Raw genomic sequence first — 144,179 nt, forward strand, 5'->3', positions numbered from 1 at the left:
GACTGATGATCTGCCCGCCTTGGATCCATCTATTAAACAAGCTTTAGATGAAGAAGAAATTGGTGAAGATGTTGACCAAGCTGTAGCCAAAATGAGTGACACAGAAAGAACACTATCGGCTTTACCCAAGCAAACGCCTCCAACTCCTTCTGCCCCCGTTTATTTTACATAAGTAAGTACCTCTCTCTTTGGCTAATTACCCATAGACTTTGTGGTTGCAGAAGAAGAAAACTACTGTGAAGAAAAAACCAGCAGCAACAATTGTTAAATCGGCTCCACCAGTAAGATGTCCTTAATTCCTTTACTTAATCAATCTCAACCGATTCTATATAACACTTGTCTATTTCGCAGCCTCCTCCTCCTTCTCCTCCTGTACAGCAATCGTCAAGTAATCAGACTCCATCGGCTGTGGGGAGTCATCACGTCGAAGAGGAAGAACAACCAGCTGCTTCTGCTATCCCAGTAAGTTTCCCTTTGTCTCAACAATTAGATCAGCTATAATTTACCCAGCTCTTATTCTTTCCGAAATTGCCTCTGCAGGCTCTAGCCGATCTCTTCTCTTTTGACATCAGAGATTACCTTGATGAGGCAGAAGAAGACACTTCAAGCAAAGCCCAAGCTCCCCTATCCGATGATGTGAGAAAAACACTTGAAGACATCGCTCATCGGCTAGAAGCCTCTTCTTTAGACAGTTTGGTAGTTGACTGTGGGTCAATTAGGACGCGGCTGCATGAAGTTCAAGCTCTGATTCCCGAAGATCTGGCTGATGTCCTAACTCCAGCCGCTTATCTCGAGCAACATCAGTTCAAGCTGGAAAAAGCCAAGCTAAGACTAGCCGAACGCCGTGAGCACAAAGAGATTGAGGCCACAATCCAAGCTAATCGGCAGCTTGTGCATGAAAAAAAAACCAAACTTGATTAGCTATCTGAAGGTCCAATCAAATCCAATATTGATCGGCTCGAAGCTCGCAAGATTGAGCTCTTGGCGCAACTTGAAGAATGCAATGCCGAGCTAGATATGGAACACAAAAAGCTAGCCGATCTTCCAAAATCAATTGAAGAACAAAAAGCAAGGCTCAAATCGGCTATCAAAAATGTTGCTGACCTAACCAAGTCCCTGAAAGTCATCTCTGGAACTGATGCTCAAGATGCCCATGCTATTGTAGAAGTAGAACAAATTAGGCAAAGGGCTATTTTGGCTATCCTATGATACTTGTCTCAATAACTTTTGTGTAATAGGACTTAGAAATTTTTTGTAATCAGCTAAGATGCTCTAGTACTTTACTGTCTTGACAATCCTTTGTGCCGATTAATATGACTTTGAAATTCGCTCAAAAAATTTGCCTCAAAAAATTTGCATTGCATTTTGATAATATCGGCTCAGAAATTCCCCTAGGGGGCATGTTTCGAGTTTGCTTATACCATTAAACCGTATGCGACTAATAATCAAGCTGAGTATGAGGCAGTGCTCAAAGGGTTGCAATTACTCAAGGAAGTTGAAGCCGATACCATTGAAATCATGGGGGATTCTTTGCTAGTAATCAGTCAATTGGCAGGAGAGTATGAATGCAAGAATGATACATTGATGGTTTATAATGAGAAGTGCCAACAACTAATGAAGGAGTTTCGGCTGGTTACTTTAAAGCATGTCTCTCGAGAACAAAATATTGAAGCTAATGATTTGGCCCAAGGGGCATCAGGGTATAAGCTCATGATCAAAGATGTTAAGGTTGAAATTGCAGCAATGACAGCCGATGATTGGAGGTATGATGTGCATCAGTATTTGCATAATCCGTCTCAATCGGCTTCTAGGAAATTGAGATATAAGGCATTAAAGTATACTCTGTTGGATGATGAGCTTTATTATCGGACGATTGATGGAGTGTTACTTAAGTGTTTGACTGCCGATCAGGCTAAAGTTGCAGTCAGCGAAGTTCATGAAGAAATTTTGGTACTCATCAATCGGCTCATAAGATGAAGTGGTTACTTCGGCGTGCAGGGTATTTTTGGCCAAGAATGCTGGAGGATTGTTACAGATATTATAGGGGGTGTCAAGATTGTCAGAAGTTTGGGGCAATTCAGCGAGCTCCGGCATCGACTATGAATCCTATTCTTAAGCCATGGCCATTCAGAGGTTGGGGAATTGATATGATCGGTATGATAAACCCACCATCGAGTAAAGGACATAAGTTTATATTGGTGGCGACTGATTGTTTCACCAAGTGGGTGGAGGCGATTCCTTTGAAGAAAGTTGATTCTGTGGATGCAATTCAATTCGTTCATGAACATATAATCTACTGATTTGGTATTCTACAAACTATTACAACTGATCAGGGGTCAATCTTCGTGTCTGACGAGTTTGTTCAGTTTACCGATAGCATGGGTATCAAATTATTGAATTTTTCACCATATTATGCACAAGCTAATGGGCAAGCCGAGGTGTCTAATAAAAGTTTGATCAAATTGATTAAGCGGACAATTTCTAATTATCCTCGGCAATGGCATACTCGGTTGGCCGAAGCGTTGTGGTCTTATAGGATGGCTTGTCATGGATCGATCCAAGTCCCTCCTTACAAACTTCTTTATGCGCATGAGGCTGTTTTGCCATGGGAGGTTAGAATCGGCTCTCGAAGAACGGAATTACAAAATGATTTAACAGCTTATGAGTATTACAACCTTATGGCCGATGAGAGGGAGGATCTGGTTCAGTGACGATTGCGAGCCCTTGCAAAGGTTACCAAGGATAAGGAACGTATTGCTCGGCATTTTAATAAGAAAGTGGTACCTAAAGATTTTTCGGAAGGAGAACTTATATGGAAATTGATTTTGCCGATTGGTACTCGTGATAGTAAATTCGGCAAGTGGTCGCCGAATTGGGAAGGACTGTTCCAAATTTATAAGGTTGTGTCTAAGGGAGCATATATGTTGCATGGGTTTGATGGTGAAGTTTATGGGCGAGCGCTCAATGGCAAGTATTTGAAGAAATATTACCCAAGTGTTTGGGTTAACGCATGATCGGCTAGTATTGCCGATGCATGACAGCCGATGTGTTTGCATCACCTTGAGATGGCCGATATGGTTATATCGCCCTTAGTTGTTTTTCATAGTGTAATCGGTTGTGGTTTGCCGATGTATAATTTCCGATATTGTTATATCGCCCTTAGTTGTTTTATAATTTTATCCATGCTTTTGTCATTGTAAAATTAGGGGGGCACATATATATCAAAATGCAATGCAAATTTTTTGAGGCAAAATTTTTTAGCGAATTTCAAAGTCATATTAATCGGCACAAAGGAATTTCAGGACAGTAAAGTACTAGAGCATCTTAGCTGATTACAAAAAATTTCTGAGTCCTATTACACAAAAGTTATTGAGACAAGTATCGCTGGATAGCCAAAATAGGCCTTTGCCTAATTTGTTCTACTTCTACAATAGCTTGGGCATCTTGAGCATCAGTTCCAGAGATGACTTTCAGGGACTTGGTTAGGTCAGCAACATTTTTGATAGCCGATTTGAGCCTTGCTTTTTGTTCTTCAATTGATTTTGGGAGATCGGCTAGATTTCTGTGTTCCATATCTAGCTCGGCATTGCATTCTTCAAGTTGCGCCAAGAGCTCAATCTTGCGAGCTTCGAGCCGATCAATATTGGATTTGATTGGACCTCCAGATAGCTGATCAAGTTTGGTTTTTTCTTCATGCACAAGCTGCCAATTCGCTTGGATTATGGCCTTAATCTCTTTGCGCTCATGGCGTTCGGCTAGTCTTAGCTTGGCTTTTTCCAGCTTGAACTGATGTTGCTCGAGATAAACGGCTGGAGTTAGGACATCGGCCAGATCTTCGGGAATCAGAGCTTGAACTTCATGCAGCCGCGTCCTAATTGACCCAAAGTCAACTACCAAATTGTCTAAAGAAGAGGCTTCTAGACGATGAGAGATGTCTTCAAGTGTTTTTCTCACATCATCGGATAGGGGAGCTAGGGCTTTGCTTGAAGTGTCTTCTTCTGCCTCATCAAGGTAATCTCTGATGTCAAAAGAGAAGAGATCAGCTAGAGCCTGCAGAGGCAATTTTGGAAAGAATAAGAGCTGGGTAAATTATAGCTGATCTAATTGTTGAGACAAAGGGAAACTTACTGGGATAGCAGAAGCAGCTGGTTGTTCTTCCTCTTCGACGTGATGACTCCCCACAGCCGATGGAGTCTGATTACTTGACGATTGCTGTACAGGAGGAGAAGGAGGAGGAAGCTGCGAAATAGACAAGTGTTATATAGAATCGGTTGAGATTGTTTAAGTAAAAGAATTAAGGACATCTTACTGGTGGAGCCGATTTAACAATTGTTGCTGCTGGTTTTTTCTTCACAGCAGTTTTCTTCTTCTGCAACCACAAAGTCTATGGGTAATTAGCCAAAGAGGGAGGTAATTTCAGAAGAAGTCAAAGAGAGGTACTTACTCATGTAAAATGAACGGGGGCAGAAGGAGTTGGAGGCGTTTGCTTGGGTGAAGCCGATGGTGTTCTTTCTGTGTCACTCATTTTGGCTACAGCTTGGTCAACATCTTCACCAATTTCTTCTTCATCTAAAGCTTGTTTAATAGATGGATCCAAGGCGGGCAGATCATCAGTCGACATATCAGTTGGTTGTGGTTGAGTTTTCTTGAATTTGGTCTTTTTCTTTGGAGCCAAGGCTAAGTTACTCATGGCTGATGATCTAGTTTTCCTTTTCTTGCCTGCATCGGCTGGTTCCCTAGTTAGGCCGTGAAGGAGAGTGGGAGATAGTCCACCTCCATTCAGAATTAAACCTGAAGCATATTCAATGTTCTTGCTACTATTACTTTGATGTGGAGGGGAGGACTCTGTTGTTTGCAAAACAGGAGCAAGAGATTAGTCAAGTAATGAATCGGCTAACTGGTTATGCAATTTAGTAATGACAAAGTTTACCTGGGGTATGACGTTATTGAATAGATCTATCATATACATTGCAGCCGATTGATGAAATAGATGCAGCTTCCATTCACCCCACCATCTGTCAAAATTTTTGCTTCTAAATCCTGCCAACTCAATATTATCAATACTGCCCAGAGGGGGTCCTGGTAGGTTAAGTAGCCGATCCATCATTAGAGTGGATGCGATTTGTCCTCGGCACTGAATATTGTCGGCAAAGAATAAGCCGATTGGGAGTTGACCCAATCCAAGTCGTCTGGCCAAGCTCATTGGGTGATAAAACTCGTAGGAGACTTGGATGTTTCTCCCTTGGTGAATGCCGACTGGGAGGATGCATGGGCTGATTGCAGCTATAGGAATTTCTCTGGATTTTTGGAATTTTCGATGATTAATGTCTTCAAATCTAAAGTCTGATGGAAGTTCAAGGTCTGCTGAGTCTTCATAAGGAAACCAGATTCGTGCATCTTTCTTAAAACCTTCGTAGAAGCTGCAGAACCAGTCCTTTTGTAGCTCAGCCGATAGCTTCGCTCCAGCATCGGTTGATGTGGATGCATATTCTCCATATGACATGCATCTGCGATGGGTGCGCTCTTCTCCGTCATCTTCCACAATCGGCTCTGGCAATGGGAATTCAGCTTCTGTCACAGAGGGTCGATTGACAATGTTCATGACTATCAGGTTTAACCAAGTTTGCAGCAGCCACCATGGTCCACCTGCTCCAACTATTGAGCCAACGGCTATTTTAGCCGATGCATTGTTCATCATCTGGTACACATAGCCCAGAAGGATTTTTGCCCAAAGGAAATTCTTTCTTTGATTCTAAGGCTACGGCTACAGATTGCTAGTTGGTTGTAGGGCCACAACTGGATCCACAGAAGAGGAACTTTTCCAGCCACATGAACAAGAAAGCTACATGCTCTCGAGGGGTAACAGACCCTTGGCCCATATATGCCGCCACATAGCCAGACCAGCCACCTATGCTTTTGGTCTTGAAGTCCAATTGGTTCTTGGTGTTCATACTCATAGGGTTAGCCGATGAAGTTACATCTAATCCAGTAATCATGGTGATGTCGATTAAAGTTGGAGTCAATGGCCTTTGGTTGAATAAGAAAGCATTGATGGTGTTGGACCAGAAGTAGGTGGCGGCAGCCATCAGAGGTTCATCCTTAGCAGAATTTGCTATGGTGAGAGCGACTGCTTGGCCGATTCCAATTTTATCCCAGTGAACTTTCTTACTAGCCGATACGCGTCGGTACTAGGTGGTCCAGCTCTTATCAGGAGTAGGTTTTTCGAGAGATGGCCAAGACTTGAATGTATTCTTCCAGTGACCCAGGTTAGGGTTGGCTAGTCGAAAGGGGATCCGATTGGTTTCACCGATGATGAAATCAGTGGGGTCGAGATTGCCGAATGGGCCAAGAAAATAGTGGTTTTTGTGTGAAAGGCTAGGAATCGCGACTAGGTTGGAAAGGTGCTGCAAATCCAAAGGAATCGGGATGCGGAAAACATGAGAAGAAAAGGAGAAATCAATTTCATGAGAGGAAAAGGGATCTAGCTGGTGAGGACTTACCTCAGCGTACTTGCCCGATGGTGCATTAGAAGGGCTGGTGGAAGACGACATCGCCCCGAGCGGAGATCTAGTCGGGAACGAAATCGCCTAGGGATCGCCTTGTGCATTGGGGAGATCGCCGGAGCGAAAGAGGGCAAAGTTGGTTTCAGCGGTGAAAACGGAGGAGGACGGTGTGAGATTTCTCGAGGGTAATGGTTAGTATTTAAAGCACGGCAGTAATGGTCGGAAAACGGCAAAGTGCGAAACTTGCTCAGAGTCGATTTACAGCAAATCCGAAAAATTATCAAATATTCCGGACTTGGGGGGCATGTGTTAACAACCAAATTTGGTAATATCGGCATTGGGAAAGAAGATTAGATCGAAACAAAGTCGGAGGCGGAGATCGAGTTCAGAAACAGAACAGGAATCGGCTGGAGTCCAGATCGGCTGGGTCTGAGTCGAGCTAGGTAAGCCAATGCAGCCGATTCCGACAATGCATACTGATGTATGATATCGGGTTGAATTAAGGCGCTTTAAGGTGATTGCCGCACATGGATAGAGCCTGAGAAGGCAATTGTATCTATTAATTAGGATGATTTATGTAATCTCCTTGGAGATATGCTTGGGCAAAAGTCTGCCGCAAAGACTTATGGTATCTTAGAGTTTGTTAGAGATAGTAGTTGTATCCGTTATGGACATATCTTGTGATTTTCGGGTATAAATAGACCCGAACCCTATGTAACTTTTAACATACACGTTCAATACAATCTCGGCGCATCGCCACCTTTTTGCTTTAGTTTTATTTCGACGAGTTCTTGCTTTCTGGTTGAGCTGCATCGGTTTCGATCTTCAACAAGAGGTAAAACTTGTTATGGCGGCTTGAGTTCTCAGGATTAGTGCTTCCATCTTTATGACACTCTAATCTTGTTTATGTAATTCGTCGAGTTATCATATATCCTACATAATCCTTGGCAATATCGATATCTAACCTACAATCGGCTAACATCCGTCAATAGAAGGCAGCCGATTAGGTTAAATACTGATGTTGACTTAGATTATATAGGATATCTACCACTCTATGACACATCCAACGGCTTGATTGTCTAGACATTGTTCTTCTTTTCATACTTATAGCTGCATCAGTTAAGTTTGATCTTATGAGTCGTGATTAGAATCTCAATCTCTAGCCCGCTCCTTGGTTGCTGATTAGGGTAGTATCGGAGTTTCAGCCGATCTTACCTGATTTAACTACTTTTTATCCTATATGCTTGATTGACATGTTAAATCTGCCCTTTACGTTAAGATCTTGCTGCATTTTAGTATATTAGGCTTTTGTTTAGTATATTCTACTTGCTTTCATATCTTAATATAGAGTGGTATCGGAGTATTAGCCGATACATGCTAGATCTATCTGATCGGTTATGCTATGAACGTATATAGACTCATTATTAATATATATTTCGATCTAAGTGATTTATATTGTCTCGGCATGGCGATCGATCTATCCCAATCACTTGATTTAAGTATATATCAAAATAATGATTATATATTGTTAATATCTACAGCCAATCGAGTAGATTTAGTCCCTTCTTATTTATTAATGACTACCGATCGATGCATATATGACATCGGCTCAAAGATAAATGATATATCATCGGCACCTAGCCAATCGGCTACATTTATAGATTTAACTGCGGTTTCTTTGCTTCTATTTCTTGTTGATTACAGGATCAAATCAACTGGCACGCTCATACATTCGAAGGCGAGATTTGGACCTGCACTAGAGTTAAGCAGATCTCCCAGGCCTCGTGTTTTCTGTCAACACGCTTTTGATATATATGTGCCCCCCTAATTTTACAATGACAAAAGCATTGATAAAATTATAAAACAACGAAGGGCGATATAACAATATCGGCCATTGTACATCGGCAAACCACAACCGATTACACCATGAAAAACAACTATGGGCAATATAACCATATCGGCCATTGTACATCGGCAAACCACAACCGATTACACCATGAAAAACAACTAAGGGCGATATAACCATATCGGCCATCTCAAGGCGATGCAAACACATCGGCTGTCATGCATCGGCAATACTAGCCGATCATGCGTTAACTCAAACACTTGGGTAATATTTCTTCAAATACTTGCCATTGAGCGCTTGCCCATAGACTTCACCATCAAGCCCTTGCAACATATATGCTCCCTTAGACATAACCTTATAACTGGAGTTAAGCAGATCTCCCAGGCCTCATGTTTTTATGTCAACACGCTTTTGGCACGCCCAGTGGGAGAGATTAGAAGTCAGAACCGCAATAGCATTCTCTCATCGCTAAGAAACCACCAGCATCGCCATCTTCGGCTGGCAAAAGAGGGTCCTCCCAAATCTAGGATCCCGAAGCTTGGTGGGTCCGAAGTTCATGAAAGCAACATCGTGCCCGTCACTATAGACAAATTGACACTTGAACAAAAGAATAATCTCGAGGCGATGATGCAGCAAACACAGAACCAATTCTTGAACTCATTCATGGAGACCCGCCAAGGAACAATTGTTTAGAGGTATAAGATGAAATTAGTTGCTGATGTTCCTAGGACAAGTTCTTCCAAGGATGGGGAGGTAGAACAGGTTTCAGATGCTACAGCTCAATTAGGTGATAAAAGTGCTGCAGATGGCTCAGGTGATAAGGGTGATTGTTCTCAGGGAGTGAAAGATGAGGATCTCAGCCCAGATGGTAACACTGCACATATACAATTTAACAACTTCCAAGAATCAGTCTGGGGTACTAGTCAATACCTTGTCAAACATGGTGAAGTCGATGGTTGATGGCTCAATAGCTGAGTATCAGGCTACAGGACCGGTTTATTTGCCAGGAGGTATTTTCCCAAACTATCGGCCCTTGATCACTAATAATCAACCGACTGCTCAACCGATTGCTCCCAATGTGCCATCAGCTCAGCCAACAGCACCAGTATCGGCTCCTGCACCTGCTGGACCATCATCGGCACCAGGTCAACTAATCAATCCTCGGTTGTTGGTGAGAGAGCAGTCTCAGCATAGTGGACAAAATGTGAATCGGCTAACTCAAGAGCAAGTTGCAGCTATGTTTTTACCAACTCAGCCTACTGCTGACCCAGTTCAACAGCAGCCGATTCAGCAGACGCCACCGAGGCAGCAAGTTGCTCAGCCGATTCAGCAGCAAGGTTTCCTAAATGCATCGGCTGGGTTCAGGACGCCCGACAATCAGCCGAGGCAGCACGCTGCAAATCAAGTTGTCCCAGAGCATTTGGTTCATAATGTGCAACCAGATCAATCGGTGATACCTCAAGTTATTCCCGAACATTTGGTGCGCAATATACAGCCAAACTTTCAGAATTATCACGGGGGCAATTTGAATTACCAGTATCAGCCTCCATCGCCGCAAGTTCAGTATCAACAAGGAGGATCGACTCAGCCTCAATTCGCTTATCAGTACAACTCGTTCGAGCCTGTGCCACAGCAAGTGCAGGGGGTGCCTCAATAGGAACCATGGGCCGATATGATTGCAGATGTGATGAGAGAGCAATTTGGGATCAAGCCAAAAGACACTGGAAACTTGTATCGGCATCGATATCCTGAGTGGTTTGAGAGGGTTCCATTGCCTAGCCGGTTCAAGGTTCCGGATTTTTCAAAATTCTCAGGGCAAGACAGTGTCTCAACCTATGAACATGCTAGCCGATTCTTAGCTCAGTGTGGTAAAGCATCGACTGTCGACGCCTTGAGGGTTAGGTTGTCTCCCTAGTCTTTGTCTGGATCGGCTTTTACTTGGTTTTCTTCTTTGCCATATGGATCAATCAACAGTTGACCGATTTGGAGAAGAATTTTCATAGCTATTTTTATAGTGGGGTTCATGAGATGAAATTGTCTGATTTAACAGCGATTAGGCAAAGGCATGATGAGCCTGTGCAAGACTACATTCAGAGGTTTAGAGAGATGAGGAATAAGTGCTACAACTTAAGCTTGACTGATGTTAGCAGATTTGGCTTTTTAGGGTATGATAGCTCCAATCAGGGAGAAATTCTCATCCCAGGACTTTGATAGTTTGTCACATCTTGCACAAAAGGTTACCTACATATATGGATCTGATGATGATGATGATGATTCCGAGGTAGCAGCAGCCAAGTGGGTTAGGAGCAAGAAGGTTATACCATGCCAATGGGTGAAGAGTTCTGGAAAAGAAGAGAGGTATGACTTTGACATCACCAAGGCTGATAAGATCTTTGATTTGTTACTTCGGGAAAAACATATTCAACTTCCTGCTGGTCATACAATTCCATCGGCTGAGGAGCTAGGCAAGAGGAGATATTGCAAGTGGCATAATTCTGGATCTCATTCTACCAATGATTGTAAAGTCTTTAGACAGCAGATCCAGGCGGCTATTGAGGGAGGCAAAATCAAGTTTGATGATTCCAATAAGCCGATGAAGGTTGATGGCAATCCTTTTCCTGTCAATATGGTACATACAGCTGGTCGAACAGCCGATGGAGGAAAAGCTCGAGGTTTTCAAATGAACTCGGCTATGATTATCAATAAGTATCAGAGGAAATATGATTAGCATCAGGAAAAGTATTATGAGGAAGATGATAGCGGTCTTGATCCTCATTGGGGTTGTGAGTTCTTTAGATTCTGTTGGAATGAAGGTATGAGGCTGCCATCCAATGAGGATTGTCCTAGGTACAGCAATATTGCAGGAAGTTCAAGCCGATCATATAATAAAGGCAATTGGCTAAGGCAAGCAAGGGTTCCTGTTCATCAAAGGTTGGGCCCAGTAAATCAAGATCGTGACCAAGAGGACAATGAAGGTAGGAAGACTTAATGGTGTCCTTCTGGTATTTTTACAAAGAATCAGAAGAGAAGGGTTCAAAGGTTGAGGAACAGGGAAGAGGTTGAGCAAGAAATCAACCATCGGCTGAAGAAAACGAAGCCGCAGCAGGAGTGGCGCGTTAAGAATCAAGTTCCTACAGCCGATGAAGCCACAGCCGATGAAGCAAAAAGATTGGCTAAAGGGAATAGTGTTGTAACTGCATCGGTTAACATGGTTTTCACACTGCCTGCAGAATTTGGAGTCAAACAAGCCGATGTTGATGAGGTTGAGGAAGCATCGGCTAAGTTGGTTTTATCACCAGAACAAGCAGTTTTTGAGAAGCCAAAAGGGACAGAGAATTGGTATCTCAAGCCATTTTATGTAAACGGTTATGTCAATGGGAAGCCGATGTCTAAGATGATGGTCGATGGTGGGGCCGTGGTGAATTTGATGCCTTATGCCACGTTTAGGAAGCTGGGCAGGAATGCTGAGGATCTCATCAAGACAAACATGGTGCTCAAAGACTTTGGTGGCAATCCATCCGAAACCAAAGGAGTTTTGAATGTAGAGCTAACAGTCGGCAGCAAGACTATCCCTACAACGTTTTTTGTCATCGATGGGAAGGGTTCCTACAGCTTGTTGCTTGGAAGAGATTGGATTCATGCCAATTGTTGTATTCCTTCAACCATGAATCAATGCTTGATTCAATGGCAAGTCGACAAGATAGAAATTGTACCAGCCGACAGGTCAGTTAACGTTGCCAGTGCTGATTTAGCTCTTTGGGAGATGGATGGCCTAGATTGCTTGTCTGGAAAGGTTTGGGAAGGAGATTTTCTAAATGTGTCCGATTGTGATATACAACCAATTGAAGATGGAGAGCCCAAGTTATTATTTTGAGGGCGTTGTGGAGGGTTCAAACGTCTACACCAAGGACACAGTAGATGATCTCGATGACAAGCAAGGACAGGGTTTCATGTCAGCCGATTATTTGGAAGAAATTGACATAGGTCCAGGTGATCGATCGAGGCCGACATTTATCAGTAAGAACTTATCTCTAGAATTTAGAACCAAGTTGATAGAGCTCTTGAAGGAATTCAGAGATTGTGTTGATTGGGAGTATTATGAGATGTCAGGGCTCAGCCGATCGATTGTTGAACATCGGCTACCTATCAAACCGGGGTTTAGGCCGCACCAACAACCTCCGAGAAGATGCAAAGCCGACATGCTCGAACCTGTCAAGGCTAAGATTAAACGTTTATATGATGCTGGTTTCATTCGTCCTTGTCGATATGCCAAGTGGGTTTCTAGTATAATTCCAGTTATCAAGAAAAACGGCAAAGTCAGGGTGTGTGTTGATTTCAGGGATTTAAACAAAGCTACCCCAAAGGACGAGTATCCAATGCAGTAGCCGATCAGCTGGTTGATGCTGCTTCAGGGCACAAGATATTGAGTTTTATGGATGGAAATGCAGGATACAATCAGATCTTCATGGCTGAAGAAGATATACATAAGACAGCTTTTAGGTGTCCTGGTGCAATCGACTTGTTTGAATGGGTTACGATGACTTTCGGCTTGAAAAGTGCTGGAGCTACATATCAATGGGCCATGAATTACATATACCATGATCCGATCGGCTGGTTGGTTGAGGTCTACATTGATGATGTGGTTGTTAAGTCTAAAGAGATAGAGGACCACATAGCCGATTTAAGGAAGGTTTTTGAGAGGACTAGGAAATATGGCTTGAAGATGAACCCAACAAAGTGTGCTTTCGGTGTATCGGCTGGCCAGTTTTTGGGATTTCTTGTTCATGAGAGGGGGATTGAGATAACTCAAAGGAGTGTTAATGCGATCAAGAAAATTCAGTCTCCAGAAAATAGACGGAATTGCAGGAGATGATCGGCAAGATAAATTTTGTTAGAAGGTTTATTTCTAATTTGTCTGGAAGGTTAGAGCCTTTTACACCATTGTTAAGATTGAAAGCCGACCAAAAGTTTACTTGGGAGGCAGTGCAACAGAAGGCTTTGGATAGTATTAAGGAATATCTTAGCTCTCCTCCAGTTTTGATTCCTCCACAAAAGGGATTACCTTTTAGATTATATCTATCAGCTGGTGAGAAGTCAATCGGCTCAGTCTTGATTCAGGAGCTTGAAGGGAAAGAAAGAGTTGTATTTTATTTAAGTCGTCGGCTCTTGGATGCAGAGACGAGATATTCCCCTGTGGAGAAGTTGTGTTTGTGCTTGTATTTTTCCTGTACAATGTTAAGGCATTATATATTGTCCAACGAATGCACTGTCATATGCAAAGCCGATGTCGTTAAGTACATGTTATCGGCTCCGATTTTAAAAGGAAAAGTTGGAAAGTGGATATTTTCCTTAACAGAATTTGATCGTTGATCATCGTGATGATTCAATCGGCTCGGTTGAGGTTGTGCCATGGTCTTTGTTCTTTGATGGATCAGTGTGCACTCATGGTTGTGGTATAGGCTTGGTTATAATTTTTCCTCGGGGGGCAAGTTTTGAGTTTGCCTATACTATTAAGCCTTATGCAACCAATAATCAAGCTGAGTATGAGGCAGTTCTCAAAGGGTTACAATTACTCAAGGAAGTTGAAGCCGATACTATTGAAATTATGGGGGATTCTTTACTGGTGATCAGTCAGTTGGCAGGAGAGTATGAGTGCAAAAATGATACATTGATAGTTTATATTGGTGGCAACCGATTATTTTACCAAGTGGGTAGAGGCGATTCCTCTAAAGAAAGTTGATTCTGGATATGCTATACAATTTATTCAAGAGTATATAATTTATCGATTTGGTATTCCTCAAACTATTACAACCGATCAAGGGTCAATCTTCGTGTCCGATGAGTTTGTTCAGTTTGCCGGTAGCATGGGGATAAAATTGTTGAATTCTCACCTTATTATGCACAAGCTAATGGGCAAGCCGAGGCGTCTAACAAGAGTTTGATCAAATTGATTAAGAGAGAGATTTCCGATTATCCTCGGCAGTGGCATACTCGATTGGCCGAAGCATTATGGTCCTATTGGATGGCTTGTCATGGATCGATTCAAGTCCCTCCTTATAAACTTGTTTATGGACATGAGGTTGTTTTGCCATGAGAAGTTAGAATCGGCTCAAGAAGAACGGAGTTGCAAAATGATTTGACAGCCGATGAGTATTATAATCTTATGGCCGATGAGAGGGAAGACTTGGTTCAATCTAGATTCAGAGCCCTTGCAAAAGTTGCTAAGGATAAGGAACGGGTTGCTCGACATTACAACAAGAAAGTGGTAGCCAAGTCTTTTTCGGAGGTAGAACTTGTATGGAAATTGATTTTGCCGATTGGCACTCGGGATAGCAAATTCGGCAAGTAGTCGCCGAATTGGGAAGGACCGTTTCAAATCTATAAAGTTGTGTCTAAAGGAGGTTATATGTTGCAAGGACTCGATGGAGAAGTTTATGGACGAGCGCTCAATGGAAAATACTTGAAGAAATATTACCCAAGTGTTTGGGTTAATGCATGATCGGCTGGTACTACTGATACATAATAGCCGATGTGTTTGCATTGCCTTGGGATGGCCGATATGGTTATATCGCCCTTAGTTATTTTCCTATTGTAATCGGTTGTGGTTTGCCGATGTACAAATGGCCGATATTGTTATATTGCCCTTAGTTCAAGATATAATTTCATCAATGCCTTCGACATTGTAAAATTAGGGGGGCACATATATATGCAAAAGTTGCAAAATTTTTGAGCAAATTCTTGAGCAAAAACATGGAGTTATATTAATCGGCATAAATCAAGACAAGTTAACTACAAGTGCCAGAGTATCTTAGCCGATTACAAAAATTTACTACATCCTATTATAGAATATCACTGAGACAAGTAGCGCTAGATCGCCGATATAGCTCTTTGCCTAATGTGTTCTACTTCTTCAATAGCTTGGGTATCTTGAGCATCGGTTCCAGAGATGACTTTTAGGGACTTGGTCATATCAGCATTGCATTCTTGGAGTTGTGCCAAGAGCTCAATCTTACGAGCTTCAAGCTGATCAATATTAGACTTGATCGGGCCCTCAGATAGCTGATCAAGCTTGGACTTCTCTTCATGCACGAGTTGCCGATTGGCCTGGATTGTGGCTTCAATATCCCTGCGCTCCCGACGTTCGGCTAATCTCAGCTTGGCCTTCTCCAGTTTGAATTGATATTGTTCAAGATAAGCAGCTGGAGTGAGGACGTCGGCATGTTCTTCCGGGATCAAAGCTTGAACTTTATGTAGCCGAGTCCTAATTGATCCACAGTCTACTACCAAACTGTCTAGAGATGATGCTTCTAGCTGATGATAGCCGATGGAGTTTGGTCACTTGATGATAGCTGTACATGGGGAGAAGGAGGAGGAGGCTGAAAAGAGACAATTGTTAGACAAGATCGGCGATGATCAACTAGTGAAAGATTTAAGAACATCTTACTGGTGGAGCCAGTTTGAGAGTTGTTGCTACCGATTTCTTTCTCATAGTAGTTTTCTTTTTCTGCAATTATAAAATCTATAAGCAATCGGCTATAAATGAAATGGTTGCAAAAAGAAATCAAGGAGAGTTGTTTACCCTGGAAAAATGAACTGGAGCAGAAGGAGTCGGAGGAGTTTGTTTAGGTGAAGCCGATGGTGTTTTTTCAGTACCGCTTATCCCAGCTTCAGCTTGATCAACATCTTCTCCAATATCCTCTTCATCCAGAGCTTGTTCAATGGATGGATCTACGGCAGACAGATCATCGGTTGGCTTGGTCTTATTTGACTTGGCTTTCTTATTTGGAGCCGGAGCCAATGGGTCTATAGCCGATGCTCTGGTTTTTCTCTTTTTACCGGCATCAGCTAGTTCTCTAATGAGCCCTTGGAGCATACTTGAAGTTTTGGGGGCATGACAATTGATGACAGGGGGAGATGACCCACCTCCATTGGGAATGAGACCTGGAGCGTATTCGATATCTATGCCACTATTGCTCTTGCGAGGGGGAGAGGATTCTGTTGTCTGCAAGACGAGAAGAGAAATTAGTCAAGTTTCAAGTCGGCTAATAATTGTTCAAACAGAATTGACAAGAGCAAAGATATACCTGAGGAACAACATCGGGGAACAGATCTGTCATTTACATAGAAGCTGGTTGATGGAAGATATGTTGTTTCCATTCACCCCCACCATCTGTCAAAGTTCTTACTCCTGAACCTTGCCAGCTCTATATTTTCAATACTGCCCAAAGGAGGTCCTTCGAGATTGAGTAACCGATCCATCATTAAGGTTGATGAAATTTCCCCTCGACATTGAATTTTATCGGCAAAGAACAAGCCGATTGGTAGCTGACCCATCCCAAGCTGTCTAGCAGAACTCATCGGATGATAAAATTCATAAGAGACTTGAATATTCCTCCCTTGATGAATGCCGACAGGAAGGATGCATGGGCTTATTGCAGCCGAGAAGACTTCTCTGGACTTTTCGTATCTCTCGTGGTTGATGTCTTCAAATCTAAAGTCCGATGGGAGCTCTAGAAGTGCTGAGTCCTCATAAGGGAACCAAATTGGAGCATCTTTCTGAAAGCCTTCATAAAAACTGCAGAACCAATCCTTAAGCAGTTCAGCTGATAGCTTTGCCCCTGTGTCGGCTAGTGTGGAAGCATACCCTCGATAGGATGTGCATTTGCGATGGGTGCGTTCCTCTCCATCGTCTTCTATGATCGGCTCTAATCTTAGGAATTCAGCTTCTATCACAGATGGCCGATTGACAACTTTCATGACCATCAGATTCAGCCAAGTCTGCAGCAGCCACCATGGGCCACCTGCTCCTACCACTAAGCCGATAGCTATTTTGGCCCATGCATTATTTAACACTTGGTACAGGTAGCCAAGAAGAATTTTGTCTAAGGGAAATTGTTTCTTTGATTCTAGGGCTTCGGCTACAAATTGCCAGTTGGTTGTAGGACATCAACTGGATCCACAGAAAAGGAACTTTTCTAGCCACATCAACAAGAAAGCCACATGTTTCCGAGGAGTGACAGGCCCTTTGCCCATGTATGCCGCTACATAGCCAGACCAACCACCTATGCTTTTGGTCCTGAAATCAAATTGGTTCTTGGTGTTCATACTCACAGGGTTAGGCAATGAAGTTACGTCTAATCCGGTAATCATGGTGATGTCAATCAAAGTTGGAGTCATCGGCCCTTGGTTGAACAGAAAAGCGTTGATGGTATTGGACCAGAAATAGGTGGCGGCGGCCATTAAAGGTTCATCTTTAGCTGAATTGGCTATGGTAAGGGTAAGCGCTTGGCCGATTCCAATTTCGTCCCAGTGAACTTTCTTGTTAGACGACATGCGCTTGTACCATGTAATCCAGCTCTTCTCGGGTGAAGTTTTCTCGAGAGATGGCCATGATTTGAAGGTATTCTTCCAGTGACCTAGATCTAGGTTGGCTAATCTGAAAGGAATTCTATTGGTTTCGCCAATGATGAACTCAGTAGGATCAAGGTTGCCGACTGGGCCGAGAAAGTAATGGTTCTCGTCAGATAGGCTCGGAACTGCGATCAGGTTGGAGAGATGCTACGGATCCAAAAGAACAGAGAAGAAGAAAACAAGATATGGAAAGGGAAAACCAATCCGATACGAAAGAAGAGGATCTAGCCGATGAGAACTTACCTCTGCGTACTCGGCTGATGATGCGGCGGACGGGCTGGGAGAGGTCGACATCGCCGTGGGCGGAAAGTTGGCCGGAGAGGAAATCGCCTTGCGCACCGAGGGGATTGCCGGAGAGAGAGAGGACGGAATTGGCTTCGGCGGTGAAAATGGAGGAAACTGTGTGAGATATCTCGGGGACAACGGTTAGTATTTAAAGCACTGTGTAACGGTCGGAAAACGGCAAGTGCGGATTTCTCTCGGAGTCGACGTATGGCAAATTCGAAACATTATCCAATATTCTGGACTTGGTGGGCATGTGTTAACGACCAAATTTGGTAATCTGAGTATCAAAGATAGAGATCAGATTGAAGCGGAATCTAAATCCAAGATTGTTTCGGAAATAGAGTAAGAATCGGCTGAAGTCCGAATCAGCTGTGATCAGGATCAGCAAAGTCCGAGTTGGACAGGGTTAGCCTATTGAGCCGAATCCGACAATATGACGAAGAATACATTGTCGGGTTGAGTTAATAAGCTTCATGATGACTGCCACGCATGGGTAGTCCTGAGAAGGCAATTATATCTATTAATTAGGATATTTTATGTAATTTCCTTAGAGATATGTTTGGGCAAAAGTCTGCCGTAAAGACTTATGGTATATTAGAGTTTGTTAGAGATAAGAGTCGTGTCCAATGTGGACATATTTTGTAAATCTCGGGTATAAATAGACCTCGAGCCCCATGTAATCAAACTAACACACGTTCAATACAATCTCGGGGCATCGCCACCCTTTTACTTTCATTTTGTTTCGATGAGTTCTTGCTTTTGGGTTGAGCTGCATCGATTTCGATCTTCAACAAGAGGTAAAACTTGTTATGGTGGCTTGCGTTCTCGGGATTAGTGCTTCCATCTTCATGATACTCTAATCTTGTTGCTATAATTCGTCGAGTTATCATATATCTTATATAATCTCCGGCAATATCGCCATCTAACCTACAATCGGCTAACGTCTGTTAATAGAAGGCAGCCGACTAGGTTAAATACCGATGTTGACTTAGATTATATAGGATATCTACCACTCTATGAAACATCCAACGGCTTGATTGTCTAGATATTGTCCTTCTTTTCATACTTATAGCTGCATCAGTTGAGTTTGATCTTATGAATCGTGATTAGAATCTCAATCTCTAGCCTGCTTTTGGTTGCCGATTAGGGTAGCATCGGAGTTTCAGCCGATCTTACCTAATTTAACTACTTTTATCTTATGTGCTTGATTGACATGTTAATTCTACCTTTTATGCTAAGATCTTGTAGCATTTAAGTATATTAGGCTTTCGTTTGGTATATTTTACTTACTTTAATATCTTAATATAGAGTCGTATCGGAGCATTAGCCGCTACATGCTAGATCTATCTGATCGGCTATGCTACGAACATATATGGTCTTGTTGTTAATATATATTTCGATCTAAGTGATTTATACTGTCTCGACATGGCGACCGATCTATCCCAATCACTTGATTTAAGTATATATCGACCTAAGGATTATATATCGTTAACATCTACAGCCGATCGAGTAGATTTTGTTCTTTCTTACTTATTAATAATTGCCGATCGATGCACATATGACATCGGCTCAAAGGTAAATGATATGTCATCGGCACCTAGCCGATTGGCTATCGTTTATGGATTTAACCGCGGTTTCTTTGTCTTTGTTTCCTGTTGATTGCAGGATCAAATCAACTGGCACGCTCATACACCCAAAGGCAAGTTTTGGACCTGCACTGGAGTTAAGCAGATCTCCCAGGCCTTGTGTTTTTACGTCAACAACTTGGCATGATGAACTAGCCCAACGGCTGCCCGGCTAGCGCACCCCTGACTTGGGCTCCGCTCGTCCTGGGCCAGAGGCGAAGCTCTTGGTATATTGTTGTGGGGTTGATTGAGTTGTTGCAAGAAGGCTTGAAACTGTGCTTGTAAGGTCGAAGCTGCCTCCATCATTGCTTGTGGAGTGTGAGTGGGCTTCGGGTACTGGGCTTGGTGTGCCGCTGGACGAACCGGCGCCGAAATCACATGTTATGGCGGTCGTACAGCGACGGCCGGGACGGGCTTGGCGTAGTACGCCGGGGCTGGTGCAGCATGTGGGGGAAAAACTTGGGGCTGAGCGTAGAGCGTCGGAAACTCCTGCGTGTTGGCCTTGGCTTGTCTTGCTGCTCCGTATGCTTGCTGCTGCTCTTGCATCTGGCGAAGTGTGTCTCGCAGTTTAGCCATGTTCTGACGTATAGCCCCCATGTCTGCATTGGCTTGAGCTTTGAGATTGGCGTCAGCTTGCAAGGTGATGATTGCTGTTGACGTCGTGGCTAGCTAGGTGAAGGCGGCAGCTTGAGGTGCCCCCGGTACTTGAGGCGAAAGGATCACGTCCCTGAACTGGAGCGTGGCCGCCGCTTTCAACGTATCCGCATCTGTCAAGGTCGTCAGTGCTGAAGGTGGAAGAGATGGCGCCGCTGCTGGGGGTGGCGCAGCTCCAACTTCGGCTTCAAAAGTCGAAGGCTCTACTCCCTCTTCGCCAGCCATCTCCCCTTCGCTGTTGCCTTCCTTTCACTTGGCAACTCTCTCCTTAACGATTTCCTTTGGTGGCATCAGTGGTTTCGCTCACTCTCAGTGGTTTCGCTCGGACGTCCCCACGGACGGCGTGTCACGCCCAGAAATTTCCGAATAGAATTCCAAGCAGAATGTGCATTAAAACCCCCGTCCAGGACCGGCCGGGGTACACAAACGACAAAGTTGACATACAGATCCACGTCTTACAAACATCATAAAAGTTTTACATAAATGCAACGGAAAATTAAAGGATAACTGGAGCTAAGCCTTGACTTGGACTGCAGCGGGAACACCACTCCACAGGCATCCTCGATGGCACGGACGAAGCCTACACCTCGGAGAAGCCATCATCTGACACGTACTCAAACTCTGGGGTTTAGGGAGGGGAATAGAGCAAGACTAAGTACCACCACCGTACTCAGCAAGTCATACCAGAATAGGAGTATGATGCATGATATAACCAAAGGATAGCTAGAGCGGGTCATTTGCATAAAGCGAGCATTTATAAACAGTAGTTGAAAGCAGTAAAACAGTTGTAGTAATTAATCAATATTAATCATCCACTGTCCAACGCTACACCACGTTGCAACTGGCCCAACCATCCTCCTGAACTAATCAATTCCATTAGGCTAATCTAGGGTGAGACTAATCACAGTGAATCTGGTGGACCACCCGTAACCGCGGGCACGGCTATTCGAATAGTTTTACTCTGATCAGAGGTGTACAACTGTACCCACAAGACAGAGCCCCACGACACGTTACTGTGCGCCGACATGCCACCACAACATACCGGAAAGAGGCCGTGACAGGACCCTTCGCATAACCCCCTCTAGCCAAGCACACCACACCTCAGGTTTCACCCCCGTCCCCAGCGGGCAACGGGCAGTCCCCTCTCGTGCCTACGTAAATCCGGAAGCGACAGAGGCCGTCGCAGGGCCTGTCCCGCTCCATCACGCCCACCCTTGCCTGGATGTGTCAGCTAGAGCAAAGCTACACTACAAGCCCAGCCGTTACCCACGCTGGCTTGTGGTAAGTACGATAAGTTCTTCCAGGGCATCCCGCGAACCGGTCCTTAAGTGCCATGGGCGCGACCATCAAAATCATGCACCCACAGCCAACCATTTAATATATTTTAATTAATCAACACCATTGCGGTGGTACTAATCCAAAGCTATGCCAATAATCAAAGTCTAGGCATTAAAGTGATCCCCCTTTGTGTACTGGTTGAACTAAGCATGGCTAAGCATTCCCTAAACCAACATCTAATCATTTTAATACCTAAGTTATCAATGGCAAAAGGTAAACAATATATGGCCGAGTAGTAGGACCCATCCCACATGACATTGTAAAACAATGCAACATTTAATAGAAATACGGGACATTTGTAAATTGGGTACAATATGATCAATCGTAATGCATGACTTGCCTTGCTTTGCTGCTGGAGGAACCTCGGCGACTATTTCAAAGTACACCGGAGCGTCGGGAGAACCGGAATCTAAGCGACATACAAAACAAACAATACAAACAGGCCATAAGACTATTGAAACAGAGAACAAAACCATTTTTAATGGATTCTATGCATTTTTCTTGATTTACTAAGACTTGAATGGGCTTAAACGGAGCAATAATTAAAATCCTTAATTGATTTATTGCGCAATAATTAAAATCCCAGGGAGAGAGAGGGGGCGGCGCCGACATGCGGGCCCACATGTCAGTGACTCGGGTGGCGGTCCGCGGTGGACTGGGTCCATGGACCGGGGAAGGGGCAGCGCACCACGTGGCGCTGATGTGGCGCCGACGTGGCGCACACGTGGCGGCCACCTGGCAGCCACGCGGGCAGCTGAACCGACGGCCCCGATCTACCCTCAGCGGCGGAACCACGCGGCCGGCGCGCTCGGGCGGCTCAAGCCGGCCCGGCGGCCATGGTGCACGGCGGCACGGCTCGATGCCGTGGCGGCGCAAGTCGGCGACCGGCGGCGACCGGCTGGGGGCGGAGGGCGGCGACGTCGCGGCGACGCGGACGGCGCTAGCGGCGGCTAAGCGGCTAGGCGGCGGCACGGCGGCTAAGCTGCGTGGGAGAGAGGGAGGAAGGGGAGGAGGTGCCTCACCGACGGCGATTGACGACGGCGAGCGACGGAGGGCGATGACGGCAGTGGCACGAGCTCCGAAACCACCTAGCGAACATGATAAAAGGGGTTAGAGAGAGAGAGGTGGATAGAAGAGGGCGAGGACGCCAGCCGAAGGCGGCGGCCATGGCGGTGCTCACCGGCGCACGATGCGGAGTGGGTTACGGCGGCGGTTTCTGACGGAGGAGAGGTGGACGAGACGGCCTGCACGACGGCGAACGCAACGGCATCGACGGCACGGCTCGGCACGGCGGCTAACGGCGGCTAGCGGTGGCCGGAGCGGTGGCGGTGGCGGCGGAGAGGAGGGCAACGGCACTAGGGCTGTGGAGGGCACGGGAGTGGATGGTTGCAAAACGAAAAAGAGAGAGGGGGAGACGGGGGCGCTTTATATAGACCCGCGGGGGTCGATTATGGCCGGGATGGCCGCGATTTCGCCGGCGGAGTGGGGAGAGGTGGGGAGGAGAGAGAGACGGGATTCGAATTTCGAATCCCGGCCGTCTCGAGCGCGGGCGCGGGCGGGAGAGAGAGGGAGTGGGCGCGGGGAAGGCGGGGCAAGGCGGCGACGTGGCCGACGTGGCCCGGGAGGTGCGGGAGCGAGCGGGGCGGCGGTTGTGGGAGCTGGAGCTGGGAGACGGGCCCGACAGGTGGGCCCCACCTGTCGGCGACCCAAAGGGAGGAGGGAGGAGGCGGGCGGCTGCTGGGCCTTGGCCTTCAGCCGGCCCAGCGGGGAGGGGAAGAGAATGGGCCAGCGGCCTATTCGAAAAGGAAAAGGAGGGAAAATAAAAAGAAAAAGGAGGAAATGAATTTCCAGGGATTAAATATTGCTTGTGCTCATTTTTAATTGATTAAAATTATTTCTAGAGCTCTAAAAATTCCACTAAAAATCTTGTTAGCACATTTCGACATGTAGAACTCAAGATAAATTCCACATGCCAATTCCGATTATTATTTGCATTAATTTATTAGGGTTTCGCTCTTGCTTTTACATCGGTATTTTCTTGAGGTCATTTATAAATTCAATTTAGGCTTGGGAAAAGAACTTCAGGGTGTGACACGGCGCCAGCTGTTGTCGAATGGACAACTGCATCACGTCGAAAGGCGTGGATCTCTCAACTGTAGTTGGAAGTAAAGACAATTATATTGCATAGTAAAATTTTTTTGGATCCCCTGTTACATTGTCCTAGGGGGCTACTTATAGCCCTATTACAGACTCTCCGTTTTAAGGTCTTGGGTTTACAGGGGAATTTACATGGTTAGCCTTATGATAGGGACATCTCCATGGGTATCCTGTGTCTTTTGCTTATATGGGCCCTTAATGGGTTGAGTGTTTCAGCCCGGCCTTTGGCGAAAGCTTCGGAGGGTGTGTCGGCCTGTTGGGCCTCCTTGTGGTGAGACCTGATGCCTGGCGAAACTCGTGCTCTCCGTGGCAAGGCTTTTGCCTCGAACCTTCGACCGTGTCTCCCCATGGCGAGGTCTGTCTTTGGCAAAGCTTGTAGGCTCCATGTTACTGCTTTCGCCATATCACCTTTGCCCATGCAGTTTCTCCGATCTTCGCCGCTTTCTTCCTACTCGCACTTTTGATCACCTCTGGTTTCGGTAGGCCCGGCCAAAGGTCCTCGTGATACGCCTCCAACAACCATTGACAGGTGGGCCTGGCTGCTTTTACTTTCCAACTATTGTTAACTGAACCATGTCCTTCGACGTGATGCAGTTGTCAATTGACAACAACCTGCATGAAGAAATTTTGAGAAAGGTGTTTAATTATTCAAAATTTTTGTTTTCCATATTTGAAATTCAAAATTTTCAGTGTGTTACACACACTTTAAGGTTTTAAATGTATTTTTGTTTGTTGCACATGGTGTTATTTGGATGTTGCAATAAGAATTTCGGATGTCGCACTATGTCATTTATAAATGTTGCACGTGGTTTTCGTGGTGTTATTTAGATATTGCAATAAATATTATCTGATGTTTCACTAGCTCATTTACAAATGTTGCACGTTGTATTCTTTGGATGTTTTAAAAAAATGTTGTGATGTTTCACCTGCTATAAATCATGTTGTATGTATGATGAAACAATGTTTCAATTAAGAATATAATTATATTTTTATTTGAAATATAGTGTTGTGAGATTTGATTGTAACGTTTTAATTTCATCAAATACAACTACGTAATTAGATTAAAGATCAATAATTAATTTAAAAGAAACTATGATTTTGGTTTAAATTGTGTACGGAGAGAGGAGAAAGAACTTGTGGAGCAAGAACTGTATGAATGTATGGTGGTCAATCATATATGGGGAGGCGGTACATATGTATGCATGCATCAGAGTGAGAGAGAGCCAACATGCACATATAAGGCAGCTACAGGAGAGCGCCCGATTTTCCATGATCTATTAGATCACTAGTACAGAACCTTAGCGCCTGACATGCCTAGAATTAGCTAACATGACTAGAATTAGCAGGCCGTCACAGATGAGGCCGAAAAAGCGCCCGATTGAGATATTGTCGCACAGACATGTTAGATGGGCATAAAAGTCAACCCCGTCATGGATGACACCTATCACTGATGGGCCTTAGTTTAGGTCATCCATGACGGGCGCCAACTTAGGGCCCGATTGAGAAATGTAATGTTATCTCAATCGGGCCTAAACTACGGCCCGTCACTGATAGGTGTCATCCGTGACGGGCCTGACTTTACTACCCATCTAACATATATGTATGCCTATATCTCAATCGGTAACAATTAGGCCCGTCACAGATGACTCATTCGTGACGGGCTCTGTACTTATGCCCAATTGAGATGACTTAGTTTTTTTTCCATTTTTCATATGAAATGTTTATATTTGTGAGTTGACCTGTGCAAAATAATTAACTGTAGTATAATAATTCATTTTATTAGTCAAAACAAATTTTTTGTAGTAAGTGATTTCAAATGGAAACATTGTCAACAACAAAGCTATATAACTTATCAAGATTTACAACTTTTATTTCGGTCATTTTTATATATAACTTTTTTTGAATAGTTTTAATTTGAATTTGAAAATATGACAACTTCAATCAATATTTTCAAATACTAAATGATTTCAAATAGAAAAATTATCAACAACAAAGTTGTATAACTTATCAAGATTTACAACTTTTATTTTGATCATTTTTCTATATAACATTTCTTATGAACAGTTTGAGTTTGAATTTGAAAATATGACAACTTCAAACAACATTTTCAAATAGTAAATGATTTCAACTAAAAGAAGTCAACAACAACAAAGTTGTATAACTCACAAAGATCTATAACTTTTATGTTTGTCATTTCATCATCCGACAAAGTGTTAGTAACATTGTTCACAAAATTTACATATCCGTGTTATAGTTTATAAAACCAGATAAGAGATATGTGAATTTTGGTAACGATATTACTATCACTTTGTCGGATGAAGAAATGACCAAAATAAAAGTTACAGAACTTGATGAGTTATACAACTTTGTTGATAATTTTTTCAGTTGAAATCATTTAGTATTTGAAAATGTTGTTTGAAGTTGTCATATTTTCAAATTCAAATTCAATCTGTTCACAAAAAATGTTATATATAAAAATGACAAAAATAAAAGTTATAGATCTTGATGAGTTATACAACTTTATTGTTGATGACTTTTTCAGTTGAAATCATTTAGTATTTGAAAATATTGTTTGAAGTTGTCATATTTTCAAATTCAAATTCAAACTGTTCAAAAAATGTTATATAGAAAAATGACAAAAATAAAAGTTATAGATCTTGATGAGTTATACAACTTTGCTGTCGATGACTTTTTCAGTTGAAATCATTTAGTATTTGAAAATATTGTTTGAGGCTGTCATATTTTCAAATTCAAATTCAAACTGTTCAAAAAATATTATATAGAAAAATGATAAAAATAAAAGTTATAGATCTTGATGAGATATAAAACTTTGTTGTTGATGACTTTTTCAGTTGAAATCATTTAGTATTTGAAAATATTGTTTGAAGTTGTCATATTTTCAAATTCAAATTCAAACTGTTCAAAAATGTTATATAGAAAAATGACAAAAACAAAAGTTATAGATCTTGATAAGTTATACAACTTTGTTGTTGTTGACTTTTTCAGTTGAAATTATTTAGTATTTGAAAATATTGTTTGAAGTTATCATATTTTCATATTCAAATTCAAACTGTTCAAAAAAATGTTATATAGAAAAATGACAAAAATAAAAGTTATAGATCTTGATGAATTGTACAACTTTTTTGTTGATGACTTTTTCTGTTGAAATCATTTAGTATTTGAAAATATTGTTTGAAGTTGTCATATTTTCAAATTCAAATTGAAACTATTCAAAAAATATTATATGGGAGAAAGACCAAAGTAAAAGTTATAGATCTTGAGGAGATATACAACTTTGTTGTTGATAATTTTTTCATTTGAAATCATTTACTACCCAAAAAAATATTTAAATTTCTTATATTTTAGAATTCAAATTTTATATAGTTTAATCAAACTCGGATAGAAAAATGACCAAAATAAAATGGGACAATTGCTTATTTGGCCCCGTTTGAAAGGCTAACTACCAATTTGACCCTATTTTTTGTGGTTTTCTTATTTGACCCTATTTTTTAAAACTGATCACTTGGTCTGACCCTTTTTTCGCTACTCCGTTAAGCTTTCATTAAAAAACAAATAAAAAATATAATTATTATCCAAAATACCCTCCAGGAACCCTATCCAAAATAAACCCTATCTGGATGTCTCGTATCATAAATGCGAGTGGTAATGGCGGCGTATGAGGAAATAGCAGCGCCGACGCTGGAGGGAGGGAGCGGCGGCAGCACGACGTGGTGGGAGGGAGCAGCAGCGGCGACGGGATGGGATCTGCGCCGGCGGGGAGGGAGGGGATCCGCACCAGCTGAGCGGCGGCAGTGCCGGGGCGCGGAGGGATTTGTGGCGGCGGCGGCGGCACACGCGCGAAGCAGCTGCTTCATGCAGTCGATGGCCACGGCGGCTTAGCTGTTCCAGGCGACGGAGTAATGTCCCGACACCGGCGACCATGCAAGCCAAGCTCCTCCACCTGCTCTCCATCCATGCGGCGACTGTGCTGGTGCCGACGGTGGCCTCTCTTCCTCGCATTGGCGACGGTGCATCAGCGGCGAGCCAGTGACGATGAGATTTGAGGAGGTGGTGACAGGAACGGTGTCGGCACCCCTGCGCCTCTATGGCCAGTGGCTTCCACCTCTCCGGGCATCGGCCGGCGGTGGTGCGACGCACTCCAGGGCCGCAGGCTAGCTAGCTCTTAGTTTTTTCTTCAGTATATGTAATTTGTGATGGATAATATATGCTGCCAAAATTTAGTTAAACTTCAGTTGTAGTTTTATCGATTCTTCGTCAAATTTTTGTGTCACAAATATGTTAAAATGTTATTTTTAAACAACTAAGTGTATGAAATTAGACCGAATAGAAAACAAATCACGGTCAAATACGCAAGGGCATAAATGTCTTTTTAGCCATAAGTTAACACTGTTACGTTGGATTGACAGAATAGGGTCAGGCCTGATGTTTGTTTTTGAAAAGCAGGGTAAAATAAGCTAAGTTAAAAAAAACAGGGTCAATTTAGTAGTTGGCTTTCAAAACAGAGTCAAATATGCAATTGCCCTAAATAAAATTGGTAGATCTCAATTAGTTCTACAACTTTGTTTTTTACAACTTTTTCAGATGAGTTCATCTAGTACCATAAAATTCAATTTGAAATTCATTTTTGCCTAGAAGTCTGATTTACCCTACTCGTGATAATACTTGCTAAATATATATTTGATGCAATTAACTCGGTTTTGCTGGTGAAATATATGATCAAAATGGATGTTATATGAATGTGGTTGTATTAAATATATTGATAGTTAGGTATATGAATAAATGTATATGAATAGGGAATGCTAGGGTGTGACATCCTTGCCCAGGGCTTAATAGGATTAATAGAATACTCATGCCAACAAGTTACAATTTCTTTTTCGGAATCCAATCTTAAAAAAAAACTATGAGATTAAGCGTGCTTGGCCTAGAGCAATTTCGGAATGGGTGACCGACCGGAAAAATTCTTTCCGGGTGCTTAGAGATGAGAGTCATCCGTGACAGGCTATAGCTTAGGCCCATTAGAGATGAGAGTCATTCGTTCGTGATGGCCGGATGCCCGATTAAGATATTTTCTCACATTACTGATCTTTGCTTAGTGACGGGTGCCCTGTCCGAAAGAGATGATGCTTTAAACCCATTACAGATAACCGATCCCGTTTCTTTAGTGGACAGCGGATGCGGAGTTGTCTCAGAGAACTAAACAAGTCTAAAGTCAATGGATAACTCAGGACAAGCCGATATATGCTATACTCTCTTTTCCCATAAAAAATAGTATTTTTTAAAGAAAAATCTGAACAAATACACGTCAAAGATATTCATGAGATGGACACAAGGAGGCGGACAGGGCCAGCGGACTAGACAAGCACCTAGTGCAGACGGCTAATGCTTTACGCCTTTAGAAGTACTCGACCCTGTGCTGCAACTGCAAGCTGTCTCACTAACACACAAGTCTGACGCACAAACCGGAGGCACGCCGATATGTCCACAAGCAGCAGGCCGGAGGTCGGGCGGTGGAGCCTTGCCGGCGCCACAGCTCTCGTCACCGGTGGCAGCAAAGGAATCGGGTAATTAATTCGTCTTCCTTCGCCGAATCCAAGCTTTCCCATCGATCTGTTTTCAGAATTGAAGAGTGAAACAGATCTATCTCTTCAGATTGTGCTCTTAATTATCTAGCTCTTCAGCCAGTGTTAAATTGTTATTGATTCTAATTAACTTTTAACATCTAATTATACTATGAATAAGTTCACCAAGTCATCGAATCGTTGCTTCGGCGTATTAGTAGATGCTAGTTAAATCGATGGCAGCAGATTAACTGATTAAGCATGTATAAATGCATCATCCAGGCGCGCCATCGTGGAGGAACTGGCGAGCTTCGGCGCCACGGTGCACACGTGCGCCCGGAACGAGGCTACCCTGAACAGGTGTCTGGAGGAGTGGAGAGCCAAGAAGCTCGCCGTCACCGTCTCCGTCCGACGCGTAGGTGCGCGCTGACCCGGAGGCGATCGCCGGCAGGGTCGCCGCCATGTTCGGCGGCAAGCTTGACATCCTTGTACGTACGCACCAAAACATCGGCCTCCTAACCTACCCGGTTGAATTAATTTTCCATACAATGTGCTATCTTGTGGCTACTAGTGCTAGCAGGCAGATGACGACAAGGTGTACACGTGATTCCTAGTTGCAGATCTTGTGCTACCTTTTTCTTTTTGTTTTCTTCTTCGATATGGGATGAGTTTGGTTTGTTGGATTTTGGTTGATCCAGACTTGTTTGGTTTGCTATACTTGAGTAGGAGACTGGCTTGAACAGTTTCTAAGGGAGCACTTGGCCTAAGAAAAAAAATGGATTCCATTTGTGGTGAGCTATAGCTAGAGGCCCTAGCCCACCAAACTAATGACATGATAAGTGATTACTCCCTCCGTCCTAGAATATAGCAATCTAGGATCGGATGGGACGCATCATAGTAATACGAATCTGGACAGGGGGCTGTCCAGATTCATAGTACTAGAATACATCCCATCCGGTGCTAGGTTGTTATATTCTGAGACGGAGGGAGTAGCAATAAATATGTCGTCCCCTAGCCCAGACACCCACCCTCGACACCAGCAACTAGCTGTCGCCACCACCTCCACCCCCACCTCCGGCCAGCCAGTACCTCCAGACCTCTCTCCTGCCCAACTTCTCTCCACCCCGTAACATCTCAAACCTTCTCTCAGGTCTTGAATGTCGTCTTCCACCACAAGGTAAGCCACTCTTCCCCTCAGATCTAGATCTGGTTTCACACCTGGAAAGCCTAGCGCCTCCTCCACGTGATGAGCAAATCCAGAACCATCCCTAGCAGCGGTTCTACAAAACGTTCAAAGAAGTCTTGATTACTCCTGCTGAAAGCATCAATGCTCCACTGACCCCAGTCAGTTAGGTTTCAATTGCAGCCAGTGACTCTCTTCCTTTAGCTGCTGCCCCCCAAAGTTTGCTTGTGAGCAAGAGGTTATCTACCAGGCGAAGCAAATTGCCTCTCGCTAGTGATACGCCTAGAGTACTCAAGAGCGGAAGTGTAATCTCTACCTCGTCACATCCTCCATCTCAGTAGATTAAAAGATCCTCCCAAATTATCTCAGATCCCTAGTGGAAAGAAGTCAAAGCAAAACACTAGTGGAGAAGACAGCAATCCCTTAGTGCTCAAGCAGATCCACAGGACCAACACAAGCAAGGAAGAGCTCGTTTCTTTAAACATATGGAAGGAAAGTGTTTCAGATGCCTTGCTCCAGATCACAAAATTAAAGATTGCAGAGAGCCCTTCAAACGCTGGTTTTGTAGAGGGATTGGACATGAAGTCCTTAATTGCTCCAAGCGAAGAGTAGGGGACAAAGTTCACCTGCCACCTTGCTTGCTCCCCCCTCTTCTCCCAAATCCCTCTCAGTTCCCACCTCTCCCCCACCAACCTTCGGTCACCAAGAAGGCCCTGCCGGATTCTCGAGTGGCCGCCCCTCGTGGAACCCCGGTTGCGATGGATGAACTATTGGAAAGAAGGCTAGTGGCAGCCACGGTGACAGTGGCTGCAACTGACGAGGTCGAGAGGCTTCGGCAAAAGTTCTCGTGCTGCTCCTTCATTGCGTGGTGCTTGGACAACCACAGTGACTGCGTTGATGAGGCTACCTTCCTCACATTGGCTAGGCCTGCTGATAGGGACTTTATTCCGTGCACTCTACGGCTTGACCGCTCTTCTAGCTGTTCCTACCATCTCCGAGCTTGGGACTCACACCATGAGGGTCATCAGACCTTCTAGCTGTCACTACCGTGTGCGCCTATGCATTGAGGGGATCCCGATGCATGGTCACACTGAGGGGGTGACGGCGAAGCTTGTCGAGCCCAAGTGCTCCATCAACTTCATTGAGACTGAAGCGGATGCAAGAAGAAGCTTGGCTGGGCGTCTCCAATGTAGATGAAGAGCTGATCCCCATTGACATGCCATTCCTGGACATCGACCCGCTATGCAACCCACCATTGCCGAGACTGAAGGGGGATGGACCTACCCGGTCATCCTCCACCTAGACACCCTAGAAGACCTCCAACCCATGCTCTACAAGACCTATGAATGGACCTACGTGGTCTAGGACGATGCCTCTCGCACGCACTCGTGTCCACTTCCTATTCCATGCAGGCCGGAGCTGAGCGCGGTGAGGGGCCTGGAGGATGACCCAGATGGTGGCGGTGGGCGACCAAGACCATGCCACAGGAGACGCTCGTGCTCTCTCTAGGGCTATATCACTGGCTGCTCGAGCGGCAGAGTGCATAGGGGTGATGAGCACAGCTACTACAACCAGGAAAAATCATGGCAGGCAGAGAGCAAGGGAGCCATCGATCTCCATGGGTCACAATCGCCGATCCAAAGAGCACGGAGAGGTGAGACCTTCTCTTTATCCTACCTCACCATGACGCAGCTCTAAAACACTAGCTCTGCCTTCTCTCTCCCATCTGCTGGCTCCCCCCTACAAGCCTCGTTCTTCACGCCGCAGCAAGAGTCCCAATGACGGGTCACTAGCTCTTCTTATTCCAGTCTCCTTGCCCCCAACTGAGTTCTTTTTTCTCCATTAGGAAGTTCCAGCGAACTAGTTGGTTCATGATGATTCGATGCTGGTTGAGGCAAACCTACCCCAACTGAACTTCTCCGTGGATGGGAATGCTGATGACGAGGCATCGCCAACCTATGAACCAAGGCAGGAATCCATCCTGAGAGCCAGCACGATTGAAAAGGATATAGTTGGGGATATGGTGGCATCCCTCTTGACGCCAGTCTAGGTCCCACTACTCCCAAGTCTGTCGCTTGGACGCATCCGAGCCCATCGCCCAAAGGTGACCCTTAATTCTACTCAAAGGCACAGCGAAAGGGTTGAAAAGAAAAGAAAGAATGGATGTAAAATTGAAACCATAGCTCAAGAAATCCTTTCTAAGAAATTTGTTATCATGAATGAGAGTGACTCTTTTGATGAGAATGTCAAAAAAAACTTTATTTACAATGTTTCAAGAAGTCACTCACGTTGCGCAGATGGATGGCTGCAAACAGATCAAGGTCAAAGTTGCCAAGACGTAGACAATTGATCTGCCAGCATGAAGCTACTCTGCAACCAACCTAGTAGGCACCTAGATAAATAATGGACGGCAAACCCCCAGTGATCAAGTCAGGAGGTGTGATGCAAACCTCTAGGAACCTGGAATGTTTTTGGTGTATGATGTGTTATGTAGTTTTGATGCACCAACAAGGCTATAAGGCCTTCCCCGCTATGTTAAGAAGTGCACTATCTATGGATGTTGTTGCAAAGACCTTAAAGCTGTTATTCTTGTTCTAAGCATGTTTCACTTCTGTATCTTCACATGAGTACAGTTTTCTTCTCCCGCGCTATCTCCAACTGTGAATACTGCTAGAAGAAACCTAAGCTGCTCTTGCTCTTGAAACCTTTCCTTGTCTGTTTGTTCTCCCTTGTGCTATGCTTGGATGCTCTTAGTGGCCTTATTTTGTTTCCTAATGGCTTAACGACACTGCAAAATATTTAATTAGAATGTTAGGGGATTAAATGCACCGACCAAGAAGGAAGCTCTGAGACTCCTGATCAACCAACATTGTGCCTCGATTGTCTGTTTGTAGGAAACTAAAATTCAGGAGGTGAACACACCCTGCATTGTTCAATCTATGGGAAGTAGATTTCGGAATACTTTTGTTTTCCTTCCAGCCCAAGGAATAAGAGGAGGCATAATCCTTGCAGTTGATGAGAATTTCTTTCGGTTAACGGCTGTCACATTGGGAGTTTTCTCCCTCACTGCTACCATCACAATGAGAGAAGAACAAACATTTTGGCCAATCATAGCTGTTTATGGCCCACAAAGTGATGCAGAGAAACTCGCTTTTCTACAAGAGCTTGAGCACAACATGAGCATCGTTTTACCTTCTTGGTTAATAATTGGAGATTTTAATCCAATCTACAAAACCTATGACAAAAACAACTCGAGAATTGATTTGAGGATGATGCAAAGGTTTATATGGGCCATTGGTCATTTGCAAATAAAAGTGCTTACTCTCCAGGGAAGAATGTTCACTTGGGCAGGGACCTCAAGCAACCCAACTCAAATAAAATTTGACAGAGCTTTCTATTTCATGGATTGAGATATAAAATTTGACAGAGCTTTCTATTTCATGGATTGAGATTTGCCCTACGAGTTTGCTTGACTATTGCCCCTATCCAGCTCCTGTTCAGACCATGCTCCCCTCCTTTTGTAGGGCAGTGATGGATCCCCTAGGCCAAGCCATTTCTGTTTCGAGAGCTTTAGGTTAAGCTACCATTCCTTTCAAGAAATGGTCACAAGCTCCTGGGAAAGACCAATCAACTCCACAAACCCTTTAGCAATTCCTAACATGAAACTGAAACGTTTGGCACGAGATATAAGAAGATGGGTAGCGAAACAGGTAGGAGACATAATACTTCAACTGGCCATCACAAACGAGGTTATCTTCCAACTAGGTGTTGTCCAGAAATCATGAACCTTTTCTATCGAAGAACAAATTCTGCACAGTAGCTTGAAGCACAAAATTCTTGGGCTCAATAAAATCAAAATTCGACAGAGATCTAGACTAACTTGGATTAAAGAAGGAGACACAAATACAAAGCTATTCCACCTAAAAGAAAATGCAAGAAGAAGAAAGAACTTCATCTAGGTGTTGCAAACCCATCCAGGTGTTGCAAACCACTTCTGGAATAGCTTCTTCCAATCTAGAGAAAGTGGAAGAGCTGAACATTTCTTTCATCAAAGAGTTGGGCAAACCCACATAAGTCAATCAACTTTAAATTGGACCCAAATCAGCTTGCAATAGTTTGACCTTAATGACCAGGAAGAAGATATCACTCTAGCAGAGTTAGAGCAGGCGTTCAAATCTATCCAGGCACAGAAAGCTCCTGGACCTGATGGTTTTATTGGTAAATTCTTTGAAACTGCATCAAGCTTGACCTCCTAAAGGCAGTCCAATCTTTCATCAATCATAACCTAAACCAATTGGATGATCTGAATTATGCTCATATTTGCTTTATCCCGAAAAAAGAAGATGCTACTTCACCTAACCATTACAGGCCAATAAGTTAGTACACAGCTTTGCAAAGATTGTCTCTAAGATTCTGGCCAATGGACTCACTCCGACAATGCATGAGATGATTAACATCAATCAAAGAGCCTTCATAAGGAAAAGATCAATCCATGACAATTTCATGTATGTCCAGAACTTGGTCAAAAGGCTTCATAGGAAAAAATTCAAAACACTCATTCTCAAATTAGATATTTCAAAGGCTTTTGATTCTGTAAGCTAGCAATATCACATTGAAGTTCTGACACAATTAGGTTTTGGCACTAGAAGGAGAAATGGGATTTCGACACTCTTCCAAAAGTCTAGTTCAAAAGTGCTCGTAATTGGCATTCCTGGGCAGCCCATTAAACATGCAAGAGGCCTAAGACGGGGTGACCCTCTCTCCCCTTTTCTCTTCATCATTGCAATGGAGCCACTCAATAATATCATGAAACTAGCTGAACAATCAAGGGTAATCTCTCCCCTTGGAATTGGAAATTTGAGATTCAGAATCTCCCTATTTGCGGATGATGTAGCATTCTTTGTAAAGCCAGACTCCACGGAGATTGAAAACCTAAAAGTTCTCCTGGAGCTCTTTGGGGAAGTTTCTGGCCTACGAAATAACATTGCCAAAATAGAGATCCTCCCTATAGCTTGTGCAAACATCAATATGCAACAAATATTTTAGAATTTCCATGGCAAATTGTCTTCCTTCCCAACAACATACTTGGGCCTTCCCCTGCACACAAGGAAGCTAAACAAAATTTATTTCCTACCCCTTCTTGAAAAGATCTCCTCTAGACTACTGGGTTGGAAGAGAAACTTTGGTCAAATATATTCTATCAGCAATCCCAACCTATCAGATGACCACCTTGAAAATCCCCAAATTGGTCATCAAGAAAATTGATAAACTTAGAAGATCTTTCCTTTGGAAAGGGACTGAGCCTGAAAACACCCACCCTAGAACATGCATCGTAAATTTGCAAACAGCTTGTCAACATAAAGATTTGGGAGGCATAGGAATCTTAGACCTTGAGAAGTTTTCAAGAGCGCTAAGATTGAGATGGCTCTAGCTCAGATGGAAGGATGATCAGAGGCCTTGGGCCCAAATGAAACTCCCTTGCAATGAAAAAGACAGGCATTTGTTCCTCTTTTGGCATGACAACTGGCTTCAAGACCAATGTCCAAAAGATATTTTGCCAGATCTTTTCTCACTAGTGCAACGGAAGAGCAGAACTGTTGCAACATAACTCTCTAAAAACTCTTGGTTAACCTCTTTCAGGCAGATCACAAATGTGGAGTCCATTCATGAACTTGTCCAACTAGGAACAATGCTCTCTCTAATCACTCTGGAGGAAAACACTGAAGATGACATATCATCATCCTTGAATTCTTCAAGATGTTTTTCAACAAGAAGTGCTTACCAAGTACATTTTCTAGGATCAGTGATGAACCCCTCTTTCAAGATCATTTGGTCTGCTCATGCGTAGCCTAAACAACATTTTCACGGATGGCTAATCTTACATCAAAAAGCACTTACAACCACAATCTACTCATAAGACACTAACCTTGTAATTGCATTTGCTCTCTCTGCTGACGGGCATTAGAGGACACTGTTCACCTTTTTAGGGATTGTACCTTCACAAGACAGGTTTGGGAGTCAATCTCAACAATGCTTGGTCTACCTACTACCCCACGGGGATCAGTTCCTGAGTGGATTGCCCCTCTTACATCTTCGGCAAATGCAACACAAAGCAAAGCAAAATTCAATGCCCTGATCTCAACTTGATGGCATATTTGGAACCAAAGAAATACAACAATTTTCAAACAAACATCCAATTCCTTTGTGGATGTAGCAACGCTAATCAAGGAAGACATAGATTTACGGAATTTTGTTTTCAAGCCCCCATAACTAGCCTCCCTTCCCCTTCTGCCTATCCCTGAGTTGTATTATCCCCAATGCTCCCTTATTACGTTGTAATAACTCTGTTTTCACTTGTTTCTCCTTCTAATATAACCGGTAGCCCTCCAGCCGTCTACCGTTTCAAAAAAAAAACACAAGTGATTAGCATATGTTAAGTTGTGTTAGTGTCAGTCACGCTATATTACAAACTAAATGGTTAGTAATATAATACCTCTACCCCATAATAATTGTATCTCTAGGATTTGAATTTGTCCCAAAATAATTCTCACAATAGAGTACTAATGATCCCTTTAATCATTTCTCGTCCAAATTTCTCCCTATTTTACCCTCAACTATTCTCCACTCTTACCTATAAACCATTTAATAAGGGGTATTGTAGTCTTTTTTCTCAAACCTTCATATATGCTAAATGTTGTCGAATGGACAACTATGCCATGTCGAAAGGCGTGGTTCTCTCAACAGTAGTTGGAATGTAAAAGCAATTGTATTGATTCGTGAAATATTTTTTGGGGATCCCCCCCATTACATGGCCCTAGAGGTTTATTTATAGCCTTAGCACAAGCTTGCACCTTCTAGGGTTTAGGGTTACAGGGGATTTTACATGGTTGCCCTTATGAAAGGGACATTTACATGGGTATGCAGTGTCATTTGCACATATGGGCCTTTAATGGGCTGATAGGCTGGGCCTGGTCTATGGCAAATGGGCCTAAAAGGCTAGGGGCGGCCTGTTGGGCCTCCTTGATGCCGAACTCGTCATGGCGAAGTCTTTGTAGTTCGCCCGAGATGCCTTCGCCCGAGATGCCTTTACTTTCGGAATATCGACGTGGCTTTCCAGCCTTCGCCATCTTCGCTTATGGCTTTCGCCATAGGGCTTCGCCTGAATGGCCTTGACGTCTTTGGCTTGAATCCTTGCTGGTACTATAGTTTCGACAGGTCCGGCCGAAGGGCTTCATGGCATACCTCCAACAAGCCCCTCACGGGGAAGGGTGAGTAAGGAGCTTCGGCCGAGACCGTGCAAACTATGCGGTATGGCATGAGGCGTCCCCTTTCGGGCGATGTTCCTGCCGAAACCTCGTTTTAGACTCCTTCAGAAAACATATGAACACTGGCGTTCGCCTTTCGAGAATGGCGAAGCTGTATTATGACACTGGGTGATTATATTTTGCCAAGTTTGTCTGCTTTGCGCGATTCTTGACTTGTATTTTTTTCTTTCCCCTTTTCCCTATTGTTTTAGCGGGGATTTTGCCCAAAGTCATGCGTTCGGCCCCCTTTTGGGGATTGGCGAAAAGATTTGTTGACTTTTTAGCTTTCGACTTCCGTTTTCGACTCGTAGCATTTTGCGTTGGGAAAAACGCTTGTGTTTTGCGTAAGTTGAATGTAACGGCGTTCGGTATCTTTATTCCGAAACAAGCTGTTGCGGTTTCAATGTTCGGCGAGCGATGCTTCGGCCGATTCGTTTTGCCCCCCTGGCGTTTTCGTCGATCAAGCATTCGCCTTTTATGTAGCTGTGGTTGTCAAAATGGCGAATTGGAGGCGAAGACATCCCGGTCGAACCTTAGAGGATTACGGCCGGTGCCACATCCAGCGCCGCGATGACATTGCCACACTTTGGTTAGACTTCGAAATGACTAATCGTCAAGTTGTTATCGCTTGACGTCGGTGTGTATTTCACTTCCTTCCCCCCTTAGAGTCGTGTACAGTATAGATGACGAACCGTGTTCGCGGGACTTAGTAGGGGCGGGGCAAAAATGTTCTGAAACGGATGATGTAATTTTTTGCTCCTTTGTATAACACATATGTGCTTTTGCCCGATGGAGCTTGTGCGTGTTTTTATGTTTCTTTTCGCTATCATTTTTATTTTGAAAATATTGCAAAGGCTTGGGATCTAAGGCTCGTCCTAGGGTCAAGGGGGCTCTGATACCAACTTGTCACGACCGGAAATAACCCAACGGGCGTTCCTTACGTGCGTGCATTATTCCTTATTCCTTGTCCCAGGAGGCAAGGTACACAAAAGTTGATACAATTCAGAGTTTAACAGGCGGAAGCGTAATTAATTAATTTATTACATGGGCGGCGAAGGCCCAGCACACAAGAAGACAAACGAAAAACAGCGGAAGACTAGGGCGACGACCACAGGCGCTTGACGGCAGGCACGAGCTAGACACCAAAGCCTTCATCTTCCAGGAACTCCTCTTCTGGGTTTGGGAAAAAATTGAGCAAGATTGAGTACAACCACCGTACTCAACAAGACACACCCACAAGTGCAGAATAAATGCAAGGGAGTACAAGGGAGCCATAATATAGAGAGTTAGGGTTTGCAGTAAACAGCATTAAAAGACACTTAGTTGCTCAAAGCTATTTTGTAACCACGGTCCTAGAGCTACACAATATTATTAATCAAGGCCGTGAACCCACACGAACCTGCCTTAACCCAAGGCCTACGATGATTCAGACCGAACTGGCAACCCGACCCTGGGTCCCAGCTCGTCCCAAGCCAACCCAGGCCAACCATTCCACATTTTAGTTGTTGAGCAGGTTTTAAGAATTAAAACACTAACTTGGGTACATTGCTCGGCTTGCCCATAACCGAGGGCGCGGCTATTCGAATAGGTTATACTCTAATCAGAGGTGTACATCTTTACCCACAAGACACATCTTCCTCACGTGTAACCACGTGCCACATACCACCATGGTATACGGACGGAAGACGTGACATAGTTTCCAACCCATCCTAGCCATAGACAAGAGTACCGACCCAACCCCACCTACGGCCGGAACCCCCGGGACAGGTAGGCAGGACTAAGCCCCTAGCAGCAGGACACCGGCCCTGTGCCATGACATCTCGACTACCGGGCCGCAGCTCGTGTAGCCTTCATTTGTCCTAGAGATGTCCATCGACCCCCGACTTCGTCCATCTCCATCCGTGTACTTTTGTTTATAACCAGACTGAGCCACAAACTAAGCCTTACCCACTAGACATGTGGAAGTACGGTAGTGCTTTGCAACAGAGGCCCGAAGACCGGTCCTTATATGGCCGAGGTGCTACTATCAAAACCATGCACCCCGAGCCCAGCCTAAAACCATTTTGAGGATTTTGAATAGAGGGGGAGGTGTGAATCTAATTCCACAATAATCCAACCATTCCATAGTGTCCAGGTGATATAAATATCCCAAAGTCTAGAGTTGTAAAACCACCTAATGTTGGCTAATTAACCAGCGAAGCATCTACCTAAAATCATACTAGTGGTACCATGAGTAGAGTGTCCACTAGTTGGGGTTTTGTTTAATCTAGGGTGAACAAGGTAATAATAACAATAATAATAATAAGGTCATAACAAAAGTAAATAGGCATGGCTAGATAAAACAGTGATAACGCGGGAATTTAAGTAAAGCGATAATGCAATAATTTAAATCAAAATAATTTTATAAACTGGGATTCAATATGCTCAAGGATGATGTGTCTTGCCTTGCTCGCTTTCCCAAATGTCGGCTTCAACCTCCACGAAGAGCGGAAAAGAGAAGGCTTTTACTCTAATAAACTCCATATAACAAGCAGGAATAAAGCACAAAAATTGGTTCTTGACTTCTTAAGGAAAAATTAGAGACTTGAACGGTCCAATTCCGAGTTCAAATGGCCAAGTTATGGCCATTTGAAGTTTATATGCTCTTTAAATGAATATTTGCGAATTTCTTCATTTAAATTTTAATTTAAAAAAGGGGTTTATTGCGTCAGCTGAGGGGGAGGGGGCGCGCGGACCGGGTCCACGGGAGTGGGGCCCACGCGGCAGCCTCACGGTCCACGGTGGACCGGTTGCACCCAGGCTCACACTGGCCGGCGCCGTGGGCCCCACACGTCAGCCGCACCTGAGGGCGCGGGCGGCTGACGGCCGGGCCCCACGCGGCAGCCACTCGGCGCGCCCGAGGGCGGCCACGCCGGCGTGGTCAGCAGGAGGCGGCGTGCCCGCTCCCCGATGGTCGCCGGCGGCGACCACCGGCGCGGCGGAGCGACGGCCGAGAGAGGGGAGGGAAGGGGGAAAGGAGGCGATGGTCCACGGCTCACCCCGGGGCGACGGCGGCGACGGAGGAGGCGGCCGGAGCGGAGGGAGGCAGTGGCGCGGCTCGGGTCGACTGGTACGGCGGTGCTCCGGCGGTCGGCGACCAAAACGGAAAGGTGGACGAGATCGGCGAGGATGCGGCGAAGCCGAAGGAGACGGCGCCGAGCTGGGAGGCGGTCCGGGGCGATGACAGCGGCGGACCGGAGCTCGGCGGCGACGGCGGAGAGAGAGAGCGACGTCGCGAGCTCAAATCCGGCGAGGAGGAAGGGCGGCGAGAGGCGGAAACGGACGGAGGAGGTGCGGGGAGGGTTTAAATAGGGTTGGAAGGGGGAGAGAGCGGCCGGAGGGGAAGGAAACCGGCGCGGCGCTCTCGGGCTCCATCAATGGTGCCGGCGGGATTAGGGGAGGGTTTCCAAACGAATCCAAGGGAGAGAGGGAGGGAAAATTGGGGGGAAAGGGAGAGGGGATCACGGGGAGTGATTCCCCCCACTTTATTGCACGCGAGGACGGCGGGAGGTGGCGGGATTCGCGGCGGCGGCGGCGCTAGGGCGCGTGGGAGGCGGCGGGAGCGGCGGGAGGAAGGGGATGACGGGTGGGCCCCACCCGTCAGTGAGGGTGGCGGACGGGCCCGCCCGTCAGCGGCGCGCGCGCGGGGAGGGAGGCCGAATGGGCCGCGGGGGAGAGGAGAGAGAGAGGGGGAGGGAGATGGGTCGAACTCGGCCCATTAGAGAGAAGGAGGGATTTTAGGGTTTTTCTTTTTATAAAATCATTTTAACTTTGTTTATTTCTTAATAATTATTATTTGTGCTCTGAAAATTCCACTAAAATTTATTTACACATTTTAGGCTTTTAGGAAATATACAAAAATCCTCTAAGCCTTATTTGACTTTTAACTTTGCACATTTTAATTGTTGGAGGCTTTCACACGGATTTTAATTATTCTAGGCATAATTTAGAGGATATATTTTAGGGTCGTTTTGGGACGTGACAGCATCTCTATGGTGGGACCACTTCCAGCTACGCAGCCAGAGGGACAGCCTATCACCTGGGCCCATTTCACCGCCGCCTTCCGGAGGACCCATGTGCCCGCCGGAGTCATGGCCCTTAAGAAGAGGGAATTTCGGGAGTTGAAACAAGGCAACCGCTCCGTGATGGAGTATTTGCACGAGTTCAATAATTTGGCCCGGTACGCCCCAGAGGATGTTCGTGAAGATGAGGAGAAGCAGGAGAAATTCCTGGCAGGGATGGACCCTGAGCTATCTGTTCGTTTGGTCTCCGGGGACTATCCTGATTTCCAGCCCTGGTGGACAAGAGCATCCGCCTGGAAGCCAAGCACAAGGAATTGGAGTCGCACAAGCGTCGCTTGGCGAATTTCCGCAACCAACAGGGGGCTAACCAAAGGATCCGCTACACCAATCCCTATCCAGGGGGATCCTCCTCGCAGCCGCAGCAGCAACCCCGCTCCGCGCTCCGACCTCAATTCGTGGTGCGCGTCCCACAGCCGCAGCAGCAGCAGAATCAGCAAGGGGCCCATGCACCCCGCCCTCCTGCACCAGCCGTGCAGCCTGGACAAGGCCGCAGGGATGCTCAAGGTCAACAGTGTCTGTGCTTCAACTGCTTCAAGCCCGGGCACTTTGCGGATAAATGCCCAAAGCCGAGGCGACAGCAAGGCCAAGCGCCTCCCCGCCCCAACAACGGTGGTAAGGATGTCACTCGGGGCCGTGTGAACCACGTGACTGCCGAGGATGTGCTGAGAACTCCAGACATCATCGTTGGTACGTTCCTCATTCATTCCATCCCTGCTACCATTTTGTTCGACTCTGGAGCTTCCCACTCGTTTATATCTGTGCCATTCATGGGGAGAAATCAGCTGGGGGTAGAAAGGCTTAGGAACCCTCTGCTCATCACCACCCCTGGAGGGGTTATGACAGCAAAGTATTATAGCCCTGCCGTTCCTATAGAAATCCAGGGAATTGCTTTCCCCTCGGATTTGATTCTTCTAGACACCAAGAACTTGGATGTGATCCTCGGGATGAATTGGTTGGCTCAATTCCAAGGAGTAGTGGATTGCGCAAGGCGCACTGTCACTGTGTATCGGGGCCCTGATCAACCGGTTGTTTTCTTTGCACCCCCAACTTCCGCCGGCAGTTCAGTACTTCATCAGCTAGGATTGCCAGAAATACCCATCGTCAGTGAGTTCGGAGATGTGTTTCCGGAAGAACTACCCGGTATGCCGCCCAAGCGAGAGATTGAGTTCCAGATAGATCTTGCTCCAGGAACCGCTCCTCTGTACAAGCGACCCTACCGTATGGCGGCAAATGAACTGGCCGAAGTCAAGAGATAGTTGGAAGAGTTGAAAGAAAAGGGGTATATACAGCCGAGCACTTCCCCCTGGGGTGCTCCCGTGATTTTTGTGGAGAAGAAAGAGAAGACAAAGAGGATGTGTGTCGACTACAGAGCTCTCAATGAAGTTACTATCAAAAAGAAGTACCCTCTTCCCCGGATCGATGATCTGTTCGATCAGCTTAAAGGTGCCACTGTATTCTCCAAGATTGATCTTCGTTCCGGATATCACCAGTTGCGCATCCGTGAAGAGGATATCCCGAAGACCGCATTCACCACGCAATACGGACTGTATGAATTCACGGTAATGTTGTTCGGTCTAACCAATGCTCCTGCCTTCTTCATGAACTTAATGAACAAAGTGTTCATGGAATACCTGGATAAGTTTGTTGTGGTCTTTATTGACGACATACTGGTGTACTCACAATCAGAGGAAGACCATCAGCAGCATCTCCGTTTAGTGTTGGGAAAGCTCCGGGAACACCAATTGTATGCCAAGCTCAGCAAGTGTGAGTTCTGGTTGCCCGAAGTCAAGTTCTTAGGGCACGTGATATCTGCTAAAGGAGTTGTTGTGGATCCCGAAACGGTGACCGCCGTCACTGATTGGAAGCAACCCAAGACAGTCACTTAGGTTCGCAGTTTTTTGGGTTTGGCAGGATACTACCGAAGATTCATCGAGAATTTCTCCAAAATTGCCAGACCCATGATGCAGTTGCTGAAGAAGGAAGAAAAATTTGTGTGGAGCCCTCAATGCGAGAAAGCATTCCAAACTCTCAAAGAAAAGCTGGTTTCCTTGCTAGTGTTAATCTTACCGGATACTCGCAAGGACTTCCTGGTGTACTGTGACGCTTCGCGCCAAGGATTGGGGTGCGTATTAATGCAGAAAGGTCATGTGGTAGCCTATGCCTCACGCCAGCTACGGCCCTATGAAGGCAACTATCCTACCCATGATTTGGAGTTAGCCGCTGTGGTTCATGCTCTAAAAATCCGGCGGCAGTATCTCATTGGAAATCGCTGCGAAATATATACCGATCATAAGAGTTTGAAATACATCTTCACTCAGTCGGATCTGAATCTTCGGCAAAGAAGGTGGTTAGAGCTCATCAAGGATTATGATGTGGGAATCCACTATCATCCTGGTAAGGCCAACGTGGTCGCCGACACTCTAAGTCGAAAAAGCCATTGCAACACTCTTGGCATCCGTGGCATTCCACCGGAACTTAATCAACAGATGGAAGCCCTGAACCTAAGCATAGTTGGTCGTGGATTCTTGGCTACGCTGGAAGCCAAGCCTACCTTGCTCGATCGAATCCGCGAGGCTCAGAAGAATGATCCAGATATACATGGGATCCTCAAGAATATGAAACAGCGTAAAGCTGCTGGTTTCACAGAAGATGAACACGGAACCCTATGGAACGGAAATCGTGTATGCGTACCGGACGACAAGGAACTTAAACGGTTGATACTTCAGGAAGCTCACGAAAGTCCTTATTCCATCCACCCTGGCAGCACGAAGATGTACTTAGACTTGAAAGAGAAATACTGGTGGGTTAGTATGAAGCGGTAAATTGCAGAGTTCGTGGCCCTTTGTGATGTGTGCCAGCGTGTCAAAGCAGAGCACCAACGACCGGCCGGACTTCTCCAACCTCTCCAAGTACCAGAATGGAAATGGGATGAAATTGGGATGGATTTCATCACCGGACTTCCAAAAACCCAAGGCGGATATGATTCTATATGGGTAGTCGTGGACCGACTAACCAAGGTAGCTCGGTTTATTCCTCTGAAGACCACCTATGGAGGGAACAAATTAGTTGAACTCTACTTCGCTAGGATCGTGAGTCTCCATGGCGTTCCTAAGAAAATTGTATCTGATCGGGGAAGCCAATTCACCTCTCATGTCACATCCTGATTTTTGTTTCAGGATTTATAAATTATTATTAGAATTTATATTAAATGTTCATTAATTTACAAGTGAAGTTAAATGTGGGAAATAAAATTTCCTAAATATAAAGCATGGATGGATTTATTTTTTATTAAATTATCCATGGTTAATTATACTCTCTGGAATATTCTCGGATTTTTCGGAGCTCAATTCCTAATTTTTAATCATACAAAGAGCATTTCAGTAATTACCCACATATTAAATTAATCATTAAATGGTCTAATTATAATTTTTTTAAGTACTTTGAGTGTCCAAGTATTTTCAGGATTTTTCTTGAAATTATTTGAGCATTGGAAGTATTTTTAACAATTCAAAGATCATTTAAGTGATTATTTTAATTGGAAAAGTAATAAAATTCTCCTCCCTTGTCTTAGGCTGAATCGGCCCATTCCATTCCTTCCTCTTCTCTCCCTCCTCGCGCGCGTGCTGTGCAGCCCACGCTGGCCCAACCTGAGCCGCCTCCTCTCCTCTCAGCCCAGCCGGAAAAGTCTACTTTTCGTCCCTGCGCTACTGTTCATCTTCCAGCTCAGGCAGAGCCTGAGCCAGCCGTGCCGTGCACAGTGCCGCCGCATCCTCCTTCCAAATCTCGCCTCCCCGTTGCTCCTTTTTCCAATTTAGTTGAGGGGAAATATTCCTCTTATCCTCCTCTATCTTTACCCCAAAAATCGGAGCTAATCGTTGAGTATCTTATCCGAATCGAACTCGTTTTCGAGTTTATCTCCAAAACCGAGTTTTTGATTTCCCGGATCGATTTCTTGCGGGAGGAGTCCAATCTCTTCAATCCAAGGCTATAAATAGGACCCCCTAGTCCTCCTCTTTCGTTTGCCCCTCTCCCGTGGTCTCCCGTGCCCCGTATCCTCTCCGCCGCCGCCGCCAAGTTCGCCGCCGCCGCCGGCCGAACTTCGGCCGTGTCGCGCCGTCGCCTCCGCCGTTGCCGTCGGTCTCCGTCACCGCCGTAAGGTGCGCCGAGGTGTGGGCAAGCTCGGCCGCTCCCTCCCCGCTGTCGCCGGTCACCGGAGCCCCGTCGCCGCCGTCGACCGAAGCCGCGCCGCGGCTAGACCTCGTCGCCGGCCGTCGTCGTTCGTCGTTTGGTTCGAGGGTGAGTACCGTTGGGTTCGTCTCGTCGTCCTCTACGTGTACATGTCCTCCAAAGTCGCAGCCGACCATCCAATCTCCGGCGAGGTCGCCATCTTGGTCCGGCCATTGATGAGGTCATCATGACGTCATCATCGTTTTTCTTTTTCCTTTTTATCTAATAGATTAAATCTTCGGAAATTCATAACTAAATCATCGTAACTTGTATTCGACTGGTTCAAGTTGCTAAATTCATCTAAAATCGAGATCTACATGTTAAAAATATCCACATGTACTGTTTATGCTTGTTTTTGTACTGTTTATTTGGTTTTATTAGTTTTTTTCTTCGTTTTGTGTGTTAGCTTGTCGTTTCTGTCGTTGCGAAGGTTCGTGAGTGCGTCGGGAGTGTTCAGAAGATTAATTGAAGACCGATTATTGCAAGGCAAGTCACACAGATCCTAAACACAATCCTTTGAGCATGTTGATCCTATATTTAAATTCTCTATGTATTTCAAGTGTGCATTTATTTTCGAATGTCACTAGGTGGTGTGAATCTATTCCTTTGTTATGGCCTGTTTGCATTGATTACTCTATTCCTTGATACCTTGGGATATTATAATTTGACTAGTTGAGCTTTATATATATTGGTTCAACTAGATGTTAGATATAATTGCTTAGCCATGCTTAGAAACATTAGCTCACTAATGGGATGAATCATATATACTACATTATTATTTATGGTTATATTTAATGGTATCTCACGATGGTTAATCGTGTTATGATAATTAATTGGTAATTAAAATATGATTAATGGTGGGTTGTGAGCACATGGTTTTGAAGGTCGTACTCATGGCAATTAAGGACCGGTTCGCGAGCTACTGTTGTGAAACATTAACCGTGCCAACCACAAGCCAGCGTGGGCAACGGCTTTACCTTTTGTATAGCATGGTTCATTGCGGAGCACCAGACTGAGAAGTGGCGGAGATAAGCCCACGGGGGTCACTGGGGAGTCCAAGCCTTGTTTTATAAGGGGGTGATTATGATCCAGGAATGGTGCACTATGGTGAGTTGTGTTGTGCAGAGGGTATTGTCACAGCCTCTATTCGGGTACTTTCTAGTATCGCGATGCATGGTAGACATGATGTTGAGGCTGTGTCTTGTGGGTACAGTGGTACACCTCTGGCCAGAGTAAAACTATTCGAATAGCCGTGCCCAAGTTATGGGCGGGTTGAGCAATGTTTTTCGTGATTAGTCTCACACCTCTCACAATAATTATTGATGCTATAACTGGTAATAATTTGTTTAGCTCCTGGTTTGGAGTTAGATCTGTACAGCCGGGTATGGTTGTTCAGGATGGTTGGGCCTGTGCAGCATGGGTGTGTTGTTCAGTGTTGATTAAAGTTTCTGATTAATTACTCTACTGTTTTACTACTCTTAACTCTTTGCTAAATGCTGCTTTCGCAAATGAGACTATATTGTGCCATCCTTTGGTATCCTTGTGTATTTGCATATTTGCTGTGTGGCTTGTTGAGTATGTCATATGCTCATTCTTGCAATAATCAATCAACCTCAGTTGAAGACAAGTTGCGAAGGAGAAGACGTTTGGCTTATACCCCAGTTGAGCTGCCTGTGGGAGTGGAGCTGAAGCCATCGCTAGACCGTTATTCCGCTGCTGTTTTCTTTTCTTTTGTAAGTGTGTAACGTTATTATTATGATGGATTTGTATATTAAATTGTCAGTTTGTGTACCTCGGCTGATTCCTGGACGAGGATTTTATACACAGATAAGTTTGTGTACCGTCGCCGTCCCCGTCCACCCCCTCGTCGATCTCGCCGACCGCCGGAGCGCCGCCGTCCCCGTCGACCCGAGCCGTGCCGCCACCTTCCTCCGCTCCGGCCGCCTTTTTCATCGTCGCCATCGACCTAGGGTGAGCCGAGCCGTGCCGCCACCGTGGACCGCGTGGGGCCCGGCCGTCAGCCGCCCGCGCCCTCGGGTGCGGCTGACGCGTGGGGCCCACGGCGCCGGCCGGTGTGAGCCCGGGTGCACCCGATCCACCGTGGATCGTGAGGCTGCCGCATGGGCCCCACTCCCGTGGACCCGGTCCGCGCGCCCCTCCCCCTCGGCTGACGCAATAAACCCTTTTTAAATTAAAATTTAAATGAAGAAATTCGCAAATATTCATTTAAAGAGCATATAAACTTCAAATGGCCATAACTTGGCCATTTGAACTCGGAATTGGATCATTTAAGTCTCTAATTTTTCCTTAAGAAGTCAAGAACCCATTTTTGTGCTTTGTTCTTGCTAGTTATATGGAGTTTATTAGAGTAAAATCATTTTCTTTTCCGATGGTCGTGTAGATGCTGCAGCTTCGGAAGATCCGCTCTTCGTGGAGGTTGAAGCCGACGTTTGGGAAAGTGAGCAAGGCAAGTCACATCATCCTTGAGCATATTGAATCCCAGTTTATAAAATTATTTTGATTTAAATTATTGCATTACCACTTTACTTAAATTCCCGCGTTATCACTGTTTTATTTAGCCATGCCTATTTACCTTTGTTATGACCTTATTATTATTGTTATTGATATTAATACCTTGTTCACCCTAGAATAAACAAAACCCCAACTAGTGGGCACTCTACTCATGGTAACCACTAGTATGAATTTAGGTAGATGCTTCGCTGGTTAATTAGGCAACATTAGGTGGTTTTACAACTCTACACTTTGGGAATATTCTCATCACCTGAACATGGAATGGATGGATTATTATGGAATTGGATTCACACCTCCCCCTCTATTCAAAATCCTCAAAATGGTTTTAGGCTGGGCTCGGGGTGCATGGTTTTGATAGTAGCACCTCGGCCATATAAGGACCGGTCTTCGGGCCTCTGTTGCAAAGCACTACCGTACTTCCACATGTCTAGTGGGTAAGGCTTAGTTTGTGGCTCAGTCTGGTTATAAACAAAAGTACACGGATGGAGATGGACGAAGTCGGGGGTCGATGGACATCTCTAGGGCAAATGAAGGCTACACGAGCTGCGGCTCGGTAGTCGAGATGTCATGGCACAGGGCTGGTGTCCTGCTGCTAGGGGCTCAGTCCTGCCTACCTGTCCCGGGGGTTCCGGCCGTAGGTGGGGTTGGGTCGGTACTCTTGTCTATGGCTAGGATGGGTTGGAAACTATGTCACGTCTTCCGTCCGTATACCGTGGTGGTATGTGGCACGTGGTTACACGTGAGGAAGATGTGTCTTGTGGGTAAAGATGTACACCTCTGATCAGAGTATAATCTATTCGAATAGTCGCGCCCTCGGTTATGGGCAAGCCGAGCAATGTACCCAAGTTAGTGTTTTAATTCTTAAAACCTGCTTAACAACTAAAATATGGAACGGTTGGCCTGGGTTGGCTTGGGACGAGCTGGGACCCAGGGTCGGGTTGCTAGTTCGGTCTGAATCATCGTAGGCCTTGGGTTAAGGCAGGTTCGTGTGGGTTCACGGCCTTGATTAATAACATTGTATAACTCTAGGATCGTATTTACAAAATATCTTTGGGCAACTAAGTGTCTTTTAATGCTGTTTACTGCAAACCCTAACCCTTATATTATAACCCCCTTGTACTCCCTTGCATTTATTCTGCACTTGTGGGTGTGTCTTGTTGAGTACGGTGGTTGTACTCAGTCTTGCTTAATTTTTTCCCAAACCCAGAAGAGGAGTTCCTGGAAGATGAAGGCGTTGGTGTTTAGCTCGTGCCTGCCGTCAAGCGCCTGTGGTCGTCGCCCTAGTCTTCCGCTGTTTCCCGTTTGTCTTTGTGTGTGCTGGGCCTTCGCCGCCCATGTAATAAATTAATTATTTACGCTTCCGCTTGGTAAACTCTGAAATGTATCAACTTTTGGTGTACCTTGCCTCCTGGGACAAGAAATAATACACGCACGTAAGGAACGCCCGTTGGGTTACTTCCGGTCGTGACACTCAAGATGCCCAAGCCATTGAAGAAGTCGAACAAATTAGGCAAAGAGCTATTTCGGCTATCCAGCAGTACTTGTCTCAATAACTTTTGTGTAATAGGACTTAAAAATTCTTGTAATCGGCTAAGATACGTTAATACCCTGTTGTTTTAACAATCCTTTGTGCCGATTAACATAACTTCTAATTTTCACTTTCATTTTTGGTATATATGTGCCCCCCAATTTTATAATGTCAACAGCATTGATAAAATTAGAAAAACAACTAAGGGCGATACAATATCGGCCGTTATATATCGGCAAACCATAACCGATTACAATTGGAAAAACGACTAAGGGCGATATAACAATATCAGCCATCTCAAGACGATGTAAAACACATCGGCTGTCATGCATCAGCAACACGAGTCGATCATGCGTCAACCCAAACACTTGGGTAATACTTCTTCAAGTATTTGCCATTGAGCGCTCGTCCACAAACCTCACCATCAAGCCCTTGCAACATATATGCCCCTTTAGACACAACCTTATAGATTTGAAACGGTCCTTCCCAATTTGGTGACCACTTGCCGAACTTGTTATCCCGAGTTCCAATCGACAAAATCAACTTCCATACAAGTTCACCTTCCAAAAAATCCTTAGGCACTACTTTCTTGTTATAATGCCTAGCAACTCGTTCCTTATCTTTGGTAACCTTAGCAAGGGCTCATAAACGCGATTGAACCAAGTCCTCCCTCTCATCGGCCATAAGATTATAATACTCATCGACTGTCAAACCGTCTTGCAATTCTATCCTTCTATAGCCGATTCTAACTTCCCATGGCAAAACAGCTTCATGTCTATAAACAAGCTTATAAGGAGGAACTTGAATTGATCCATGACAAGCCATCCGATAAGACCACAATGCTTCGGCCAACCGGGTATGCCATTGCCGAGGATAATAAGAAATCTTCTGCTTAATTAATTAGATCAAGCTCTTGTTAGATGCCTCGGCCTGCCCATTAGCTTGTGCATAATATGGTGAAGAATTCAACAATTTGATACCCACGCTGTCGGCAAACTGAACAAACTCATCGGACATGAAGATTGAACCTTGATCAGTCATAATAGTTTAAGGAATACCAAATCGGTAGATTATATGTTCTTGAACAAATTGAGTTGTATCCCCAGAATCAACTTTCTTCAAAGGAATGGCCTCCACCCACTTGGTGAAATAATCAGTCGCCACCAATATAAACTTATACCCTTTACTTGATGGTGGGTTTATCATACCGATCATATCAATTCCCCAACCTCTAAATGGCCACGGTTTAATAATAGGATTCATAGCCGACGTCGGCGCTCGTTGAATTGCCCCAAACTTCTGACAATCTTAACACCCCTTATAATATCTGAAGCAATCCTCCAACATTGTGGGCCAAAAATACCCTGCACGCCGAAGTAACCACTTCATCTTATGGGCCGATTGGTGAGTGCCACAAATTCCTTCATGAACCTCGCCGATAGCAACTTTAGCCTGATCGGCACTCAAACACTTAGTAACACTCCATCAATCGTATGATAATAAAGCTCATCATCCAATAGTGTGTACTTCAACGCCTTATATCTTAATTTCCTAGAAGCCGATTGAGATGGATTATGTAAATATTGATGCACATCATACCTCCAATCATCGGCTGTTATTGCTGCAATTTCAACCTTAACATCTTTGATCATCGGCTTATACCCTGATGCCCCTTGGGCCAGATCATTAGCTTCAATATTTTGTTCTCGAGATACATGCTTTAAAGTAACCAGCCAAAGTTCCTTCATCAGTTCTTGGCACTTCTCATTATAAACTATTAACGTATCATTCCTGCATTCATACTCCCCTGCCAATTGATTGATTACCAGTAAAGAATCCCCCATGATTTCAGTAGCATCGGCTTCAACTTCTTTGAGCAATTGCAACCCTTTAAGCACTGCTTCACACTCAGCTTGATTATTAGTCGCATAAGGTTTAATAGTATAAGCAAACTCAAAATATGCCCCTAGGGGAAATTATAACTAGGCCGATACCACAACCATGATTACACACCGATCCATCAAAGAATAAACTCCATGGCACCATTTCAACCGAGCCGATTGAATCATCACGATGTTCCACAATAAAATCGGCTATAGCTTGTCCCTTAATCGCCTTCGGTGACTCATACCGAAGATCAAACTCAGTTAAGGAAAATATCCACTTTCCAACCCTTCCTTTCAATATTGGAGCCGATAACATATATCTAACAATGTTGGCCTTGCATATAATAGTACATTCATTGGACAGTAAATAATGCCTTAACCTTGTGCTTGAAAAATATAAACATAAGCATAACTTCTCCACAGGAGAACATCTAGTCTCTGCATCTAAGAACCGACGACTGCGATAAAATACAACTCGTTCTTTTCCATCCAACTCCTGAATCAAGATTGAGCCGATTGAGTTCTCACCGACCGACAGATACAATCTAAAAGTTATCCCTTTCTGTGGAGGAATCAAAATAGGAGGGGAACTCAGGTATCCTTTAATATTATCCAAAGCCTTTTGCTGCTCTGCCCCCAAGTAAAATGCTGATCGGCCTTCAATCTTAACAATGGTGTAAAAGGTTTTAATTTTCCGGACAAATTAGAAATAAACCTTCGAACAAAATTAATCTTGCCGATCATTTCTTCCAATTCGGTCTTGTTTTCCGGGGGCTTAATCTTTTTGATCGCATTGATACTTCTCTGAGTTATCTCAATTCCCCTCTCGTGGACAAGAAATCCCAAGAACTGCCCATCCGATACACCAAAAGCACACTTTGTCGGATTCATCTTCAAGCCATATTTCCTGGGCCTCTCGAAAACTTTTCTTAAATCGGCTATGTGCTCTTTTATTTCCTTAGATTTAACAACCACATCATCAATATAGACCTCAACCAGCCAGTCGATTAGATCATGATAAATATAATTCATGGCCCGTTGATATGTAGCTCCAGCACTCTTCAAGCCGAAAGTCAAAACAACCCATTCAAATAAGCCGATTGCACCAGAACATCTAAAAGCTGTCTTATGGATATCTTCTTCAGCCATAAAAATTTGATTATACCCTGCGTTTCCATCCATAAAACTCAAAATTTTGTTCCCTAACACGGCATCAACCAGCTGATCGGCTACTGGCATTGGATATTCATCTTTCGGTGTAGCTTTATTCAGATCTCTAAAATCAATGCATACCCTCACCTTGCCGTTCTTCTTGATGACAGGAACTATGCTAGAAACCCACTCAGCATATTGGCAAGGACGAATAAAACCAGCATCATATAAACTCTTAATCTCAGCTTTGATAGGTTCAAGCATATTGGCTTTACATCTCCTCGGAGGCTGCTGGTGCGGCCTAACCCCTGGTTTGATAGGTAGCCGATGTTCTACAATTGATTGGCTGAGTCCAGGCATCTCATAATACTCCCAAGCGAAGCAATCTCTAAACTCTTTTAAGAGCTCTATCAGCTTGGTTCTAAATTCTAGAGACAAATTCTTACTAATAAATGTCGGCCTTGGCCGATCACCTGGACCTATATCTATTTCTTCCAAATCATCGGCTGACATAAAACCTTCACCTTGCTTGTCATCGAGATCATCTACCGTATCCTTAGTGTAGACACTTGAACCCTCCACAACGCCCTCAAAATAATAGCTTGGGTTCTCCAACTTCAACTGGCTGTATATCAGAATCGGACACTTTTAGAAAATCTCCATTCCAAACTTTTCCAGATAAACAATCAAGGCCATCCATCTCCCAAAGAGCTAAATCGGCACTGGCAACATTAACTGACCTGTCGGCTAGTACGATCTCTATTTTGTCGCCTTGCCATTGAATCAAGCATTGATGCATAGTTGAAGGAATACAACAATTGGCGTGAATCCAATCCCTTCCAAGCAACAAGCTGTAAGAACCCTTCCCATCGATGACAAAAAAACGTGGTAGGAATAGTCTTACTGCCGACTGTCAGCTCCACATTTAGAACACCTTTGGTTTCCGATGGATTGCCACCAAAGTCCTTGAGCACTATATTTGTCTTGATAAGATCCTCGGCATTTCTACCCAACTTCCTGAACGTAGCATAAGGCATCAAATTTTCGACATCGGCTTCCCATTGACATAGCCATTTATATACAATGGTTTAAGATGTCGATTCTCTGTCCCCTCAGGCTTCTCGAACACCGCCTGTTCTGGTGATAGAACCAACTTAGCCGATTCCTCTTCCACCTCGTCGACATCGGCTTGATCGATCCCGAATTCGGCTGGCAAGGTAAAAACCATGTTAACTGGTGCCGTCACAACACTCTTTCCTTTTGCCAACCTCTTTGCCTCATCAGCTGCAACATCATCGGCTACAGGAGCCTGATTCTTAACACACCACTCCTGCCTCGATTTTGCTTTCTTCAGCCGATGATTAATTTCTTGTTCGACCTGCTGGAAGCATTCCCTACTCCTCAATCTTTGAACCCTTCTTTTCTGATTCTTCGTAAAAATACTAAGAGGACACCATTCAGTCTTCTTATTTTCATCATCTTTCGAATCACCACGTTGGTTTACTGGGCCCAATCTCTGATGAACAAGTACTCTTGTCTGTTTTGGCCAATTGCCTCCATCGTACAATCGGCTTGAACCCCCTGCAACATCACTGCATCCAGGACAATCCTCGATAGATGGTAACCTCATACCTTCATTCCAACAGAACCTGAAGAACTCACAGCCCCAATGAGGATCAGAGCTACCATTATCTTCTTCATGATGCTTTTCCTGTTGCTTGTCGTATTTCCTTTGATATTTGTTTATAATTCTAGCCGAACTTACTTGATAACCCCTCATGCGCCCCGTATCAGTTGTTCGGCTAGCTGTGTGTACCATGTTAACGGGAAATGGGTTACCATCGACCCTCATCGGCTTTTTGGAATCATCAAACTTAATCTTGCCTCCCTCAATGGCCACCTGAATCTGTTGTCTAAACACCTTGCAATCGATAGTAGAATGAGACCCAGAATTATACCATTTGCAATATCTCTTTTTACTTAATTCCTCAGCCGATGGAATCGTTTGACCAGCAGGGAGTTGAATTTGCTTCTCTCGGAGTAGCAGATCAAAAATCTTGTCAGCTTTAGTAATATCAAAATCATACTTCTCTTCCTTTCTAGAACTATTCACCCATTGGCACGGTATGACCTTTTTACTCCTCACCCATTCGGCTGCAGCTATCTCAGAGTCATCATGCCGCTGCTTAATCGCCGTTAAGTCGGATAACTTCATCTCATGAACCCCACTGTAGAAATAGCTGTGGAATTGCTTCTCCAAATCGGCCCAACTATTGATGAACCCATATGGCAAAGAAGAAAACCAAGTAAAAGCCGATCCAAACAAAGATAACTGGAACAACCTAACCCTCAGAGCGTCCACAACCGATGCTTTACCGCACTGAGCTAAAAATCGGCTAATGTGCTCATAAGTTGACACACCATCTTGTCCCAAAAATTTGGAGAAGTCCGGAACTTTGAACTGAATGTTGAGAGGAACTCTCTCAAACCACTCAGGGTAAGGCAGCCGATACAAGCTTCCAGTCTCTTTTGGTTTAAGCCCAAACTGTTCCCTCATTACATCAGCAATCACATCGGCCCACGGTCGTTGCTGAGCTGCTCCCTGTGACTATTGTTGCATGGGCTCGAACTGACCGTATTGAGACGCAAACTGAGGTTGAGCCAGTCCCCCTGACTGATATTGGGCTTGCGGGGAAGGAGGCTGATATTGATAATTCAAGCTGCCCCCTGGTAATTATGAAGGTTCGGCTGAATATTACGTGCCAAATGCTCGGGAACAACTTGAGGCATTACTGTGCCATCCGGCTGCACGGGGTGAAACAAGTGTTCTGGGACGACTTGATTTAAAAATTGTTGTACAGGTTGTCCACCAGGCGTCACAAACCTGGCCGATGCGCTCATTGAGCCTTGGTGCTGAATCGGCTGAATGATTTGCTATCTTAATGGCGTTCGCTGAATCGGCCGCGGAGGCTGTTGCCTTGGTGGCGTTTGCTGGACTGGTTACACAACTTGTTGCTGGATTGGTTGTACAACCTGCTGACTCGGGAGTGTCTGTTGAATCGGCTAATGCTGTATTGGATCAACAGCAGGTTGAGGCGGCAGAAACATGGCAGCAACCTGATCTTGCGTCGGCCGATTCACAACCTGCCCACTATGTTGTGGCTGCTCTCTCATTAACAACTGAGGGTTCACCAGCTGGCCTGGTGCCAATGCTGACGGAGCAGGTAAGGGAGTCGATGCCGTCGCCGTCGGCTGAGCTGATGGTGCGACGGGGGGAACTGCCTAAATAGATGGTTGGGCATCAGTAATCAAAGGCCGATAATTTGGAAAGACACCTCCTTGCAAATAAACTGGGCCTGCAGCCTGATGCTCAGCTATTGATCCATCGGCTATTGACTTCGTCATGTTTGATAAGGTATTGACTAACACCCCAGACTGATTGATCAAAGCATGGTGCACAACATAGTCGACCCGGTCTTGGAAATTATTGAAAAAATCTTGTGCCGCATCACTATTCTGATTAAGATTTCCACGTTGCAACCCCTGAGCACCATCACCTTGAACTCCATGCACCCCTTGAGAGTTGTCAGCTTGACTTCCTAGAGAACCGTCGGTAGCAGCTTTGTCACTCAGTTGAGCCAAGCCATTTGGAGCTTGTTTCCCGTCTTCACCTTTGGAAGAACTGGTCCCAGGGTCATCGGCAACTACCTTTACTTTATACTTCTGAACCAATGTTCCCTTGCGGGTCTGCATGAATGAGTTCAAGACCTGATCCCGGGCTTGCTACAACACTGCTTCAAAATCCTTCTGCTCAGGTGTGAATTTCTCTGGATTGATGGGCACGACGTTTCCTTCATTGACATCAGTCAACCCCAACTTCTGGATCTTTTATTTAACAGTGCTTGGGCTAGCCGAGGATGGCGACTGCGGTGGCTTCTCGGCCATGAGGAAGAATTGCTTGCAGCCTGATGCTCAGCTATTGATCCATCTGCTATTGACTTCGTCATGTTTGATAAGGTATTGACTAACACCCCAGACTGATTGATCAAAGCATGGTGCACAACATAGTCGACCCGGTCTTGGAAATTATTAAAAAAATCTTGTGCCGCATCACTATTCTGATTAAGATTTCCCTCTTGTAACCCCTGAGCACCATCACCTTGAACTCCATGCACCCCTTGAGAGTTGTCACCTTGACTTCCTAGAGAACCGTCGGTAGCACCTTTGTCACTCAGTTGAGCCGAGCCATTTGGAGCTTATTTCCCGTCTTCACCTTTGGAAGAACTGGTCCCAGGGTCATCCGCAACTACCTTTACTTTATACTTCTGAACCAATGTTCCCTTGCGGGGCTGCATGAATGAGTTCAAGACCTGATCCTGGGCTTGCTGCAACATTGCTTCAAAATCCTTCTTCTGCTCAGGTGTGAATTTCTCTGGATCGATGGGCACGAGTCAACCCCAACTTCTGGATCTTTTATTTAACAGTGCTTGGGCTAGCCGAGGATGGCGATAGCGGTGGCTTCTCGGCCATGAGGAAGAATTGCTTGCTGACTTCTAATTTGTCCCACCGGGCGTGCCAAAAGCGTGTTGATAGAAAACATGAGGCCTGGGAGATCTGCTTAACTCCAGTGCAGGTCCAAAGCTCGCCTTCGAATGTATGAGCGTGCCAGTTGATTTGATCCTGTAATCAACAAGAAATAGAGACAAAGAATTCGTGGTTAAATCTATAAATGATAGCCGATTGGCTAGGTGCCGATGACATCATTTATCTTTGAGCCGATGTCATATGTGAATCGATCGGCGGTTATAAATAGATAGTAAGAAACTAAATCTATTCGATCGGCTGTATATATTAACGATATATAGTTCTTATATTAATATATACTTAAATCAAGTGATTGGGGTAGATCGGCCACCATGCCGAGACAGAATAAATCACTTCGATCGAAATATATATTAATAACAGGATTATATATGTTTATAGCATAGCCAATCAGATAGATCTAGCATGTATCCGCTAATACTCCGATACTACTTTATATAAAGATATCAAAACAAATATAATATACCAAACAAAAGCTTAATATACTTAAATGCAATAAGATCCTGACATAAATGGCAGATTTAACATGTCATTGAAGCATATAGATTGAATATGGTTAAATCAGATAATATCGGCTGAAACTCCGATGCTACCCTAATCGGCAACCAGAGGACAGGCTAGAGATTGATATTCTAAGCACGACTTAATAGATCAAACTCAACTGATGCAGCATTAAGTATGAAAAGAAGAACAATATCTAGACAATCAAGCCGCTGGGTGTTTCATAAAGTGGTAGATATCTTATATAATCTAGGACAACGTCGCTATTTAACCTAATCGGCTGCCTTCTATTAACAGATATTAGCCGATTGTAGGTTAGATGACGATATTGCCAAAGATTATGTAGGATATATGATAACTTGACGAATTATATAGACAAGATTAGAGTGTCATAAAGATGGAAGCACTAATCTCGAGAACGCAAGTCGTCATAACAAGTTTTACCTCTTGTTGAAGATCGAAACCAATGCAGCTCAACCCGAAAGCAAGAACTCGTCGAAACAAAACTAAAGCAAAAAAGTGGCGATGCGCCGAAATTGTATTGAACGTGTGTGTTACCAATTACATAGGGCTCGAGGTCTATTTATACCCGAGAATTACAAGATATGTCCATACCGGACACGACCACTATCTCTAACAAGCTCTAAGATACCATAAGTCTTTGCGGCAGACTTTTGCCCAAACATATCTCTAAGAAAGTTACATAAAACATCGTAATTAATAGATACAATTGCCTTCTCAGGACTCTATCAATGTGCGGCAATCATCTTGAAGCACCTCGATTCAACCCAATGTCATACACCAAATTATACTATCAGAATCGGCTGAATCGGCTCACCTAGTCCGACTCAGACCCAGCCGATCCTAATCGTAGCCGATCTGGACTTCAGCCGATTCTTGCTCTGTTCTAGGATCAATCTCCGCCTTCAACTCCACCTTGATCTAATCTCCTTTTCCGATGCTGATATTACCAAATTTGGTCGTTAACAAATACACAAATGTTGCAATGCGATGGTACACAAAATTGCCGCAAATAATTTCAATATATTATATGCTATTCTATATATTTACTGCAATGATATCAATTAAAAGTAATAAAAGCATCATAAATAATCAATAATCATATATGCGATAAATAAATTTCATAATCATAAACATCAGCAATAAAAGATACCTTAAATACAAAGTCAAGGTCGAAATGCAATGTCCGATGGACCCTTTTTATGCGTGAATATGATTTTAGTGATATTTGCAAATTTCAAATGCTTTTCAAACAAATATCCCAAATGCAGAGGTTATTTGTGTGTTTTCTTAAAACATTAGGATTTAAAAGGTAAATTTCCTTTGCAGAGGAATATGCACTTAATTTCCAAAAAATGCAAGGGTCCATTTGCAAAATCACATGAGCATCGGTCCTTTCCACTTCTCTTTCCCTTTCTTCTTCTTTCCTTCTTTTCCTTTCCACCGATGGTTCCTTTCCATGTGGGGGCGGCCGATGGCGTGACTCGGTCGGCGACCGGCGGGGGCGGCGCGGGGCGGCGGCCGGGGAACGGTGGAGCGGCCATGCGGATGCAGCGTGGCGCGGCGCGGCTAGGTCGGCGACAGCGCGGCCATACGTAAGCGGCGGCGCGGGTGCGGGCGGGCGACCGGCGCCGCGAGCACGCCCGTCGCGGCGGTCGTGGCCGGGCAAGGCGACGCGGCCGGATTAGGCCGGCGCGGGCACGGCAGCGGCGTCGACCTCGTTCATGCGTGGTTGCAGCGGCCAGGGGGGCGGCGCGGCGAGCCGAAGGGTGGCGTGGCATGGCGTGCTATTTGTGGTGGGCGGCCGGCGACGGCGGCTCGGCCATCTGGTGCTGTTCGTCGCCTTTTCCCCTTTTTTTTCGTTCTTTCATTTTTCTCCCCCGATTGTTCCTTGCCATATGCGGATGCCGGGTAACGGGGAACGGCCGGACGCCACAGGCGTGGCCGTGCGGCGGCGGTGCTGCAGGCGCGGTCGGCGGTCGGGCGCCAATGCTGTCGGCGCCGGGGCGACGGCCGATGGCGCACCCTCTTTTTTTTTTCATTTTTCTTTTCTTGTTCTTCTTCCTTTCTTTGTTCTTCGTGCGTGGTGGTCGGCCCGGTGACAAGCACGCGGCGCGGCAGGGCATCATCTCCGTGGTGGCACGACGCAGTGCGGCGGATGCGCGGAACGGCGCATCGTGCGTGCGCACGGCGCGGCCCCGGCCTCGGCTTAGGCGTGGTGGACAGCGCGGGTGCGGCCGCGGCACTGAGATGAATTTGCTTTCATTCATGTGAAGCTCAAATTTGCAGAAAATCTTAGACAAGCCCATTGGATGGCTCAGCTCGATGTGGGCGGTGCCCCCTAGGATCCTTGACTATTCATGTTTGCAGTCCAACAATAAAGCAAAACTTGAAAGCTGCTGCTTGAAACGCCATAGCTATTCATCTTCTTAATATAAACTGCCAATGTCCTAATTTATTTTCATCTTCATTAAATATAAATGCATTAATGTATCAATGCATCATGTGATTTGCCGGCCGATTCATCAACTCCATCGGATATTATATATATATGGTTCATCTCGCCTAGGTTTGATGGCGGCTCAGCAACCAGAAACCATTTATACTCCCGGTTGGTAACCCATTTAGTCCCGGTTTTTCAACCGGCGGTTTTCCAACCGGGACTAGCAATCCGGCGTTTTTCAACCGGGACTAGCAATCCGGCGCATCTTTAGTCCCGATTGAAATAACCCGAACTAAAGATGGATTTTAGTCCCGGTTGGTGTGATATCAACTGAGACTAAAGAGAGGGTAGTGGCAGTCCAATTAGGTCTCTTTTTCTTTTTTTTTCATTGTTTTTTAGCCAGAGTTTAATCCTGTATTTTCTCCCAAATCGAGTTGGATGCATATTCCGAAATCAAAGTAATATTCCAAAACATTCACATCACAAATCTTAAGTTACTTGTACACACAAATCAAATACATCACAAATCCTAAAAAAATTACACACAAACCAAATACATCACATATTATACATCTCAAATCTATACAACAAATCACAAAATTATACATCTCAGTGAATCACAAATTGTAAAAAAAATAAAGAATGGATGCCGGTAGCGCCGCCCGCTCGCTACTCGGCCTGTGCTCAGCCGCCTGCTGCATGCGGCCTCGCCGGCCACCTGCCGCGTGCGGCCCCACTTGGCACGGTAAGGGAGGAGGGGGAGGAGGCGCTGGGCACGGGAAGGCAGGAGGGGGAGGAGGCGGCCCTCGCTGGGCATCGGATAGGAAGGGAGGAGGGGAGGAGAGGGCTAGGATGGGAGGAGAGGGAGATGGATCTGAGGAGAGGAGAGGCCGGTTGTTGAGGAGATTGAGGCCGGTTGTGGTGGAGAGGATAGGGAATAGGGATTATATACTACGCGTGATGTTAGTTCCGTTTGTTATAGGGAGTAAAGAGGAGATCTTTAGTCTGGACTAAAGTGGTGATCTAGGTGATCTTTAAGCCCGGTTTGTGACACCAACAGGGACTAAAGATCCCCGCCCCTCTGACAAGGGACTGATAGGGATGAACTGGGACTAAAGATGATCTTTAGGGACTAAAGATCGTAGAATGGCTGTGGGGTTTTAAACCAGGACTAAAGATCATCTTTAGTCCCGGTTCTTTTTGTAACCGGGACTATTGTGGTTTTGGGGCGACCGAGCAAAGATTAGTTTCCAGTAGTTATATCCAATCGTACGTGGAGGTCTTCCCTCTTCCACGTTGGACATCGCCTGATATTTGTTTCCTGAAAAGTTAACTTCCTTCTCTATGTTTTGGCATTCTGCTGGCGTGAATTTTTTACTTTTTAAAAAATTATGGATGTTTAGGCCATCAGCAATGGGTAGCCTCAGGGGCGTGTCCCTAGCTCCTTCCGTCCATCTCCGTTTACTTTTTCGTTCGCACCGTCCCCCAACGACGCCACGCGACTCCCGTCTGGGCGATGCGGCTCCTCCTTTTCGGCCAGGGGATGGGCTCGAGGCACGCGCTGCGGCGACGGGTGCCTCGGGCAACGGGTGCTCCACCTCCATATTCTCCTTCCACCCCTCTCCCCTCTCTCTCCCGTTCCCCTCGAGCTCGAGCTGAAGGGAGCTCACGGGCGGCGCTGTGTGGCGGAGTAGACGGCGGCGCGGTGGGGCAAAGTCGCAAACCACGCAGCTTGAGCTTGTGCTGACCATGGTGGCAGCTCGCTCCTGCCGTGCGTCCGCTTCGATTGCTCCGCCTCGCTTGCTTCGCCCGGTACCCAGCTCGGCCGCGCGAGTGAGCTCGTCAGCCGACTGCCGCCTTGCTTGCTCCGCCCGGTACCCAGCTCGGCCGCGTATGCGAGCTCGCTATGCCATCCACCGATCTTGGCATCGGTTTGCTGCTCTCGATGGAAGATTGGGGAAAAAGATGAGATAGAGTAGTACAGATGATGCGGTGAATGGCTATGAACGAAGAGGATAAGATAGAGTAGTACAGATGATGTGGTGAAGTAGTACTTGAGAGTGTGATAGAAAATACTAGTATTCTATTGCTTAATTAGATTATAATATATAGGTTACTCTTGATTGAAAATTACTGTGTTGAATATATTCGTGTATTCTGAATGCTTCATGTCTTCAAATTCCTTAGTTTGAAGAGAGGGGTAGAAGAGGAAAACAATACTTGTGGCTTTATAGGTTGGGATTTTGAGGAGCCCATTCAGGGGTGTCCTCCATTGCGAGTTGAGTTTTCCTACGTGTGTCCTTAGTTAGTGAGGACACTTTAGGAGTAGCTTATATTGTGGATGCCCTTGGCTATTTAGAGAATGCTTCACTGTTATGGCGATGTCAAATAACAGTGGTACGAAGTAACCTTTTTGTGTTGTCTTTTTAGTTCTTTTACTTTATTTTCTCTATGGAACTCCTGTAGCTGTTCATCTTTTCCAGTATATGTACCGCCTTGAATTTCACAGTCCCGATGCGATTTGTTGCACAAATGTGGGACCGTCTATGAACAAACTCCAGCGATCAAGGGTAAATGCACGTGCCTTGCTGCTGCCATACATCATACATGCATGGCCCCAAAAATTTGTTGGCACAGTATCTCTCTCACTCTCTCGCTCGATCTGCATTTGCCATGGCATATCTATCTCTCTCTTTTTTATTTTTAACCGAACTGGCATATCTACCTCTTATTCTCTTGCCATTGATTTCTGCAGGACAACACAGGCGGCAGGTCCATGTTCTTTACCAATAATATGGATATCTTGATCCTAAAACAATTTTGTAATTCTATCATGTTCTAGGTAGCATCATTGATCATAGTTTGATTTGAGTTTGTTTATGACCAAGTTTCATATAAATGCCAAAGCATATAAATGTAACAGCTTCTACTGTTGCTCTGTTTGCGTACCATATCAAACTATCAACAGGATTGAGGGATCAGTTACTCTCGGATTTGACCATCACCAGCTTCTCAAAAAGGTGCATGCCAAAATCTCCATGGTATTTAGACTGCAGATCACAGAATGTTGTCTGTATAATTCTTCCATTTCACACATAATGTGATTAATGTGAACACGTTTTCTGAATAATAGTTACCTGCTTCATGTTTTCACAGTTACTTTTTAAGACTATGGTCATTGTTATCAGCATATACAATTAGCAGCTATGTATCCACATTTTATCTTTGTTGTTAAAAGATATCACATTTAGAACAATCACATCTTATAGCCCTTTTAATCATGTAAATAGTGTCCTGCGTGTTGGACCAGATTACCCAAGTGGATCCCCTTTTATTCGACCAATAATTTGATGTGTAATTTTCTTCTTTTTCTTTGTTGTCATAAAATATTGAATTATTGATATCAACTAGGAACAAAGCCTGCGCAGATGCACGGGCGTCTTATTGATTGTTTTATAAAAACAATGATAAAAAAGTCGTATCTCACCATTTCTATTCAAATGATATTAAATGATAAGAATATCTCTAAAATTAAAAAAAACACTTTGAACGAGTAACATATAAATTATACTATTCTCACTATTACTTATTACGTTTTAAAAGTTGAGTGAATTGCATATGTACCAATAAAATAAGCCTAATACATCATTGATACACTAAAAATATCCACTACCACTATAAGAAATGTAATTATTGTCAAGACTATTTCCCCTTGCAATAGTATAGCCTTGCAGAAGATCCTTATCTGCTACCATCACTCTAGTTCCTTGCTAATAATGTTTATTTGCAAGGGTCATGAACGTACCCTTGTAGAATGTCGTCATCCCCAAGGCATATGCGATGGTCCTTGGGATTGTATGAAATAAAGCATCTCTTTGTAATATAAATTACATAATATAAATTATACAGTTAGTTAATTGCTAGTATTACGCTAGCCATGCATGGATCTTGTGAGCTTGTTTTTATTTATAAATAGATTAAACATTATCTAAAAATAAAAATATATTTAATTGATTTCTGTGAAAAAAACTCTATAAATAGCTAAATAAAAAACAAAATTAAAGAATTGCAAATGAAATTGTGCCTGTACTGTCAAAAACTTCTTTTACATTTACTAAGTTTTAGTTTGCTAATTAAAGTATAGCTAACCGATAAAAATTGTATGAAACGTGTTAATATAAAATGTCGACCACGCGACCTCATTACCAGTACTATAAAAAAAAATATAAATGAACTATTCGGAAGGGCCTGCAAATGATAAAAACAGGGCATGTGCGTGTGACATGCATAACTGTTTGTCTTCCATTAATAGAAAAACATAAATTAATTATCATGATCTTTTAATAACACGAATATTTTAATAGTAGAGATACCGAGTCACATCTAAGGTTATATTTTAGTATAGGTTTTATTTAAATATTACATTAATAAAATGGTGTAACGCCATGATATATTTTTTTAGCCATATGTAACAAGTGTCATGCAAACGAGAGAAGGCGCCCACCGTTGTATCTGCCGTATAAAAATTTATCAGTACATTGGCACCTCTACTCTAAAGGGATATTTTCCCATGCTAGCATGCTTGTCACTACTACCTAACACTCTAGTAGCTACTACTTGTTGTCGCCATCACGCCAACCCTCTAATTAATACATTATTATAACCACTGTTGTCGTTGCCGAGGTCTTATATACACTGTCTCCATGGTTGACAGGTTGAGTAGCGTTGCCACTGTTCTATCTTCGTCGTCAAGCTCCATGACCGCCACTTAATCGAAGGTATTATTGTACACGCCTACCACACTTATGTTATTACTGGTGGCTCTACTCCCGTAGCAACGATCGTTATAAAAATTGAAAAAATTAAAAAAATTCTAGATTGATTATCTAGAAATAAAGGATGCAAAATCTATATTTAAAGACGGTATATTTTACTCTTATGCTCATGTAACTTTGAAAATAATTACATAATTTTTGTATAATAGAAAACACGAGATTTCATATATTTTATAAATAATATTACCATGTATAAATTTTTGATGCAATATTTTATCCTGAGTTAGTTTTTTAATGAGGGAATATCTGGAGTTTGTTTTGACCCAGCCACATCCCACTCCCTGAAAAAAAGGATGTTTTCCCGTACTTAAAAAAAAAACCTGCCAGCCCTCTAGAAAAACCCCGTCAACTCAAAAAAAAAAAGAAAAAGAAGGGCTCTCTAGCTCTCATGAAAAAAACCCCCAAGTCCCAATCCATCTTTTTCCTTCCCGCGATTTTCTGGCATTCCCCCCAAAATCATCGACCCCCATTATCCCATCTCTCCCACTCCCCATGTTTGCCGGTCTAATTGTGATTTCCTCATCTGATTGGAGAGATTTATTTGCCCCTCCGTGAGTTTGTAGCACCCAATTTTCTTCATTTGTTTTCTTCCTCGCATGATCGCTAACAATCCCCTGCCGCGCGCTTGCCTCGACGCAGGTTGGCACCCCCGTCGCACTCCGAGCCATCAGGTGCGGCACCTCCTGTAGCCCGGTGCCTGACACCCAGGCCCAGCACTCCTACCTCGTCGGAGTGTGCCGCTCTGCCGTGCCCCGATCCTTCCTCCTCAGGTAACATCTTGATTAATGTGTGCCTACCAGCTGCTCGATGGAATTCCCCTGTAAGAATTTTGTCATGTCCTGTGATTTTCATCTTTTGTGATTGTATCCCATGAGCATCTCAACTAATGATTTTGAAAGAATGTTCATCATCCTTTTGGTTTCTTCTACTCTCCTTGCTCCAGGATGTTGGATATTGGATTAATTTGTTTATGGTTTAAGTAATACACACTAAAATTTGCTCTCTAACTTGCACATGTATGACTCAAGTTCCTGACGATGCTTGTGTTTCTAATTCTTTAGTTGCTCGCTACTAGATATTTTTATTGCCCAAAAATTACGAGTATCTCTAGTAGATATATATTCTATCATCAGTTCTTCGGATTAGAATATACAGGTAGGAATTATTAACATAGTTTAATTTATGATTGGTACTGATCTCAGGATTGTTTTAAGTGGTTAGAAAATTCAGGTCTCCTGAAAGTACGGTGGAATTTGAATGTTAATAATTGTGCAATCTCAGGATTGCTTTAAGTGGTTAGAAAATTCAGGTCTTCTGAAAGTACGATGGAATTTGAGTGTTAATAATTGTGCAATCTGATAGCAAACCATTGGCATGTGTGCAAAAATTCAGTAAATTAAACAAGCTAAGACACATGTTGTTTATTCTTTTGGTGTATTGAAGTGTAGACAGAGTAAACAAATTATAGAGAAATATGTACTACTTAATATGTTCAAGTTATCACTAATAATGATTTATCTGGGAGCAATTATTTTTTGTATTTAAAAGAAGATTTGCTATTAGTCTACATCTAATCTTTCCTCTTCTTATTTTGATAAACTTCCTTTACATAATCTTTCAAAATATGCATCCTTACCATATAATTTCAAGTGTAGGGCTAGCCATTATTTGCATGTCAGAATAGCTTGTTTAGTGTGAGATTAATGGCTGAGGACCGTAGTTGGATGTATAAAAGGGTAGTGAATGGATACATTTCAGATGAGTATTTGAAAGGAGTTAAGAGGTTTATGTCACACGCTGTATCAAAGTTACAAGGTCAGGCAGAGAAAAGGGTTAGATGCCCTTGTACGAAGTGCAAGAATGGGCAGCTGCATGACAAAAGAATAGTTCAAATGCACCTTTGCAATAAAGGATTTACTGAAAATTACCATGTGTGGAGTAGACATGGTGAAAGTGGAGCTGATACCAGTGAGACACCAGAAGGCAGTATTGACAATGAGATGAATAAAGGAGGTAATGCCTATGGAGAGTCAGATCATATAGATGAGATGGTGTTGGATGCCGCAGGGCCTAATTTTTGTCAAAATATTGAAGAGCCTCCAAATGCTGAAGCAGCTTCATTTTTTGATATGTTAGATGCAGCAGACAAGCCATTGTGGGAGAAGTGTGGAAAACACTCTCAATTATCTGCAGTCTCTCGGTTGTTGACAATAAAATCAGACCATAATATGTCTGTAGCTTGCTTTGATGAGCTGGTCAAGGTTATGAAAGAAATGTTGCCTCCAGATGCAAATTTGCCAGGTAGTTTTTACAAATGCAAGAAAGTCGTCGAAGCTTTAGGTATGCCTGTCCAAAAGATTGATGTTTGTAAGAATGATTGCATGTTATACTATAAGGAGCATGCTAACAAAAGGAAATGTATAACATGTAATGAGCCTCGTTATATTGAAGGGTTAGAACTCCCTGAGAATAAGAAGGGCACTCCACAGAAGGTGCTTCGCTACCTCCCAATCATTCCACGCCTACAGAGGCTCTACATGTCACGAGGCACTGCAACACACATGACATACCACAAGGATGGGCTTGAATCAGAGAGGTGCAACAATGAAAGCAGAAAGAAAAAGTTAACTCACCCAGCAGAGAGTGAAGCATGGAAGCATATTGATTCAAAGTACCCTAATTTTGCAAAGGAGCCTCGAAATGTGCGTTTAGGGTTGTCAACAGATGGATTCACGCCATTTAATCAAACTGCAACCCCTTACTCCTGTTGGCCTGTTTTTGTTGTCCCATATAACTTGCCCCCAGCATTATGCATGAAGGCACATAATATTTTCCTTACCATGGTTATACCAGGGCCTACGCACCCTGGAAAGAACATAGATGTATTCTTCCATCCACTAATTGATGAACTTTTGCAACTTTGGAGAGAAGGAGTTGTGACATATGATCGCTCAAAAAACCAGAACTTTGTCATGCGAGCTGCCCTTATGGGGACAGTAAGTGACTTTCCTGCATATGGGATGTTGTGCGGCTGGAGCACACACGGTTAATTAGCTTGTCCAATTTGCATGGAAGACACAAAGTCATTTTGGCTAAAAGTTGGAGGCAAGCCATGTTGGTTTGATTGTCATAGGCGTTTCCTACCAAAGGGACACCCTTTTAGACATGCAAAAGACAAGTTCATCCAGAATAAGGAGGAGAAAGATGGCCCACCTATTCATCGATCATCTTCAGAAGTGTATGATTGTGTTAAATCTCTCCCTCAAATTACATTTGGTACCAAGGCAGGAAATCAAGAGATTGAGGGTTTTGGAAAGGAGCATAATTGGGTAAAAAGATCTATCTTTTGGGAGTTGCCTTACTGGCGTGAGTTGTTAGTACGGCACAACCTTGATGTGATGCACATTGAAAAGAATGTGTTTGACAATATATGGAATACTTTGATGGATATCCCAAAGAAGACTAAAGATAATGTCAAGGCTCAATTTGATTTAGCCAATATATGCAATCGCAAAGAACTTCATATGCAACAAAAATCTATAGGTCGATGGGTGAAACCAAAAGCTTGTTATAGTCTAGATAAGGCACAGAAGAAATTGGTACTGCAATGGGTTAAGAATCTTAAATTCCCTGATGGTTATGCATCAAATTTAGCACAGGGTGTTGATATTAATCGAGGCAAGATCATAGGAATGAAGAGTCATGATTGCCATGTCTTCATGGAAAGGTTGCTACCTGTGGCATTTCGTGATTTCCTCCCCAAGCACATCTGGAAGTGTTTAGCAGAACTGAGCTACTTCTTTAGGCAACTATGTGCAAAAGAGGTGGATATAGAACAAATGAAGCACCTACAAAAGGAAGTGCCAGTCATTGTGTGTAAACTTGAACAGATTTTTCCTCCTGGATTTTTTGATTGTATGGAACACTTGGTGGTGCATCTAGCTTATGAAGCTTTAATTGGAGGGCCTGTAGCTTACCGCTGGATGTATGTATTTGAAAGGTATGTTTCTTTGGTTAAGTACTAAAGTGTGAATTTGTATATTAATTTCATAATTATGTTTTCTGCTCAATTCATAGGGAGTTACATGAGGCTCGCAAGAAGGTTCGAAACAAAGCACGTGTCGAAGGTTCAATTGTAGAGGGGTATAGAGTACAGGAGGTCTCTAATTTTATTTCTATGTACTTTGCTGATCATGTGCGAACAAAGCACACTCGCGTCCCTAGACATGATGATGGTGGTTTCAGAGCACCTACTGACTGGCTGTCTATATTCTCTATCCCATATCGCACTCTTGGAAAGAGCACATCATGTAACTTATCAAGAGAAGAATGGCAGGCTGCTAGGGTATATGCATTACTCAATTGTGCAGAAGTTGACAAATATGTCTTGTAAGTATATATTATTCTGTTTTCCTATTTTATTACTTGGGCTCTATTTTTGTGAATATGACATATTACATTTATGTTATTGCAATAAATGTCAGGAAATTTGATAGGGGGATGAAACAACAAAACAGGAACATCACTACAACTCAATTACAAGAGATGCATGAGAAAGATTTTCCAACCTGGGTTCGTGAGTTGGTAAGAATACATGATGTAATATCTGATGGATTATTATTTATTTTAATGCATGATTCATGAAAATTGATTCTACAGGCTGGAAAAGATGAAACAGTTGAAGAACAAGTAAGGGCTCTTTCCATTGGGCCCCGATACATGGTTAAGTGTTATAAGGGATGTGATGTTCAGGGGTTTCGTTTTCGTACACAACCATATGAACAAAAGAAATCATCGAGGACAATGACAAATAGTGGAGTTTGTGTGTCAGCAAATTGGTTTGATAACCAAGGGCCTGACTACTATGGCACTATTCAGGAGATAATAGAGTTGGAATATGTCAGTGATAGTGATCTAAAGGTGGCTCTATTTAAGTGTGTCTGGTTTGATCCTAAGAAAGGAGTGAAGTATGACAAAGCACTAGGCCTAGTTGAAGTTAACCATACATCAAGATTGGAACAATATGAGCCTTTTGTGCTTGCATACCAAGTGGACCAAGTATATTATACACCATATCCATCGCCACCACGTGAAAGAAAAGATTGGTGGGTTGCATTCAAGACAAATCCAATTGGTACTTTACCCGTTCCTGCAGTGGACGATGAAGTTGATGATTCGCTTCCTCCTGTAGTTTCTGAATATTATCAAGAGGGAGAGCAGCTTGGAGCTGACATTTCACAGGAGCTTGGTGATGAAAGCTTGCTTCATGAATCAAATATTGTTGAGCAAGTTGATCCAGAAGATATGGATTTTTTAAATAGACCAAATAGCCATGAGAACATAGAGAGTTATGTTGCCATGGACAGTGATTGCAGCAGTGAAGATGAAGGGCCAATAGAATCAGATAATGACTCAGACAATGATAGTGATTCTAGTGACTAAACAATTGATATATATATGTGTGTGTGTGTGTGTGTGTGATATTATTATTTCATTTTCTCATGAGCAGTGGCATTATTACAAATTTACTATGTTATCTATTCTTCAATGACTACATTTGCTTGCAAAATAACCCTTGTTTTTACTAGTTAAGTACTATGTCAAGACGCCATCGACATTATCCGGATCCTGAAGTTGAAGACCATTTTGAGGATTCAACACAAGATGAACCTTCAAATTCTTTGGTTACTTCAACAAAAGAAAGTAAGGGTGGTCGTGGTCCAAATGTTTTGATGGCACCAGTTCCAGAGAAAGATAGGGCAGTGATAACTCCACTCAATAAAGAGTAAGTTGACACTCTAAATTTCTGCTTATATTAAAACACACACTGTCTATCACACACACAAACACACACTCCATATAATATGTATATCATTGTTGTTAATAATTGAAAATCTTGTTGTAAACTCCATGTTAAATTTTAAGAAATACAGATGCATAGTTCCTATAAATCCAATATTATGATGGCTGAACATATTTTTTTATCACTTTCATTGTTTTACACTAATATTACCTAACTTGGTAAATGGCATGTTGTTTCTAGTGCTTGGATTACGAATCCTATGAAGAAGAATGTTTCATCTACCATCACATGTCTTATAAAAGCTCACTACCCTGGCACATATAGACCTTTGGATAAACATGGCAAACAGGTGCCTGAGGATGAAGCAGTTGTCATTGCTCATTATCACAACTTTTCTGCTCATACAAGGATAACTATTCTGAAGGAATTTTTGGTGAGTTACAGTGTTAGCATTCACATAGAATATTTAGGTTCTTTTAATGGATTGACGTCCTACCTTATCCTTTTACAGCTGTGTTTTAAGTTTGCTGATGGTAGAGAAGAGGATTGTGCTAGATTATTTTATCGCAAAGCTGTTGAACGTTTTAGCCAAGCTTTGTCACATGAGAAATCTGAAGCAAAACGTTCTTTGGAGAAGCATATCGAAAATATGCGTGCGACTGAGTTACAACAGGATGGAGATGCCCCTTCTCATGATGATTTTGATGTTGATGAACCTCAACTTTGGAAGGCATTCCCTCCTTATTGGATTGAGCAAAAGTGGTGGGATATGTTGTGTGACTTGTGGTCTGATGAAAATGTAAAGAAGGTGTCAGCTCAAAACAGCAAAAATCGGATGGAAGGAGGTGGTGTTCATCATACTTGTGGTTCACGAAGTGTTGCTATGCATAAACAAGCCATGGTACCAAAGTTAAATGATTTTCCTATTATGATTTATACTACTTTGACTTCTCACTATGATATGTACTTTTGGATAGATAATTGAGAATGCAGGGACGGATGTTGATGATATTGATGTCTTTGAACGCACACATCGACATGCAAAGGGCAAGGGACAGTATGCCAACAAGAAAGCTGAATAGTTAGCGGTATGTGTTCTGCTTATTCTAGTTTCTAGTTTCAAGTTTGGCAATCAAAAAAAGTGAAATCATCTAAAACCATGCAATGGTGCCACTACATATCTTAATTAGGTGGTGTATAATGATCGTGTCAAGGAAGGAGAAAACAATCAAGTCAACAAACAACATGTTTGGGTGCAGCTCACTAAAGGTAGAAAACGTGGAAGGTATTATGGTCTTTCAGGAATTATAGATAGAAACCATGTTGGTAATTCAGCAAGTGCACCATCTGGTAGCATGGAGACACAGCCACTATACACACAGCAGCAAGTGCAAGACATTGTTCAGCAGGCAGTCACTAATGCTGTGAACAATGCTCATCAAGAACTAGCATCAAGGATAGAAAGGCTAGAGCAGACAGTGGATAAGGATAAGGCAGAAACTCATTCCCATGTAAGTATAAATTAAAGCTATTTTTGTTACCTAGAAAGAACATACTAACTGGTATTATTTTTCAAATCACAGGATGCAAATGGACCATCTTCTTCTGTTGTCCCTGAGTTCCTTCATGCACTTCTCATGGTATATACTGACTTCAATCTTTTTACTACTGTACATCCTTATTATTTATTCTCTTGAACAAACATTATGAAAAATTTGGTTCTTGGACAACAATAGATCAATTTAAAAATGTTCTGCCAATGGTATGGCTTTAGTTGCGATACCAGTTAGTGAGTTCAATTTAGAAATGGACTGCTATGTATCATTCATAAGTTCAAACTTAGACCTACCCTTATAGTTTTTCAGTAACTTTGTAGCTTATTTTGTAATTTTATTTCAGAATGGGATGAACACTACTGAAGAAGCGCCACAAGCTGGTCATTGTGGAAGAACTTGTGAGAATGATGACCTCTGGCGTTTCTAGGATGTGCTAATGTCGAATTGCAAGCATTTAGAGATTAGGAATCTAGGATCATGTTATCAGACCTATTATAGTTGCTAGATTAATCAGTTTGATCAACTTACCTTCTGAGACTATTTTATTTATGTGTTATTGTCTACAGACCTGTCTTAGATTAAATGCAAATATATTGTCTACTGTTTATATTGATCATTAAAAATCCTTTGACGCTTTTCTGTCAGAGCAAATATAATTGTTGCATCATGTGATGCAGTATCCAATGCAGATGTTATTTGCTACGTACTGCATAAAAAGAACAATAATTAAAAATATCATTCCTGGTTAATTAGAATTAATAAAAAAATGATAAATCAAAACAATCCCAAGGGTATTTCTTTGTATAGGAGAATTAACTAATAATATAAAAATAATTAGATTTTTTAATAAACTGAATTGAAAAGGTATTTGCAACGAGCAACCCTTGAGATTGTCAGTGTTCTATGCAACAACCAAGACGGATTATTTCCAAGGAAAGCTCTTGAATTTAGCTCTTGCAGAAGCTATTCTCAACGGGGTCCTAGCAAATGATAGTATTAGCTAGGCCATTAATCCCAAGGCACCAATTACAAGAGTATCCCCTTGAAAATAACATTCCCAACGAGAACAGCATCAGTCCCAACAGGGATTGGCTCTTGAGAATTCCTTCTTTTCTTGTAGTGTACTTTGGTTTCGTCTCACTTATTTCTAAATCCACGTATAAATACTACAAAAATACCACCACTTCTATCCATTAATAGGATAACACCATTAAAGTTAACACGAATGCTAGTCTAATGGGTGAAGCCGATAGTAGGCACCAATAATTTCCTTCTCTATTGTCTTGAAACATGGGTCCCGCAGCGATATAGCCTTGCCCCTCAAGACCAGCTAGGAGCATAATTTTAATGCCTAATTCATTATCACACGCACATGGAGCATTGGTGTAACACTCTATCATTGTTTTACACTATCAGTGTAACACTTTTATAACGTATAATATAAAATAGAAAATGCCAATGGGGAGCAAAGTGAACCAATTAGAAAGAAAATCTTATAGTAGTCTCATAAAAATTTGGTTCTTCCTTTTCACCAAAATTGGAACACCAATTATCATAAACATTGCATCATTTTTAAGTGCTTAGATGCTAATGGTTTCCCTATATTATATGAAGTGGCATATGTTTTAATCCACGTCTTATATATGTAAGTCACTAATGTAGCAATACATAATTGGTTAAAAATTCGTCATATTAAACTTGATGTTGTCTATGTTTTTTTCTTAAAAAAATAATATGGGTCCAACACATCATATAAAGTAGGGTCGATATATATTTGTCGCTCCTATGTATTTTTAATTTCACATGCAAGTATGTTTGAAGTTATGTCAATCCGAACCAATTAGAGAGCGCTCTAACTTGATGTAAAACATAAATTATCAATAATATAGTTTTGAGATTATTTGAAAAGGAGATCTAGAGACCCTGGCCATTCCATTAAAAAGCGAAAGAACCTACTTTTAATTTACAATTATCTATTTTCAAAACAAAGTATGTCTACTTTTCTTTTAGATGATGAAGTGGAACATAGATAATTGATTATGAAGTGCATTACATAGTATAGCATACGACTAACAAATAGCTTAAAAAAGGTTACTTAAGCAATACCGATTAAGAAAGTATTTTACACAAATTATAATTTTGAAGCGTGTTACGAATAATTCGGTTGATACTCCATAAATCTCCCAAACAAACCATTATTTAACAATGGTTGAATTTCTATTATGAAACTTTGTGTGTGAGTGACTTTCCCAATTTTCTGTAGCGATATTCTAAACTTGTTTAGGATTGCTTCGAAAGTTGGTTATGATTTTCTTCCAATTATTGCAACACATAATTTCTAAACTGAAAATTGGAATCGTGCAAAATATTGTGTCATAACTATGGAGTTTGTTGCAGTGAAAAATCTTCCATTTATACTATGTGTGTTTTGTTTTAAATATTTAGAATATCATATTTTTGGAGTTTTCAGTTTGTTGCCCTTTAGGGAAGAACAAAGAGAAGATGGAAGTGATCAAAATAGTTTTTTTAGACATAGTTTGTTTATGGCGTTGATCAATACTACTCAAAATTTTATGATAAAGACAGAAAACTCGCTTTTGAAAATGAGAGAGGTTAATCATTCAACATTATTTAAAAGAATTATTGCTAAAGAGACATACTACCACGATAATTTCCGCAGCACAATATTATTTTTAATATTTTGACAAATATCTATAGTTTAGCGCGTAGTTTGTTTCAACACCTATTGTTCATAATCACGAGGCACTTTTACTAATTTGAAGACTATATTTATTTTTCTAAACTTATTTACAATAAATAATTTATTGGAGTACACTTACAGTCATGTCAGTGGAGTTTATGATAAATATCCATCAATTATGTCTAATATATTGAAATTCCTTAAGTACAAGAAAATATATCATGAGTAGTTTATTGTGCATGTTACTTCATTGTTCATTTGTGTCAAAACTATTTGGCAAAGAAAAAATATGACCATAAATCACATGATGATTTAAGGGGTTGAATCATAGCAAAGATCATTGAGTGGAACTATTTTTGATATTTCTTTTCATATCTATGTACTATGTATGCTGCTCACTTCTCAAATACCAATAAAATAATTCTGAAAATGTCAAAAAAAAGTTTGAGAATCTTAATCTCAAACAAATTACAATTAAATCAGATCTACTTGAAAAAACACAACTAAATTGTCTTTTTTTTAATTTTTTATATATGTAGATTTAAAATGGTGTTGTATATTTGTGAAGTGATATTTCACACCCCAAAATATGATCTGAACTTTTTTAAAAAATATTAAACAACTAACTATTATATGACGGCCTCATGTGTTGTGATATATTTAGGATCGCAACACAACTTTTATAATTTAATTAAAGGAATACCATGGAATCACAAATTAGATATATAATTTAAAAATTATTTAAAAGATGGTTCAAAGAACATTGATTGGATATTTAATATTATTATTATAGATCTTAGTTTAACTATATATATTTATATTTGTGATGTAATATATTTTAGAAAATCATATTTTAAAGATCGTCGATTTTTATGGATGTAATTTTGTTGCTATCTTTTTTATGTACATTCGTATGGTTTCTTCTTTTCTTTCCGGCGAACAGAAGGTAAGGTATTGTCATATTTTAAAGATTGTCAATTTTTTTGGATGTAATTTTTTTTGCTCTCTTTTTTATGTATATGCGTATGGTTTTTTCTTTTTATTCCGGCGTTTTATGTAAAGCTATTGTTTTGTTTTCATGTACGTAAATACGTACGGGAGAAGGACATAGTTTGTACCGTATAAACTTGTACGTACATAACAACAGTAATAGCGCTTGTATCGTATAAAAGGAGAAAGTTATTATTTTTTAATAATAGATTTAATCCAATGATGTAAAATAACGAGTCCACTAATTTAAGTGAAAATTGATGGTAAGATTAGATAATGCCTTGTGATGGCCTAGGAGTGTTTCTAGGAGTGCCACGTGAGCGTTTATAGGAAGCTTAATTTAATAGACTTTTAGTATATAATAATAACGTAAATTGTAAAGGACACGTCAATATATATGATGCTCTTTAATTTTGTTTTAGCCAGAGTATACACAATGCTAGCTCTGAAATTATATCCTTCAATTAACACGATTGTTCCGTAGCAACGCGTGAGGTAGGAACTAATTCTTTATATGGTTTAGGGCTTTAGGGCAATTAAACATACTCTGCTAAGATAGGGTGCGGCCACCGTCGACGCAAATGATTTGGCCGGTGATGTATGCCGCCGCTGGCATGCAGAGGAACGCCACCAGCGATGAGACCTCCTCCGGCTTGCCTACACGCCGCATCGGCGTTCGTGCGATGTCGTCTTGTATGAAGTCCGTCCCGCTAACACCCTGAAGGTGAGGATTATTGCCGCTCTTGACCTGTGGTTGAGAGCATCAACAATTGTTCTTGAGTGAAACAAATAAATATATATCCATAATAAAAGTAGAGGGTCAATTAATAACTCAGAACTTTGATGTGAAAATAAAATCTAAAACCGGGGAACAAATATATGTAATTTAACAAAAGCACCAGCCTTCGCAATAAATTGGTGTACATATGTGTGGAGAATTAAACGTACATCATCACCAAGGGGTGTATCGATGATGCCCGGCGCGATGCAGTTCACACGGATCTTGTCGCTTGCCCATTCAACAGCTAGGCTCTTGGTAATTTGATTCATTGCTCCTGAGATTAGTAAGAGCATTATCTGGCGATTAATATTTCTAACTAACTAGACAAGACATTTCTAACTAAGCAAAAAAACTACATAGATAAAATCTATCTATCTATTATATAATAATCTATCTATTATATAATAAAAGTCCATTAAAATTCCTACAAACGCTACTAGATCGTCACTTGGCGCTCTAATAAATTAGAGAAATCAAAGAAATTGTGAAAAAAAAGCAAAACATCCCACCCTTATTCTCATTTAATACGGTAGACCCATTATTTTTCACCATCAGATCTATATTTAAACAAAATCTAAAAACCCATCCATAAGTCCCACCCCACCCTACCCCACCACCTCCTGGGCCTCCTCTCCCCACCACGTATATACGTATGTATGTACGTACTTACGTCCGTCTATCCGTCCACCCCCTCAAAATTTAAGATTAAATTTCTTTTAGACAATGAAATAGAAAATAAAATCAAACATTATAAACCATAGATTTCTACTCCCTCCGAGCTGATAATACTTGTCGTTTTGGATAAGGGTGAAGTCAAACTTTAGAATCTTTGATTATGAATCATTTTTAAAATATTTGTCTTTCAAATATGGTGACTACATGTATAGATTATTCTTAAAAAGTACTTTAATAAGATCATATATTTGCTAACAATTTTATACATATTATAATAAAAAATAATGGTCAAAGTTGTTTTTTAAAGACCGTGCCCTTGTTCAAAACGACAAGTATTATCAACTCATAGGGAGTATTACATACTAAACTATATTAAACTTCCTACCAACACTCCTAAGGCAACACGTGCTACTCTACAAACTCTTCTATGTCACCACGTGACGCACCACGTGACACTCTAACGAATTAGAGAAAATCATAGATATTCACAGAAAAAATGAATGTAGTCTTTATTTTTACTTAAATTGATGGGCCCATTATTTTAGACCATTATATTAGATCTTACTTTGAAAAAATAAAAATGTAATCTTTCCATCATAATCCCCGTCCACGTACGAGAGAAAATGCGTAAGTTCGTAAAGTTCACCATTTTAAAAATGTAATCTTTCCATCCTAATTATCCTCGTCTAAGTACGACAGAAAATGCTTACGTTCGTAAAGTTCACGAGAAAAAAATGTACGTGAGAAAATACATATGTACATAAAGTTCGCCACGTAGGTAGAGTTCACCGGGAGAAAAAACTATACAGGCCAAAGCAAAAAAACCCACCTACGTACCTATAGTATGATGGAAAAATATATATTACAAACCACATAAACCACATACATAGTGGAAACCTTAAAACTACCATTGGATCCAAAAATAAACGCATTAGATTTGTCCATGTTGCTACATATTTTTCGTAGTATGATTGGAAAATAAAATTCAACAGTATTTTTTTCATCTCAGAGAAAGCTAAAATATATCACTTCCTCTTTTTTTTTCTATAACATTTGACCATTCTTCTTATTAAAAATATATAAATATGTAAAATTATAAATTGAGATTATAGATTTTTTTATGATAAAACAAGTCATGATAAAACAAATATCATTTATATGTTTCTTTTAATGCAAATTGTGAAATGTCATATCAAAATTTAATGACGTCATACATTAAAAACCATTAAAAACCAGAACGAGTACTTCACAAACATTAAAGTGGTAAACACGGTATTTTAGGCCATTAAATATCCAACTCCCCATGTATATATGGAGAGTTAGACAGAAATAAACTAAACAAATATACATTCGATGCGAAAAACGATACGTGCACACTTAGCATTATTTGGAAAAGTAAATGGTATTTAAAACTGGGATTTTCTATGATTTGAAGATAACATTAGTCCGTAATCAAACACAGCTAAACTACATCAAAGATTAATTATACTAGTTAAACTACATCAAAGATAAAATATCAAATTAATGGCCATTAAATTAATGTCGTTACTTGAAATTATATATCGTCAAGTTTTTTATCATCAAATGAACTATTAACGGATTATAACAGTTATTTGTAGTGCTAAATACATCATAACACATGGTGTCGACATATAATAATTATTGTCATAATAACTTTTAAATAATTTCACATCATATTTTATGGTGTAAAATATCACCTAACAAGTATACACACTAATATGAATCTACATATGTAAAATAAAAACAATAGAATTTAGTCATCTTTTTAGAAGTAGATCTAATTTAATTTTGAAAGCTTTTTAATTTTTCAAAACTATTTGACTGGTGTAGATATGAAGTCGGAAGCATACATGGTCACAATCCAGAAGCATACATTCTTGTAGATACGAAAAATAATATCAAAAATGTTTCTAGCTACTATAATACTACCCCTTAGAACATCACAATAATTATGGTCGTATATGTAAATTTGTTTCATTTGCCAAAATAGTGTTGGCAACAAATGAACAATCAAGTAACATTGACATTAAAGTACTCATAATATATTTTCTAATAGTTGAGAAATTCCCATATGTAGGGCATTGTTGATGGATGGATGTTATACACCCCATTAACGTGGCTGTAAGTGCACTCCAATGAATAAGTTACAGCAAATACGTTTGGGAAAATAAACAAATTTTTGAAATTAGTAAATTTGTCTTGAACAATAAGTGTTAAAAACAAACCAGGGGTTAATCTTGGAGATTATTAGTGCGGTATTTCTCTTTAGCTATATTTTCCAGCAATATCCAATTATTAACCTCGCTCATTTTCGAAAAAGAATATTGTATCTATACTATTAAAATTTGAGTAATATTAATTAACAATATAAACAAACTATGTCTACACTATACCCTAAAACAACTCAGAATATAAAAAACAATTTATTTTCATCACCTTCATCTTCTCTTTGTCCTTTTTTGAAGGGCATCATGCATGATAATAGAGCATGCTATGCAATCATAAGTATAGCTGGGACATACATATAGTGGGCTGAGATAGTCTCAATGAGAGGATACCTTTGGCAATAGAGCTCAACTTCCTACCCAGGAGACAATTCTCTATGAGGGCACCTATAATTAATTAGGCATTAAAATTATGCTCCACGCTGGTCTAGAGAGGCACGGCTATGAGAAACCCATATCTCACGGCAGCAGGGAAGAAAGCCTTGGCGCCCGCGGTCAACTTCACCCACTACACGAATATTCTTATCTAATTTAACGTTGTTATCCTATTAATTGATAGAAGAGGTATTGTTAGAATATTTATACATAGATTTGGAAAGAAGTGAGACATGGACACTCATCTAAATAACATAGATGATTTTTTAGTTAACTAATAATGTATTAATCTTATTGTAATGGTATGATGTAGTTTGATCTATTAAATATACTCTCAACTTTCAAAATCAATGATAATGATAATAAGTATCCACTAAAACAATACAATTGTCATGAGAAGAGGTGACAATAGAAAAGTGATTTTTATTTTAAATTTAGGAGACACTCTTATGATCTAGTATTTTTGAGACGGTATAGATGTTTTTTTATTATAAGATAATATATAATACTCTACAATGAATATGGCAAGTTGATTTATTTTATTATTCTTTTCATCAATAAAAAATAAGATGCCAACCTTTTTCCTAGCTAGAAAGAAAGATTACAAATGATTTCTTATAGGCATGAATTAAATACTAAATAATTTCAAGTTACCAAATAGTTTGGAAAAAAATTACCGAGCGATGCTAATGAAGAAATTTTTTGAAGAAATTGTACTTTTGAAGCATGGCAGGTATCATCTGGTTATATTCCACTTATATAGGTTTCCAAAACACAACATGCTATACATGCCCGCGCATTGCGCGGGCTACCTTCCTACTTATTTTGGAATTACACTTAAAGGCATTTATGAATGGCAACCTATCCTATTCAGACAAATTTCAAATGCTAATCGCCGTGGCCACCAACTTTACAAAAAGTAACAAAATAATAATAATAATAATTGCACACTATCAAGCACCTACGTATAAAAGTTTCAACCCTAAATTTGTGTTGGTACGCAGAGTGAATATACTCAGTGATCTTTTATTCTTTAATTACCTTTTGCAGTTGAGAAGACACAGATGGGGAGAGTTGGGAATCCGGTAACAGTCGATATGCCAGAGATATTGACGATGTTGCCCTTGCCGGAGGCCTTGAGGAGAGGGTGCACCAGCTGGCTTAGGTGGAAGCATGACTCCAGGTTGCCCGCCATCACACTGGAGAGCTCCTCCGGTGTCACGTTCACCGCTGGTTTTAGGAAGAAGAAGCCGACATTGTTCACCTGTAGGTAATTTAAATTAAGTCATATCTAATAGCGATCGATTGCCTGCATTTCTAGCAGATTTAATCCATACTTGCATGCCTAAATTATTTACCCTTCTTTTGGGAGTGTTTGGTCGCTTGATAGTGGTAAGACCGGGTCAAAAGAAGAAATGCCCAGGCTAGCATCAACCAGATGTGAGAATACAATTGTGACTTGTTTGGTTGTTTAGCTATGGTAAGTCTGTATATGTTTAAAGAAATTTTATAGCCGTGAAAGGTATAAAAAAATTTAGTGTAAATTTAGTACCTCCTAATACCGAGAGGTCCAAATTTTACAGTAGAAAATATGATATTTTTCGGTACCTTCTCATAGACTATAAACTCACTCATATGTTTAGGATGTTGTTTGATTAATTGCACCGGAGATGTTGAATAAGTAGTATAAGAAAAAACTATTAGAACTAGTTTAGCTGTCTAAGAACAATTTAATATATTTTTTTTGAACGAATTGCACCGGACGATGCAAGTTTTATATTAACAAGATTACCAATTTGGGAGGCAATAATCAGGAAAAGGGAAAAAACACCAAAGCAATACCAACACATGCCAACTGCACCTGCACACACTCCCCGGAAAGGATCTAGCATCAAGCCGGCCTCCGCTATGCATGATTGGATGCCGCTAGCCCCACGAAGGGGTCACAAACGACCTTCCTAAGCCAACTCCAACCAAAAGATCCCCCCATAGGCTCTGAGCCATCGCCACGTAGAAGGGTTGCCAAAGGAGAGGGCGAGAGAGAAGAAGATCCACTCCTCCCACGAGCAAACCGGATGGCAACATCCAAGAATGTTGTCGAAGACTGAAAGATCGAATGTTGGATAGGCAACAGAGCCGCCCATCCAGAAGAGGACTTGGTTTTCACCCGAGGTCCTGCTAGAGGGAGAGGTAGGCCTCTCAACAACGCCCTTAGGAGGGATTGAAACGTTGAAGACATTGTCGTTGTTTGCCCAGACAAGGTGTCAAGCAAGGCTTTCGCCTATAGCCGATCTCCTCCTCCTGTTATGACACCGACGTCCTGCCACCGTCAGACCTCTGCTAGCATGTGCTCTCTACCACACTGATGCCCCTCCGTCGACTGGCCATCGTCGCACCGGGAGCACCACTGCACCGACGACCCTCATCGGCTCCTCCGCACGCCGACCGTCCCAATTCTACAACATGAAGCAACGAGGGAGGCGAGTAGAACACCTCCAGTGCTAGGCACCACCACCATCTCTACGCTAGAGCTCTCCACGACCGTATCTGGAGACAGAACGGCTAAAGGAGGGGGAGCACTAGGGGAAGAAGGGGCATGCCAGGCAAAGAGGGGAGACCCATCGTCGTTGCCAATTTTGTGCCGCCACCATAGGGTCCAGCTCACCGTCACCCCCGGCCTCCCACTGATACCCACGCGCGCGGCCTCACGCACACTGCCGTCCACTGCAGCTAGCTGCTCCGTCCTCCCGCCGGCCTCTCCCTCCTGGTGGCTATACGCATGGCCCGCACCGCTACTGCCCGCCCGCTACCGCCATCCGTGCCCAGCCTCTCCCTCCCAGCAGCTACCATCGTGCCTCTCATTGCCTTCGCCCCCCGCTGCTCGACCCCAGCTAGATCCGACGCGGAGGCACTAGATCCAGCCGTAGGAGCATCAGATTTGGTCGCGGAAGTGCCGGATCTGCCACCTCCCTCGCCGGGGAGGATGTGCCGCTGCCACCTCCAGGTCTCCGGTTCACAACTCGTCACGCTGCCTCTCCCACGCTCGAGACAGGGCGCCTCTACGATAAGGCCCCTCCACCGCCATCCTGGCTCATCGCCCGGTTCTCCGACGACACGCTCCGGCGGCAGCGAGGTGGGGGGATGGGGAAGGTGCGGCAGTGGGGGCTAGGGTTTTGTCCCTGAGTCGCCTAGGCGTGGGTGACGCGAGAGCCTAGAACAATTTAACACATACTACCTCTATCCCAAATTAATTGTGATTCTAGGTTGTTTAGTGTTGGAGGCATGCCATGAAGCCCTTCGACCGGACCTGCCGAAACTATAGTACCAGCAAGGATTCAAGCCAAAGATGTCAAGGCCATTCAGGCGAAGCCCTATGGCGAAAGCCATAAGCGAAGATGGCGAAGGCTGGAAAGCCGCGTCGGTATTCTGAAAGTAAAGGCATCTCGGGTGAAGGCATCTTCGGCGAACTACAAAGACTTCGCCATGACGAGTTCGGCATCAAGGAGGCCCAACAGGCCGCCCCTGGCCTTTTAAGCCCGTTTGCCATAGACCAGGCCCAGCCTATCAGCCCATTAAAGGCCTATATGTGCAAATGACACTGCATACCCATGTAAATGTCCCTTTCATAAGGGCAACCATGTAAAATCCCCTGTAACACTAAACCCTAGAAAGTGCAAGCTTGTGCTAAGGCTATAAATAAACCTCTAGGGCCATGTAATGGGGGGATCCCCAAAAAATATTTCACGAATCAATACAATTGCTTTTACATTCCAACTACTGTTGAGAGAACCACGCCTTTCGACATGGCATAGTTGTACATTCGACAACAGCTGGCGCCGTCCGTGGGGAACCCAGACCGAAAAGGCGAAATGGGACCCCTTTCACCACACCCTTTGCCACAGTACCCGCGTGGTACGGCGACAAGGGCTGGGGGCGAAAGTGAGTTAAGTCCAAGTTGGGGGGCTACGAAGCCGCCCAAGCCTCTGGACACCTTTCGCCACATGCCACGCCCTTCGCCATAGTACCAATAAGGCACGGCGTCAAGGGCTGCTGGCGAACAGGTTTCGCCAACCCACGCCCTTCGCCATAGTGCCAATATAGCACGGCGTCAAGGGCTGCGGGCGAACAGGTTTCGCCACACGCCACACCCTTCGCCATAGTACCAATAATGTATGGCGTCAAGGGTTGGGGGCGAATATAAGTTGCTTCCAAGCTGGGGGGCTACGAGGCCACCCTAGCCTCTGGAGCCTTTCGCCACACCCACACCCTTCGCCACAGTACCCGCGCGGTACGGCGACAAGGGCTGGGGGCGAAAGTGGGTTAAGTCCAAGCTGGAGGGCTACGAAGCCGCCCAAGCCTCTGTCGCGACCGAGAAAAATACATTTTCCCAAATGCTAGTGTATTAATCCCCGTCCCAGGAAAAGCCGAGGTACACCACACAAACATGATACAAAAGGCACATCTTTATTATATCGATAATATTTACATTATTACAAAGGCACTTAAGGCCTGACAATCAAAAATAAACAGCAGCGGACTAGCGGGCCTACGGCTCCATCTTCACAGGTGCTCAACTGGGGTATAATCCAGGACTCCACCTAAGACTTCTTCTCCAAAGCTTCTCTTACTGAAGGGGGGGAAAGATTGAGCAAGAATGAGTACAACCACAGTACTCAGCAAGCCACACCGGCGGATGCATGATTAATACAAGGGGGTACAAGGGGTAATAATATAGGGGTTAAGTTTTGCAGAAAACAGCATTTAAAAGTCACTTAGTTGCCCAAAGCCATTTTATAAAGACGATCCTAGAGTTACACAGTGTTATTAATCAAGGCCGTGAACCCTCACGAACCTGCCTTAACCCAAGGCCTACGATGATTCAGACCGAACTGGCAACCCGACCCTGGGTCCCAGCTCGTCCCAAGCCAACCCAGGCCAACCATTCCACATTTTAGTTGTTAAGCAGGTTTTAAGAATTAAAACACTAACTTGGGTACATTGCTAGGCTTGCCCATAACCGAGGGCGCGGCTATTCGAATAGGTTTTACTCTGATCAGAGGTGTACATCTTTACCCACAAGACACATCTTCCTCACGTGTAACCACGTGCCACATACCACCACGGTATACGGACGGAAGACGTGACATAGTTCCCAACCCATCCTAGCCATAAACAAGAGTACCGACCCAACCCCACCTACGGCCGGAACCCCCGGGACAGGCAGGCAGGATTGAACCCCTAGCAGCAGGACACCAGCCCTGTGCCATGACATCTCGACTACCGAGCCGCAGCTCGTGTAGCCTTCATTTGTCCTAGAGATGTCCATCGACCCCCGACTTCGTCCATCTCCATCCGTGTACTTTTGTTTATAACCAGACTGAGCCACAAACTAAGCCTTACCCACTAGACATGTGGAAGTACGGTAGTGCTTTGCAACAGAGGCCTGAGCTTAATCCTTATAGTACCCGAGGTACGACTAACAAAACCCAACCACGCACCTCGAGCCCAGCCTAAAACCATTTTGGGGGTTTTGAATAGAGGGGGAGGTGTGTGTCCAATTCCATCATAAGCCAACCATTCCATAGTGTCCAAATGATATGAGAATTCCCAAAGTCTAAAGTTATAAAACCACCTAATGTTGCCTAATTAATCAGCGAAGCATCTACCTAAATTCATACTAGTGGAACCATGAATAGAGTACCCACTAGTTGGGGTTTTGTTTATCCTAGGGTGAACAAGGTAATAATAACAATAGCAATAATAATAAGGTCATAACAAAGATAAATAGGCATGACTAAATAAAACAATGATAACGCGGGAATTTAAATAAAGCGATAATGCATTAATTTAAATCAAAATAATTTTATAAACTGGGATTCAATATGTTCAAGGATGATGTGACTTGCCTTGCTCAGAGAGAACGGCCTTCCGAACCTTCGGCGACGACCACAAAGCACGCTTCGGGAACCTCCGGAACGACAGAAGCTACGCGAAGCACACAAGCAAAGCTACAAGCCTATAAAGAAGCAATAACAATATATAAAAAGAAAGCACACGGTTCTTTAGGTTATAACAAACATTAAGAGACTTGAACGGGTCGATTCGGAGCTCGTATGACCAAGATATGATCATCCGAAGTTTAATGCTGTTATATGGAGATTTGCGGATTATTATAATTAAGCTTTGCAACTATAAAACATATGGAAGCGCTAGCCTGGAAAAGACAGGAAGGCTGCGCTGTTGACATGCGGACCCCACATGTCAACCTAAAGGACCGCGGTAGACCGAGTACACAGAGACGGTCCACGGGTCGACGGAAGCGGACCCCGTGTGTCAACCGAGGCGAGTGGCCGACAAACGGACTCCACTAGACACCACACGGGCTGCACACATGGAAACCACGCGGCTACTGAGCGGACACACTAACACGGACACTACACGGTCACCACCCGCACACGTGAACGACTACCGACACCGGTACACAGGTACCGGGGTCGACAACCGCACAACGGGTACGGGGCGACACCGAAAGGACGAGGACGGGGCAGCGAGAGGAGAGATCCTTACCACCACGCGACAAGGCGTGGGAAAGACAACGACGAACGGGTGCGGCGGAGACGGACGGCGAGGGAACGACTTCGGCGGCGATCCTTGAACGAAGGCGAGACACGGCCGGCACGAGGCTTGACGACGCGGAGGCGAGGACGAAGACGATGATGGGGCTGCGGCACTTGACGAAGCGAGGACGACGAACGAGAACGGCTGGACGGAGGGACGAACGCCACGACGACCAGGAACGACGAGAGGGCGACGACGACGACGACCGGGGCCGGCGAGAAAGCGACGAGGGCAGCCGGCAGCGGCTGCACGGAGACGAGGACGGCGCGGAACACGCCGCTGCGATGCCGACGACGGAGGCGGCGCCGCGAGACGACGAGCCGGCGAGGAGGAACGATGACGACGACGACGAACACCGGCGGGGTTCGGTCGAAGGGGAGACGAGGCCGAGGGTGACCTTGCCGCTGCGATGCCGGAGGTGGTGGTGGCGCAGCGAGCCGATGAGCCGGGGAGGAGGGAGGGGCGGCCGAAGGGACGCCGGCGACGAAGAGGATGGAGAGGCCGGCGCGGGCGACGGCGGTCTCCGAACGAATCAGAGGGTAGGCCGGGGTGGAGGTCGACGCGGCGACGCCGAGGGAGGAGACGGCGCGGCCGGCCCGCACTTGAGCGGTGCGGCAGGGGCGGCTGGAGGCAGTGGGTGGCGGCAATGCCACCCGTTGCCGGTGGGGACGCGCCTCCGGCGGTCACCGCGCGAAACGGAGGGCAGGCCGGGGAGAGGAGGCGGCTGCGACGCCGGGGAAGGCGGCGGCACGGCCGGCCGGCGCACGGGTGAGGAGGGAGAGGCGGCTGGAGGCGGTTGACGTGGGGGAAAGAGAAGGGCGACGACGGGGAGGGGTGATACGACCACGGGGAGGCTCGGGATGAGGCTAAAACGAGAGAACGGAGCGAGGGGGTTCCGTTTTATAGGCGTGGGGAGGGAGCTGGCCACGGGAGGAGCGGGGAACGGTGGCAGAAAAGGCGCCCGGCGGCCATGGAAGGCGGCCATGAATGGCGCAGCCGTTCCGGTCAAAATAGTGCACGATTAAAGGGGAGATTAGGGGGAAAAGGGAGAGGAAGGAAAGGGGATTAATTCCCCCCAATTAATTTTGGAATCCAATGCTTAAATCGTGCGGTTTCGAGGGAGGAACGAACTAGGGTTTTCACGGGAGAGAGAGGAGGCCGTGCGGGAGGAGGAAGACGACCGGCGCGTGGGCCCCACGCGGTCAGCGCGCGCAGTCAGCGCACGCGCGGCGCGCGTGCACGCGGCTGGCTTGGCTCGGCCTGGCTTGGGCCGGGCTGCTGGGCCGAGGCAGGCCGAGAGGAAGGAGGAGGAGGGAGTGAGCTGCCCGGGAGGAAAGAGAGAAAAACAAAGAGAGGGGAGAGGGATTTGGACTGTGGGCCGAGGGGGAGAGAGGGAGACTTTGGGCCAGACTTGGCCCAAAGGGAGGAGGGGGATTATTTTTAGCTTTTTCTTTTTAATAAACTTTGTTAATTGTTGTTGTTTAATAAATATTTTCGGTGCTCTGAAAATTCAAGTAAAATTTGAGGGCTCCTTTTAGACCAAGGAGAATTTAACAAAAATTCTCCGGACCACATTCGAATTTTTCTAGCAGGTATTTTAGTGTTTGTCAATTTCTTTTTGAATTTTAATTAATTCTATTATTCCTTTTAGAAAATAATTTTTATTTCGGGATGAATTTATCAGGGCGTGACAGCCTCTGCACACCTTTCGCCACACGCCACGCCCTTCCCCATAGTACCAATAAGGCACGGCATCAAGGGCTGCGGGCGAACAGGTTTCGCCAACCCACGCCCTTCGCCATAGTGCCAATATGGCACGGCGTCAAGGGCTGCGGGCGAAGAGGTTTCGCCACACGCCATACCCTTCGCCATAGTACCAATGAGGTACGGCCTCAAGGGTTGCGGGCGAGGAGGTTTCGCCCACCCACGCCCTTCACCATCAAACCAATGAGGTACAGCGTCAAGGGTTGCGGGTAAAGAGGTTTCGTCCACCCACGCCCTTCGCCATAGCGCCAATAAGGCACGGCGTCAAGGGCTGCGGGCGAACGGGTATCGCCAACCCATGCCCTGCGCCATAGTACCAATAAGGTATGGCGCATGGCCTTGCAGGCGAAGAGGTTACGTCCACCCACGCCCTTCGACATAGTGCCAATAAGGCACGGCGTCAAGGGCTGCGGACGAACAGGTTTCGCCAACCCACGCCCTTCGCCATAGTGCCAATATGGCACGGCGTCAGGGGCAGCGGGCGAAGAGGTTTCGCCACATGCCATACCCTTCGCCATAGTGCCAATATGGCACGGCGTCAAGGGCTGCGAGCGAAGAGGTTTCGCCACACGCCATACCCTTCGCCATAGTACCAATGAGGTACGGCATCAAGGGTTGCGGGCGAACAGGTTTCACCCACCCACGCCCTTCGCCATCGAACCAATGAGGTACGGCGTCAAGGGTTGCGGGCGAAGAGGTTTCGTCCACCCACGCCCTTCGCCATAGCGCCAATAAGGCACGGCGTCAAGGGCTGCGGGCGAACAAGTTTCACCAACCCACGCCCTGCGCCATAGTACCAATAAGGTACGGCGTCATGGGCTTGCGAGCGAAGAGGTTTCGTCCACCCACGCCCTTCGCCATAGTGCCAATAAGGCACGGCGTCAAGGGCTGCGGGCGAATAGGTTTCGCTAACCCACGCCCTTCGCCATAGTGCCAATGTGGCACGGCGTCAAGGGCTACGGGCGAAGATGTTTCGCCACATGCCATACCCTTCGCCATAGTACCAATGAGGTACGGCGTCAAGGGTTGCAGGCGAAGAGGTTTCGTCTACCCACGCCCTTTGCCTTAGTGCCAATAAGGCATGGCGTCAAGGGCTGCGGGTGAACAGGTTTCGCCAACCCACGCCCTTCGCCACAGTGCCAATATGGCACGGCGTCAAGGGCTGCGGGCGAAGAGGTTTCACCACACGCCATGCCCTTCGCCATAGTGCCAATGAGGTACGGCGTCAAGGGTTGCGGGCGAACAGGTTTCGCCCACCCACGCCCTTTGCCATAGTACCAATAAGGTATGGCGTCAAGTGCTGGGGGCGAAAATAAGTTGCTTCCAAGCTGGGGGGCTACGAGGACACCCTAGCCTCTGGAGCCTTTCGCCACACCCACACCCTTCACCACAGTACCCGCAAGGTACGGCGATAAGAGCTGGGAACGAAAATGAGTTGCTTCCAAGCTTGTCACGACCGGAAATAACCCAACGGGCGTTCCTTACGTGCGTGTATTATTCCTTGTCCTAGGAGGCAAGGTACACCAAAAGTTGATACAATATAGAGTTTAACAAGCGGGAGCGTAACTAGATAATTTATTACATGGGCAGCGAAGGCCCAGCACACATGAAGACAAACGAAAAACAGCGGAAGACTAGGGCGACGACCACAGGCGCTTGATGGCAGGCACGAGCTAGACACCAAAGCCTTCATCTTCCAGGAACTCCTCTTCTGGGTTTGGGAAAAATTGAGCAAGACTGAGTACAACTACCGTACTCAACAAGACACACCCATAAGTGCAGAATAAATGCAAGGGAGTACAAGGGAGCCATAATATAGGGGGTTAGGGTTTGCAGTAAACAGCATTAAAAGTCACTTAGTTGCTCAAAGCTACTTTGTAAACACGATCCTAGAGCTATGCAATATTATTAATCAAGGCCGTGAACCCACACGAACCTGCCTTAACCCAAGGCCTACGATGATTCAGATCGAACTGGCAACCCAACCCTGGGTCCCAGCTCGTCCCAAGCCAACCCAGGCCAACCATTCCACATTTAGTTGTTAAGCAGGTTTTATGAATTAAAACACTAACTTGGGTACATTGCTCGGCTTGCCCATAACCGAGGGCGCGGCTATTCGAATAGATTATACTCTGATCAGAGGTGTACATCTTTACCCACAAGACACATCTTCCTCACGTGTAACCACGTGCCACATACCACCACGGTATACGGACGGAAGACGTGACATAGTTTCTAACCCATCCTAGCCATAGACAAGAGTACCGACCCAACCCCACCTACGGCCGGAACCTCCGGGACAGGTAGGCAGGACTGAGCCCCTAGCAGCAGGACACCAGCCCTGTGCCATGACATCTCGACTACCGGGCCGTAGCTCATGTAGCCTTCATTTGCCCTAGAGATGTCCATCGACCCCCGACTTCGTCCATCTCCATCCGTGTACTTTTGTTTATAACCAGACTGAGCCACAAACTAAGCCTTACCCACTAGACATGTGGAAGTACGGTAGTGCTTTGCAACAGAGGCCCGAAGACCGGTCCTTATATGGCCGAGGTGCTACTATCAAAACCATGCACCCCGAGCCCAGCCTAAAACCATTTTGAGGATTTTGAGAAGAGGAGGAGGTGTGAATCCAATTCCACAATAATCCAACCATTCCATAGTGTCCAGGTGATAAGAATATTCCCAAAGTTTAGAGTTGTAAAACCACCTAATGTTGCCTAATTAAGCAGCGAAGCATCTACCTAAATTCATACTAGTGGTACCATGGATAGAGTATCCACTAGTTGGGGTTTTATTTATTCTAGGGTGAACAAGGTAATAATAACAATAACAAAAATAATAAGGTCATAACAAAGGTAAAAAGGCATGGCTAAATAAAACAGTGATAACGCGGGAATATAAATAAAGCGATAATGCAATAATTTAAATCAAAATAATTTTATAAACTGGGATTCAATATGTTCAAGGATGATGTGACTTGCCTTGCTCGCTTTCCCAAACGTCGGCTTCAACCTCCACGTAGAGCGGATCTTCCGAAGCTGTAGCGTCTGCACGATCAACGGAAAGAAAAAAGGCTTTTACTCTAATAAACTCCATATAACAAGCAGGAACAAAGCACAAAAATGGGTTCTTAACTTCTTAAGGAAAAATTAGAGACTTGAACGGTCCAATTCCGAGTTCAAATGGCCAAGTTATGGCCATTTGAAGTTCATATGCTCTTTAAATGAATATTTACGAATTTCTTCATTTAAATTTTAATTTAAAAATGGTTTATTGCGTCAGCCGAGGGGAGAGGGCGCGCGGACCGGGTCCATGGGAGTGGGGCCCACGCGGCAGCCTCACGGTCCACGGTCCACGGTGGCCCACTCGGCGCGCCCGAGTGCGGCTAAGCCGGCGCGGTCGGCGGGAGGCGGCGCCCCCGTGCCCCGTTGGTCGCCGCCGGCGACCACCAGCGCGGCGGAGCGGCGGCCGAGAGAGGGGAGGGAAGGGGGAAAGGAGGCGACGGTCCACGGCTCACCCCGGGGCGACGGCGGCGATGAGGGAGGCGGCCGGAGCGGAGGGAGGCGGTGGCGCGGCTCGGGTTGATGGGGTCGGCGGCGCTCCGGCGGTCGGCGACCGAAACGGAGAGGTGGACGAGGTCGGCGAGGATGCGGCGAAGCCAAAGGAGGCGGCGCCGAGGTGGGAGGCGGTCCGGGGCGACGATGGCGGCGTACAAGAGCTCGGCGGCGACGGCGGAGAGAGAAAGCGACGTCGCGAGCTCGAATCCGGCGAGGAGGAAGGGCGGCGAGAGGTGGAAACGGACGGAGGAGGTGCGGGGAGGGTTTAAATAGGGTTGGAAGGGGGAGAGAGTGGCCGGGGAGGTAGGAAACCGGCGCGGGAGGTCCGGCCGCCATCAATGGCGCCGGCGAGATTTGCGGGGGCAAATCCGTCCGTTTGAAACCGAGAGAGAGAGGGAAAAATGGGGGGAAAGGAAGAGGGAATCACGGGGAGTATTTCCCCCCACTTTATTGCACGCGGGGACGGCGGGATGCGGTGGATTCGCGGCGGCGGCGGCGCTAGGGCGCGGGCGAAGCGGCGGAAGCGGCGGGAGCGGCGGGAGGTCAGGGATGACGGGTGGGCCCCACCCGTCAGCGAGGGTGGCGGGCAGGCTCGCCCGTCAGCGGCGCGCGCGTGGGGAGAGGCCGAGTGGGCCGCGGGGAGAGAAGAGAGAGAGAGGGGGAAGGAGAGATGGGCCGGGCCGGCCCAAGGGAGGGAAGGGGGACTTTTAGGGTTTTTCTTTTTATAAAACCTTTTCAACTTTGTTTATTTCTTAATAATTATTATTTGTGCTCTGAAAATTCCACTAAAATTTATTTACACATTTTAGGCTTTTAGGGAATATACAAAAATCCTCTAAGCCTTATTTGACTTTTAACTTTGCACATTTTAATTGTTGGAGGCTTTCACAAGGATTTTAATTATTCTAGCCATAATTTAAAGGATATATTTTTGGGTCATTTTGGGACGTGACATTGAGCATCACTTCCAGAAATGATCTTTTGGGACTTGGTTAGGTCAGCGACATTCTTGATAGCCGATTTAAGCCTTGCTTTTTGCTCTTCGACAGATTTTGGGAGATCGGCTAGCTTTTTGTGCTCCATATCCAATTCAGCATTGCATTCTTCAAGCTGTGCCAAGAGATCGTTCTTGCGGGCTTCAAGCCAATCGATATTGGATTTGATTGGACCTTCGGATAGCTGATCGAGTTTGACTTTGTCTTCATGCACAAGCTGCCGATTGACTTGGATTGTGGCTTCAATCTCTTTGCGCTCACGGCGTTCGGCTAATCTTAGCTTGGCTTTTTCTAGTTTAAATTGATGCTGCTCAAGATAAGCGGCTGCAGTTAGGACATCGGCCAGTTCTTCAGGAATTAGAGCTTGTACTTCGTGCAATCGTGTCCTAATCGATCCACAGTCGACCACTAAGCTATCCAGAGAAGAGGCCTCTAGCTGACACGAGATATCTTCAAGTGTTTTCTTTGCATCGTCAGATAAGGGAGCTAGAGCTTTGCTTGAAGTATCTTCTTCTGCCTCATCAAGATAATCTTTGATATCAAAAGAGAAGAGATCGGCTAGAACCTGCAGGTATAAGTTTAGAAAGTTTGAGAGCTAAGTCAATATAGTCGATCTAAATTCTTGCATCAAAGGAAAACTTACTGGGATAGCAGGAGCAGCCGATTGTTCTTCTTCCACAATATGATGACTCCCCACGGCCGATGGAGCTCGGTCACTCGATGATTGTTGTACAGGAGAAAAAGAAGGAGCAGGCTGTAAAAAGACAAGTGTTAGAAAAAATCGGCTGAAATCAACTAGTAAAATTGAGAGTGTCTTACTGGTAGAGCTGGTTTGAGAATTGGAGCTGCCGATTTCTTTTTTATAGCAGTTTTCTTCTTCTGTAACTACAAAACCTATGAGTAGTTGGTTGAAGAATAATGATTATAAAAGGGTTTGCAAGGAAAGATGTTTTACTCTGAAGAAGTGAGTGGGGGCAGAAGGAGTTGAAGGTATCTGCTTAGGCGAAGCCGATGGTGTTTTTTCAGTATCACTTACTTCGGCTGCAGCCTGATCAACATCATCCTCAATATCTTTTTCATCCACAGCTTGTTCAATGGATGGATCCAAAGCAGGCATGTCGTCGGTTGGCTTGGTTTTCTTAGACTTGGCCTTTTTCTTTGGAGCTAGAGTCAAGGTGCTCACAACCGATGATCTAGTTTTCCTTTTCTTGGTTACATCGGTTGGTTCTCTGATGGCGCCTTGGAGGAGGGTTGAGACCTTGGGGGCATGATAGCCGATGACAGGGGGAGACAATTCGCCTCCATTAGGAATCAGACCTGGGGCATATTCATTGTTCCTACCAATATTGCTCTGATGTGGACGGGAGGACTCTGTTGTCTGCAAAACAGGGACAAAAGATTAGTCAAGTAATGAATCGACTAACCGTTATGAAATTTAGTGATGACAAAGTTTACCTGGGGTATGATGTCAGGGAATAGATCTGTCATGTACATTGTGGCCAATTAATAAAATAGATGCAATTTCCATTCACCCCACCATCTGTCAAAGTTCCTGCTCCTGAATCTTGCTAACTCAATATTATAGGGTAATAGAATTCGTAGGAGACTTGGATATTTCCTCCTTGGTGAATACCGACAGGTAGGATGCATGGGCTGATTGCAGCTGTAAAGACTTCCCTGGACGTTTGATATCTTTCATGATTGATGTCTTCAAATCTGAAGTCTAATAGGAGCTCAAGGTCTGCTGAGTCTTCATAAAGAAACCAAACCTGGGCATCTTTCTGGAAGCCTTCAAAAAAGCTGCAGAACCAATCTTTGAGCAGCTCAGCCGATAGTTTTGCACCAGCATCGGTTGGTGTGGATGCATATTCTCCATATGACATGGATCTGCGATGGGTGCGTTCTTCTCCATTGTCTTCTACAATTGGGTCCAACCTTGGGAATTCAGCTTCTGTTACAGATGGCCGATTGACAACTTTCATGACTACCAAGCTTAGCCAGGTCTGCAGTAGCCTCCATGGTCCACCTGCTCCAACTATTGAGCCGACGGCTATCTTAGCCGATGCATTGTTTAACATTTGGTATAGATAGCCGAGAAGGATTTTGCCTAAGGGAAATTGTTTCTTTGATCCTAAGGCTTCGGCTACAAATTGCCAATTGGTTGTGGGACCACAGCTGGATCCACAGAAGAGAAACTTTTCTAGCCACATAAGCAAGAAAGCTACGTACTCCCGAGGTGTGACAGGCCCTTTGCCCATGTATGTCGCTACATAACCAGACCACCCTCCTATGCTTTTGGTCTTGAAGTCAAATTGGTTCTTGGTGTTCATACTCGTAGGGTTAGCTGATGAAGTTACATCTAATCCAGTAATCATGATAATGTCTATCAAAATTGGAGTCATCGGCCTTTGGTTAAATAAGAAGGCATTGATGGTGTTGGACCAGAAATAGGTGGCGGTAGCCATCAGAGGTTCATCCTTAGCAGAATTGGCTATGGTGAGAGCAAGCGCTTGGCCTATCCCAATCTCATCCCAGTGGGCTTTCTTACTAGCCGATATGCGTTGGTACCAGGTGGTCCAGCTCTTATCAGGGGTAGGCTTTTCGAGAGATGGCCAAGACTTCCAGTGACCCAAGTTAGGGTTGGCTAGTCTAAAGGGGATTCTGTTGGTTTCACCAATGATAAAATCAGTGGGGTCAAGATTGCCGATTGGGCCAAGAAAATAGTAGTTTTTGTGCGATAGGCTGGGAATCATAACTAGATTGGAAAGATGCTGCAAATCCAAAGGAATCGGGAAGCAGAAAACATAATAAGAAAAGGAGAAATCGATTTCATGCGAGGAAAAGAGATCTAGCCGGTGAGAACTTACCTCAGCGTACTTGGCCAATGGCGCAGTAGATGGGCTAGTAGAAGACGACATCGCCGTAGGCGGAGATCTGATCAAAAGCGAAATCGCCTGGGGATCGCTTTTGTGTCGGAGGAATCGCCGGAGAGACAAAGGACAAAGTTTCGCTTGAGCGGGAAAACGGAAGTCACGGCGTGAGATTTCTCGAGGGCAATGGTTGGCATTTAAAGCGATAGAATAACGGTCGAAAAATGGCAGAGTGCGAAACTTGCTCGGAGTCGGTACAAGGCAAATCCGGAACATTATCAAATATCCCGGACTTGGGGGGCATGTGTTAACGACCAAATTTGGTAATATCAGCATCGGAAAAGGAGATTAGATCAAGGTGGAGTCGAAGGCGGAGATTAATCCGAGAACAGAGCAAGAATCAGCTGAACTCCAGATCGGCTACGATTAGGATCGGCTGGGTCTGAATCGGACTAGGTGAGCCGATGCAGCCGATTCTGATAGTATAATTTGGTGTATGACATTGGGTTGAATTGAGGTGCTTCAAGATGATTGCCGCACATGGATAGAGTCCTGAGAAGGCAATTGTATCTATTAATTAGGATGTTTTATGTAACTTCCTTAGAGATATGTTTGGGCAAAAGTCTGCCGCAAAGACTTATGGTATCTTAGAGTTTGTTAGAGATAGTGGTTGTGTCCGGTATGGACATATCTTGTAATTCTTGGGTATAAATAGACCCCGAGCCCTATGTAATTGGTAACACACACGTTCAATACAATTTCGGCGCATCGCCACCTTTTTGCTTTAGTTTTGTTTCGACGAGTTCTTGCTTTTGGGTTGAGCTGCATCGGTTTCGATCTTGAACAAGAGGTAAAACTTGTTATGACGACTTGCGTTCTCGAGATTAGTGCTTCCATCTTTATGACACTCTAATCTTGTCTATATAATTCGTCAAGTTATCATATATCCTACATAATCTTTGGCAATATCATCATCTAACCTATAATCGGCTAATATCTGTTAATAGAAGGCAGCCGATTAGGTTAAATAGCGACGTTGTCCTAGATTATATAAGATATCTACCACTTTATGAAACACCCAACGGCTTGATTGTCTAGATATTGTTCTTCTTTTCATACTTAATGCTGCATCAGTTGAGTTTGATCTATTAAGTCGTGCTTAGAATATCAATCTCTAGCCTGTCCTCTGGTTGCCGATTAGGGTAGCATCGGAGTTTCAGCCGATATTATCTGATTTAACCATATTCGATCTATATGCTTCAATGACATGTTAAATCTGCCCTCTATGTCAGGATCTTATTGCATTTAAGTATATTAAGCTTTTGTTTGATATATTATACTTGTTTTGATATCTTTATCTAAAGTAGTATCGGAGTATTAGCGGATACATGCTAGATCTATCTGATTGGCTATGCTATAAACATATATAATCATGTTATTAATATATATTTCGATATAAGTGATTTATACTGTCTCGGCATGGTGACCGATCTATCCCAATCACTTGATTTAAGTATATATTAATATAAGAACTATATATCGTTAATATCTACAGCCGATCGAATAGATTTAGTTCCTTACTATATATTTATAACCGCCGATCGATTCACATATGACATCGGCTTAAAGATAAATGATATGTCATTGGTACCTAGCCGATCGGCTATCATTTATAGATTTAACCACGAATTCTTTGTCTCTATTTCTTGTTGATTACAGGATCAAATCAACTGGCACGCTCATACATTCGAAGGCGAGTTTTGGACCTGCACTGGAATTAAGCAGATCTCCCAGGCCTCGTGTTTTTTGCCAACAGTATTGTACCTGTATATAATTTGCGCATAGTTTTGAATAACCGAAGATGACTGGCGTCGCGAACTAGCAGTTTGCTGAAATCTCTGACATATGCAAACAAAGTCGGAATTATACTGGAGCGAGAAGCTCCACGACACCATTGAACCAAACGCACTCTGTTCATTGACTCGATGAGATTGATCTAGCACTTCAACCTCTTGTCAGTGCCTCCAAAACCTACTCTGATGAAATCTAGCAAGATGGTCTTTCTCCTTTTCTGTTTGAATTGTCATCCTCGTGTACTTAGACATGTTGATCTCATTATGCAAAGTTAATCTCGCGAGTTAAATGTTTGCAAGTCCATAGTCCAGTTGGAGCAGAGTTAGTCATTAGTTGGAGCAGAGTTAGTCATTGATACCCTTTCACTTCTTTCAAGAAGTATCAGGGCCTATGTTCTTGGAGACCATGGGGAGTTGCTTCGACAAAATTAAAGTATTAGAGAGCTAACGATTCATAAAGAAACCCAAACTTATATACAAACTTTCCGGTCAGTTTTAGTCGACTTACACCCTTGATTTTGACTGTAGGGAATCAGGTAGATAAATTTGTTGAAAAGAAAATTATGGATATGTGATCTTTTACTAATCATCATTGGGCATGTTTTCTTGAATTCGCAATAACCGATGCTCATTTGGTTTGTCTGGAATGCATGTTTTGTTTTTCCTCACGGTCAAACCCATGAGCTATCAGAGTCCCAGTTCCATTGATTATAGAGAAATTAATGCTAGTAGTTCTGATTTCTTATAATAAATAGTACATTGATGTTAGAACAAAATCCAACATTCATGACAAGAGCAAGTCCAACATGTATGGCAAGAGCATCCCTCCAATGAGAGGGAGCCCAAGTTTGATCCCGTGAGAACCACGAGAGTGGATCAGAGAGGATGAGAATGGATGGAATGGGGGAGCCAGATCTCCCTCTCTTGCCCTTGAGGGCTTATTTTATTCATATGTCACAGGAAATTATATTTATGCTCTTGATTTGCTATATATGTACAATATCCTCTTGAAGGTATTTTAGTCCTTTTATACACCAGTTTATACAACACTTTAAGTGTGGGGTTATTCCCTAACAATTGACACAATACTCACGTAGGTCTCTAGTAGAGGTGTAAGGTAAAGATGTACCAACAAAAAAAACATTCAGTGATTATCACAGTGCACTGGTTTGTATCACCCCGCAGTAGCGAGTTCCTGCTGTCGTGAGTTGTCATACCAGAGGAAACAATTCTGAAGATGAGTAACCCATCTTTTTAGTGTATATGGTGGGCCATTTCTTCCAGAGGTTTCTCATTCCTACCATTATTTCCTCATATATTGCCAATGCGATTCTTTTGGGAGGAGAAGAAAGCATAGTGTATGATCAAATCTATCTATCTATTATATACTAAAAATCCATTAAACTTTCTACAAATACTCTCAAGCTGTCAGGCACACTTACAAACACTCCCTACAAACACTCTCAAGCTGCCACGTGGCACACCTACAAACACTCATGGGTTGCCACATGGCACTATCTGATCTTACCGTCGATTTTCAATTAAATTGGTGGCCCCGATATTTTCAACCATTAGATTAGATTTCTTATTAAAAGGAACTGAAGTATACGTACACATGATATATATCCACACCTACGTACGTTAAAAACAAACAAAGCTTACCTTCTGTTCCCGAAAAGAAGAAAAATAGTACACACGTACTTACGGAAAGAAAAAAATATAAAGTAGGAAATACATATGTGATATGTACCTGTAACAGCAATGAAAAAAAAATCAACTACAAAATAAGATTTTCTACCGTCAATCAAATATATTACTTTACAAATTTACGTAAATATATACAGTTAAACTAGATATATAATATAAATATAAAATATTCAATCTACACTGTTTAAACGTTCAGATTATTTTAAAATTATATATCCACATAGCACTATCTATTCTCACCGTTAATTTTTATCTAAATTAGTGGCTCTAATATTATAGACCATTAGATCTATTAGTTAAAAAGTAATACATTTACCATGTATCCGTATAAAAAATATATCTGTATGTACGTATGATTAAAGAAACCAATATAGCTTACCTACTATTTGAACAGGAAGAAAAAAAAAACAGACGCGTACTTACTTAAAAAAACGATAGAGCAAAAAAAAATTAGGCACATCTAATACGCGTGGAAAAAATCGATGGTCTTTAAACTAGAATTTATTTTCTACGATTAATAAAATATATTTCTCAAAAAATTTAGCAAATATACACAGTTAAACTAGATCTATAAATATAAATATAAAATATCAAATCAACTCTCTTTGCACGTTGTCCTAGAAATTATTTTAAAATTATATATCCACGTAACTCTATATAGTCTCGACATCGATTTCCACTTAAATATTATTAAAAAAGTAATATTTTCCTCCTATATACTTATACATGAGAAATATATCCGCATGCATTTTTGATTATCTTACCTGCTATTCACATGAAGAAAAAACATATGCGTACATCTAACATATACCAGTGGAAAATAATCGACAGTCTTTGAAATTGGATTTTCTACAATTGATAAAATATATTAATTTACACATATAAACAAATATACGTAGTTAAACTAGATCTATAATATAAATATAAAATATCCAATCAACACTCTTTAAACATCCTATCTTTTAAATTATTTTAAAATTATCTATTCAAATTACGATCAAGTTTAATTTATTTATTTTCTATGATTAATAAAATATACTTCTCTACAAATTTAGCAAATATACACAGTTAATCTAGATCTATAAATATAAATATAAAATATGCAATCAACTCTCTTTGCACGTTGTCTTAGAAATTATTATAAAATTATGTATCCACATAGCATTATATAGTCTATAGTCTCACCGTTAATTTTCACTTAAATATTATTAAAAAATTAATATTTTCCTCATATATACATGTACATGAGAAATATATCCTCATAATTTAATTAGCTTACCTGCTGTTCACGGGAAGAAAAAACATATGCGTACATCTAACATATACCAGTGGAAAATAATCGACGGTATTTGAAATTGGATTTTCTACAATTGATAAAATATATTAATTTACACATATAAACAAATATACGTAGTTAAACTAGATCTATAATATAAATATACAATATCCAATCAACACTCTTTAAACATCCTATCTTCTAAATTATTTTAAAATTATCTATCCAAATTACGATCCTGTTTTATTTTTTAGTTAAATATACATTTGATGTTTAGGGTCCTAAATACGTCACAACACATGAGACCAACATGTAATAATAATAATAATATTATGAGAAGTATTTAAATAATTTCCATCATGTTTTAGGGTGTGAAATATATCATTTCACAAATATAAAACACTAATTTAAATCTACATATGTAAAACCAATCAAAAAAACACAATTTTTTTCATGTAGATTTGATTTTCAAAGTTTTTTTGTTGGATTTTTTATAACAATTTGATTGCATTTGAGAAGTGAGCAACATAGACGTGTAAATATTATCAAAATATTTTCAACCAATGAACTTGCTATAATAGAGCCCCTTAATCCATCGTGAGATTTATGGCTATACATGTATGTATTTTCTCTTTGCCAAATAGTTTTGATAACAAATAAACAATCACATAACATGTGCAATTAAATACTTATCATGTATGTTTTTATAGTTGAGGAAGTCCTCCGTGTCAGTTATTACCCAAAACATGTCTAAAATGAAGTCAAAGAATTTTTCAAAAATTCAAGCAAACATTAAACAAGGTGCCCGCGTATATTGCAGGTCCATTAAACTTCCTACAAACGTTCTCAGGCCATCACGTGGCTCCTACAAACTCTCCTAAGCCGTCACGTGGCACTCTGATAAATTAGAGAAATATAAGATATTCCAAGAAAAAAAAACGAAAACATCCTACCATTGATTTTCACTTAATATGGTGGACCCATCATTTTACACCATTAGATCTATATATGTTAAACAAAAATGTCACGTACATCCATACCTCTCCCACCTCTCCTCATACGTACGTTCATCCAAATTAAGTACGTCTCCCCACCCCTCTCTTCTTCCTTTCCATTTACAGTAGCAAAATTTTTATATATAAAAACAACGTAACTAAATAATTAGAATATCTTATAATATATTCTATTTTAATGTGAACTATATTTACATATATTTGCGCGTACATATATAAGAAATATATCATTTGACATAATCTCCTTTATATCACAACTAAATAGTAATAAAATATTTAAAAAATAACATATATCATGTCTCCTACTCACTTTCTTATCCATATCTTCTATAGCCAGCAGCTCAATACGTAAACAATAAAAAATGCTATATATTAAAAGTCCATTAAACTTCCTACAAACACTCTCAAACTATAACATGGTGTTCTACAAATACTCCTAAGATGCCATATGACGCTCAAATAAACTAAAAAATAGAAATTATGATAAAAAAAATCGAACCATTGATTTTCCTTTGAATAGATGAACCCAATAATTATAACTACTACATTGCACATAAATAAATCTGTTACCCCCACCTCCACCGCTACCGTATGTGAGCATGCACGTGTGAATGTACTCCCTCCACCGTCCGACTCTCCTATAGGATGCAACTCTCATCTCCTATTTTAGCTAACACATAATATATAAAAAATAATAGCTAAATGATCATGACTCTCAAGTTACATGTACTTTTCTCAATTTATTTGATCTATTGTGTTATTTATAATTAAATACATAATTCAAGAACCATAATGCCTATATTTACTATATAAAAGTTAGACAATGCTGTTGTTCTGACTACAAATATTTGAGCAAAATAGCACTTTGAAAATGACTAAGGAATTCAAATATGTGAGTCTAATGTCCAAGTTCAATCACTACCAAGAAACTTGAAACTATGATGCATACTCTGGGCCTGAACCCGATGAAGGCGGAGCTACAAGACATTATTAGCGAGGTGGACATCGACGGCAGCGGCAACATAGACTTCCACAAGTTCATGGGCCTAATAGCACGCTAGATGATTAGGTGAAGGGCAAGGACTGAGAGGAGGACCAGAGGGAGATGTTCCATGTCTTCGACAAGAACTAGAAAACAGCTTCATCTCTGCCACTGAGCCTCGCCACATAATGTCCACTACATTAAGAGAGGCTCACTCATGAGGAGGTCGACAATGATCCGTGAAGCTAATGGTGACAAGCGGATCACTACAAAGAGTTCGTAATTAAATTCAGAAAAAAACAAGTAATTAGATTAAAATACATATACAAAAAAAATCATTAAAACCATAGAAAATATAACAAGATTCCATATAGAATATAAAATATGAAGAGTCCATTTATACATGCATAAGTTATAAATATTTGAAATTTGGAATAATAAAATAAGTATTAAAAGAAGAATCCAAATACAACATGATACGAGAATAAGTACATTTTAAAATCCCTAAAAAAGACAATTTATAATAAGAATCACTCAATAACTAAATTCAAAATACAATAAATAATTTTAAAATAATTTTTATATCTTTATTGATTCACATGTATAACCAATTGCATATATATGAAGCAATTAAAGAGAGAGCTAGCATGATGGTAAAAAAACCAGTTATTACCAATCAAAGTTGGAATAATTAAATGTCCCAATGAAAGTTTGTTGAGATTTCTTCACGAAAAAGAGATATAATGAACACTCAATTAAAACTAGAAAAATACCTTAATTTAATTTCAATTTGTTTTGTTAGAACTATTTTTGAAACAAACTAATGTGCATGCCCGCGCGAATGCGCGGGCTACTATCTTCCTAGTTAATATAAAAGAGTGTTGGTAAGAGATGCCGAAAGAAGTAGTAGAATATATATTCAAGTATTCGATCGTATAATCAGGACTCTAGGTTAGGTCAATCCATCAATGCTCAGTGGCTTCCCTTATTAAAAGCAAATGACTGAATGTTCACTTGTACTTGGTAGTTCACTATACTGCAAATTTGTACATCTATTCTCAGTTTATAGATTTTACATATGTTACATACAAGACAGCCTTACAGTTTATAGGATGTGTACAATAGGCCAGCATAGACAAAAAAAAATGTGATGAATGAAATAATTCAGGGTAACATTTTTTTTTATTCACCAGATGTTTAAGTAATTCAGTTATTTTCACACCGAACATCATACTAACTGTACAGCTGTATTGGATCTTCTCTCTGCTATCATAAGCAGAATCTAGGTACCTTTCAAATTCAGCTCTCGACCAATCTGACATGTGACATCTAACTCCCCATCCATTTTGAAACTTGTTTAGTATTTCGAATGTGTCAAAATGAACAAACAATAATTTGCATGACTACATCTTAACTGAACAATTAAATTACACAAATATGTAAGAAAAAAATATCATTGGCGCATTGAACTAATGCTTGCAGAGGAACTTTATTTTTTTTTACTAACGGAATGTGGATAACCATAAACTAATTTGGGGAAAGATTTTTCATTGTTGTCACACATTAGTTGCAATGCCATTATTGATGTGAATATAAAACTCCATATAAAATTCAAGATTCAAGAACAAGAAGATCTTTCATGTGATGGAATGGTCACAGGCAACAACAGGAGCCGTACCTCATTCATCTCAAGAGAATTGCACAGACGCAACAATACTCAGTTGTTCGATACAATGCTCCTTTCTTTCAAATGCCACACAAAAGTATGTTGGAAACAATCTTGTCATGTGGATGAGTTGAATTAATCATGTGCATTTGTTAGTGTGGTTGATTAGCCATGAATGGTGTTTTTGTGTCATTGTAACCAGCTTGTCAAGTTGCAAAGATAAGCAACAAAATTAAAATGCACTAGAAATTGTGCGCGGTGCCACCAAAATTATGTGTATCGGGTGTTCTCGTTCCAAATGAATGTGAAGCTGTCTCCACTATGTTCGTGTTAATCCTTATATTCCCAAGAAAGCAAAGCTAGCACAGCATCCACAATCGCAACGCAGTACAAAGCAATATGTTTTTCAACTAAAGTTTTCAAACAGAGAAGCAAATTTTCCCTGGAATTTTACTAATTGAGATTCGAGTTCCATCAAAAGCTGAATGCAACCGAGTGTATAAAGATCGATAATGGACCAACATTTTTCCTTGAAGAAATGTTCTTGGCATGTGTGTTGTGTTGGAACAATTTCTGCTCAGGAGGAATGGAGGTCACAACCTACAGAACTAGGGAGATTTACCATGGCAATGATCCATGATTGACACCGTTGACTGCAGCGAGTCGCAGCTCTAGTGAACTGCTATAGCAGAGGCATCAATTCCGATGAAATATAGCCCCTCCTTTGTTTATGGTACGCTATTTCTTCCAGAGGCTTCTCATTCCTATCACTATTTCACTTGATCAAAGTACAGAGAATTCTACTCATCACAGTAAGGTATACTACATGCAAAAGTGATTCTTTTGGGCCGAAGAAGAAAGCATAGGGGGCATGTGGGGAATGATATATTGATCAAAGAGTGTCGTGATAAGAGAGTAAGAGATACCATAAGAAGTATAACGTATATTGAACTATTTGATGGGACAATATATCAGAAGTCTAGTCAATCTATTACACTCAAATGCGACCTCCCTCGTTCAAAAGTTTGGTTGATTCAATCCATGCCATTATAAAAAAAAGGAAAAAGTACGAACCATCTGAACAATCTTGGCCAACCGTATTACCCCCCTAGACTCAAATGCCAGATATTTTACACCCCTCAATTATTCTTACCGGACGAATTACACCCTAACACTGTTTTGAGTTATTTTGACCGGAAGTTTGCACGCGTGGCGTCAACGTGTCAATCCAGTCAAAAAAAAATAATAACAATAAATTTGTAGGGCTCACATGCCATCTATATCTTCTCTTCCTCAATCTCTCCTCTCCCCCCTTCTCTTTCCCACTCTTTTCAGCTCGGGATGGGCGGCGGCTAGATTGAGGAAGCGGGAAAGGTAGGGCTCGGGACGGGGCCAGCGGCCGGTGGTGGAGGCGGGAGAGGCAGTGCTCAGGACATGGGTAGCGGCCGGTGGCGGAGGCGGCTGGAGGCAGGGCTCGGGATGGGGGCGGCTGCCAGTGGCGGAGGCAGCTGGAGGCAGGACTAGGCCCCTTCTCTTTTCCTCTTCCCGAGTAGTTGGGAATGGGACAACGAACGCCTGGGAGTGGTTGCGCTCGGGATGAGAGTGGCAGCCGGAGGCGAGGCAATGAACGGGCTCGTCGGCTGGCGGCGGAGGCGTCTAGAGGTTCGGCTCGGCGCCCTCTCTTCAGCGGTTGGGAATGGGGCCGACGGCCGGTGGCAAAGGAGGGGCTCGGGATGAGAGCGGCGTCAAGGAGAAGGCTAGGAATGGGGGTTGCGGAGGTGGTTCTTCCTCTGAGGCGAGGCTAGGAATAAGTCTATTTTGCCTCCGTCAACTCATGCTCCATGTTGAATCGCATTCCTCAACCCCTAAACTGGGTATAACCTGTCCGCCAACTTTCAAAACCATTGCAAATCGATTTCCCGGACGGTTTCAGACATGAATAAGTTCACCAGCCGTCCCTCAACTTTTCGGCGAGTTTGTAGGAAATGTCTAATCCCCAATACGAGACATATTTACCCCTAAACTATACGAAACCATGCAATTTGGGTCCCGTAACAATATGTATCACTGGTTTCGCTGACGTAGCATCCTAGTCAGTAAAATAAAAAAATAAAAAATTATGAGGCTCACATGCATGTAAATGAGGTGGCTGGCGGGAGATGGGGAAGGGAAGAGGCGGCCAGCGAGCCTGGGAGAGGAGGCGGCAGCGACGGCAACCACGAGAATGGTATATCGACAGCAGCATGCGAACGTCGAAAGCAGCGCCATGGGTAAGCGCCCGCGGCAGCGGATCACTAGTCGTCAACAACGCTGCTCCGGTGGGTGCAAACGCACGCACCCAACTACACCCAGGTCGTCGTCTTCCTCACGCTCGCTGTCTTCGGCGCCGTCCTCCTGCTCCCGACTGGGCTCCCGCTCGCTGTCTCCATCATCGCGCTCTGCCCATCGTGCTGCTCACCAGCCCTATCTAGGTGCATGTAGCCATCCCAGTCACAGACGAGGCAGCAGCATCCTTCCATGGTCAGAAAACAAGCACTGAAAACATCGTTGCCAGGGCCATCATCTGCTTCAATGATCGATATGTAAGCACATCACTGACAGTTCGTATTCAAACTTGAGCAGTGATTGAAACAATTTCAGCCAAAGAAAAAGGAAAAAAGAGTTCCAGCAGAAAACGGACTCTGTTTATGATATTCTGCAATCTTGGATGCGTGCGTTCTTGCATTGGTGGTCGGGTGTAGATCTACAGCGGATGCCAGGGGACAGCACAGGCTGGGGTGGGAGGGCGTGCTGCGTGTGCCGTCGGAGGCGGAAGGATCTGGCTTCCCGCCCCTCGGGAGTGGCGGTGGCTGAGGGGACGAGCGGCGCCGGCACGCGGATCCAATACCACCGCTAGCAGCAACCGCCCGTATGGCATCCCGCCGCCATCGCCACACTAGCCCCTTCTCCCCTCCCCCATCTCCCGCTGCCCGCCTCTCCCATGACCCACCCTCTTCAGCTGGCCGCGTCGGGTTGGGACAAAAAGAGAAGAAGAGGAGGATAGCTATCATGTGGGCCCACACATACGTTTTGTTATTGTTTTGTTGACTAGGAAGCCACGTCAGCGAGACTAGATATATATACTGTTATAAGACCAAAATTGCACGGTTTTATATAGTTTAGGGGTGAAGATTTTTTTATATTGGGGATTAGAGATGTTGTACAAACTAGACGTAAAGTTGAGGGATGACATGTGAACTTATTTCTCTCAGAGGCGATTCCGTCCTACGTGGGACCAAACAGCCCAACAAGGGAAGTAGCGGCCCATGAGGGCACGACGGGCCCAAATAGCCCCAAACTCCTCAGACGGGTGGGCTCACAATGGTTCATGGGTATTCAAATGAAAACCCAAAATTTTTTTTAAAAAAATACACATGTGAAGTATATATTCCATATGTATATGACATGTGAACTTATTTCTCTCGGTAAAAAGTACATCGAAGGTCCCTCATGTTGTCATCGGGTTACAAAATCATCCTCCAACTACAAAACCAGGTAAATCACATCCCTAATCTTACAACACCGGGTCACTTTAGGTCCCTAGGTGGTTTTCACTCTGGTTTTGTCCGATGTGGCAGCTGAGTCAGCGTGGGATCCCACGTGGGTCCTACACATCAGCCTCTTCTTCCCCTCCTCCTCTCTCCACGGCTGACGCCTGACGGAGGCTAGCTGTGCGCGGCATGCCGATGCGGCGGGAGCGGGCGCGGGCGAAGGCCGGCAGGGTGCGGGCGACGGCCGGCGGGCACGAGCGGCGGCGGCGGCGTCACCGAGCTCGGCCAAGCATCAGCGCGCAAAGAGAGAGCGGTGGCAACAATCCCGTGTCTGTATCAGCCTTCTTCCCGACGGCGGGGAGCAGCTAAACTATGGGATGGTTGACGTCACGCCCGCAGCCTTTTTCCACCAGACGCACCACCATCACCCCAACCTCACCGGCAACGGCAATGATGAACTCCCTCCACCATTCCCCTTCCTTCCGCCATCGCCCTCCTTCGCCTCTCCCCACCTCGCCGGCGACGACGACAACAGCAACGACACGAGCGCAAGGTATGTGAGCACCTCCTTCCTCTCCGCCCCAAGTATTGCCACCATCGCCACCACAGCCGCTGGTAGCAGCCTCAGCTCCTCTTCGCCAATGTCGCTGCTGCCTACATCCTCTGCGCCGGCCAGCTCCTCTCCGCGGAGAGCTCCACCCGCCACCGTCACCGCGGCGCTCAAGGGCCTCCCCGAGCGTCGACTTGTGCTTCCGCCGCTCGGCGGCATGCTCCTGCACCTCCTTCCCGGTGTGCTTCGCTGCTCCTTAGCCACCCACAACTTCCATGAACTCTTTCATGCGCTGCTCTTGTTCCTCAACCTTCCTTGTCAGCTCCGCCACGGCCTCGCCATGCGCCGCATCCCGTGCCCCCACTGCAGCGAAGACGGCGTGCATATGTTGTCGCACACCCCTTCCTCTCCTGCAGCGCGGGCTCTATATGCGGCGACCACCGGCACCGCCGCCTCCCGTCGGTCAGTCTCGTGCACTGGAAAGAGATGGTGGAAGAGAAAGGAAAGAGGAAGAGGAGCTGAGGCTGTTGTCGGTGGCTGTGGTGGAGATGGCGACGGTGCTCGGGGTGGTTGAAGGCGTTGGCGGAGAGGGCGAGAAAGAGCGTCGGGCGTCGCCGTCTCTGTTGCCTTCGCTGAGCACCCCTCCCCCCCGCCTCGAAGGTCTCACACACGGACAGAAAGGGGAGGAGGAGAAGGAGGAAGTGCCCAGGTCGTGGTCGGTGACGCCGCCGCCACCGCCCGCCACCCATCTTTGCCAGCGAGCGCCGCCGATGGCCGCCACTTGTCTTTGCCAGGGAGCGTCGCCGTCGCGCCGCGCCCTTGTTGTCAATCGCCAAGAAGAGGACTGCAGGACGGAGGAAGAGAGGTAGAGAGAGTAGTGCAAATAGTCGCTGACAGGTGGGCCCACATGGGGACGACGCTAACTCAGATGCCACGTCATCTAAAACCGGAGACAATACCGTCGAGGAACCTAGTTTGCAGTTTTGCACTGTTTTGTAAGTTGGAGGATGTATCATGTCGGGTTTTGTGGTTCAAGGGTGATTTTGTAATTCAATGACAAGACGAGGGACCTTCGGTGTACTCATCCAAAAGAAGCCCAAACCTATCCCTCCCACCATCTTCCTCTCCCCACTTTTTAAGGCCCATTGGCCCAATAGCAAAAAAAAATATGGCCCAAACTCTATCAAACCCTATCTCCTCACCTCCTTGTTCCCAATCCCGCCGCCCGGCGACGCCCGTCGCCCCCGCGCCATCGCGCCGTGGCCGTCTTGCCGTTGCCCCGCCGCTCCAGTCAGCCCCTCCACGCAGTCATCACAGTAAGATATACTGCATGCAAAAGTGATTCTTTTGGGCCGAAGAAGAAAGCATGGGAGGCATGTGGGGCATAATATATCGATCAAAGAGTGTCGTGATAAGAGAGTAAGAGATACCATAAGAAGTATAACGTATATTGAACTATTTGATGGGACAATACTCCCTTCGTCCTATTATAAGTACAGCCATAAATTTCCGTGCCCAACGTTTGACCGTCCGTCTTATTTGAAAAAATTATGAAAAAATTGTAAAAGTTAAGTCTCACATAAATTACTATTCATATTTTACCATCTAATAACAATAAAAAAACTAATCATAAAAATATTTCAAATAAGATAGATGGTGAAAGTTGGGCACTGAAACCCACAACTGCGCTTATTATGGGACGGAGGGAGTATATCAGAACTCTAGTCAATCTATTATACCCAAATGCGGCCTCCCTTGTTCAAAAGTTTAGTTGATTCAATCCATGCCATTATAAAAAAAAGGAAAAAGTACAAACTCTCTGGACAATCGTGGCTGACCGAATTACCCCACTAAGCTCAAATACCAGATATTTTACACACTCCATTATTCATACTGAACGAATTATGCCCTAACACTGTTTTGAGTTGTTTTGACCAGGAGTTTGCACACATGGCGTCAACGTGTCAATCCATTCAGAAAAAATAATAATAATTCACTCTAACAACAAATTTGTAGGGCCTTCCAGTCAAAAGAAAAAAATTGTAGGGCCCACTTGTCATATATTTCTTCTTTTCCTCGATCTCTCCTCTCCTCCTCTTTTCCACACTCGTCAGGTCGGGATGGGCGGCGACTAGATGGAGGAAGCGGGAGAGGCAGGGCTCGGGACGATGATAGCGGCCGGTGGCGGAGGCGGGAGAGGCAGTGCTCAGGATAGGGGTAGCAGCCAGTGACAAAGGCGGCTGGAGGCAGGGCTCGGGAAGAGAGCAACAGCTAGTGGCGGAGGCGGGACTCGGGATGGGGGCGGCGGCCGGTGGAGGAGGCTGCTGGAGGCAGGACTAGGCCCCTTGTCTTTCCCTCTTCCCAAGTAGCTGGGAATGGGACAACGAATGGCTGGAAGTGGTTGGGCTCGGGATGAGATTGGCAGCCGAAGGCGAGGCTATGAAGGGGCTAGCTCGTCGGCTACCGGCGGAGGCATCTGGAGGCTCGGGATGAGAGCGGCGGCGTCAAGGGTGAGGCTAGGAACGGGGGTGGCGGCCGGTGGAGGACACTAGTACAGATCCTCTCATCTGTGACGGCCCATCACATGCCTAGGCAACGTGGGCCGTCAGAACGAAGTCATCTCAATCGGGCCTAAATTTTTGCCGTTGTAGATGTACTCGTCAGGGTGCATATTCCAATAGCTCGTTACCGATGACACTCATCTATGACAGGCTCGAAGTTAGGCCCGATTGAGATGACCTCCACTATCTCAATCGGGCCCAAATACTAAGCCCGTCACAGATGAGTGTCATTGGTGACGGGCTCCAAAGAAGGCCCGATTGAGATGGCCTTAATGCCCGTTACCGATGACTCTTATCGGTGTCGGGCTTCTATTTGTGCCCGTTAGAGATTAGTGTGCAGCCGTTAGAGATGACATTTTTTTGGCCCGATTGAGATATACTTTGCACACTATATATACTCCAGCAGTCCATTGATTGTAGTTATCCCACTGTTCACTATTTTGGTGGGAGGTTGGAGGGGGCGAATTTTTGTAATTTTTTTGCAAACAAAAACAGGAAAATCATAAAAGTAAGTAAAAGGGTACTAATCATTTCCTATTAATTTAGTAGTACTTATGTTATGAGATGTTAACTAATATTTTGTTCATTGTTCAGCGATGGATCAAAGTTGGATGTACACGACTGGCTTGAGGCGTCAGTACAAGGAGTATAGAGATGGCGTATTAAGTTTTATGAAAGCCGCAGAGGAGGATAGGATAAGAAGAAACGACAAGTACATGTGTTGTCCATGTAGCGATTGCAGGAATGAGATTTTATGGGAAGATGAAAAGGAAGTACACACTCACTTGATACGCCGGGGATTCATGGAGAGATACACATGTTGGGTGAAGCATGGAGAGTAAGATCCGGGTACTGATGGTGCACCTGCAGACGGAAGTGGTGCAGACAATCATGAAGAAGGAGATGAAGAAGAGCATGACATGTTTGTCCCATCTCCATTGGGCGGTGAAATGGTTGATGTGGACCCTGATCTGCTGCAAGACATGTTACGTGACGTTGATGACCCAGCTATGAACGAGAGAGATTCCATGAAGTTCAGTAGGTTGGTCAGTGACTCGGAGACTCCTCTATACGCAGGATGCAAGCCAAAGCACACCAAATTGTTAGCAACATTAGACCTAATGAAGTTGAAGGCTAGTAGTGGATGGTTAGACAAGAGTTTTACAGAACTTTTGGGAATACTAAAGGACATGCTTCCTCAGGAGAACACATTGCCCGAGACCACATATGAAGCAAAATAGGTTCTGTGTCCCCTGGGGCTAGAGGTCCGGAGAATTCACGCATGTCCAAACGATTGCATATTGTACCACAAGCAATGCGCGGACTTAGATACTTGTCATGTCTGCAAGGCTTCTCGATACAAGCGAAAGAAGAGCGCGGGGGAGGGAAAGAAGTCAAAGCGGGGTGGTCCGGCGAAGGTTGTGTGGTATCTAGCAATCATTGATCGTTTCAAGAGAATATTTGCCAACCCCAATGAAGCAAAGTTAGTACATTGGCATGCCACATAGAGAAGGAATGATGGTTTGCTAAGGCACCCTGCGAATTCGATTCAATGGAGGAATATCGATCAAAAACACAAAGACTTTGCTGCTGACCCCAGAAACATGAGGATATGTTTGTGTACTGATGGCATGAATCCTTTCAGAGACATGAGCAGTTCTCACAGCACTTGGCCAGTTCTTATTGCGAACTATAACCTCCCGCCATGGTTGTGCTTCAAAAGGAAATATATTATGTTGTGCTTGTTAATCCAAGGTCCAAGACAACCCGGAATGATATCGATGTGTTCTTGGAGCCTGTTATCGATGACCGTGAGATTCTGTGGAAAGAGGGTGTGGAAACTTGGGATGCATATGGTCGGGAGAACTTCACGCTACGAGTTCCATTGTTCTGCACCATTAATGATTATCCTGCGCTGGGTAATCTTTCTGGACAAACTGTGAAAGGAAGAAGGCATGCTCTGACTGTATGGAACATACACGCAGTAGGTGGCTGAAGAAATCAAGCAAGTTGGTTTACATGGGTCATAGGAGATGGCTCCCTCAATGGTAAGAAAGAACTTGGGTCTGCCCCTGCGGATTTGTCCGGAGATCAGGTAGACAACATGGTGAAGGACATTACTAATGAGTTTGGGAAGAAAAGAAAACGTAACAAGGAGGACAAGAAGAGGATGTGGAAGAAAAAAATCCATATTTTGGCGGCTACCTTACTGGGAAGATCTTGAGGTCCGTCATTGCATTGATCTAATGCACGTAGAGAAGAACGTGTGCGATTGCTTGCTGGGGCTATTGCTGAATATGCCTGGCAAGACAAAGGACGGGTTGAATGCGCGTCTTGATCTACAGGAGATGAGCATTCGCAGTGAACTTCAACCTGTTACGGATGAGAAGACAGGAAGAGTGTACCTCCCACCAGCTTGCCACACATTGTCGAATGATGAGAAGATCGCAATGCTATCATGTCTGGCAGATATTAAAGTTCCTTCGGGCTATTGCGCGAGAATAAGTAAGTACGTTAAATTGGAGGATCTAAAGCTGGTTGGAATGAAGTCTCACGATTGCCACGTGCTAATCACACAAATCTTGCCAGTTGCTATCAGAGGCATTCTACCACCACAAGTCCATCACACGATCCAACGGCTTTGTGCCTTCTTCAATGCAATCGGTCAGAAGATTATAGATCTAGAAGACCTAGATGGGTTGTAGGCCGATATTGTCAGTACCCTGTGTCACTTGGAGATGTATTTTCCACTGGCTTTCTTTGATATCATGGTTCATCTCACTATTCACCTAGTGAAGCAAACAAAAATATGTGGGCCAGCTTTTATGAGAGAAATGTGGCTGTTCAAGAGGTACATGGGAATTCTGAAGTCCTACGTACGGAACAGAGCAAAACCAGAGGGGAGCATCGTTGAAGGTTACACGACTGAGGAAGCCATTGAGTTCTGTATCGATTACATGGCCGATACTAATCCTATCGGAGTTCCTACGTCTCGCCACGAAGGAAGGTTGGCAGGTGTCAACACAACTGGCAGAAAAAGAATTATTCCCTATCAAGCTTCCTACGCGCAGGCTCATTTCGCAGTGCTGCAACATATGGCTGAAGTAACCCCATATTTTGAGGAGCATTTAGCGAAGGTCCGACGGGACAATATTGGTCGATCAGATATTTGGATCAATAGAGAACATGGTGCTCGCTTCAACGAATGGCTCAAGGATCGTGTAGCACGGTCGACCGATGGCCCAAGTGAGATATTACAAAGGTTGGCAAGGGGTCCATCTTGGGATGTTGACACATAGCAAGGGTACGATATCAATGGATACACATTTTACACCGTCACACAAGATGAGAAAAGCACAGTGCAAAAACAGTGGAGTCCGTATAGATGCATATCAGGATCAGGCTGGATCGAGCACATACTACGGCCGCATAGAGCAGATATGGGAGCTGAACTATCTGAACTTCAAAGTCCCTTTGTTCCGTTGCAGTTGGGTGAATATCCGCAATGGTGTCAAAGTCGACAAGGAAGGATTCACATTAATGGACCTGGCCAAGGTTGGATACGCAGACGAACCATTCATACTAGCAAAGCAGGTCGAACAGATTTTGTACATAAAAGACCCCGCAAACAAGAAGATGCACGTCGTTAGGGATGGCAAGCAAAGAATTGTGGGTGTGGACAACGTTGTCGATGAAGAATAATACAACAAGAATCTTCATGTGAGACCTCAGATCGACCCTGACGATGATCCCGAAGACGATGTGGCTTACGTTCGTTCAGACCATTCGGAAGGCATATCACTGTAAATGATGTATTTAATTTGTATTGGAGCCTTAATGAATGAATTGCATATGTTTCATGCCATTCCAGTTAAAACTCATTGAAGAAATGGATTTGTTAATTATGTGGTTTTAAAAAATTATACTTGTTATTTTAAACTATATGTGAGAAAGCCAATTGTTAATTGTATGAATTTAAAAAAGTAATATGAACTTTAAAATATATGTGAGAAAGGCAATTGTCAATTATATGATTTTAAAAAATTAATAGGAATTTTAAACTATGTAAATAAGACATTTGTTAATTATATGAGATAAATCAAATGTAATAGCAATTTTAAATCAGGTAGAAGTTAATTATAAATGATTTTTATAACTTAAAAATATTTTAATAAGTCATCTATGACGGGCTTTAGTACTATGCCCGATAGAGATTATTTCATCTCTATCGGGCTTAGTGCTAATGCTCGTCACGGATAGGTATCATCCGTATCGGGAAGAGTACTAACGCCCGTCACGGATGAGTGTCATCCGCATCGGGCATAGTAGTCTGCCTGATAGAGATGAGGATTGACTAGGGTTTACTTAGTCAATCCTCATCCACGGGTACTTATCCACCGCCGATGCCGCCTCTCACTTTCTCACACTCTCACTCTCTCAGATCCACTGCCGCCGCCGCCTCCTCCTCCTCCGCTGCCGCCGCTGACGCCGCCTCCTCCTCCTCCAAGCCGTCGCCTCCCGACCACTGCCGCCTCCCTCCACGCCCCCCGGTTCAAGATCCCCCGCCGCCTCCCTCCACGCCCCTGGTTCAAGATCCAACGCCACCGCCTCCCTCCACGCCTCCCGGTTCAAGATCCACCGCCGCCTCCTCCTCCTCAGCGCCGCCACCGCCTCCCGGTTCAAGATCCACCGCTGCCTCCTCCCTCATCGTCCACGAGCCCTCGTGGATCCGGCCTTCCTGACCGCCGCAGCCGCCTCCCGGTTCAACATCCGCCCTCCCCAACCGCCAACGCCTCCTCCACGCCCAAGACCGCCGCCGCTGGCCTCCTCTCCAAGTCCTCCGCCACTGGCTTCCTCTCCGCCAAGTCATCAAGACCGATGCCACGGCCGCTTCAGTGACTGACGTCAAGCCCGCCGCCAAGACCGACGTCAAGCCCGACGCCGCTGGCGTCCTCTCCAAGTCCGCCGCCGCCACCAGCCTCCTCTCTGCCGCTTCTTCTCCTCCTAGGTACACTTCCTCTCCCTCGTTTTTTTTATGCATTGTGGATGCATTGTGGATGCAGTGTATGGACGAATTAGATGTATGGATGCTGTGGATGTTTTTTGCATTATATAGTTGGATGAATTAGATATTGCTATGCAGTGGATGAATTTTGCATGATTTTTGGGGGAAATGCCATGTTGGGATGCAGTGGGCTGTGATGGAATTAATTTGTGATTTTTGGGGGAAATGCCATGTTGGCATGAAGTGGGCTGTGATGGAATTAATTTCTGATTTTTGGGGAAAATGCCATGTTGGGATGCAGTGGGCTGTGATGGAATTAATTTGTCATTTTTGGGGGAAAATGCCATGTTGGGATGTTGTGGGCTGTGATGGATGTATTTGTGATGAATGTCCAATGATGATTGCTCATAAATAGACCCTACACACTTGTGATTTTTGGGGTTTTTTCAATAAGAACAGACCATCTACACTTGTTCATTTTATTTGGGGGAGGGGGAGTGGCAGTATGGGATGTTTTGCAAAATGGATGCATTTTTGGGCTGGCCTCACTCTTGGGCCAGCCTCACTCTTGTTCTTGTTTAGGTTTAAATGTGGGTTTTTAATGCATAAGAACATACCCTATACACTTGTGATTTTTGGGTATTTTCAATAAGAACAGACCATCTACGCTGGTTCATTTTATTTGGGGGTGGAGTGGCAGTATGGGATGTTTTGCAAAATGGATGCATTTTTGGGCCGGCCTCACTCTTGTTCAACATGTGGACAGATCCTCTACACTTGTTCTTATATGGCTGCTTGCAATATTCTTGGGATTTTTTGGGTCCAATGGGATGGATGAATTGATGTGAGCTATGACGGTTGAATTATTTTGGGGGAAATGTGAGTTTTGGTATGTGACTTGTGTTTTTTATAGCTGTTTCTTTTTTTGCATAAGGACAGACCCTCTACACTTGTTCTTAATTTCTTTTGGGGGTGGGGGCAGTTGCAAATGATGGTAATTAATGCATAATTTCTGAGCAAAACTGAGGCCAAACTTATTATATGTCAAGACTTGTGTTTTTTTAGGTACAAAAATAATATATATGTGACTTGTGTACTATGGGCTATTTTGGGTGATTTTGAGGGATATGGGATGGATATGCATAGGGCTGTTATTAAATGAAGTTAGTGCAATTATGGCATTTAGGAGAATACGAAGTGTTCCGGTTGCCAAATCTGGTTTGGTCGGGTTACTTCTTGCACGGTACCGACCAAGACAAGGAATAAGGTCATTTCTAGATTGTTATCGTTACTAATTTCCTAGATTGCTTTCTAGGTCATTTCTTTCTGAAACCCCGTTCACATAAATTCAGTATCCAAAGCTGGTTGTTGTATCTATGGAAATAAGAGTTTCAGAATGAAATGATATTGGATGCAATCTAGGAGTTTGCTGACGATAACGTTAGGGGTCTAGTGCAATTGTATGGTAACAAGGATAGGAAGGGTTTTGGTTGCCTGTGTGTTCAATCTGCGTCCGCCTCGTCAGCAGATATGTAGCATCCATGTTCCTTAAGGCCGGAGTAGACGGGATCTCGACATCGACATCCATATCCCACTAGAACTTGCAACCGCTGCCACTATCTTATGGTAGTGACATTGATAGCAAGTTCGAGTGGGATACTGATATCGAGGTCGAGTTCCCGGCTGCTCCGGCCTTATTGAGCATGGATGCTATGGTTCCGTCGACAAGGAGAACACAGGTAGGAGATAGAGGTACATCAACCGTGACATAGGACATGTCGCAGCAAGGCGAACCAATGTCGACGACGACTACTGGGACTACTTCGAGCCATAATCCTAGGACCCAGAATAAGATTTCTAAGGAAGTCTACACCATAACAGAGGTGGACGATGTTGGATATCCGATGGCTCCGACGAAAGCTGTCAAAAAGTTCCCTACATTATGCGGAGTCCTAGGGAGGCGGAACTTCACTATTCTGAAGGACCACATCGATCTGGTCCCTCAAGAAGAAAAAGAAGAGGCCTGGAGGCAGTTCAAGGAAAGCTTCCAATACCCTACAGAGGCCGAGGCAGGACTCAAGCAGCAGGCTATCCGCAAGATGGGGAATTGTTGGAAAAATTTCAAGACAACACTGGTCACGGAGTACGTCCTCAACCCCGCCCAGCCAGAACCATTTGGGAAATACCCATTCATCACCCGAACCATGTGGGATGAGTTCCATGCCGCCAAATCAACGAAAGAGTCTCGGGCAAAAAGCCAGGCCTACCGTGATCTGCAGGCAAGGAACCTTCACCCGCACCGGCTTGGCACCGGAGGCTACGCGGGGAAACAGGCAAAATGGGACAAGAAGGATGAAGCTGCAGCAGAATCTAACACCCCGCTAGTGCTTGCTGATATCCCGTTCCAGCGGGCAAGGAACTGGGCAAGGGTAAGGGGGAAGAAGAATAGTGACGGAACTCTTTCGTTCTCAAATCCCGAAGATCAAGCGGTGTACCAGAAAATCGTAAGTTGAACACATAGAATAAGGTTCATTATGTTGTATCGTATTCTTCGTCTAATGCGTCCTAACTATACCCAGGTCGAACTGAATGCTGAGAGACAGGTCTCCCAAGAGGTCTGCTCACAAAGACGCGAGGATGGCATCCTCACGAAAGCGTTGGGAAACGAAGAACACCGTGGACGAACAAGTGGCATTGGCTCCAATGTTCCATGAAAGTTTGGGTTTCCCCAATACGTGTGGCAGTACAAGAAACACAAGCTTTCCAAGGCGCAGAAAGCTGCACGCCTTAAGGCCCAACTTCGGGTGGAGCTTAAAGAAGAGCTTAGAGAAGAGCTCACTGCCGAGCTGTTAGGTATGGAGGCTCGGATGGAGGTATGCATCAGGGATAGGTCGACCGATGCCACTCCCGGTCCCATAGTACAAGTGAGCCCCACGCAGAGGCATAGCAGCTGCGCATCAACTGAGGCTCCAGCAGAACAACCTGAAGGCCTCGCCGCGGTGGACCACATAATGGTAAAAATCAACTTAATAACGCATATATTGTATTAGCACCACAAATACATTGCAACATATACTAAGGACACTAATGAATCTATCACAGGAACCCACATCGTGTACCCTAGTCGTTAGGGTGACACCAGGATTTGCAATTCCTGCCGCAGAGGGTCAAGCGTTCAAGCCTACCCCGGAGACCCGAGTGCATGGGGCGCAGCTACTAGCCGGCAATGCCAAAGTTCAGGTGGACTTAGTTAAGCCCGATTGGGTTGGCTACACTATCCCACACCCACCGAATGAGAAGATTCTGACCCTTGGGGCTGCACGTGGGACCTTTATTCAATGACCCAAGCACAGCATTGAGATCAATATAACTCCAAGGCCAGCGCCAAGTTCTCATCCGTCGCCGACGCGTCCCCATCCAACTTTTATATCTCTCCCTCCTGCCGTTGAACAAAGAGACGAAGATCTCCAATTACAGTATGATACAGATTTTGGGGACGACGGTATGGAGGTCGACAGCAGGCCGCACCTCCCCCCCTCCTGCCAAAAGGAGCAAGAGGGCGAAATCTTCTCCACCCAAGCTTGATACAAGTAGAAAAGCTGCTAGAACGGGGAGAGGAAAAATAAAGGTGCCATTAGCCCCAAAGAAGCTTGATCTTGGCAAGGCGCCAATAGCTCCTCCAAATCATCCAGCCGAATTCACATTGGGCATGGCATTGGTCGGAGACGATGCCTTATTCAAGATGGGCCCTGCATGCAATGAGTTGCACGGGTACTACATGGAGAAGTCCAACGCAAGGAGGAAGAACAGAGAGACCTCCATGTTGGGCCAGCACGATGGTCAGCCGTTCCTCGGGTCTACTGCCTTCATCACCATAGACTTCAAAGATCAATGGGACCTCTACAGGGTGCGAGCGATCGACACCAACCTCCTTAAGTGCTACTCCTTATAAGTATTTCTGGGTACGCGATATGGTAGTAACTGTCCATAAATTATGCTTACCCTGATTCTTGTCTTGCTCGTAGGTTAACCTGGAAGCATGTCCATCGTAAAGCACCCCATGTTGCCTTACTCGATCCAGCTGTCGTCAACGAGACAACACTGAAAAATGATCGAGCAAACATGATGGGCTATATCAAGGACTGCTTATTTGCCCGTCAAGACAAGGACTTCATTATTTGTGCCTACAATCAACAGTAAGCGTGTACCGTACTTATACTCAAATACTCGACGCGTACAACTGTAGTATGTAACTGGCAATTTAATAATTTCGCAGGCAACATTGGATTCTTCTGGTAATAACGCCGAACTGGAGTTTGGTACACTACCTTAACTCCAATATCAAGCCAGAAATATACGATTGGTCGGCCATCGAATATGCCTTGAACAAGGCATGGGACCAATATGTGACAAGAGGCGGGAGGCATAAGGATGGGCATCCCAAACTCGGTCACAAGAAAGACTTCCCAATACATCAACAAGTTGGCGATCAGTGCGGGTTCCATGTGTAACACCCCAGATAACCACGTACCTAGAGTGCCACACCAAAAACACTCAAAAACTACTAACTCCCAAAATTATTAGAAATTTCGGCAGTCTCCCCTGCATATACGGACATCCACGACAGGCAGTTGTAAGATAACTCAATAACAAAATAACCCACACAATCCAAACCATCCTAACTCCATAAATTCCAAGTGAAAATATGGACCAGAACTTTAAATGACCTTTACAAGTTCTATGCAAAACTTATGCTTAGCAAAAACATAGTCTAAAACTAAATTTCAATAGTGTGCAATAATAATGTGTAGTCCAAGGGTGCTACTCCCGCCCCATGCCGATCAATGTCATTAGGTACCTAAAAACCAAATTAAACACAAGAGTGAGTAAAGAATACTCAGCAAGTACAATATTGAACTAGTAAAACATACACAAGATTTATGCATTAAGAAACCAATATGAAGGGTTGGGTTTACTTTATTTAAACAACGAAGTCAGAATATAGTAGTTCCCTCCCGGGCAGGTATGAATATCCTCTTAGCATTACCGGTAACCCGAGCAAGCGTGATCAGCGCTTCTCAAGGATCATGAATAAAGACCCAAATTGCACTCCCATGACTACGCATGGTTCTTGGATAATGTAAACAGAACATCCGGAATAATGAAACATGAATAACATCGTGAATTTGAATATGGATTGAAACACGAATAAGTAGCATAACATCAGAGCCATACGATCAGTAATATCAAGCAATTGAATAATAATTATGCAAGTAAAACCAAACAAAACAACTCAGTTTGTCCATCACATAAGTCCGTCTTGTACTTGTCTTAACTCCTTCGATAATCTGACTCAACTCCTCCAACGTTAGAACCCTCCACACTTGTGGAGCAAAACTATACATAAACCACTATACTCAACTAATGACAGTTACAAGGGATATTTACTAAAATCGATAACCTAGAACATATAGACTTTTTTACCAATTTGTATTAAATAACCTATAGCAGTTCCCTTTCTGTTTTATGCATAACTTGCAAACCGTCTAATGGAATCTAGCAAATAATATAACTTTGGACATCTCAACAAAATTATCTACAACTTTCATGTTGAGCACAAAATCAGATTATGCCTCTGAAAATCCCAGATTAAAGAAAACGAATTGCTATCCTGATTTCTGGACCCGGTCAGCAGTACTGTTTTTTTTTTGTTTCTCCCAAACCGTTTATCAGAATTGAGTGAAACCAGCGGAAAGATCGGGCCAAACAATAGCCTTGAGTGTCTCGAGTGGTACTCAGGGTTCAGCAGTTCGAATCTTCCTAGGCTCTGTAGGCGCTATAGTAGCCCCGCCTGCGAAAATAACCTCGGTGAAAAAAAAAATCCTGCCCCCCCTCCCCAGGGTTTCAAATCACTTTCACAAATCTCGTCCAAGAAACAAAATCCAATCACAGACATTGTAAACTTGCAACATAAAAGCACTGGATTCAAATCCATAGCAAGTTAACATCAATAAACATGTAAACTTAAGAAAAAACAACATCGTCATCGCCAGCGAACTCCTCTGTTGCATGCGGTGGCCGCCACCGCCTCCCTCCCCGCTCCGGCAGGATCTAGGAGGGCAGCGAGCCATTGATGCGGCCGGCGCTAGTCGTCGCCGTCCTGCAGTAGTCTTCGTTGTCGCGGCCGACGCCCTCCGCCCGTGCTACCGCCGACGCCCCTCCTCTCCACCGGATCTAGGAGGGGAGGGGTTGAGGAGAGGGGCAGCGATGCAGCTGGTGGTAGTCGTCGTCGCGTGCAGTAGTCGTCGTCGTCGTCGCTCGGTAGGCGCCGTCGTCATCGCTTGCTGTAGGCGTCGTCGTCGACGCGCGGTAGGCGCCGTCCCCTCCGCCCGTGCCGCCACAGACGCCATTCGCCTCCGCTGCCACCGACCCCCTATGCCCGCGCCGCCGCCGATGCCCCCTCCATCGGAAGGAAGGAAGGGGAGGGGAGGGAAGGAATGGGGGAGCCGGAGGGAAACGAGAGAGAGAGAGAGGAGGGAATGAGTGGTGGGGAGAGGATAAGATGGTAGAAGAGATGATAAGATAGAACTTAGATTTTTTTTATGTAGACATGATTTTTGCAGGCAGACCACGTAAGGTTTTGCCTCTAAAAATCATATTTTTTAAGGCGGACCTCTTAAGTAGTCAGCCTAAAAAAAATTGATTTTCGCAGGCGGATGATAAAAATCGACCTTGGATTATATTTTTGTAGGCGGATATTTGGCTCCGAGGGTCATACCCGTCTGGAAAAATAAAAGGCCAACATCGCCAAAAATCGTTTTTCTAGTAGTGCCTAAATCACCAAAATTTGGCCGAAATAGAAAATGCAAACCCTGGGTCTGTCAACAAAGACATTAACTGGCAACTCCATGATTAATAACAGCAACTGCATATAGTAGGATCACATCGTCAGATATACGTACCCCGTGTCATTGCGTACGGAAATATGCATTGTCTAAACAAAGATGATATACTCATTATCTTTTGGCATGTCTTTCCTCTTCCTTATTGATACCCATTGGACAATTGAATTTTATCTTTGCTCACTGTTCACATTGTTGTTTATTTGGAAACAAACCACAATTTTCATTAGTTATTTATTCAACTTAATTTTTCTACGTCATTCTCATGCAATAATTAGTTCATTGTTTGTCATGAATGGCTATGTTCAGCCAGCCAATTAAATCAATATTCTTTCAACTAGGAAGGTAGCCCGCACACATGCGCGGGCATCTTGTTTAATGTGTTTGAAATTTTCTTACAAATGTTTTTGTGTAGTTGGTTTTTTTTATTGGAATATCTTTTATACTCTATTCAAATTTATTTGGGATTTCTATGAATGTTGGTTATGATTTTCTTCTAGTTTCCCTTGCAACATAAAAATTTGTTAACTAACATTGTGTGAAAGCGTGCAGTTCTGAATTTATAAGAAAATATTGTGTCATCACCATGAAGTTGGTTTCTATGAAACTATCTATATTTTGTACTGTGGGTATTTCTATACTTTAAGTAATAATTGCTTTTATACTATCTATGTCTTTGTGGATTTTAGGATAAATTAATTTAAGATTTTCTATTAAACATATAGCTAATAGAACTATGTCATATAATTAAAGATAGATTATACTTCGTCGCATAAATCCGAGAAAGTTAAATTTTGTGTCAAAATATAAGGGATTTTAGAGTAGTACTACTTGTCATATCCAAACAACTATTATTTATTGTTTACCCTATCTTACCCTAACCTTCTTCCCACTCTCTACGTTTCTTTTAATTAATAAGGGGTACCATAGTTCCTTTTTTTTCTTCCTTGTTAGCTATTACTGTAAATATGATACGATGGTTCTTTACTACTTGTGAAATATAACTTGATGTATTTTTCCAATTTGTTAACACACTTGGATTATTGTTTTTAATCTAAATGCTTATTTATAATGTAGAAATAATCCGATAGCTACGAATAACATGACCACTTGACTAATGATAAATTACACGTAGAATGTTGTGTCTTCATAAGGAAAATTTTCAAGAATTTCTTTTATTGATTATATGCTTTAGGAGACCAATAAATATATAGATTATATGCCACATAGATTAGTCATTTTTTTAATTATATGTAGGGTGTATATTATTGATGTCTTTTAATTTATGTTTTTTCATATTGCAGTATACATATTTTTTTATTTACAGAAAAGTCATGAGGATGTAGTTTTTATTTTGTTCCATGAGATTATAGACCTAATTTAGTTATTTGTGTTTATGAATGACTTATTATACAGCTAGGAAAGTCTGTAGGAGTCCCACGTGACAGCTTGAGAGCGTTTTTAGTAAGTTTAATAGACGTTTAGTATATAATAATAGATAGATAGATTTTTAGGATTTGTCTGATTTTTATAGCGCCTCACGTGATGGTGTAGGAGTGTTTTACTTCTAGTACATAATATAATAGATATATTATAATCAGCTAGTTATCTAATGTTTGATTTTATTTTCGTATGAAATTTTGCTAGGTAGAAAATTAAAAGATGAAAAGAGTGATATAAGATATGCAAATGTACGTACGTACATTACGTATACGTACATGAGGGGGAGAGATGCCTGGGAGGTGGTGGGGTATGGGTGGGATATTTTTAGATCTAACGGTGAAAAATAATGGGTCCACCTTATTAACTGAAAATGAAGGGGTAGGATGTTTTGCTTTTTTTCTCAGAATTTCTTTGATTTCTCTAATTTATTAGAGCGCCAAGTAGAGGCTTAGGAGCGTTTGTAGAAAGTTTCACGGAGTTTTAGTATATAATAACTAGGAAGATAGCCCACGTATTCGCGCGGGCATGCGTAATAGTTTGTTTTGAAAATAGTTCTAAAAAATAAATTGAAATTAAAGTAAGATGTTTTCTATTTTTAATTGAGTGTTCATTGTATCTTTCGTCTGAAGAAATATCGACAAACTATAATTAATGTATTTTTCCCACCCTGACAACCCTCTCTTTAATTGCTTCATATATATGCAATTCGTTATGCATGTGAATCAGCAAAGATGTAAAAGTTCTTTAAAAAATATTTCATGTATTTCAAATTTAGTGATTCAGTCTAATTTTGAATTTGTATTCAAATCAAATTATTGTTTTATTCTAAATTTTATTTATAGGGATTTTTAATTGTACTTAATCTCGTATTGTGTTCTGTTTGGACTTTTCTTTTAATACTTATTTTATTATTCCAAATTTTAGCTATTTTCTATAACTCATACTTTTATCTTACTCTTGAAATTTTATATTTTACCTGGAATCAAACTGTATTTTTTATAGTTTTAATATTTTCTTTATTTTTTAATGTATATTTTAAACAAATTGCTTGTTTTATTTTTTTTATGAATTTAGTTGCGAACTCCTTGTAGTTGATCCGCTTGCCAACATCGGTCTCGTTGATCATCTCGTCGACCTGCTCATTAGTGAGTCTCTCATGATGCATTGAACATGATGTGGCGGGGCTTGGCGTTAGAGATGAAGCCATTTTCTACTCCTTGACGAAGACGCGAAACATCTTCCTCTGCCCCTCCTCTCGGTACTTGTCCTTTAGCATGCCATTAGGCCCGAGAACTCGTGGAAGTTAATGCTACCATTGCGTGTCCACCTGACTAATAATGTCTTGTAGCTCCGCTTTCATTGGGTTCAGAGTATGTATCATGGTTCCAAGCTCTTTGGTTCCAAGCTCTTTGGTGGTTATTGAACCTATACTTTAAACTCACATATTTGAATTCATTCATTGTTTTCAAAGTGCTATTTTGCTCAAATATTTGTAGTCAGAACAACCAAATTATCTAACTTTTATATAGTAAATATGGGCAATATGGATCTTGGATTTTGTATTTAATTATCAATAACACAAGAAATCAAATAAATTGAGAAAAGTGCATGTAGCTTGAGAGTCATGATCATTTAGCTATTGTTATCTTTTATATATTTTGTGTTAGCTAGAAAATAAGAAAGGTTAGCTAGAAAATAGGAGATGAGAGTGGGAACCAAGAGGAGAGTAGGACGGTGGAGGAGTACGTAGAAAATAGGAGATGAGAGTGGGAACCAAGAGGAGAGTAGGACGGTGGAGGAGTACGTACGTGCGTGGCCACATATGGTGGGGGTGGAGGTGGGGGTACCGGATTTTTTTTGATATAATAGTTAAAATTATTGGGTTACCTATTTAAAGAAAAATCAATGTTTTTAGATTATTTTTTTCTTTTTAATTATAATTTGCATGATTTATTTTTAAATTTATTAGAGCCCCACATGACATCTTAGAAGCGTTTGTAAAACGCCACGTGACAGTTTAAGAACGTTTGTAGGGAGTTTAATATACTTTTAGTATATAATCTAATATAATGTTCCCGCAAAATTATTTTTTTATGATTTAAAATATACTCAAAACTGAGTTTTTAATTGTTGATTTAATTGTAAAGAATATGATGTTTCAAACGGATCAGAAATCAAATGTATAACTTAATACTTAGTATAAGCGTGTAAAAGCAGGGAGGCACATACGTAGAATTAGAAAGAGGTAGTGCACGCGCGCTTAAAAACCACCTGATAACCCAAATGCCTAAAATTAATTAATTTATATTCCAAAAGCTTTGTGAAATTTATATGAAATCAAAGATAGCCTTGCTGCACTACTACGTGGAATCAAAGTGATAAGCCAGCTGTAAGGTGACAGATCAAACAAAGAGATGGAAGTTGCTTGCATTGCTTATATTGATACAGCAGTCGGTAGAACTGCTCCATATATCGATGAAGGATTTTCTTTATCTGATTGTTTGCTTACAAAATATATTAAAAACTATAGTAATTATTTTGAACTCATCGAACCGTTGATTTCTTGATAAAAAAATGATTGCTTAGAAATAGGAAAGAGAATAGGAGGGGAGGGGCAGCAAAAGAGAGGAGAGGAGGTGTGCGTACGGAAATAGGCGAGGTGTACAGATCAACCTAATCTAAGTAGATCTAATCTAAGTATCTTACGCTGGAAATAGGTGGTTTTTGTTGTTTTCTTATTGAGATAAATTTAATGGTGCAAAATAATGGGTCCACCAATTTAAATAAAAATTAACGGTCGGATGTTTTACTTTTTTCTAGAATTTCTAGTATTTTCTCTATTTTATTAGAATGCCACGTGGCGGTATGAGAGCGTTTGTAGAAAGTTTCATGCACTTTTAGTATATAATAGACAGAAGATAGATAGATATATGCCCTTTATCGCTGAACCAGCATATATATATGCATCCTTTGTGAACCTGGTGACCAGAGCTGGCCACAATAAACGCACATCTTCATCGTTAGCTATTTACTGTATGTATCTTTCCAGTTGCTGCACGCACCAACACTATATGAACAAACCAGGACTCTTTTCTAAAAACAAAAAAAACATTAAGTCGAGTAGCAAGCTGTAGAACTAAAATATGGGTGCAGTATGCTATCTATATAGGTATAAGGGGCATCTGGAAAATAGGTTTGGATTTGAGGGATCAGAAACGTGGATTGAGAATGCGGGCAGCCACTGGTGAAGAAACCGTTTGTAGTCCCGGTTCGTAACTAAAGATCGCTATCTTTAGTCCCGGGTGAAATAACTTGGACTAAAGATCAATCTTTAGTCCCGGTTGGTGTTACCAACCGGGACTAAAGATCGAGCTGATCTTTTTTTATTTGCATGGCCCTGTTACTGCATGGTTTATATATATATATATATATATATATATATATATATATATATATATATATATATATATATATATATAAACCATGCATATATATATATGTTTCAATACATATATATTTATAATATATATATATATATTATATTTATATATGTTTCAATACATATACATGCATAATATATATGTATTTATACATATATATTATGCAAATGCATATGTATATATATATTAAAGCACTTAACATTTTATGTGCATATATATGACCAAAATATATATTTACACTAAAGTAAATGTGTACATGCATATAGAAAAATAGACATGCATTAATTACAATTCATTATGATGTCCTAGCTAGCTACGACTTCGACGTAGTAGTAGTCGTTATCTCAGAAGCTAACGACCTATGAATTATATTTCCGTCGTAGTAGAATTCACCCTCGGGATCAAGGATTTATTCGTTGATGAATCCCATAAGTTGTTCTTGAACCGCCGCGATAAATTCCTTATGTGTGAGCTTATCCCTCATGTGAATAACCTATGAATGTATGAAATTAATTAGTAAACAACAAATCGATACGTACGCAATGAAATTTTCAATTTATTTGTATGTACATCGAGCTCTCTTGTGTTGATGATTTGGTCTGCAAGGCAGTGGCAATACTCGCACACGTAGTAACCGCACAAGTTAATTCCCTGATCTTACTTTGCGCACTATATATACATGACAAACGGTGAGAGATCTAATTAATATACACTTGTATTTGAATTGGAGATTCAATATAAATGTAGAGCATGTGTACTCACATGAAAGTTAAACTTCCGCCTAAGTCTTTCTCTCCATTTGCAGCGGACCAAATGTCGGAACCGATACCAAGCCCTACATGGAGTTTAAAGCTATGGTTCGTAGTAGCAATTAATTATAACAAGACTCATAATTAACATTGGAACATATGACAGTACCTGTCTATAAGTTTCAAAAATCTAGTCAAACGTAGACTTCTTTTTATCTATTGAGTCATATACATTGACTACGCAGGCCTCCAAGTCGAAGAGTAAACGGACCCAGTGGAATCTGCAATGTGCGTCGGATGTATTACATATGAAACACTTAGCATGTTCGTACGGGAATGAAATTTGGTAAGAAGACAGTAAAAACTAACTCTGTGTTGTACGGCAATAGTATAAACGTCTTGTAATGCTGCGCTTTAAGGAGATGGACGAGATTGTCCTCTGTGGCTTGCGGATACTGGTCGAGCATTGCGACGTTTACTTTCCGAGGGTCGACGAATCCAGTATCAAAAACCCCCCCGCTGTCGGGCCCGTTGAATCTCCATTCTACAACGATAAAAGGAAGTATATATTATATATGGTGTACTTATATACAAGGACCTAATTAATTAAAGGAGGCGTAATAAGAAATCTAACTGAATGATACTTACAAAGTCCAACAACTCATAATAGAGACGTCGAGAGCGTCTAGCTGGTATAGTTCGTAGATACCCTTAAAATTGATCCAGAGAATATCTTCCCCTTGCATGAAGTCTGTGTCCCTGATCCTCACTCCGATCATCTCTCTACTAGTGGCGCTCATCTCCATGTACAGTTGATGGAATTGGTACATTTGTGTTGGTAGGGACTGCAGCTGCTCAGGCTTGACAAGCGGTTTACCAAGTTCGTACATGTATTTCACTTCCGCCTTTTCGATTGGTGCGCCTCGTAGCAATTGATCCGTAGTTAGCCCGATGTCATTAATAAAATCTTGTATCCCAAATTCTTCATCGGTCACCAACGGCTCGATCTCCTGGTTTGGTTGCTCTCCAAGCTAAGGGACTGGTTTGGACTTTCCAGAAGTTGCTTTCTTAAGTGTTCGCTCATAGTCTGATAGCTTTATGGCCTCCTTGGCAGGTGCAGACATACCCCTGAAGAAGTTCTTGACACTCGGGTCTATAGGAATCTTATTTTCTGGACTTCGAGGCTTCAATTGTCTCCTGACTTCTGATGCCACATAAGCGTCAAGCTTCTCTTGCGTGCAATCGTACCCCGGGTCCTTGTTTTTGGCGGCGTCAACTTTCGCCTTCTTCATTGCCTTTGTGGGGGCAGGCGGTGGAGCTTGGGGGGCCCTTGACTTGGAAGGTGCCGGACGAGGAGCTTGCGGAGGAGTTGGTGTAGGAGCCTGAGGAGGAGTCGGTGCAGGAGCCTGAGGAGGAGACGGTGCAGGTACCTGAGGAGGAGATGGCGGAGCCAGAGGAGATGGTGCACGAGACGCCGCTTGTCGCCCAGGGAGGATGATGTACCGCTTGCACCATAGTATAATGGCGTGGCTTGTGTCTTGTAGATGCGTCTCACCGTCTCCTCCAGGGTAGTCCAACTCAAGGTCCTAGTACGCGGCTTTCACCAACTCAACTTTCACCTTGGAGTATCCTACTGGAATCGGCCTGCAGTGGTAAGTCTTTGAAGGGTCCGTTAGGATGGCCATGCCCGACGCCACCTTCACGTGGTGAGAGGTTATTTATTAGTAATCAACATATATAAGCAGCAACTTGCGGAATGGACAAGTCTAAAATCTATAAACTACGAGCTTACCTTTATTGATAAGTTCTTGAAGGGAATATGCACCTCACATGGTGTCCGCTGAGTGATGTCATCAATGAGGCAGGTGGTTTCGTCCTGGGTTTGGATGGCGTCCATGCTCTGTGATCCTACCTGCCCCGTTGAGGCGCAGCTGCTACGATTGCCTGAAGGGCTCATCATTGCAGGAGGAATGGTCGGCTGGGGATCATGGGACCGATGTGCGGCCATGCGTTCATCCACCTTCCTTACCACCTCCTCTTGCATGCTGAGCTCGTAGCTCGATACCCTGTACTCAAGATCTTCAATCTTCGCCTCGGTATCTCTCTTGCTCCTCATCCGACTCCTGTACGTGTGGATGTCCTCCTTGAATCCAATCTTCCAAGGAATCACCCCTTTCCCTCGTGTTCGTCTTGGATGCTCCGGAGTCTGTAGGGCGAGTGACAGCTCGTCCTTCTCTCTGTCGGGTCAGAACGTGCCCTGAGAAGAGGCTTCCACTGCGTCCGTTAGTCGACTCGCAGCCTCGCGTATCTGATCGCTGAAGACCAAGGAGCCATCAACTGGGTTGAGCGTTCCACCGTGAGCATAGTACCAGAACTTTGATCGATCCGGCCATTTAGCGGTGACCGGTTCGATACCTCTCTCAAGCAAGCTTGCCTCCATCTCCTCGCACTTCGGCATCGCGACGCTATAGCCGCCTGACCCCAAGTGGTGATGGTACTTCTTCTTGGCGGCATTTTCTTTGTTTGTTTCCATCATAGCCTGCCCTTGTTGACCTATCTTGTAAGCAACGAACTCGTCCCAGTGATCCCTTAGCTTCAGGAATGTGTTGAAGTTCGGTGTCTGCCCCTTCAGGATGTATTTCTGGTACAGATCTCCCTTGAAGCTCTAAAACTGTTCTGCCATTTTGTTTAGAGTCCACCTTTTCACTATGTTCTCTGTACCCGCGGGAAGGGTGAATGTCTCGAGCATTGTGGTCCACAACATCTCTTTCTCCGAATCTAGGACAAAGCCCTCATGATCTCCGCGTGCCTTTGTTCTGCGAATACACTGTACTGACAGGCACGTTATCCCGCACAACCCAACCGTTGTGTCTACGTAGTTCTTGGCTGCTTCTGCCGGGGCACTAGGTCGGCCGTTGTCACGCCCAGAAACTCACGAATCAGAATTTCTAAGCTGAATGTGTATTAAACCCCTGTCCAGGACCAGCCAGGGTACACAAATGACAATTGTTGACATACAGATCCACGTCTTACAAAAATATAAAAGATTATAAATGCAGCGGAAAAAGATAAAAGCGAGCTGAGCCTGAAGACTTGACTCCTGCAGCGGACGACTCCATTCCACAGGCATCCTTAACGGCAGCGACGAAACCAACCTCTTCGAGACATCTTCAACTGAGAAGGACTTCAACTCTGGTGTGGGGGAAAAGAGAGCAAGACTGAGTACTACCCACTGTACTCAGCAAGTCATACCGGAAGAGGAGGTATGATGCAGGGTATATCCAAGGGAGGCTAAAGGTTCTTTTGCATAAAGCTAGAATTTAAAAGCAGTTGTTGAAAGCAGTAAAACAATTGCAGTAATTAATCAATATTAACCACTCACTGTCCAACGCTACACCACGTTGCAACAGGCCCAACCAACCACCTGAACTACGCCAGTTCATTAGCTAACTAGGGGTGAGACTAATCACGGTGAATCTGGTCGACCGCCCATAACCGCGGGCACGGCTATTCGAATAGTTTTACTCTGATCAGAGGTGTACAACTGTACCCACAAGACACAGCCCCACGACACATTCCCGTGCGCCGACATGCTACCACGACATACCGGAAAGAGGCCGTGACAGGACCCTTCGCATAACCCCCTCTAACCGATCGCACCACACCTTAGGGTTCGCCCCGTCCCCAGCAGGCAACGGGCAGCCCCCCTTTCATGCCGCAGTGAATCCGGAAGCCGATCAACTGGACACCCCGGTCGACCCAACTCCATCACGCCCACCCTCGCCTGGGTACGTCGGCTAGAGAAAAGCTACACTACAAGCCCAGCCGTTGCCCACGATGGCTTGTGGTAAGTACGATAAGTTCTTCCAGGGCATCCCGCGAACCGGTCCTTAATCGCCATGGGCACAACTAGCAAAACCATGCACCCACAGCCCACCATGTAGTGTATTTTAATAAGCCAACACCATTACGGTGGCACTAATCCAAAGCTATTGCCAAAGATCAAAGTCTATGCTTTAATGAGATTCCCTTTTTGTGTACTAGTAGAACTAAGCATGGCTAAGCATTTCCTAAACCAACATCTAATCATTTTGATACCCAAGTTATCAATGGCATAAGGTAAACAATGTATGGCTGAGTAATAGGACCCATCCCACATGACATTGTAAAAGAGTGCAACATTTGATAGAAATGCAGGATGTTTGTAAATTGGGTACAATATGATCAAATGTAAAGAATGACTTGCCTTGCTCTCGCACTGATGAGACCACAGCAACTTCTTCGAGAAACCGCGGATCGACGAAACGGCCGAAATCTACGCGACAAACAAAGCACACAAGCAAAACATGCTATAAGACTACTGAAACAGGAAACAAAACCATTTTTAATGGATTCTAGGGATTTTTATGAATTTACTGAGACTTGAATGGACTTAAACGGAGCTCGGATGATTTACTTATGAATTTTAGAAGATAAACTGTGTTTTTACTAATAAAGAAAAAGTCCTTAATTATTTATTGCGCAATAAATCCCAGGGCTGGCGTCATCCAAGGGGGGCGGCTGCGCCGACAGGTGGGCCCCGCTTGTCAGCGGCTCAAGAGAGAGAGAGAGGGGGCGCCGGCACGTGGGCCCCATGGGTCAGCGGCTCAAGAGAGAGAGGGAGGGGCGCCGGCACGTGGGCCCCACTGGCAGTGGCACAAGGCGGGAGGGGCGCGGCTGGTGGCTCGGCTCGGCTTCAAAGCCGGCAGGCCAAGCATGGCGAGCGACGGCGGCACGCGCGGTTGCCGGCGACAGCAACCGGCGGAGTGGACGGCGACGGCAGACGGCGCGAAAAGCGGCGGCAGCGGCCGAAGACGATGGTGCGCGCGCAGAGGACGGCGGCGCATACGGGAGAGAGGGAAAGAGGGGGGAGGAGGAGTTTCTCACCGAGGTTGGCCGGCACGAGAGGAGACGACGGCGAACGACGACGACGAGCGACGGGAGAACGACGGCGACGGGCGGACGATCTCCGGGACCTCCTAGGGAACAAAATGGGAAGGATTAGAGGGAGAGGGGTGGTCTACGGCGAGCGGAAACCATGGCCGAAGGCGGCGGCAATGGTGGTACTCACCGGCGCGTGGGGAGAAGCGGGCCCCGATGGTGGATTTGGCCGGGCGGATGGCGGACGCGACAGCTCACGGCATGGTGAATGCGGCGGCGTCGACGGTGAGGCTCGGCGCGGCGATCGGTGTAGCGGCGCGGGAGTGATGGAGGGCACGGGAGAGAGCGGCGGAAAGAGGAAAAGGGTGGAGGAGAGTGCGGGGAAGCTTTATTGGGGCTCGGAAGTGGCGGACGTGGCCGGGGTGCTCCCGATTTCGCCGGCGACGTGGGAGGTGGAGAGAGAGAGAGGGAGGGGGGATTCAAACCAAACCCCGCCCTTGCGGGGCGCGCGCGAGAGCAGGAGGAGCGGAGAGGGGGCGACGACGTGGGCGCGGCACGGAGTGGGGAGGAGTGGGCGCGGGAAGGGCGGGAAACGGCGGCAGCGCGCGCGGTTTCGGCGGTTGCCGGCGTGGGCGGCTAGAGGAAGGGGAAAGGACTGACAGGTGGGCCCCACTTGTCAGTGCCCGAGAGGGAGAGGAAGGCCGGGTGAACTTCGGGAGTGGGAGGGAGGAGCGGGCCAGCGCGGGAAGAAATGGGCCGGCGGCTCAAGAAAAGGAAAAAGGAGGGAAAAGAAAAGATAAAAAGGAAAAAGGATTTTCCCAGGGATTTAATATTGCCCTTTGCTTATTTTAGTTGGTTAAAATTATTTCCAAGGTTCTGAAAATTCCACTAAAAATCCTGTTAGCATATTTTGACATGTAGAATCCAAGAAAAAATTCCACATGCCGATTCCGATTATTATTTGGATTTATTAATTTGAGGAATTAGCTCTAGGTTAAAAAGAACAATTTCTTCGGACGATTTATTTTACAAATTTTAAAGCTGGAAAGGGGAACTTCAGGGCGTGACAGCCGTCTTCGTCCATTTCTGTTATGATGTGTCGACCCTCTAGCTTCTTCGCGGCACCTCGTTGTCCGTGGGCTCTCTTCTGTCCAGCGGAGGGTTGACTTCCACTAGCCTCCTCCTCCTCGTTCCCCTCCGCATCCCTCTCCACGTTTCCCTCCTGGTTCCCCTCCGCATCCCTCTCCACGTTCCCTTCCTCGTTCAAGTGTCGTATATTAGAACCCTAGATAATCATATATGCTAAGTCTAATTACAAATCTAATAATCTTATATTAAAACTCTAATAATCTTGTATTAAAACTCTAATAATTTTATATTAAAAATCTAATAGTCTTATATAATTAGTCCTAGATAATTATGTATGCTATGTCTAAGTGTTGTGTATTAAATCTAATAGTCTTATATTATTAGTCCTATATTACAAATCTAATAATCTTATATTAAAACTCTAACAATCATATATGCTAAGTCTAACTGTCGTATATTAGAACTCAAATAATCATATATGCTAAGTCTAAGTGTCGTACATTAGAACCCTAGATAATCATATATGCTATGTCTAAGTGTTGTATATTAAATCTAATAGTCTTATATTATTAGTCCTATATTACAAATCTAATAATCTTATATTAAAACTCTAACAATCATATATGCTAAGTCTAAGTGTCGTATATTAGAACTCAAATAATCATATATGCTATGTCTAAGTGTCGTACATTAGAACCCTAGATAATGATATATGCTATGTCTAAGTGTCGTATATTAAATCTAATAGTCTTATATTATATTAGAAATCTAACAATCATATCTTTACATCACGTACCTGCGCGAATTCCTTCGAGGGCTAGCTACCACTCCGGCTTGAGGGACGACGATGACGACGTCTTTTCTGCAACATACAAAAAAATGTATTAGTCTAAACGCAAAGTAACATATATTGTATTTCACGTAGTGTCGTATAAGGCGACCGTTCACGTTTCATTCACGTTCGTTAACGTTTCATTCACGTTCGTTCATGTTCATTCACGTTTCGTTCACGTTCATTCACGTTCGCGTTCTCGTTAAGTTCACGTTTCGTTCACGTTCGCGTTCTCGTTAAGTTCACGTTTTGTCCACGTACGTTTGTTCGTTCACGTTCGTTCTCGTTATGTTCACGTTTCGTTCACGTGGCGGCAGCGGAGCAGCGGCGTGGCGCGGCGGTGGCGTGGCAGCGCAGCTGCGGCGTTGCGCGGCGGCAGCGAGGCGCGGCCCAGCGGCGTGGCGCGGCGGCGTAGCAGTGGCGTCGGCGTCATCGGCAGTGCCGGCGCGACGTCGTCGGCGGTGGCGGCCGCATCGAGGTCGGGGTCGGCATCGGCGGGAGGCGGAGTCGGGGTCAGCCGCATCGACGTCGGCGGCGGTGGTTTGGAGAAAGAGAGAGAGAGAGATCGAGGTCGAGAGAGAGAGGGAGGCGTCGGCGGCTCTCACCCTAGAGATGCGGCGGAGGCAGAGGCGACGACAACAACGCCCCCGAGACGACGGCGAGATACGACGGCAGCGTCGGCGCAGGGATGCCCTAGGCAGTGGCGGCAAAGGAGAAGCCGAGATCAGGGAAAAAACTTCTAAGTGTTGGTGGAGAAGACGAGGGCGCGCATCGGGAATATATATACCCCTAGATCTTTAGTCCCGGTTGGTGAGAACAACCGGGACTAAAGATATTTTCCCGCTATTTCCAAATTCTTTTTAAACCCGGTTAGGGTTAAGAAGTGGGAATACAGATAATAGCACTGAATATTGAATTTCATTACATATGTGTTTCTAAAATAGTAAATAATGCATTAAAATTATTTAAAGTCGAAAATTTAATGACAATTACTTCGAAAAATTAGTGTTGTCTGTAGTAAATTAAGTGGATAATACGTAATAAGCAAATATATGTTTTAAACTTGTTAAAAATTCTAATAATCATATATAATTAGCATATGCATGATATTAAATTGTTAAAAATTCTAATTAACATATGTACATACCACATGCATGATTTAAAATTAATAAAAATTCTAATAATCATATATAATTAGCATATGCATGATTTAAAATTGTTAAAAACTCTAATTAACATATGTAAATGCCAAATGCATGATTTAAAACTTTTAAAATTCTAATTATCACATATTACTAGCATATGCACGATTTAAAATTGTTCAAAATTCTAATAATCATACATAATTAACATAAGCCATACAACGATTGATTTATATGGATAATCAATACATCCAAAATAGTTTACATCGTGTACACAATAATTACGGCAATACATCGGCGGTGACGGTTGACCGCACGTACTTTCTCCTCACTATTGTTCCCTCCTTGTGTTCGCTACGTGAGTAAGGGGTGTCTTCATTTGATAGGAGGATGCCCATCCAACTGATTGTAATCCTCGTCAGTCTTGTCCTCTACTCCGATGATTTTTCTTTTGCCTGGGAGAACCACGTGGCGCTTTGGCCCGTCAGGCCCTTTGCCCTTCTTTCCTTTGCTAGACATGTCCTTCACGTAAAAGACTTGTGTTACATCATTGGCAAGGACAAAAGGAACGTCCGAGTATCCAACCTTGTTAAGGTCTACCGTTGTCATCCCACTGTCATCAATCGTTATGCCTTCACCAGTCAACCTAACCCATTGACACCGGAACAGAGGGACCTTGAGAGGACCATAGTCAAGTTCCCATATGTCCTCGATGGCACCGTAATACGTGCCAGTTGTTCCATCATGTCTCATGGCATTGATACGAACATCGCTGTTTTGGTTCGTGCTTTTCATGTCTTGGGCTCTCGTGTAGAATGTGTACCCATTGATCTCATATCCCTAAAATGTCGCGATCGAGCCAGATGGTCCCCTCGCCAGGAAGGCCAGTTGTTGGTTAATCGTCTCGTTACCCATTACATGTTGTCGTAGCCACGCGGGGAAAGTATCAATGTGATGCTGTGTAATCTATGCATCGAACTTACCGATGTTTCTGGCGAGACCTAGAGCCAAGTACTCCTCGATGTAAGGAGCCACCAATGAAGATTGTTGCAAAACCGTGAAATGGGCTTTACGGAATAAATTGTTGTCTACCGTCATTATTGCTTTCCTTCCGAGAGTCCCCTGTCCCGTAGTCTCCCTTTATGGAGTGATTCAGGTACCCCGATTGGGCAAAGGTCTTCAATAAATTCTACGCAGAATTCGATGACCTCCTCTGTTCCATACCCCTTGGCGAAGCTTGCCTCTAGACGAGCACGGTTACGAACATACTACTTCAGAACGCCCATGTACCTCTCGAACGGAAACATGTTGTGTAGGTACACAGGCCCGAGAATACTGATCTCTTTGATAGGGTGACAAAGCAGATCCGTCATTATATTGAAAAATGAAGGTGGAAATATCAACTCAAAACTGACAAGACATTGCACCACATCATTCTGAAGGGCTTCTAATCTATCCGGATCGATGACCTTCTGCGAAATTGCGTTCATGAAAGCACATAGCTTTGTTATTATTTCCCGAACATTGTCTGGAAGGATACCCCTTATTACAACTGGTAGCAGTTGTGTCATCAACACGTGATAGTCATGAGACTTCTTCTCCTTCGTGCTTATTATTCGCTTTATATTCTGGAGTATCTAGACGGTAACTTTATGCTCTCCAAGCATTCAAACATACTTTTCTTCTCTGCCTTGTTAAGAGTGTAGCTAGCTGGACTCAAGTAATGGCTTCCTTTCTCCGTTGGTTCCGGGTTAAGGTCGTCGCGTTGTTCCATATGCTTCAAATCATTACGTGCTTCAAGTGTATCTTTTAACTTTCCATATACACCTAGGTAGCCAAGAAGGTTTACGCAAAGGTTCTTAGTGAGGTGCATCATGTCGATTGCGTGGCGGACGTCCAGGAATTCCCAATAGGGTAACTCCCAAAATATAGTGTTCTTTTTCCAGATCACCGCGTGACCATCTTCGCTCTCTATAGGCTGGCTTCCAGGCCCCTTTCCAAACACTACTTTAAGATCTTTAATCATAGCAAACATTGTTTTCCCGCTGTGATGTTTAGGCTTCGTATGGTGGTCCACCTTATGTTCAAAGTGCTTGCCTTTCTTCCGTACCGGGTGGTTTGCAACAAGGAATCGGCGATGACCCATGTACACAACTTTCCATACAGCGAGTGTAAGCCTTGTACCCCTTGTTGGACTGCCCGGAAAGGTTGCTTAGTGCAGGCCAATCGTTGATGGTTACGAACAGCAGCGCTCGTAGGTTAAACTCCTCCTGTTTGTCCTCGTCCCACACTGGGACACCATCCTTTTTCCACAATAGTTTAAAATCTTCGACTAGTTGTCTTGGGTACACATCAATGTTGTTACCAGATTGCTTGGGGCCTTGAATAATAATCGGCATCATTATGTATTTCCTCTTCATGCATAGCCAAGGGGGAGGTTGTAGATACACATTGTAACGGGCCAAGTGCTATGGCCGCTGCTCATCTCTCCAAAAGGATTCATGCCATCCGTACTTAAACCAAACCGTATGTTTCGTGCGTCCTTTTCAAAGTCTTTAAATTTTCTGTTGATGTTTCGCCACTGTGAACCATTGGCGGGGTGTCTCAGCATCCCGTCCTGTTGACATTCTTCAGCGTGCCATCGCATCATTCTAGCATTCCCCTTGTTCCTGAACAAACGCCTTAGCCGTGGTATTATAGGGAAATAGCACATCATCTTAGCAGAAATTCTCTTCTTTGTTGGCTGCCCGTCAACTTCACCTGGATCCTCTCGTCTAATCTTGTATCGTAGTGCTTTGCAAACAGGGCATGCTTCTAGGTTCTCGGACTCCTCACCACGATATAGGATACAATCATTCGGACATGCATGAATCTTCTGAACTTCCAGTCCTAGAGGGCAGACTATCTTCTTAGCCTCGTACGTTGTCTTGGACAATTTGTTTCCCTCCAGAAGAATGTTCTTGACGAGTTTCAATAAATCGCCAAATGCCTTGTCACTAACACTATATTTTGCCTTCCGTTGCAAGAACTCCAGAGTGGTATCCAACTTTTTGTGCATCTGCTCGCAACCTGGGTACAACGACGTTCTGTGGTCCTCTAACATCTGCTCCAATTTACGGGCCTCCTTTTCACTTTCACAATCCTCCTTTGCGTTCTGCAACATCTGACCAAGATCATCCGAAGCGTTGTTATCGCCAACATCCCTGTCCACCTCGCCCGTTTGATTTCCTTCAAATCCAGCGTACTGAGCCCAGTCGGGAATGTTCTCGTCCTCCGCTTCATCTTCTTCCATTTCAACCCCTTGCTCACCGTGGGATGTCCAATAATTATAGCTTGGCATGAACCCCGACTCAAACAGATGGAAATGAATAGTCCTGGATGCAGAATACTACTTCTGGTTCTTACACTTATTGCATAGACAACAAATAAAACCGTTACGCTTGTTAGCTTCGGCCACTCTCAAAAAAATAATGCACGCCCTCGATAAACTTTTTGGATCACCGGTCAGCGTACATCCATTGTCGATCCATCTACATGAAATAAAAAAAATCGTACATAAATAAATTTTCGTACAATAATGACAGTCAAACAGTAATGATAAAATAATTAAAAACTCTTTCGACAAGCAATTCTTATTAATAATTTTTGAAGTTCTAAACTAATATTAATGTTGTACTTCTCTTAATTTTCAATTTAGTTTGTTTTATATTTTTTAAGATTAATTTTCATCAAATTTTAAACTATGAGAATAAATTTTCTATATATTCTTCTTCCCCACACAAATTTTCTCTCTCATCAACTTACAACAAAGTTTTGGAGACAAAAAAAAATGTGTGAAACATAGCTCCAAAAGTAATATAACAACAAAAAAAAAATTGGAGGATGAAATTACTAACCTTTTAGACATCTCCGATTTGTATATAATCACTAAAAAAATTTCACAAGAAATTTTGGCATGACCTCCCCTCTTTTTTAGAGAAATTTTGAAGCTTGCTCTTGGGCTGAAAGAGGAAGAAGGCATATATAAAGGGGGATCTTTGGTCCCGGTGGATCTTTAGCCCCGATTGGTAACACCAACCGGGACTAAAGTTAGGATCGTTAGTCCCGGTTGGTGTTTACCAACCGGGACTAAAGATCCCGGGGCCCTGACAACGTCTGACATCTCTACAACCGAGACTAGATCAAATATGCCCGTTGTAGCCACCAACCAGGACTAAAGATCATCTTTAGTCCTGGTTTTAAATGGATCCGGGACTATCGTGGATTTCGGCCGACGGATCAAAGATGGTTTTTCCACTAGTGAGCGGTCACAACATTGGGTTACTTTGGATGAGATTGTCGAGCTTCGTCTACGCAATCTCATTGCGGTAGAAAAGCAATTGTTCCTCTGAGGATCAACGTACTGTACCGTGATAGATGCTAGAATGTCCAGCCCATATGTTCTTGTTAAACGTCCTATATGTCCAGCCCATATTTGCAGAGCACAGTGAGAAACAAACAAGCGCTACTAGAAAAACTGTTTTCGTTGGTGGTGAAAAGAGATTTTCATTGGCGGCAGAGACATGGGGAGGTATTTTCCAAGTTTGAAGCGAATTTCGCCGGGTTTCGAGTTTTCTTGCATGGGGAGATATTTTTCAAATTCTAATTTATCTCTACCATAATTTGATGTGGAAAAGGTTATGTAGGAGGCAAGACTAATCCTTTTATAAGAGACAAGACCGGTTTAATTGGACACACAATCTACTTTCAACACAATCGCTTTTCAATATCGCATTTACTTTTTAACTAGTTTTAGCCTAGTTTTGTCCAACTTCACCGGTTTATACTGAAAGCCGTCCATCTTAGCTATGAGAGTATGATTATCCCTTTTGCAGGTTTGTCTCGTAAACCTACCATTTGCCTATGAAATGGGTGTTTATCCTTTGTTCCATCTAAATCGATTTTGCTAGCTGGTTTAGTCTTACAAAACTCATCTTGATTTAGCTTTTGACTAGATCGAAGTGATTGGTAACTCCATATCACCGTAAGTAGGAGTCACGATAGTGATTGTCTTTTTTTCAAAAAAAAATTCAAACTGCTTTCATAACAAAATAAACAAATCTATTTCGGGATGTAACACATACTAACAAAATAAAAAAACCAGTATGACATATAAGATGTACTTAGATATAATTATTTGAAGGAGCGAGTATATGCTATTGCTAACTAATTCTCAGGCTAGATAGCATGATAGGAGAGGTGGCAATCACAACCTGATAGTGCTGCCTGACTGGCTGGTACTAAAAATCATTATTAGGCCCGGTTCAATATATGGTAGGCGGTGTCAGATCCCTCTACTATCGAGACTAAAAATCTATTTTTAGTTCCATCTTAACACAACAAACGGGGGAAAAAGCCTGAGCCACGCGCGTCCAGCTCTCTCTCCCATCCTTGCTCCATCCTAATCTCCTTCTCTCCTCCCATTCTCTCATCCTCCGTTTCCTTCTTCTCTCACCCATCCTCCTCCCCCCTCTTCCGGCCCCCTCCCCTCTCCTCCCCTCCTCCCCTCCCTCCGACAGGCGGCGTGATGGAAGGCCGGCCGATAGCAACCCAGCGCGGGGCGGCGAGATGGAGGCCGGCCGGCCGGACGCGTGATTAGGATGGAGCAAGGATGGGAGAGAGAGCTGGACGCGCGTGGCTCAGGCTTTTTCCCCCGTTTGTTGTGTTAAGATGGAACTAAAAATAGATTTTTAGTCTCGATAGTAGAGGGGTCTGACACCGCCCCCTCCGCCATATCCGGTCGGAGGGGAGGCGATGGGAAGGGTGGCCGGCCGGCGGCGGGAAGGGAGGCCGGTCGGTGGCTGGTGGCCAGGTGGCACGATGGGATTTTGATTTGTTTCAGTTTTTCTTGATTTTTTTAGATGATTTGTTGATGTTGATTTGTGAATTTTTCTGTGAATAAATTTGTGATGTGCTATGAATGAAAAAGGAGAAAAAAAACGAAGGAGGAAAAAAAGAAAAAAACATTACTTTCGATTTGTGTTACCAACCGGGACTAATAATGCATCTTTACTCCCGAGTATTTTAACCGGATTAAAGATAGCGATCTTTAATACCTGATTCTTACTCCCGGTTTACAACCCGGGAATATAGGGGTTGCAAACCGGGATTAAAGAGGGTTTCCCAGCAGTGGCGGGAGATAAAAAAATTCCAAAATACTCCAAATAAAGTGCAAGGTAACTCCTATAACCAATAAATAATCTCAGGTCAATAAAATTGACTGAACTCTTGTCAAAGTTTAGTTTACGAGGATTAGATTATTTTCTACGCTAAGATATAGTCTAAATATATTTTATTGTTTAAATAATTCTAAATAATGAAAATCGAAAAAATTTGATGTTGAATATAGGTTTAGGTGTGTGCTAGCAACAAAATTAACAACGGGTAACTCGTAAGTACGATCGTTTATTAAGTGAAAAGAATACTATGCAACCTTGAACTTTTCCTATATAAAATGTAAATAAAAAATTCTGAACTAACTAATTGGTAATACAAATCCATTCTTCTTGTCAAGTCCCACTAGTACCGTAAAAAAAAACCGAGGAGTTCCCATGTCAACTCCCAGACACTGTTTTTAAAAAATAAAACTCTCATGGATATAGTTCAATTTAAGTTTAAATTGGCATTTCCACTTCTTAACGCCTAAATTTTTTTTCCATAAGCCAAAACATGAAATAAATTAAAGAAAATAGTCCTATATAGGCCATATGTCCATATTTACAACACTAAAATCTTCTCTATTTTTATTAGCGTGCAATCCTTTACTACCTAGCCTTTGTCTGGCTTGCACTTATTAGATGGAGGTCAACGAAG

At 43.6% G+C, this 144,179-nt stretch overlaps 4 protein-coding genes across 10 annotated transcripts; 2 read left to right on the forward strand and 2 right to left on the reverse strand.

Moving 5' to 3' along the window:
* The first annotated feature begins 29,190 nt into the window (after positions 1-29,190).
* LOC4335404 (uncharacterized) lies at positions 29,191-73,742 on the forward strand. Of its 7 annotated transcripts, none has more exons than XM_015781788.3 (12): positions 66,164-66,284; positions 66,373-66,503; positions 67,389-69,733; positions 69,811-70,122; positions 70,218-70,317; positions 70,393-71,518; positions 71,777-71,969; positions 72,048-72,437; positions 72,514-72,624; positions 72,727-73,047; positions 73,120-73,176; positions 73,436-73,742. In XM_015781788.3, the coding sequence occupies exons 3-6, from the start codon at positions 68,802-68,804 to the stop codon at positions 71,173-71,175; spliced, it is 2,127 nt and encodes a 708-aa protein (XP_015637274.2). In that variant the 5' UTR covers positions 66,164-66,284; positions 66,373-66,503; positions 67,389-68,801; the 3' UTR covers positions 71,176-71,518; positions 71,777-71,969; positions 72,048-72,437; positions 72,514-72,624; positions 72,727-73,047; positions 73,120-73,176; positions 73,436-73,742. The 7 variants fall into 7 exon arrangements, with proteins under 7 accessions (XP_066166012.1, XP_066166013.1, XP_015637274.2 ...); XM_066309917.1 differs by having other exon boundaries at positions 71,327-71,518; XM_066309915.1 differs by lacking the exons at positions 66,164-66,284; positions 71,777-71,969; positions 72,048-72,437; ... (2 more) ...; positions 73,120-73,176; positions 73,436-73,742 and adding exons at positions 29,191-29,401; positions 29,681-29,886; positions 63,654-63,918; positions 65,613-65,676 and having other exon boundaries at positions 70,393-71,326.
* LOC4335402 (short chain dehydrogenase MYCFIDRAFT_6125-like) lies at positions 29,316-31,778 on the forward strand. The gene is made up of 3 exons (XM_066309764.1): positions 29,316-29,401; positions 29,681-29,817; positions 31,507-31,778. The coding sequence occupies exons 1-3, from the start codon at positions 29,316-29,318 to the stop codon at positions 31,776-31,778; spliced, it is 495 nt and encodes a 164-aa protein (XP_066165861.1).
* Positions 73,743-77,333: 3,591 nt separating the features above from the next.
* Positions 77,334-96,715, reverse strand: LOC107276940 (noroxomaritidine/norcraugsodine reductase). Its single transcript, XM_015779284.1, has 5 exons — positions 96,665-96,715; positions 94,834-95,175; positions 81,902-82,124; positions 77,732-77,838; positions 77,334-77,501 (listed from the first exon to the last, which is right to left on the reverse strand). The coding sequence occupies exons 1-5, from the start codon at positions 96,713-96,715 to the stop codon at positions 77,334-77,336; spliced, it is 891 nt and encodes a 296-aa protein (XP_015634770.1).
* Positions 96,716-138,948: 42,233 nt separating this feature from the next.
* Positions 138,949-140,619, reverse strand: LOC136356180 (uncharacterized). The gene is made up of 3 exons (XM_066309765.1): positions 140,317-140,619; positions 139,492-139,741; positions 138,949-139,343 (listed from the first exon to the last, which is right to left on the reverse strand). Exons 1-3 carry the CDS (start codon positions 140,617-140,619, stop codon positions 138,949-138,951), a joined length of 948 nt encoding a protein of 315 aa, XP_066165862.1.
* Between the last annotated feature and the right edge of the window lie 3,560 nt (positions 140,620-144,179).

This window comes from Oryza sativa, chromosome 4, assembly GCF_034140825.1.
Source record: "Oryza sativa Japonica Group chromosome 4, ASM3414082v1".
NCBI classification, from domain to species: domain Eukaryota; kingdom Viridiplantae; phylum Streptophyta; class Magnoliopsida; order Poales; family Poaceae; genus Oryza; species Oryza sativa.

Coding starts and splice junctions, on each gene's coding strand:
- LOC4335402 (XM_066309764.1), top strand. CDS start 29,316: ATGTCCACAAGCAGCAGGCCGGAGGTCGGGCGGTGGAGCCTTGCCGGC. Junction 29,402..29,680: donor GGTGGCAGCAAAGGAATCGG/GTAATTAATTCG, acceptor TGCATCATCCAG/GCGCGCCATCGTGGAGGAAC. Junction 29,818..31,506: donor CGTCTCCGTCCGACGCGTAG/GTGCGCGCTGAC, acceptor CACATTGGCTAG/GCCTGCTGATAGGGACTTTA.
- LOC4335404 (XM_015781788.3), top strand. CDS start 68,802: ATGGAAGACACAAAGTCATTTTGGCTAAAAGTTGGAGGCAAGCCATGT. Junction 70,123..70,217: donor GAAGTTGACAAATATGTCTT/GTAAGTATATAT, acceptor AATAAATGTCAG/GAAATTTGATAGGGGGATGA. Junction 70,318..70,392: donor CAACCTGGGTTCGTGAGTTG/GTAAGAATACAT, acceptor TTGATTCTACAG/GCTGGAAAAGATGAAACAGT.
- LOC107276940 (XM_015779284.1), bottom strand. CDS start 96,715: ATGTCGTCTTCTACTAGCCCATCTACTGCGCCATTGGCCAAGTACGCT. Junction 95,176..96,664: donor CATTGGCCAAGTACGCTGAG/GTAAGTTCTCAC, acceptor CCTGTTTTGCAG/ACAACAGAGTCCTCCCGTCC. Junction 77,502..77,731: donor ATACACCCCTTGGTGATGAT/GTACGTTTAATT, acceptor CCTCACCTTCAG/GGTGTTAGCGGGACGGACTT.
- LOC136356180 (XM_066309765.1), bottom strand. CDS start 140,619: ATGGAAGAAGATGAAGCGGAGGACGAGAACATTCCCGACTGGGCTCAG. Junction 139,742..140,316: donor AATATAGTGTTAGTGACAAG/GCATTTGGCGAT, acceptor CTATGCATGAAG/AGGAAATACATAATGATGCC. Junction 139,344..139,491: donor GTACAAGGCTTACACTCGCT/GTATGGAAAGTT, acceptor CTATGATTAAAG/ATCTTAAAGTAGTGTTTGGA.